The sequence below is a fragment of the Apostichopus japonicus genome, chromosome 5 (genome assembly GCF_037975245.1).
Source record: "Apostichopus japonicus isolate 1M-3 chromosome 5, ASM3797524v1, whole genome shotgun sequence".
NCBI lineage: Eukaryota > Metazoa > Echinodermata > Holothuroidea > Aspidochirotida > Stichopodidae > Apostichopus > Apostichopus japonicus.
This window is the reverse complement of record NC_092565.1, coordinates 9801316-9923211: the sequence shown is the minus strand read 5'-3', so window position 1 is coordinate 9923211 and position 121896 is coordinate 9801316. Positions and strand designations below refer to the sequence as shown.

Here is a 121896-nt window from a genome sequence, read left to right as displayed (position 1 = left end):
CGCAGTATTAGGTGACTCTCAAAATCGTAACGAAAATCCTTGTTTTTATTTACAGGTAAGAGGTAAGCAAAGGTTTACTTTTGTTATGTCGAAATGCCCCCTATCTATAGATAGCAGCATTTTGCCAATATTTATTGGCTCGAAATTAATTGTCCTGAGAAATATAAATTTCTGTCAAAGAAGCCTAGAGAAAATCGAAACATTTCAAACACTTCCATTTTTTACCCAAATTCCTCAGTTTATAGAGTCTCATGAAATATTTCGATGGTATTAATTCCATAACAATATAGCAAAGATAATTTACGATCGTTTTAGAGGCTAAAGGTGAAAATAAGCGGTTTTTCAAATTTCCAGGGAAAAATTGAAACTTGGTCAAAGCTGTCACCGGTCGTTTAATCAAACCTTTTAAAACTTTGAAATCACGTATCACTGGCAAGATGCGTCGAGCCCCCTCTTTGAAAACTTCAACCGCTTAGCATGCAATTTCCAAGGAACAATACAAAACTGGAAACCATTTATGAAATAACAAAGGGTTTGATCAAATGTCTTTTTTCCTATTGTTTGATCTTTAATAAATATCATCTGCATTTGAAATTAAATAAATACGATTTCATCTCTCTATCTGTGCTCTGCATTAACTTCCTTCATTTCTATTATTACCACACTAATAAATCATATGCTTGAAGCTACATGATTAAAATTCAATGACAGGGTTTTCTTTAAAAAAAAACAATTCAAACATGTAAAGAATAATCTTTAATAGTAGAACTACAGTACAGATTCTGGCATGGATGAACAGAGCCAGAATCTTTGGTATATGTGCTTGATTATAAAACAGATTATTGTTCACGACTGCCATACCATGAGCTATAACCTAAACCAGAGTCTGTGTTCAAAACTTTAAGTACAAAGTCAAATTCTATGCAATCATCTCAACCGATCATTCTCAAGACCCAAAAAATCAGACAAAGCTCACTTTCTCTTACTGTAAGCCTCTCTTCCTACCTCACCCCTCCTCTCTCCCCCATCTCTGTGACTTCCTTACACCCCATGGAGGGCAAGATTAGGCATTGTGTTAAACTTTTAATAGGGCAGTAGAGGTACAGATAACATGTCATATGATATCATATCTACCCTGTAAGTTCTATTCAGTATAATATACAACTGTACAAATTGAGAAAAATCTCCTCTCCTACACTCCTCCATCTCATCCCCCCACCCCTCCCCCCCCCCCAACAACAAACAAAAGAAAGAATCCACAGAGAAAGGATATTGTGAGTAGCAGAAAGTGGTTTGTAATGTTTTCCCTCCGGTAACCAGTTCTGAGGTCTTTCTGAAGGCAATATCTAATTAATGCAAGTTGGCCTTGACTCTCTGCAGAGCACTCTGTAACTTTTTGGAGCCCTTCTCTGATGAGAACTGGTGGAAGTTGGCATGGTTACTAGCGGCTAAAATGTGGATATCGGAGTTCCTGAATTCTTGGATCCTGGTCTTGAGTAGCCCCTGGAGCACCTCGTCAGAATTTAATGTGTATCTGTGTTCTTGGAATACCCGTACCTGATCCACACATTCTGCAATTGACCTGAGGAAGATATAAAACAAAGTATGATAGATAATGAAAAATTGACTAAATTGGTGGATATCACTGGCAATTCCATATTCAACCAGTGAAAGGGAACTTCAGGTATCTGGAAGTTTATTCTCTTACTTCCATCCACAACTATCGTAGTCAAGGATTGATGAAATTAGTTACAACTTTGAAAGCATTTTCAATGCATTAGGCAAGACAATAATTATTTAACTTGGGAGAATTTTCTGTACTGGAAAAAAAAAGTTGTATAATTTGCTCATGACCAGGAGAGAAATGGTTGTAGTCCTCTTAGATTCAGGAATAAAATATCCAATTATATAATACCATTATTATATAGCTTGCTGAGAATGATGAAAACAAAACATCTTTCACCAACTTATCAATCTCTGTTTTCTATCACCATCTTGTTGATAGACTGGATCAATGCCTAATCAGTAATTTTAGCAAGGGTTTGGGATTGTTTTACAAGGCTAGAGGCATGCATGAGTACACTAGAGTACAAGAAGAATATCCTTAGCATGGGTATGAGTACATTGCTAGAAGCATGAGTACAACAGCATGTGTATACTGAGTACAAGTTAAATCTTGTTCCTATGAGTATGAGATCAAGGCTAGAAGCATGAGTCAGTACACTAGAGTACAAGAAGAATATCCTTAATATGAGTATGAGTTCAAGGCTAGAAGCATGAGTACAACAGCATGTGTATACTGAGTACTGAGTTTAATCTCGTTCGTATTAGTATGAGTTCAAGGCTAGAGTACTGAGTTTAATCTCGTTTGTATTAGTATGAGTTCAAGGCTAGAAGCATGAGTAAGAAGGTGATGTCTGTTTACATACTCACTGTAAGGCTTCTTGCCTGAGCAATGTTCAGGAGAAGGTATTGGAAAATGTCCCTTTTCATACAAAAAGCCATAATTAGAAGACAGTCTACCTTAACAGTTCAATGACAATTACTGCTTCATTAGGGATCCCATAGTTCAAAGTAGGTTTACACTAAATATCATAGCTATGGAAGTGTAATAGTTTTAGGCTAGAGAGTTTTGTTGCAAATAGTAGGATTCTGTGACAAGATTTTAAATACCTGAAAGAAAGACAAGATAGTACATGTGTTGAAATAATGTGTAATGTAATGTGCATCGTAATGTAATGTGCAGACATCATGTGTTGACATGACATAATTTAAGCTGCGAAGGCACTTTCAATTTTTGTAATGAAGGGTAAAGGGTAAGTTGGTAAGAAATCCACCTGTAACAGAACAGCTGCAAGACCATTCTAGATACACTGATATAGAAAACTCACTTTAACTTTGGCCATTTGTACATCCCATTGGCTAATTTGAAACCACCAATTTCCAGCTGCTGAATATGCATAAGCACCAGGTGAACACAGGGCAACGTTGGCAGAGTTTTATGATGATCTCCTCGGATTAAAAAGTCACAGTCGCCTTTGAGGAGAACGCCTGCCGCCTCCAATTCTTCATAGATGGAGACGACTTTGGATGGAATGTTTTTCCAAGCCTGGAAGAGAGGAGGCAATTTTTACGACGATTACTTCAATACTTGGTATTACTGCGGTGCAGAATGATCAATGCTGAAATACTAAAAAAAAATTCCTGATAAAAAAATAACAGATTAAGTTGTAGATCGTGGGCATGGCTTGAAGTTCCAATAAGAAATAGAACGTACTTAAAATATGAAATACAATTATTTTGTACCGTTAATTACAATGCAATCACTTCGGATTGCATGATTACTAAAATGCTAGGGTGCTATACACATTAGATAACCCTTGTTCTGTAGTATCTGTCAACACAATATTTCTGTACCATAAATGTAAATGTTGGGCACCATAAACCATAAACTTGTAATGATGTAACTTCTCCACACCTTCAGTAAATGAAACACTCTTGCACCTTAAATAGTAAATAAAAACGCTCTTGCACCTTAAGTAGTAAATGAAACACTCTTGCACCTTCAATAGTAATTGAATAGCTCTTGCACCTTAAATAGTAAATGAAACACTCTTGCACCTTCAATAGTAAATGAAACACTCTTGCACCTTCAATAGTAAATGAAACACTCTTGCACCTTAAATAGTAATTGAATAGCTCTTGCACCTTAAATAGTAAATGAAACACTCTTGCACCTTCAATAGTAAATGAAACACTGTTGCACCTTAAAGAGTAAATGAAACACTCTTGCACCTTAAAGAGTAAATGAAACCACTCTTGCAACTTAAATACTAAATGCAATGCTCTTGCAATTTAGAACAGTAAATGAATCACTACTTTATCATAAATATTAAATTTAAATGTTTCTGCATTGAAAGCAAGAAACACAAATCTCAAGTCTAAAGAGAGACACCCAAATACTACTACTACTTACTGGAACTTGTCGGACGATGAGATTGTTCAACCCGTCCATCACCTGCATGCAAGTGGCAAAATTTCTCATGTCATAGCAGGATTTAGCGGTATTGATAAATTTACTTATCAGAGCCAATTGAGCCTGTAGAATAAAATACAAGATGACATGAAGGTTAAGTGAAAATAGGAGAAAAATGTATGACAATACCAGCTACCAATCACATAGTGTGGTTTGTTCATTTGTGTTGCACTGCAAACTTCAAACCTGGCAAAGTTTATTCAAAGTCAAATATGTAACTTTAATTTCCATACATATGTAGCTTCTGCAATGCAATTCTGTATTTAACAATACTTTTTACAAAACCATCTGCACAAGTAGCTGAACTAATAATGGTGCTGCCTATCTACCTATCTACCTAAAAGTGGAATGAATCTGGAATTCACTTTGATAACCCTCTAATGAGATTCACATACCATCCACATTTTAAAAACACAGTACAGTACAATACACCAATTCTGAAGTCTTAAATATAGTAGCGAAAAAGTAGCGTCATATATATCTACATGAAGCATAGACAATAGCATATTGATTATATGAATACAATGAAAACTCAACTATTTACATCATGGCTTGTATATTTACATCACCACCTATATATTGACCTTTGACCTATACATAAATCATGAACACCACCTGTATGCATCTGGGCACCTATTGGTATGATTCCATAGTCCATCATAAGGATGTACTGTGCCATGTAGCACTCATTCGTGCTCCTGGAACATTAAAGACCTGTAATGTGTGCCATAATCGATGGCAAACAGTCAGAATTTTCCATAAAATATGATGGCAGTCATGAGATTTACTTCCTACCTTCGGGGAACTGCACGACAGGACTTCAGCTGATACCCAGTGACTGAGGTTCCTTGAGTAATCCAGCAATTCAGAAATACCCCCATCGGTTATACTCTCCGAGAAGAGACTGGTAGAATCGATGTTCTCTAGGTTGACTGACTTATTAGATGCCTCTGTCATTGTCTGTACTCCAATACCTTTGTGCCTCGAGTTCAAGTAATAGACGGGGTGAACTTGCAGGAAGATACTCTGATCATAAATAAAAAATGTGGAAATTAAACAACCTTCAAGTATAATTTAAATTATAAAAAAATTAAATTATAATATAGGAACCCAAAATATGAACCCTACTGTGCAGGTTTTTCAATACCATTTTGTGCTTACCTGCTGAATAAGTGTCAACTGTTCTGCTAGACCGTTCGATGTATGTTCACTGAGTGAGAAGCCATCCTTATTCAACGCCATGACAGGTAAATAGGCGCTGTCCTGGTTCTTCGACGACCTCTTGGAGAAGCAAGCTATAATTCCTCCGACACTGAGTTTATCTTTAGTTTCCTTGCGGGAAAGCCATGGACTAGTAGAGGCGAGATTCTGCTGAAAAGAGAACCATTCAAAGTTAACATCTTTTGACAGTTTCATAAATCAGAAATTTAGCTAACCAAAATCGAATTAATGCACCTGGCAACAGAGCGTATGACATCATGATATCAATACAACTTACATCAACAGCAGGTTGGTAACCATGACACCCACCATAGAACAACAGACAACTGACAACGAACAGGCCAAGTACAGTAACAATTTAACTGACCTACACATTAAAATTTCACCTCGCTTTCTGGGAAGACTCAGTAGGAGAATGACAAATGTGATCTTGTTTTGGAACAATCATCAACAACGGAACATTCAAGGAAACAGAATTACAATCATCTGGTGACAACAGTTTTGTTCTAACAATTTCCTTACCGTTTTACAGTATAGTTTGATGTCATATATCATGCTTGTTAGGTAGGTCTCCAGGCCAAACACAACAGAATATTATGGTACAATGTTCACAAATTCACACACATGTATTATTAAATCTGCTTCACTAACCTGTCTCGGTAGATTCCCTGGCCAATCTTCTTCACTTTTATCTGCAGTTTTAACAGACACTACATCTTCTTGTTTCTCTTTCCTATCAATTAGTTGTAAAAGACCCTGTCCCTGCTGGTTAACATCGACCAACTGGAATAGAAGAGAAGGAAAAGAAATGTTTATTCTAAAACTTAGTCCAAACAGGTGTTTGTAAGACTCAAAAGAATTCACTTCACTATTAAACATTATTTGATTAGTAGGTTACCCCTTTCCTGTCACACTGTCAAAAACAACAGTTCCAGCCATAAAAGTATTTTCATCAATCTTGTAACCTTTGCACTCTGTAACTAAGAAACTCAACCACTATGATACACTATACATTGTGTGAATGGATTCTTTAGAGGACACAGTAAACGTTAATGTGGGACTCAGATGGGGGGGGGGGCTCAGATGATAAACAGACAATGATGCCTACACTCTCAGCCTAGATTAATTTTTCTTTCAGTAAGTTTGAAATATTGCCTGCAATTACACAATGCAACGGATTTTTCAAAATGTTTGATTTCTGTCATAAGCAATCAGGGAATTATATAAAAGAAGGCCCAAAAGCAATGACGCCCGGGTATTTATTTGTTCAGCGCATCAAGATGTTTTTAATGTTTTTTGTGCTTTATAAGAACTGTATATTTATTACAATTACTATTATTATTACAAGCCGTTTGTGTAACTTGACACAGAGACATGATTAGGTTCTTAAATAATATGTTAAGGATACCAAAGAATTTAAATTAATATTGTGCTTCTCTTGGGGGTTTGGTTTTTGGGGTTTAATTTCCAAACAAGTCACTACCTTATTAGATATAAATGATATCACTTCAGCCAGAAGCTCTGGGTCCTGTCTGAAGTCCACCTCAAAGAATCCCTCCAGCCAGACGTGAAAGATATCGATGGTGCGCCGGGTTATCTGAGTTCGACAATCCTCGAGGCCATTCGGTAGGCTGAAATGGGACGGATCAATTAATCAATCACTGAAATCAATAACGGACAATGGCTAGAGGCCGTAAGTAACTCCACAACATTCCTTGATATATGCAAGCAGCAACAGTCAATGTAGGATATACTCATTAAACAGATTCTAGTTAAAACCACATTAGACATCACAATACCTCATAGACAAAAAAACTTACAGACAATCAATTCACACACAGTTCACAGTTTTGTTATGGTATGTTGGTGGTCTCTGAATTGGTCATACCACGATGAAAGGAAACATCACTCACAAACAGTGTGATGATTACTGTAACCAGTTGATTGAGTTTTGTAACTTTTGGGTTTAAACTAAAATTTACAGTTTGCATTGTAAACATACTTATATTATGTTTACAATTTTCTGCCTAGTAATGTTATTATGTTATGTAAACAGAGAATTACACAACCATAAGTTTTCCCCTACAGTACTATCTCATGAGTTTTTTTAACAATGCATTTTTAAGCTTCCATTAAAGAAAATGTGTCTTTGAAACTTTCTATTATGAAACAAGTCGATTCTGTACTGAATTTGCCAAATTGTCAACTTTCAAATCTTTTTGTTGCCTTTTTCTTTTTGCACTAAGAAAGCCACCCCCCCCCCACCCCTTCCTCCCCCAAATAAAAATAAAATATAGAACACCAAACTGCGTTTATCTAAGTCCATAATACCAAAATACCATACTGATACTAATGTATGAATGTGTGTTGAACATAGACACTCTTACCATTCTGCGGCTTGGAATTTGTCCATGATGAAAGTAAATAATTTCTGTCTTTTGCTGAGGTAGCGGAATATGTAGAGGAAATGATAAAGGTAACCTTCCATCACAGCACGTCTACAAAAATAAGTAAATAAATATTATAAATAAGAATGTAGGAGAAGTCTTATTAAGATTTAAGACAATTCTATTAATTTACACATTTTTATGATTTTACTTTTCTATGGATTTTTTAATGCAATACTACTCTGAAAACGTTTAAAACATGATACAACACAAATGTAAAACACATACTTGGCAAAGAGGTAAGCAAAGAGACCCTGAGGATCTCCGGCCTGGAGTAGAGACGTTCCTCCCCTGCTTGTTTTCATCTGTAACATTGGGTTATCTGAGTGGGGCTGAAGATGCATTGGTTTTTGGCTGTGAATAGATTGGGTAAAGCGACAACCAAAAAATTAGGTATTGAACAAGACACTCATACCAGGACACAGGATACAACACACCATGATAATCATGCTGTGAACTTAGGAGGTCAAAGGTCAAAGTTTGATCAACAAGACATGCTACTTCCAGGCAGAACAAAATAGTTGTAATTTTTTATGTTTATTTCAAATTAAATTCCATAACATGTCAACAATGTAGTGCCTGGGTTTCACAAGTGAGGTTTTGTTTCGAAAAAGTTAGAAATAATGCCAAAAAGGTTCCATTGGTATCCCCAAAAGGTCTGATTATACATGTTTGCATTAAACCTATAAATAAATCAAAGTATTTGCATCTTTAGTATACAAAGGAAATAATAAGGTGAGATACAAAAAGGTAAAACAAAAATATAATGGTTTAGTTTAATGCATTAAATCCTATACTAAAATAGTGCCAACTCTACCTAATGGAATGTGAATTTAACATATGACAATTACTCTAGCAAATTTTTATTTTTATGCAAATTTGAAGAAAAATTAGAGAGCGGATGCAAATTTGTTATTGTGTATGTATGACATCACAACTGTTTGCTTCAAGGCCACTTTTGGTACAAAACATGTCAAACTCAAGTGTTGTTATAGATCTCCAGATGGGTATATAGGAATTGATTGCAAATGTCACCTGTATCAACCCCTTTAAGCCTGATTAACCAAATACGGAAGGTTTTTACCTGATAGCAAAAGAATGAAGGAGGCTGTGATCTAAACCCCATTGTTCAGCAAAGGCTAGCTCAAGGTAACATCTGACTGAGTCAAGGAAAGTCATCTTGGAATTCATTTCTTCCAGCTGCTCCCGAACTTTGGACAACTTGTTCTTTGTCTCTGCACCTACCACATCAATGAACATAAAAATGGGAAAGAGTAGACATTGATGGGTGATACAAATAAATCTGCAATACATATATATATATATATATTTATATATATATATATAAATATATATATATATATATAAATTTATATATAACAAAGATTCAATACCTACCCTATGATCACTATGTGGGTTTATCCTCATACCTACCCTATGATCCCTATGTGGGTTTATCCTCATACCTACCCTATGATCCCTATGTGGGTTTATCCCCATACCTACCCTATGATCACTATGTGGGTTTATCCTCATACCTACCCTATGATCCCTGTGTGGGTTTATCCTCATACCTACCCTATGATCACTATGTGGGTTTATCCTCTACCTACCCTATGATCACTACATGGGATTATCCTCATACCTCCCCTATGATCACTACATGGGTTTATCCTCATACCTACCCTATGATCACTGTGGGTTTATCCTCATACCTACCCTATGATCACTACATGGGTTTATCCACATACCTACCCTATGATCACTATGTGGGTTTATCCTCGTACCTACCCTATGATCACTACATGGGTTTATCCTCATACCTACCCTATGATCATTATGTGGGTTTATCCTCATACCTACCCCATGATCATTATGTGGGTTTATCCTCATACCTCCCCTAGGATCATTATGTGGGTTTATCCTCATACCTACCTTTATTATTATTATTATTCTGACTCTCCAGGAGTTTCTGATAAAATCGTTCTGTTTTCCCTCTCATCTTCCTCTCCACTGAGATTTGTTGTTCAACTTCCTATCAGAGACAAAAATAGAAAGGAACAAATTGTTATCTCACATCCAACTGCAAATATATATGTTTGTTTGTAGAAATAATAATTGTGACTGAGGTACATACAGCAGTTCTCACTGGTTTCAGTGAATTAACATTTCTTCAACGACTACCAAACCTGGTTTATTCAGTGTTTGAAGACGTACAGAGTATAGGCCAGCTTTGAAATGACTTAAGAGCCAAACCACGACGAGATAACTGACCCGACAAAATCATGTCTTAATTCTTTCCCTGCTTTATTCAGCTGCCTTTTCATTCAAGCTGACATCCCAATTAAGCTGCTTGTTTTCAATATAGAGGACTGACTGCAAGCACACATGGGCTCCTTTTACACATGGAATCATCGGCTGACCGTTGACATTCTACATAGACCTGAAACAATGAACATGGGAACCGAATCTTACCGTAATCTTCCTCTCAACGTTTTTCCCTTCCAGTCTTCTGCTGTACTCAATAACATCTCGCTGGAATGAGTCCTCTCCATACATCAAGGCCTGCTGCAGTTTCTGGTTTCCTCCATGGCCCTGACTGCCGAGTGACCTACAGGAGGAGGAGGGGCCTTGATTCGAGGAGCTTCCGGACGAGAAGCTGGTCAAAGAAGCGTTACTGCTGCTTCTGGTTATTGCACTGTCTAACAACTGTCGGATATGAAACGCCGTCGGAGTTGAGGATACTTCGGATATATCTGAATCAGCTTTTTGAGGAGACTGGAGGTAAGACGACTCGGAGAGGCTCAAAGAGTTGTTCAGACTCTGGAGAGAACCAAACAGGGAGGATGACGACCTTTGACTCATGCGTGCACTGAGCAGAGGGGAAGCCCCTTCATTCACCAAAGTGGAGCATTTCTGCACACCTATCAAAGAACCCCTTTCATCAAGACTATTGTTTGGCGTTTTATTACAAGTGTCCCCATCTTCTGATTTTAAGCTTGTTATTTCTGAGTGATTGGATTTTCTGGGGCTGGTGTCTATTACTTGGCGAGTTTTGTTATCGGAGGCGGAATCAGTCCTCTCCAGGTGATGGGAATCACCTGAATTATTTGACTTGGATGACACTGAGCTGTTTTTCTCATCTTTCTGGGGGTCATTTCTTAATTCCTCCTTTTGTTGTTCTGGTTCTATTATTTTATCTTCCTGTACATGGTTATCTGATCTCCTCTGCTTACTGGATGATTTACTCTTACTGCTGCTAGATTTCTTATCATCTTTGATACAGTTAGGTGAAGCATGTGACTGCTTGTTTTCACCATCTTTTGAACTCTTTTTCGGAGAAGATGAACTGGTCCTCCTCGGAGATGAGTGAGAAAGGGTATCTGTTTCATCGTGCTTATGAGACTTTGTAACTCCATTTGGTGTCTTTTTCTGTTGAGAATTTGTGTTTGGTTTTCTTTCTGTGGAAGAGGAGGACTGGTCACTCCTGGTGAGAAATGGAAAATGAAAACAATTGTTGAGAGGTTTGCTGGTAGATAGCCATATGAGACAGATATCTATTAGGGTACTTCAGCTTATTTACCTTGCCGTTTCTGAAGTGAGGCAGTCGTGGAGAAAGAGTGAACAGACCAGAGTTAAGAACAGCAGGATTTGTGATCCTAAAACATCTTGGCAACTTCTGAAATGCCTATTTTGAAAATTTAAACCATCAATTCAAGTCATTGAAATTTTTTTCTCATGATGAGCGGCCTCCAGATTGCATGATGTCGAGGTCAAAGAATATTCATTACATCATTTTGATTCATAAGTGCTGGCTTTTGAAATTTCAGTAGCTCAAATTCCGATTCAGTGATGCAAAGATAGATTGCAACTCTCACTGAAGTCAATCTTGTCATGTTTCTTGTATTTTTAATATTCTCGTCCTTGTTTTGTAAGGCCACCAACACTTTTTTTTTTTGAGATTGAAAGAAGGGAATGCAGAGAGCTGTTTCTTTTGTCCTTACCAAACCATCATGTGTTACGTCACATGAAGAATGAAGGAAATTAGACATAAACATCCAAGGTTTGCCAACGATGAAAGGAATACATTACATTCATTTTTAGTAAAAAAATGGCTGCATTGGACTAAATGGTTAATGAATTCTTAAAATTTACCAGGTTTGGCTATTAATAAGCCACAACATTACCTGTCTCCACACAACAATAGCACACTCACTGTACCATATCTAGAGTGAACTGATAACCAGTTTAGCCTTAACGGCAGTTCACTTCCTGTCAAATGGCCGGCCTTTTTCCTTCTACCACCCACCTTGATATTCTACCTCCAAAACTTGATAATTAGGAGGTTCGGGACACTGATAGTCTCCACATAAATCTCTTGAGGGGCATCTATCTCTTTATTTGAAAGTAATACAAGGCATGGTCACAGTCACAAAAATGTCTTTAAACTCCACAAAAAATCTAACTTTAAGGAAATCAAAATGGTTTCCTACCGAGCTGTGTGACTCTTCTCGCTGTCCAAAGCATTTTCTTTGTCATTTGATGTTCGTATCTCTGCAGAAGTCTTTTCTGTCACGGACGCAGCCAGACTTTTCTTACTCTTTACGTGTGACTTCTTTAGAGAATGTTTCGTCTCTCTCTTTGGACTGAAAAAGAAAAAGTAACGGCAAAGTTCTAAAGTAATATTATAGATGAGTCATTCATAAATACAGCCATCCAAATTTGCCTCTCCTACCATGCACAAAATCAACAGGGGGCACAGTCAAATCTAGTTCTGCTGAACTTGTTGTTGAAACGAAGTTAAAAGAAAATGTTTTGCTCAAGTTATTTGAATTTTGTACGAACATTAACAATAAGGCCTGGGCTAAGGAGTAAAGGTCTTCAACAATTTAGCCTTAAAGGAGCATTCCAGACTACTTAACTGAAGTTCATGCTGAATATCTTGAAAACCAGAATAGTGATAGAAACAATACCATCACTCATATTTATCTTTTTTTCTTGGGCAATACGATAACGAGACTAAATTCATACTTTTACCTAAATAAATTCAGGATATCAGATCATTAGGCTTTTCTTCAGAGCCTGACAACATGTCTTACCTGTCTGAGAGGTCATTGGACAATTTGAGGTTCGGCTTGTCCACCTTCTTGCAGTTGATTTCTTCGTACAGGCTTTCGAGCAGTTCCTCCTCCCAGTAGAGATCGCAATACTTCTCGGTGACAGCGCTCGAGAAGGTCGACCAACTAAGATGGGCTAGAGCAGTGATGTACTCCGCTGAAACATGCAAGAAGAACATCCAAAGTCAAACCTGATAGTCAGAATACTTTCTTTCTTGTTTATTTTCATTCCATTAGTGAAGGTACATACTTGCAATGTGAGTACAATGTCCTGAGTACCAGTATGAGTACACAGCCATATGTATAGATAATTGTACTCAATATTATGTATGAGTACAGACTCAAGTACTACAAGTCCCACTGGTACAGTAGCTAATCGTTTCACTCTTCCATAAATAAACACCTATTTTAAAATATCTCATGCAAGGTCACATAAATCCATCTATTCAAGAATCCTCCAACATGCTGAAAATGACTGTCTGGTGTTGGTAGGTGTGCATATCACTACATGTGAAACACTTCTCCAGTGCTAAAAATTGAAATGGTAATTCTTGGAGTCTGTAAGAGGTTTCTTGTATGCCTTCTGAATCTTTCGGCAAAAAAACCCCCACATCCTCATAGCATTTTATACCGCAAAGATATGAATTTTTCATTTTTTTTTTTTATATTTCTAAATGAATCTGGCAACATGGGAATGAGTGATGTCATCGGGGCACTTCAGCTGAAATGTCTTTGTTTTTTATTATGATATATCAATCATAAGTTCCACATTGCTTTTCACCAGAGAATCCTTTTAATGGTAATGATACTCACCCATCTGAAGTGCTTCAACACCGTTCTCAAGGTACCCGTCAAAAGCAAAAGCATGTCTGATGTGTCTTATCACCCTCTTTAGGACCAGGGAGGGTTCTGACACCTCCTTGGTGACAGGGAGTTCCTCTCCACTGGACATACTGTACCTCATGTGAACCCCACTGTCCCTGGATGGTGAAGATACAGTCATCGGTGAGGAGGCGGGGGCAGCAGCTTGTTTCAGTCCTCTCACATCACTCGACTTTGAAGCAGACGATGCCTTTAGCTTCCCTCTCTCGGTACTTTTAGATGATCTGCTAGAATGGTTGCTAGATTTGTCGATTAATCTACCACCTTCTCTGTGACCCAAGACAGGGTCGGCACTACTCCGTTTGGAATGTTTCTTGTTCTTCTCTAAGTTGGTGCTACTTTGGGACCTCGTCTTCAATCTACCAGGTTTGGAAGGAAATTTATCTGAGTTGATTCCGGACGGTTTCGGAGTGAACACTGACGATTCGCTGCTCTCCGAGTCACTCAGTAACCTCCTCTCGAGTCTCTTTGAGTTGGCACTTTTCTTGTTGGATGGGGCAGCAGTACGCCTGTGCGGATCCCTCCTCGTGTCCGGTATCGCGACATTACGATAGACATCCCCGTTCTCTGGGTCACTGCTCGTATCAACTTGTCTTTGCGGACTGCTTAACGAAGAATTGATGGGATAGAACGGGCTGGAGTGTTGTTGTGGCGAAGACATCGGATGGCTCGGTGAGTACAACAATGGGCTACCGCTCAAAGCTGGGGAAGGACTAAATGCTGGTGTCCCAATTGGTATCATCCTAAACAACCCAGTTTGGGGATCCTGCTGAAACTGGACTTGCATTGAAAAGACCCCTGGGGATTGCTGACTGGGACTAACCGGAGCTCCGACTGTAAATGGCATACTACCAACAGCATCGTGGGGAGATGTCATGGCGGCATTGCTGTTGCTACCTAGCACTGTTTGCTCCTGCTGCTGTGTGACACCGTGCAAAGATGGAGAGGACCGGGTGATAGCAGGGCTACCGGCAGCTGATGCAATATTTAATGAGTTTGACTTTGTTACATTTATAGATTGCTGGTCAATAATATCACTCGATACGACTGGCTCCGTGGTGGGAGACAAATGATCTCGTTCATTTGTGATTGCGGATAACAGATCCAACCGATCTGGTTTGTCCACAGTTCCACTAATGGATGGCACAACTGGACATGGGTTCAAAGGTACTTGTTTCTCTGGTTGGTAGTCGGTTCCCTTTGGTTTATCAATCGGGGAAAACAATGAGCTATCTGGGAGAGGAGATCCTGCAACAACGGTCACCTTCGCGGTCTGCAGCTTAGAAATGTCTGTCAAAGTCGCTACGTTAGGTGACGAAACCTTTCTGACACCTTTAAGAGTCAAATCACTAACCAATCTGTCTCTATTTTCATTTCTTGCACTTAATCTTCCATCTTGCTTACCAGAACTCTCCACTTCAGAAACAGAAGAGCTAGATGCATTCTTAGGCGACACCTTCTCATTTGGTATTTCATGTGATATAGGTGATGATTTTTCCATTTGAGTTTTTAAACCTGTTACTTCTCCCTCTTGGACATTCCTGTCCTCTCCTGTCTCCTTGATAGTACATTTGTTACTTTCATCTGCTTTGCTACTGGTTGTGAATTTGTCTGATCCCTTGGGATTATCTGATCCCTTTGGATCATCGATCTTTGTCGATTCCGATGGGTTCCAGTCTTCGTTGTTTCCCACCGTGGGTACGTCAAGATCACTCATGGCATCCTTCTCTATATCAGACACCATTGTCTTGGGGGGTCGTTCCTTCTTCGAGGACTTCTTTATTGCTTCAAACGCCATCTTCGCTTTCAGTTTGGTGTCTGCATTTGAACTGATCGACTTTGACGACGGGTTTGAAACGAAGTTTTCACCTGCCACGATAATTGGCGTAAAGTGCGTGGCACTGGAGGTATAGTTCGAAGGGACATCCCCAATGTCTGAGACGGTATTCCTCCTTTTGCTCATCTGAGAAGAGTTGACAGCTTTAGCACCTTCAAAACTATGAGAATGCCTGCGAGATTTGTCCACTGCTCCGTTCAGCTGCAGAGATCTGTTGGTTTCGTGGCCTTTGCTGTTACTTATCTCGCTACCTGGCTCTGAAGATGGGTCGCCTTCCTGGCTTTCTGAATTTGACTCGACGCTCAGTCTTTCCGTGCTGCTTTGAGCACTCTTGTTACACTGACTCGACCGGCTCTGCCTGGGGGTCTTAAACGCTGACGATCGAGGGTCCAGTGCGTTGAAGGCGGCGATGCTGTGAGATCGCAGCTTTGGCTTGATGATCCGGGCGGCGTCTACATCCGATTCCTCCGACCAAGGGTCGTCTAAAATGAAATCTTCATCAAGCTGCAAGATATTTTCTACCGGTCCTTCTCTGTCCGTCTGCTCCATCAGATCAAAATTACCCGGTGAAGAACTAATCGATGGATTAGAGACCCTCTCTTGACAACCATACCCTGTTGTTCTTGATTTCAAAATGTTAGCTAGATTACTGATCGCATCTACATCCTCTCCATGATGCGAGATGCCGTACTTCCTGTCTGGGACGAGGGACGAGTCATCGCTACCACCTGACAGATCCGCACCAAGTCCTTTGATTGACTCCTTTATGTTCCCTTCACTGTTGGACTTATCGGTTCTCCTATAATTGTTTGTTTCGTGTACGCTCCTGTGAAGCCACTGCGAGCTAAACGACGTACCGACGGACGCTATAGAATTCCTTTTCAACAAATGAGGCTTCTCAATGAGAATATTGTTCTTCCTGGATGGTGAGCTCTCCTTATTCCTCTCTTGTCCCGTCTCCGTCTCAAATTCTCCCTCTGAATCATCCCTCTTCTTCGCCTCTTGTTCCGATGTATCGTAAATCTTCCTTAGAATCTCCTGAGCACGCTCAGATAAGTTACCGAACGCATCTAAATTTGGAGGACTCAGGGTTGAACGATCCATGTTGGCGTCGATACCTTCGGTTTTGTTCTTTCCGTTCAAATGCCGATGGGACTTTGATAAGTTGTCATCTGGCAATTTGGGGAGAGATCTCTTGCGTTTTCCCAGATCTGCTGCTCTTCTGGACGATAATCGTTTCTTTCTGTTGTCACTCGTCGATGAAGATGTTGTGGTTGTACTACTGTCGCTTTGATCTCCATTGATTGAACTCAACTCCTTCAGGTGAGTGAAATCTGCCAAAATAAATGCAAAGATTTATAGTTAGACACAAACCAGATAGGAGTTTCATGAAGCAACACTTTAGTTAATACCATAGATCTACTTTAAGTCAAGGCTGTAATTTTTAATTTCCATTCAAAAATGACTTAATGCACAAAATTAATTTTGATAACGCTGCAGACCACTATAAAACAACACTGCTATCAGGTCAGGTTTGAATACCATTTGATTATTGAGAAAAGATCCTTTAAACATCTGAAGCCATCCATTAAAGTGGCTGAACAACTTATAGTCTAACACACAGACCCTTAGGTCAGTTCTCAGCACAAAACTCAATTGAAAAACAATGTTGAATGTCATCCAGCTGGGATTCTCACTTCCTTTATGAATCGTTAAAAGAACAACGTTTGGTTAAATTTTAATTTAAAAAAATTTTCTTCATATTACATCAGAATATTATCATATAAATGTCCTGATTTCTACCATGAGATACTATATCATGTTTACATGGTTTCCAGAGTTTGACTGCTGGTGACCCAGATGACCTTTGACCTCTACCAAAAGCAATTGAGTTTTTCTATTCAATATATAACACATCTGCATGCCACTTATAAAAAATCTCCATGCTTCCTAACTTGAGATACCGTGTTTACAAGGTTTTCAGTGTTTGATATCTGGTGACCTCAGATGACCTTTAACCTCCACGTTAAACTTCTTCTAAGTGTGATTCATGCACATGCCAAGTATAACAAGATTTCCACAATTTGATCCCTGGTAATGCCAAATGGCCTTTGATCTCCACTAAATATAATAAGGGTCTTGAACTCAACATGTCACAACTACATACTAAATATGAGATTAGTTCAAGCTTTTCCTTAAAATGGTAGAGTTTGAAGGCACCTTCCTCTGTTCAAATTCTAACCTAAGTATATTGTTTACTTGAGCATGACAAGCCGGAATAATTCGATGTTTCCAGTTTGCAAATACAGTATATAGCTATGTGGGCCATTTATAAATTTTGATTCTGATAGAATATTGAAAGATCCTATGGTTCAGAGTGTACAACACTGCCTCCATGGCTTCATAGCCTCCATGGCTTCTTTCGCAAGTTCCTGCTTGCGGGAAGATCACATATACATACATACATACATACATACATACACACATACATACATACATACATACATACATACACACATACATACATACATACATACACTGCTGTATACATCTTTGCATTCTTATAGCAATTTCCACACTTTGCACAGTACTCTGCGATGCTATAATGAATATAGGATATCTTATATATGTTATAACGTAACAATTTTGATTAGGGTGCATTGCACGGGTACATAGAATTTGAGGTGCATGATTTGTACAATAGAGACAAGCCAGGGAGAAGCTACATGATATAGCTACTTTACACGGTACAATGAAAGGAAAGATAAGATATCAATACTATTCAGATTGAGAAGGATAATTATTCAATCGTCCGGGGAAATAATCAATAGGAGCTAATTTCTTTTGTTGTGAAGTTACTTCTATAGAGAACGCTAATCAAAGAATGAAAATGTTAGCACTAAAACATCCCAGTACATCAAAAACAGGGTTTACAGAATTAAAGGACAACTAACTAACATCTCATCTTACTTTTTGTGACCCCCTCAACAACTGTTGACAACTATTATCTGAGACTATCTATACATGTTTCACTTTGACAAGATTTTAATTTCACCACATCCTACAGGTACTGTATGCATTCAAATTGGAGAGACAGTCACATGACAAGATGTGTCTAAGAAAAAGGTTTGACAGCTCGGAAGGCTTTCACATAAGACTGTACATAGTATGTATTCTTACCCTTGTCAATTTCCACTGACCGATATGACAAGGTATATTCGATAGAGATTTTACATGATACTTAGTGGTGCATCAGGCAATTGCTAAAATTCACTTCATAGAACTTCATTAAACATAACTTTTACTTAAAAATCACAGAATGTACAAACCATTCAACTGGGTCAGTTCTAAGGAAAGCTTCCACTGAACAATATGACAAGGTATTTTGGATAGAGATTTAACATGATATTTAGTGGTGCATCAGGCAATTTGCTAAAATTCACTTCATAGAACTTCATTAAACGTAATTTTTACTTAAAAATCACTGAATGTACAAACCAATCAACTGGGTCAGTTCTAAGGAAAGCTTCCTTCGACTCCAGGCAGTTAGCTTTGAACAAACAACTTTTGATGAGGACGGGCTTGTGTGTTTCTGTAAATGTCCTTTGCATCTCCTGATGACCTCTAGAACCATGGGCCTATCATCAGGATCCTTGGAACACATCTGATTGAAAAATTCTGAAGGGTGATCTTTCCCGAAGTGACCATTTCCATTTTCGTCTGCAGTAACAAGAGCTTCCAACAGAGTTTTACCGAGCGAGAAGATGTGTCCCTGGTTGGATAAAAAGAGAGTTTAAAAAAAGGATTATCAAATTTTTCAAGAGAGTAACAGGTTTGGGCTACTGCAGTGCATTTAACCATTATGCTCATGGTGTGGCATCCACAATATTTAAATACCTTGAAAGGATATACTGTAGGCACAACATTAAATCCCATATACGTTGTAAAAGCTCTATACGAAACACTCAGCTACAGTATCTGTCCAGGTTGTATCTCTATAATTAACACATTTAATTCTTGAGAAATGTTCCTTTAAACGACTGCAGTTCATCAATTAAAGCGACTGGATGATAAAGTATATATAATAAACACACCATTAGGTCTGTTCCTCAGGTGCAACACAGACCTCAACGGGGTGGGGGGGGGACATCTATCTATGGCCTAAAATGACATGCTTACAATTTACAATTTTTCATGGACAAATGATATTGTGTGTCATACAAAGGTGTTTGGTTGATTATCTGAAGTTAAAACATGGTTTGATCTAGTTATTCATATTCATAAAACAACATTGGATGAACACTAACATTAACACTAAGGAGCCGGCGACATCATCAGTTTAGCCTTAAAGGAGCTTTCCAGAGATTTAGCATATTTGAAAAATGAATACCTCTAAAATGGCTACCTAGAAACATGACTGACTAGTGCTCAGTTTTCTTTTTTCATGGACTATGACAAATCGAGAAGAAAATCCCGCCTGCCTAAATTATTATTCATTATCATTTGATCCCATGGCTTGCAAGTTTGTTTTTTTCATAACTTGTCATCAAGAAGGGTTGCCAAGAGTGGTTCCACCATTTGAAGTGTGTAAAAACTAAATAGGCATGAACACAATACCACATTCATTGTCGCATTCTAAAATTTCAGAGTTCTTCTGTCGTCAATTAGGACAGAATGATTAGAGAAGTACAAAAGCAATGGTATTGAGGGTGGTACAAGAGGTGTATATATTTCATTCATTGCAAGAAGATGCTTAGACTGTGACATTAGGCTACTGATTTGTGGCATGACATGTTTACCTTACTGGTTAGTGCATATCTGTGGTATTAGTGGCTGAGAGTATGCAGTCTCTAGTGACAATGTGCCACCAACTGTTTCCTTTACATAGTCTATCTTCCACTGACCTCAGTCATATATGGTTTTTTCTTACAGGAGGTATATTAAAAGAAATCTTGAAATGTTAACTTTCTTCTATATGATCCATATATACCACTGAGCCCAGCCACACAGTGTGTTCCTCCATTGGTGGTTTTAACTGAGCATTCCCTATCAACTACCATTGGGGTCCACCCCCCTGCAATGTGGTCATTTGTTCTTGATTTCATTTAAGTCTGCCTCAATTCAACCTTTCTCATAGTACATTTCTATAATCAGTGACTCTTGAGGGGCGGCGAGTCATATCTGACATATTGTTTTTAAATATGTTTTTCCCTTTTTTTCCACTTTTTCTTATTGATTTAACTGAGCAGTGCCACCTCTCGGCCCACTGTGTTGTGTCCTGCAGTCTTGATCTCACTTGATAGGTGTAAGCTCGTCGTTACTACAATCATTGCACCCTCTGCCTGTACAACTAACTACTCCGCTGCAGTCATTCAGCACACAACCCCACACAGTACTAGTTTTAATTGGTGCAATCACAAACCATTAATTTTTAATCATCTACCATTGTTAATAAGAGCATTGTATATATTTATACAATCCATTCAGTTTGTTGTCCCCTATGTTCCTTCAGCCAATTCTTCTACCGTATTGATCTAGTGTATCAGTTTGGCCTCTACAGGGGGAACAGCTAAGCACTACACCACTTTTACACAGAGTATCATGACTGTTTCATCGTCGGTAAAATATGTTCTTGTGACTGAGATGCGAAGGTCTGCACTGCACCAAATCAATAAAACTGTTGTATACACACTTAGTCTCTACATGCAGTATATATATACAGGTCACACTACAAAAGCACAACTTTCAAAAGAGAGCCTTAAATTGTGAAAGACAATCTTAGATAAACATGTAATTATGGGTTATTATTCTTTCTGGTTTACAGTACTTAACAGTTAGCAGAGGGAGCTAGTGTATACTTTGTAATGGTTTATTTAAATTGACAGTCTCTTAAAAGAAAGGGGAAATAGTAGGTTAGTAAATGTGCTCTTTTGTGTTTTTAACATGAGGATGCATACCATTAAAGGCATTGAAGACTCGCCCCAAACCGCGTGTCGCCCTCTCAAAAAAGTTTACTTTCCGTTGCTTGCAAGTGAAGTTTTCTTCTTGTCGCTACAAAATGCAGATGGTAATTAAACGTGATACCCTTTCATCTTTTATCTAGACCTGAGATGTCCACGCTGCTATGTACACTGTGTTGTGGGTATTGACCGTAGTTGCATGTATTGACTATACACTAGTGTCTTATTACTGACGGTAGCAAGCTGTGTGTGTATTTTCTGGGATCGATGATGGTGTCTAACACTTCTGTTACACCTCATTCAAAACTAGGTCAGATTACCGGCATGAGACGTTTCTTTGTGCGCGAGTCTTCACTCCCTTAATCCATGACAAATTTCTAATGCATTGTACACATGTCATCTGAGGACATAAAAGTCTCAATGTTTTCCCATTGAGATTTTGTGTTGCATAAATTTGAGGAACTGACCTACAGTACTGTAGGTAATGGTCTGTGTATTAGACTTCATAGTCCAGTCACTTTAGTTGATTTCCATCCCTTAGTTAAAAGAGTCATTCCACAAAAACTGAAAGTGTTAGAAAAAAATCTCACCTGGATTGATAGCAGTCCTTTCTTTCGGTCAACAAAATACCACAATTATTGTTTTGGGCCTTAAGTCTTCCTTTAAAGTAACTTTTGTCCTAAATATCGGGCTCAAATTTTAGTATGCTTAAAGTTTCCCTATACTTTCCTATAGGTGTTTCATCCTCTAAAGGAGCTATTTCAGCTCATAAAGTGCCAACTGATTATCAGATATTGAAGAGGATTAAAGGATGACCTTAGACAGAATTTTAGTATTCATATTTTATAGTAACCAAAAAAAACAAGAACAAAAATTGAGTGCTAGTCATGTTTCTATCCTGGTTTTCAAGATATTCACCTTACAATCTGATAAATCTCTATAATGCTCCTTTAAGGGTAAATTAATAATGATATCGTTGTCTTCTCGGTGTAGGTTTCAATGTTTAGGTTATTCCATTTTTATTTTAAGAAATATTAATAATTGATTCAATACATATATACAACAGCACATACTTGGATGACAATCAACATCATTTGTCCCAGGCAAACTTTTCACAAGCTATAAATAAGCATGTCATTTGAGGCCATGAAGTTTTATGTTTCCCATTGAGTTATGTGTTGCATCTGAGGAACTGACCTAATGGTCTGTGTATGTATTAAACTATATAGTCCAGTCACTTTAACTGATGAATCTCAGCAGTTTTAAAGGGGCATTCCTCAAAAGTGGAAAGTATTAAGGTCTTGACTGAAAATTCCTAGTGCATTGTGACCATTATGTAACTTATCAAAATAATTTTTGTGCTTATATTACGTCATCCTTTAAATTAGTCAAGGACATGAAAAATTGCACATTAAAGTTTAGCATCATTAATTACATTAATTTTAATTTTAATTACAAAACTTTCAAATCTAAACCTTCCCCGCCCCCTCCCCCCCCCCCTCCCCCATCTTCACTTTATGGATGTACAACTTTGCAAAATAGAATGTAAACTATTGTAGGTACACTGTAAAGAGAATGGCTTAGAAGCTGCTTGTGTGCTTGTCAATTAATCGGATGAAATTATTGTACAGACAAAACCTTGAAACGGGGAAAATCATACTACAATGCTAGCTTGCCCATGTTTATTTACTTGACACAACTCAGTGTATCTGCTTTGATTTCTACAGAATAATAAAACTTATAAGAAATTCACAGAATTAAACCAAATTTACAAATAAACTCACTTACCTTTAGTCTAAGTTATGTGTGCAACTCCCCTACCAAATAATCCACAAATTGATCTGCATTTATTCAACAAATGTTGTGTCCGCCAAAGTACAAAAGGCAACCACATGTACTATTGCTACATATTCCACATAAAAATCCTGTTCTCTTCCATATCCTTGTGAATAATATATTGACGTTGTTGATACTTCGAATAAGAGGAGTTTACACAAACTGTTTTTGAGGATTTTAAAATTTGATAGGGAGATGAAAGAGAAAGTTTTCCACCACAAGCAGAGAAATTTGATGTGATATGACCTCTAACTAGATCTATTACAATAATGAGAACAGAAGCCAGTAATCCCCGGGGAATGTGCAACAGTAGGATTGCCAGCAGGTGGTCTCATTGTTCCACTGATTGGACCCGGGGAGGGCTTTGTTATACCCATTGATCTGGGAACAGTGGACAGATCATTACCAATCTTATCTCAGTCTGGGAGCAAACAAGTGGTGAACCGGATGATGGCAGCAAACAGAAATTTGCTCGAGACAAAGCTAACGTAATATTAAGGAAATGATGGCGACATTTCAGAAAGGGAGAGGACACATTTTCCTTTCCAGTGGCAGAGTGAGACATTGAGTAGGAAGAGAAGAACTATGTAATATTCCATAACGCTCTGATGCAAACTTCAAACATGTGGGTCTACTGAATGGTACGGAAGTAGCATGATACCTTTAGTGCATATAGAGAGGGGGGAGGGGGAGGGGCGAGACATGGGGACTTTGATAATGGTAGCAAAGAGATATTTTTCTATATTTTTGTTCAGCTATCATCTGATGACAGGAACAATCACAGAGACTTGAAAAGTACCGCAAACGGTAACAGATTTTAAAGAATCCCACTTATCAGGATCTAATTGAAAAGACGATATAATGAGACAGAATCTACAGACAAAGTCCCTGGATGGTCTTTAAAAACAAAAACTTGAATACAGCTCAAAAGTCCAGAATACCCTAGATCAGTGACCAGCATCACTGCATTATCCAAAAATCTAGCTACTAAGATTACTTTTCCCCCAGTTTAACGGTTAGAACGTTTTCAATTAATAGTGAAAGGCTTTGTAAATATTTATCTGTATGATAGGACTAGATCTATTCATAGATGATAGATATAAAGTCACTTCAGTTCACACTTCTTATTCCAAGTTAACTATTAACACAGTCAAGATAGATGTTCACTGGAGGCTACAACTTCCAAGGTTCCAGTTCAAATCAACCAATTTGTAGTACATATTCTTTTTCTTGTCAGTGAACAGGTTTAACAGTTTTACTATTCAAATCAGCCGGCAGATTGCTGGCTAGGCAACAGGGTTGGAAAGCCTTGCTGAGTTTCATGTGGACTTGTTTGCCACTTCAAGAGACCTGCTGCTATTGCTCGTAAAGTGGGCAAACAAGCACCACTAAAAAGATGAAAGGTACTTAATATTAAAAAAATTATATGAACAATCTCCTGTTTCCTTCTATCCTGATTGCAAACATTTTTTTCCCCCCTCCTCTCTGCTTTAAATTTCGTCAGGTAAGTTTTCCATGAGGACTGTTAATTTCCTGCGAATCTGGTTTGGATGGTTTGCAAGGTTTCCCAATCCGTTTGAGTAATGCATTGCTGAAAGTTTGTTCTATATTTTGGGTATCTGGAAAATAGTCCCGTACAAGTCCATAGATAGAGGGAATTGACAGAGATTGTTGCTTCCAGTCAAAGATCTAGTTACCAATATTAATTAGGAGAAGCAGCTGTGGTTAATTTTTTTCCGTAAATTTAAACTGTTTCTTGGCCAATTGGCAAACCTGTTTCAATAGAGGGATGATCTGGTGGGAGATAAACACCACAGCTGGTAGATCGGGTGAGAAAGGTTTTTCTTTAAATTAGTTTGCTAAGGGGTTTAAGTAAAGCAAAAAGTTAAGAAAACTATGCATAAAGTCTGTATAATGCCCAATATTAAAACAATGACTGGTACAGTATGTTTACACACCTGGATCGTCGCTGCCCCTTCCTTGTACTCGGGTGGCAAGAAACTATCGCTTGCAGCATCTGAAAAGAATAATAGATATAGTTTCCACAGTAAATGGCATGATGGCATGAAGCAAAGAAATATTTTAGATTTACAAATGAGGCTACAAAAACTAGTTTAACAACAAGTTCTGTCTAGCTTTACAAATTTATCAGTAAGATCTTGTAGTGCTTTGGTATTTAGATGTATACAATCACATTCTCTACATGTAGTGGACACTAATAAATGTCTAACCATGTGCTATGAGAGTCTTTTAAGTGGTTCTCAGCTTACCAAAGAGCAAAGGATAACCACCACTGGTGTCAATCTAACAAGCTTTTCTGGCTGAATTAACTATTTATTCAAGTTACTTTGGGGCAGGGCCCTGGGACCAATGCAACAGATCCATATTAGCAAATTAAGTTTCTAAACAAACTTGTACAAAATGATCACATTTCTGTATCTATTGTACATGTATATCATTCACTAAAGATCTTGCTCAAATGATAAGGTAAAGTCATACCTCACCTTCTGGGGGCCACAGAAGACTTTGTAGTGTTAACGCAGAAGATGACATTTAACAACGAAGTGAATTACAGTAATTTTGTTTTGGACACACATTTATCTTATGTTTTTGTTACATGTCTAACATGATATTGATTGGAAGGGTGGGGATGGAGTGGGATGGGATGGGATGGGGTGGGATGGGGTGGAATGAGGTGGTGGAGGGGGTACTAGATTTACTGTATATGTGTTCAAGTAGCTTTGACAAAAAATATGTCTTTTAAAGGAATGATTCAAAGGTAATATATATTTTTGGTATTTAATAAAAGACCTTAATCTTTAGAAGCATCTGGGTGAAATTTCAGTAAATTTTTATGTATAGTTCACATGCTTTTGAAATATGCATTATGTATCAAAATTAAACTTGAAGCAAGCAGCAGTAATGCAGGGAAATAATTCATCCAGTAAATTGCATCGCAATATGGGCAAAATGCTATACAAGTGCAAATATGTATAGCAGTTGTTATTGTACACATGGATGATTAAAATTCTATGTTAATCTCAACATACAATATTCTGGCATCCAAATAAAAGCAAAAATTCAAAAATCCAATATACAATTTTTTTTTTCCACTTTTTATCTTGAGACAACATGGAGACTAAGATAAAGCAAGCATCACAAAAGTTGTCTTTTGAGAATGAAATGTTGCCAAAATATCAGGCTGATCAGTGTTTTATTTCCTCAAAACATGTGGCGAGTTTCTTAACGGAAGAAATCTTTAGTCTGTGGGAGTTACAGTACTGAGTCTGAAGTTGAGGTTAACCGTCAGACTACTGTACATAAAAGTGTATTTTTCTTAGAGTCACCAGTATTGCACATACCTAGTTCTGTAGAAAGCATATATATATATATACCACTTACACATTTTGTAGACACAAAGTCTGAAATCACTTCTCTTCACTTACAGTGTACTTATTCTTCTATATTGCTCCTTTATCTCTGGGGAAAATACGAATCAGACCCTCCAGGAAAACTTATGAGCAATTTATCCTAATATTTGAAGACAATATTGATGACCTATAAAGCGTCAAAAGTGAACTTTGAAGACCATTATTAAATGTGGCAATTCACAAATTTATATGGATTTAACAAAAATTAATTATTTCTTTCACTGAATGTTCTGGTTGAAGAAAAAATGGTCTACCAATCAAAACCACCCTCTGCAATGGCACGGCAAACAGAATAATATACTTTACAGTGCAAAGGAGTTTTCCATCAACCTCCCTTCCCCCTACCAAAAGAACCTACTAGAGTATATGTCCTTGGCAATGCCACCAAATCTCCCATTATTTAAAATCACCAAATCTCAAATTATTTAAAATCACTAAATCTACCATTGCTTAAAATCACCAAATATCCCATTATTTAAAATCACCAAATATCCCATTATTTAAAATCACCAAATATCCCATTATTTAAAATCACCAAATCTCAAATTATTTAAATCGACAAATCTCCCATTCCCAATATATTTAAAATCACTAAATCTACCATTGCTTAAAATCACCAAATATCCCATTATTTAAAATCACCAAATATCCTATTATTTAAAATCACCAAATCTCCCATTATTTAAAATCACCAATTTTTTCAGCTAAAGTACATGACATTTAGCTCTAATCATTGATCATCACTCATTAGTAAAATAGCAGCTCACACATTTACTTTCTATCACGTTTTCTGTCAGTTTTGCTACACAATGACTGCAATGTACCCATCTCAATGTACTCGGCTACCATACAATGCTTTGTCCAAAATAAGTATGCATTTGAGGCAGTTAGTTGCATTGTCAGTTTAAAAAGTGTTTACTTTAACACTCTTTCGCTCTGAGTTAATTTGCTCGCCAATATTCTCTCACTATTGGTCTTTCTGTTTCTCTGTGAATTCTCAACACAACCAGTAAAAGACAAATTGAGGTAAACACACTTATTACATCATCAATGCTTTAAAGGCCTACATATTCCATTCTCTTGCTCTTTTCACTCTCAAACAAATTCGCCATCCAGTAGCGGGAGACGAGGCTGGTAGGGACAATGGTGGTCAGAGTATTGATTTCAACTGTGGATCAATCGTTGGGATGACCTTCTAAATAGGTTTAAGTGCAAGAGGAACATCTCTGGTATCTTAACCAAGGAATTAAACTGACACCATGAGTACATTGGTAGTCTTGTGAGCTATAGGATTAACTTGGCTTTATATTATATAATTTGTGAAATTCCAAAGTTGACCTTCACTATGTATGTAGTGTTATAATGTGATGTTTCAAAACTGCATATATATATCTATATATATACTGTATATATATATATATATATATATATATATATATATACTGTACACTAAACGGCCAATCTGAAAGACTGAATGTTGTGCTCTGCATGAGTACCACATAAATATATTATGATCTAATATTATTACGGCCATGATAAGTAGACCTATTACTTTTTATCATTCTTGAGAGGAGGTGGGGGAGGTTATGGGCAGGGAATAGGGGTTCACATGTCACCTAATATTGTAGTTTTCAATCGACTTTCAGTATGTGTTCACATACAGTATTAGCATGCACTCTACCCTAGAACTGGTTAGACACATCCATGTACTGTACTTAAATGCTTCTACTTTACACGGTGATTGTACAGTGGGTAATGCTAATATACTGTAGCTATCTGCTAAGCAGCCACATAGATATATGTATATGTGGTGGAAGCTGAATGGGTTGTAACTGACAAACAGACAAACTATTAACATTCAGAAATCTCCAGATTGAATATCAGAATTCCCATATAACTCGAGCTGTATACTTGTCTGATAATGTAATGAATCTACATAATGAGATTTTTTATCACGTTCTTGACCTGCCCTATCTGTATGTATGATATTTCTGTGTATATCAGTGACAAGTAATGTGTATATCTAATTACTGTTTATGGTTGTCAATTGTCAATGGGATTAGTGCAATAACTGTGATGGGCTACAGTGCCAGGAAATCAGTTTATGATCAAAGTTTGTGTAACTCAGTTTTGAAGGCTTTAAATGTCTGAAGTTTGTGTCTTATCAAACTTATGCTATGGTTCCTATGTGAGAAAAATTGCTCTATCTTTGGACTTATATATACCAAATATTATACAAAATTTTGTCCATTTTGCAGAGCATGTTTTGCAAAATGTTTTGATACTGGGTAAATTATCCCCATAGTGCCTGTCTCCAGGGGAAATTAGCAGTAAAATAGTAGTGGGACGATACTGTGTAAGACTATTTTATTTTGCACAACTGGCTGTACAAGGAAGTGAGGTAAATATGACTATCAAAATCAGGGAATAGAATCTCTTCCCCCCCCCCCCCCCTCCCACACTTTTCTTCACTTAGAAATCTTGAGGGCATAAGTCTTATCTTTTAGGGGAAGTGATCAAATGAGGATTATCATCACTTTTCCAGACATAACTTCAAAATTCAAAGACATTCTTGAAGACAAAGACAAGAGGAGGAAATTTCCTTCTCCTTACATTTTCCATATCTTGTGAGAACTATGAGTAAATAAAGGTTAAGAAAAGAATTTATAAGCCTCAAAATTGGGGTTATTTACTGGCTAAATGCCAGTGGATATTGCCACTTGCCAGTGGATCAAAAGAAAGAAATTTTCGGCCGGTAGACATTTAGATCATAAACAATCACCAGTCAAAAATTTTTGGGCATGATGTCTGTTCCTCACATTTAAGCACCATATTACTGCTGGTTATAAACTGCACAGCAAATATTATTGGACTGCTGCTATTTATTGTACAGTTACTGGTAATGTGGACTGTTTTAAGAAAATGCTACTACGTAATTGGTGGGAACTTGATTTTAGCCAATAGATTCTTTTATGCACTTACATCTTTTAAAAGCAAACTTGTGAAAAATTCTAGGACTGAATTTATACATTACCTTTGTCCAAGAAGTTCACCCCACCAGAAGAATTGAATAACAGGGTTTCTGTGTTCAGACATAGGTTTGAAAAGAGCTCTGGAGACGTCTTTTCCAGTGACAGGAGGGCAAGACATGTTTCGTGGCAGACAGACCAAAGCTCATCATCGTTTAAGTAACGATCTCGTAACCGCAAGATGTCAGTCAAAGTGATCAGTTCTTCCTCCTCTTCAAGGGTTGGTAAAGGGTCAAATTTTGGGGAGAAAGCCATCATTGCTCATGTATTCACACGAGTCGAAACTCCTTGGATATACTGTCCATCCATTTTAATTATCAGCCTTTTCAAGAACTTCTAGCTGCCTGATTTGTATGCAACTTGCTTCAGTAAAAATCTGTGATATACTATTATGGAAAACAATAAGAAAACACAAAATACTTGACAGTGATTCATCGATGTTTTGGGTAGCTGTATCTTTATTTTTGTCTTTCCTTCCACCCATCCTGCTAGTGCTACTGTACATTGTACTTGTAACTGTAATTAGGCTGGGAACTCAAATTAAACTGTGTTAAATAGTGAGCCAAGCTGCTAAAGTAAACCTTCGGTTTGTCAACTTTCGGACAAACTGGACAAATCTTGGTGCACAGTGCACTTACTTAGAAGTCGTAACCTAGGCCTAGTAAGAGATGTTGTCTAACCTAGGCCTAGGATTCTCTATCATTCAACAGACTAACTTAGTCTAGCCTACATTAACTTTGTAAGACAATAACAAACTCTTTGAATGACATTTGCACGACAGGCTACACCCGGGATAACTTTGATATGAAACACAATTCACATCATACCTTTCAGTTTAACATTAATCTTGCGCAAGATAGATGCCCCATGTCAGTTTTGTGATTTAAAGAGTAGCCTACTCAGTATGTTTACAGAGGAGACTGACGGGTTTTTGCTCCCTAACGCTTCACTGTTACCTTAGTTAGAGCTACCGTGCCTCTCCATAGCGTCGCTCTTTGGCAACCTTGCCAACCTAAACCACAAAAGGTACCTTATAAACCTATTAAAGGCTTACTGTCACTTTCGTAAAGTTTTTGATGTTCACTTCCAGCCGAGGGAGGACGCTAGTCTGATTTGTAGTCATTGGAGATATTTTCTTTTCAAAAATAAATCTGCGTTTGAACTGAACGAATAGTTTATTTAGTTACCGTACCGGTAATGATTCAACTTTCCTTTCGAAATATTAAGCAGGAGGGCAATGCATGGTACCTACACACCAAGTTTCGACTTGATCGGACTTACTCTTTAGGAGGAGTTCGCGAAATTTAGGCTAATTTGACCCCGACTCTGAGCACTTTAATCTGTCATATTTTGAAATTCGCCTCATCATTCTCTACACATTCGGTGGTTCATAGTCAGGTGGCTTAGCAACTTTAACGTTACCGGCCGGACAAAAGTACCAAATTTGGCATGGAGTTTCTTTTCGACCTATCTATCGATTTCATCCGTGGAACCCACTTTATCGGTTCCGATTTTTCAAGATGGCGGCCAAAATCCAAGATGGCCGCCAGAAAAAAAGGAAATGTCATATATCTGGCTGTAAAAATCGGAGATGAACAAATGAGGGGTCAATTCAGGTGTTTCCGGGGTCACTGAAACAGATGATGATCATGGCATGTTGCTTGAGTAACCCACTTCCAAGATGGCGGCCAAAATCCAAGATGGCCGCCAGAAAAAAACGAAATGTCATATATCTGGCTGTAAAAATCGGAGATGAACAAATGAGGGGTCAATTAAGGTGTTTCCGAGCTCACTGAAACAGATGATGGTCATGGTATGTTGCTTGGGCCACCCACTTCCAAGATGGCGGCCAGAATCCAAGATGGCCCCCTGGAAAAAAAAAGGAAATTTCATATATATTCAATCCCCAGACCCCCTGTGCCCTTTTCTGATCGGGACCATCAAACCTTCCGTCCTCAAACGTGTAAATGAAACCGGGCTTGCACCCTGACTATATGTTATGGCTGGTATTCTAATTGTGTCACTTTGGTTCAGGAAGCCACTTAGGACTTATTGGGGAACTTTGAGGTGTGATCGACCGTGGATAGACACTGTCGCAAACCCGTTATTATATGGGAGTTACGAGTGTCATGTAAGACTGATTACATTGAGTTAACTATATAATAGGGTAACTTGAGGGAAAACAGACCAGATGTGAATACCGACTCATTGAGAGATTTTGTAGGATTGTGCACCCTTCATAAACACAACGTCAATTGTGCGAACAACACGTGCTAAGCAGGTCACTAGGCATCTGAGGCATTTAACTCGTTCTTTTTGAACCTGTACCCCAGGGCTACTGTTTGCGAGGATCTCCAGGAAGACTTGTTGTCTGGTATAGACAAGCCCCCCCCCCCCCCCTCATAGTAAAACGATAGCTTGGGTTCGAATCTCTCCGTTGGTGAGCTCTGGACAGCGGTAGCAGCGATGAAGAAGGGAAAGTCCCCGGTCCCGATGGCCTCCCTGCTGAGTTATATAGGACTTCTGGGAGGTTCTCGGTGGGGACTTTAGAGACGTGTTCGCTAACGCTTTCCAGTTGAGTTACATGAGCCAAACACAGAGGGCTGGAAATATTGTTCTCCTCCCAAAGTCGGGAGACCCTTTGAACCCTAATAGGCGTACAATAACGCTGTTAAATCTGGACTACAAAATCCTGGCCAAAGCATTAGGAAATCGCTTAGCGAATGTGATGCCGGATATTGTAGGTCCTCTCCAGACTTGCGCTGTGCGAGTCCTTCGGATTGAGCTCAGTGTTTATTCGTTGGTTCTCGTTACTATATAAGGACGTCACGAGCATGGTCACTGTTAACGGATTTACTTCTGGTCCCTCCCCGGTTCGAAGGGGAGTCCGTCAGGGTTGTCCCCTCTCCCCGTTGTTGTATGTTCTCTTCAGCGAAACGCTCAGTACCTCGCTGGACAGATGCTTGGGGTTTCGACCTTTCAATGTACCGGGTGGGGCTAGAGTTAAATGCGTGCAATATGCCGATGACGTCACTTGTATTGTGTCGGACCTCGTCTCCTTCAAGCCTTTATCGAAGGTTTTGGCCACCTTCTAAGAGGCTATGGTGCCAGGCTTAACAAGTCCAAGACCGAAGGGCTGCATTCAGGAGGTTTGTGCGGCCAATCCCTCCCGTTCCATGTTACTTGGTCAGATGTCATGATCAGGGTAATCGGCATCTGGCTAGGTTATGGTGCCCCGGAGGCCACCACTTAGGCCGAGAAGGCTGATCAGGTGGAGGCAAGGCTCGACACATTCAATTGGAGGTGACTCTCCCTCCATGGGAAGGTTACAGTTGTCAATCGTTTTATTTTTTCCTCTCCTTTGGTATCCTGGTACGTTGATCGCTGCACCAGATTATTCCTTGGTGCGATTGGAGAGGATCATTTTTTATTTCATTTGGGGAACGTGCAAACCAAACCTTCTCAAAAGGACTGTTCTGTAAATGACCCCCTTGAGCGGGTGGGCATGGTTTGGTCCACCTACCATCTTAACTGCGCTAACTCCTTTTGAAAGGTTTTTTCGTTGCGTTTGAGAATCCCTCGTTTGCCTTTTTTGTTAGGTTCTGGGGTGGTTTTCTTTTTCGCCACTACTGGCCCAGATCCTTTTCCAATAACCGGCCAAAGGCGACACGCTCTTCGGGGTGTATATACTCAGATTGGTGACTCACTTTGTAGAATCAAAGAGGAGGGTGGGCCAGATGTTCTGCTTAACGTGGCCCCCTCGGCTTGCCAAACCGCCATCTCTCCAGATGTGTGGTGTTCTGTGTGTTGTAAGTCACTAGATAGCCGTCTCCGGGACTTCGCGAGGAGGATTGCACAAGGGGTCCTCATCACTAACCATTTTCGCCTAGTCAGGTGGCGATTAGGTTATGGGATTTGTCCCTGTGTGGGCTGTAAAGCCATTAGGACTATGCAACACCTTTTGCTGGAGTGTCCCTTTGTCCGGTTGGTGTGGGAATGATGGTTTCACGCCTTCATTATTGGTGTTATTGGTTGTTATTGTTGTTGTTTTGGTTATTAGTGTTATTGGTTGACCTCAGATGACTAGTGACCCGACTTAGCGTGTGTTGTTCGCAGATGTGATATGTGTTTATGAAGGGGGGGGGGGGGGCTTGTCTATACCAGACAACAAGTCTTCCAGGAGATCCTTGCTAATAGCAGCCCTGGAGTACAGGTTCGAAAAGAACGACCTAAATACCTCAGATGACTAGTGACCTGACTTAGCATGTGTTGTTCGCACAATTGAAGTTGTGTTTATGAAGGGTGCACAATCCTACAAAATCTCTCAATGAGTCGGTATTCACATCTGGTCTGTTTTCCCTCAAGTTACCCTATTATATAGTTAACTCAATGTAATCAGTCTTACATGACACTCGTAACTCCCATATAATAACGGGTTTGCGGCAGTGTCTATCCACGGTCGATCACACCTCAAAGTTCCCCAATAAGTCCTAAGTGGCTTCCTGAGCCAAAGTGACACAATTAGAATACCAGCCATAACATATAGTCAGGGTGCAAGCCCGGTTTCATTTACATGTTTGAGGACGGAAGGTTTGATGGTCCCGATCAGAAAAGGGCACAGGGGGTCTGGGGATTGAATATATATGAAATTTCCTTTTTTTTTCCAGGGGGCCATCTTGGATTCTGGCCGCCATCTTGGAAGTGGGTGGCCCAAGCAACATACCATGACCATCATCTGTTTCAGTGAGCTCGGAAACACCTTAATTGACCCCTCATTTGTTCATCTCCGATTTTTACAGCCAGATATATTCGTTTTTTTCTGGCGGCCATCTTGGATTTTGGCCGCCATCTTGGAAGTGGGTTACTCAAGCAACATGCCATGATCATCATCTGTTTCAGTGACCCCGGAAACACCTGAATTGACCCCTCATTTGTTCATCTCCGATTTTTACAGCCAGATATATGACATTTCCTTTTTTTCTGGCGGCCATCTTGGATTTTGGCCGCCATCTTGAAAAATCGGAACCGATAAAGTGGGTTCCACGGATAAATTCGATAGATAGGTCGAAAAGAAACTCCATGCCAAATTTGGTACTTTTGTCCGGCCGGTAACGTTAAGCCTAAAAATTGTTGCTAAGCCACCTGACTACGTGGAGAATTTGTGATTTTATATATATAGATATATATATATATATATAACAAAGAATTTGGAACAAAATGATTCACTCAAAATACTACCGTATTTATAAACGGTCTTGAGGTCGTTTACCTGTAAATGAAGCCGTAAGCATATATTGTAAACAAACGTCGATAGACACATAGGCCTACACTACACACTTTCAAGCAACTAAACATGGATATGCATGGGGGAATCCCCAGGGCGTTGGCAAGAGTAGTTTTTTGGGGGGGAAAAATGTTCAAACTTTCGATAAAGTATAGACACAATTGCCTTCATGATTGTCTTTCTCTCTTCACAATGATTTTGAAAAAGCAAATTTTATTACTGTAATTAAGAGTATGATAGATATGCCCCAATTCTAAATGTGTCTTTACCGTCCGTATAGCTCAATATGTTTCCTTCGTCTCATATATGCTCTACTTCGCACACCTACCCATACCCCCACCCCCTTCACATACACACACACACCCACACAGACTCCGTCAAACAACTAGCTGAATATAAAATATTTACCTGAGTAAGTCTGTTGTCAGTTATATTTCCATCATTGTTATGGTATTCCATTAAGGGCTTTCCAAATCAGGCTTTGACAATCTTCGAGAGATTTATTTCTACTGGAATATAGATAATTTCAAAGACTTGATACTTGGCTTACATATCAGATCAGTTTACAACAGCAAGCTCGTAAAGTATCAAATCAAACATCCGAAAGCATTTTAATCTTTCAGGAAACGTTATACACGTATCCATGTCATTGATAAATCCTGCAGACTTTGATTTCCTTCTTCTTCTTCTTATGTCAACTAGAGAGTCAGTCTAGTTGACAAAAAACATGTAACAAAGCTATATTGCAGTTCACTGGCGCGTGCCGAATATTCGCATTAACGGAACATAGAAGGGGATTTGATCCACTGTTCACACCATACCTTACAAATTGATTTTCCCCCGATAAATCGAAACAGAGTTTGGGGCTTAGGAGAAGAGTTAAACTGAACGATGTGAGTGTAAGTAAAACGATCAAAGGATTGTCCATTGTACTGATCGTACAAAAAGCTAATGAATTGACGGTACTGTCAAACCACAAAAGAGGAGTGAATGCTTCAATCGATGGCTTTAGACGTCTACAGTGTAGAAGCCAACACCTTGACGACGACAGCATATAACAGTTCAACCTACCCAAGTCCTCTCAATTATCTTTCAACTTATTCACGGAGTAATATTATACTTTTTTTAAGCCGCATCCATAACCCGTTTCCACATCAGGCAATTTTTTGTTATTATTATTACTATTATATTAATTATTTGACCTTGCAATGAGATGTCGTGGTGGTATTGTTTAAAGAGCTGTATAACACTCGCATTAACAAAGGTTCATGTAGTCACGTGATATGAATTGGAGACACTTAAGCCCGACCATTATAATGTAGCCTAACAGAACACAGCTGCAAGAATAAGATACAAACCATCATGAAACAAGACATCACATAGCCTTTAGTTTTTAGTTTATACGGAGTTTTCTTTCATTTCTGCTATCATTTTGTTCGCATAACCTAATCCTACAGATTGAGATAGTTGGCTCTCTCTGACATTTTGGCTAGTTCTGAAGCAGACTAAATTCTTTGAAAGTGTATACGTATTTTGACGTCATAAATATGAACAACGCCGTCAACAACGTTGAAGTAGACAATAATGAATAACAGACAGCATAGAAGTAAACAACATAATACATTACCCTTTCGGCGCTCCATACCAACCCACAGCCCACTCTTGGTCTTTGGTTTAATAATTTCTGTGGGCAATTTATTTAAATATATTTGTAATAATATTTTTTTGGGGGCTCCTTTTTAACTTTGTCTTTTCCTCTATATAGAGAAGAAAAAATAGCCTAAATTTGGAACATTTGATGGTTGTACTATATAGGCTAACAATAAAGTATAAGATAAAGTACTATCTCTTATAAACATGCTTGGATTTCCAAGTTTACTATTTTAAGCGGAAGTATCTGTCATTGAAATACATAAATATTTTCTGGCTTGATTACACTGACAGCTGCATTCAGGAATGATTCTTAATGCTAACTGTACAATTCTTGAATCTTGGATTAAATCTTGATGCATCTGTGAATTCAATGTTTCTTTTTTTTCATTTCAGCTCCCATGTTCTGTGATTTCTACGCAGCCTCTAAGTTTGCTATAGAAGGCTTAGTCGGGTGTTTGGCGCCTTATCTTCGTCAATTTAATATCAGGTGAGCTCCTTTTTTAGTTTTTTCATTTTGTTGTTGTTGTAGTTTCCAACCTCTAAGAGGCAGTCGGACATTTGACTTCGATTTGAATCGGCAATGCACAAAATTACCTTAAAACTTCCCGACAAAAGTGATCCTCGGGTATTCTCTACTACAAACCCCTCTATCTGAATGTTTTTCAACAAAGCAACATTGTTTAGATGACATCAGGGTACATTTTATTTACACTTTTCCTTACATTATCAACAAAGGCATATGAAGTAACAAAAATGCCATTTTTAAAATTACCAAAATAGCAACATCAAAAAAGAGTTAAGTTTCATCTACAAATTTATGAAATGGGGAACTTTCATGGTTTTCAAAAACCTGATAGGGAAGGGTTGGGGTAACGTGCCCCTTTTGATCCCCGGGATCACCGACTCTGATCATTCTCGCTCCATGTTTCTCTCTTCCTTATACCCTTATTTATCTTTATATTATTTTAGCGTGACCAGTATTCAACCTGGTCCAGTGGAGACTGCTTTTGCAACGAACGTTTCGAGTAACAAGCTAGGATCCGTTCAAGGCATGACTAAAGAAGAAAGTACCGCGACAGATCCGCTGGCTAAAGCCCTCCAGGAGCAGTTCATGGCAAACTACGCCCCTCTGTACGAGAAACAACTGCAAACGGGTAAAGATGTCGCAGAGGTGATAAAGGAATGCGTTAAGGAGGAAAAGCCTGATGTATGTATCCAAACCAGTCTTCACGTCGAGTCTTCAGTGAGGACGGTGCTCGTGGATCCGACAGGGAACCAAATGGCTGCAACCTCTGCGGAATTTCTTAAGTAACATTATGTCATGCTACGGATTTCAAAAAGGAAAGGGTGGAGGTAGGGGAGAATCATTCAGAAGTTTGTCTAAGACTGTCTAATATTATCCTTTAGTTTCCAGACCTGATCGTGTTTTTCCAACTGAGTCGTGAGCCGAGTAAAAAAAGTCAGCGGGCCTCTCGTTGATCTTCATTTATCTGTAAGAAGGCCATATTATTTAATAAGTATAAATTGTTATTCAGTTCATGTTTCACCAAACCACCTAATTGAGCCGGGTCCCGGGTGGACCCCTGGCCCCATCCAGCCCACTTTCCACATCACGAAATTGCGTGATTATATTTAATCTGATCCTTGTTGTTTGCTATTACTTCTTTTTTAAACAAACGTAGACGTTCATCCATTAGAAGAGTCTAGCTTTTATCGCTCCACCACTATTTCAATTATAAAACACATTTCATGAAACAGTTAATCTACACCGTGATTCAGTCAAAAGCAAAACGTTGTTTTCTTATAATACATAGGTTATTAGGTCATTATAAACCTGCAGATCCAACACGAAGCTTTTTACCAAACAACCTCAACAACAGCATATCAAGAGAAACATGAAAGGAGCTAAGTGCTTTTTGAAGAGGAGTTTACGCTCGCATGAAGTTTTTCATTTCTCGTTACAAGAGCTCGTATTTTCAAATAACAAGGGTAATGGACATAATAATGGTCATTATTATCATCCATATATGGAGTTCAATTATTTTAAGATGTTTAACAGTCACGTGACCACGAGGTCGGATTACATCCATTAAACGTCACTATTCGAACTTATTTTTACGTCACTTCTTTCAATTACAAGACTAAATCACAGCATCAAAACAGCTCTATAAATGTTTCCTACTAGTCGCGGTGAATGGATATGTAATGGTGGTATATTTCAGCCTCCAGTTTATCATTGTGTAAATTGATCAGTTTTGGTTAACTTCTCGTCGTCTGCTGAGATTGAATATTTTCTTTGTAAATCATGAATCAAAGTGAATCACTTTCTCGAACGGAGAAACCAAACGAGACCAGTTTCGTAATACACGATGGTATTATTTATTCTTTTTTAGTTATTGGATCTTTTATTGCAGTAATAATTGTCTTAGGAAATTTTGTGACAATAGTTGCATTTTGTAAAGACGGAAAACTTCGGCAAACTGGAGTTAACTGCTATATTTTCAATTTAGCTATAGCCGATTTTTTGGTGGGAATTATAATCATGCCAGTTAGCATTGCGAGCATAATTTCACCGGATTTGTCAGGCAATTATTTATTTTGCCATTTGTCATTTTGGGCTTCATTTTTAGCTTTACTTGCATCCATTTACATGGTTCTACTGATATCACGTGATCGATATCTTATGGTAAAAGACGTGATACATCACAAGAAAACGCAGACACCAAGAATGGCTAAAAAACTGGTTTCAATCACTTATTTCGTCATACTGATATTTTCGGTCATGATTTATGTTTGGCTGGATCAAAGTGACAGATTTATGTCTTTCTGCAGTAATAATGAAATTGTCACAGACGCATTGTATACAGTGGTGACGTTTTCTGTCGACGTTCTTCTACCCGTTTCCCATCTCGTGGGTTATAACACGCTTATGCTCAAACACTTGATACAAAGAAGGCGCGAGTTCCTTGATATTGTTGCGACTCCTTGTAGGAATGAGCATAAAATCACATCCAGAAACAAGAAAGTGGTACATCACCATGGTGACAAGTATACAACCCAACATCTACACGACAGTGGTCAGCACGAAGATTCATCTAATACTTTAGACACCGACCTCTTGAAAAGCAAGGATTTGCGAGATAATATCAAAGATCATTTCGAAATGGGAACATCGTCGATGGCATCGAGCAGACAACTGGAAAACAACAATATTGAGAGGAAAGGAGACAAAGAGATAACAAAAATATCATCGCTAATCGATGATGTTACAGAGAGAGAACTAAGTGAAACAACGGGCAAACGCGGTCAAAACTGTGATCTTTCAGAAGTCTCGTCAAGAATTGGCAACAGTGTTAGTAGCGTGGGTTATCATCTTACTAGTGATGATCAAAATGTGTCCGTATCTAATTTTAATGTTAAAATACAACAAAATTCAACAACGGACTTCTCATCATCGAGAAGTAATGGACTAGTGGCTAGGAATATCAGTATAATTTCGCCAACTCTAAAATGTGCCACATGTGAAAGAAGAAAACAAAAAAAGAATGAGCTGTTTGGATGCACAAAAGCTGTCAAGGTGGTCGTCATATTGGTATCAGTGTTCCTAGTCTGTTGGTTGCCATTTTACATAGGGCTTGTACTACACGCTCTGGGAATGATCGAGTTACCTCCGTTGCTTGATTTGGCATTCTTTGTTCTTGTGTGTGCGAATTCCGCAGTCAATCCTATCTTATACGTTGTCACCAATTTAGGTTTCCGAAAAGCAGTAATGAAACTGGTTAAATATTAATGCATACGCTCTTATCCACGTCCAGAGACATTCAATGTTCTTACATTTCAACCACAGTCAATTTAATTCCACAATACCGATTTCCTAGCACATACTTCCAAAATTCATGTATAATCCACCGCAGATCATCAAAATGTAAATGTCTTAACAGATTCTAATCACCATTATGCCGTCAAAATGCAACGACGTGGTATTCTCGAGTAATGAAGTATTCGACAAAACGACTGCATATACACAATTGTCGCGCAAATCATTGATATAAAGTTTCATCTTGCTTACCAAGCTGTGTTCAGGTGTGCTATTAATACAACCGATCCAGTTTCCATTACAACCATAACAAAGCTATTAAAACAATGCCGCTTCAATAAATAAGTGGTGCATTCCACAGGACTTAAACAGGCAACATGCTGAAACAAGTTACCAATAAAACTGTCGTTCAGTTGTCTCTTTTTCCAGTAACTGATTTAAATCATAAAGATTTCGACTAATAATTATGATTGGGTGAAACCGCGTCAAGGATCGATCCATTGCTGTAACATACATCACACGGTGAACAACAAAATTTCCTATACACGATCACAATATTAGAAAGGAAGAAAAATGTACCAATTAAAGCACCTGTAATCCTTTAAAACAAGCTGGAATTTTAAGCCGGTTTCTATTACTGCTGCATGATTGCATGTACAGCGCAATGGTATTCCGTATGTAGTAGAGAAACCAAACAACAAAACCAGATATGTGCCCAATTGTTTCGTAATATTTACCAATGGATTACGGGTTCTTATATATAGGCCTAGTCCCTGATAAACGTCCTCCGTATACATGTCATCCAATCATACAATGACATGTTGTTGGCAATATGGAATATACTGGCTATATGAGCTGCGGTATATAATGCAGATTAACGAAATTTATAGATGCTACTGGAAAAAAAGTATTGATACGCACATACATTACACCAATTTATTTCCTTTGTCTCTTTATATCGCGGTCTATACCAGTTGTAGGATGCACCTGTAGCAAATCGTACGGTACTTTTTATTCTACGCGGTGATATCATATCTTTCCATAATCATCAGTTTAATATTATCTTCAGGAATATGAAGTTCTAGACGTCCAATTCGCCAGTTTACTATACAGCCATAGTTCTGAGGAAAAAAAAATCAGTTTGTAATGCGTCCAAGATCCAAGAAAGATACTGTGCGTTTTAGACAATAAATAGGCAAAGATATAAATATATATGTATATAAACATAGTTATGTACAATTAAACACATAAAGCAGAAAATGGTCTCTTCAGATGTGGGGTTGATCACGTCCAAAGAAAAAAAAGAGCTCCCTATTTCAGTTGGACGATATTCAGCGAATCCTCAAATAATTTGAAATCCGGTATGTCACGCGATGTTGCTATTTGAAGTGCATATCATTGCAATCTCCTCCGCTGTAAGTTTTTAGGAGGTACATTTTTCATCTCACCTGAACAATTGATTGACTAATGATTTTTATTAATTACATAATCTTCTAAGCAATCTCCGCAGATGTATTGACCATTTGCATTTCAATCTTCATTTTCCATATAAAGCTGTATGCGTCATCCAAGTAATTATAATCCTGTCGCTGGAGGTAAAGTAGAGTGGATAACAAATAAGCTTCTTTCCTTTAATCAGGGAGATTTTATTTTATCAAGAAACGGCGAGTTGAACTCACTAGACTATAAGAGGTCCAAAGTTTCCAATGTGAGTTACTGAAAGAATAAACATGTCTTTATTCAGCTGGAATTATACGTTATTTTCATCATTTGACATATAGCCTTAAAAAATATTTAAATGGATCAAAGCCTGAGCAAGCACTGTTAATTTGATTGGCAGTCGATTTAAATTGTTAGCTACTAAGCTATTCAGCTAAAAATATGTTCCAACATGTCTAGAAAGAAAATCCCCCGAAAGGTTGTCCCCAGGATTGTGTACCTTTCGAAAAGGAAAGGGGTGAAGGTAGGGGTGGAGGTAGGGGAGAATCATTCATAAGTTTGTCTAAGACTGTCTTATATTATCCTTTAGTTTCCAGACCTGATCGTGTTTTCCCAACTGAGTCGTGAGCCGAGTAAAAAAAGTCAGCGGATCTCTCGTTGATCTTCATTTATCCGTAAGAAGGCCATATTATTTAATTAGTATAAATTGTTATTCAGTTCATGTTTCACCTAACCACCTAATTGAGCCGTGTCCCGGGTGGACCCCTGGCCCCATCCAGCCCACTTTCCACATTTACAAAATTGCGTGATTATATTTTATCTGATCCTTGTTGTTTGTTATTACTTTTTTCTTAAACAAACGTAGACGTTAATCCATTAGAAGAGTCTAGCTTTTATCGCTCCACCACTATATCAATTATAAAACACATTTCATGAAACAGTTGATCTACACCGTGATTCAGTCAAAAGTAAAACGTTGTTTTTTATTAATATTACATAGGTTATTGGGTCATTATAAACCTGCAGATCAAACACGAGGCTTTTAACCAAACGACCCAAACAATCAAGAGAAACACGAAAGGAGCTAAGTGTTTTCTGAAGAGGATTTTATGTTCGCATGACTTTTCTTCATTTCTCGTTACAAGAGCTGGTATTTTCAAAAAACAAGCGTAATGGACATAACAATGGTCATTATTATCATCCATATATGGAGTTCAATTATTTTAAGATGTTTAACAGTCACGTGACCACGAGGTCGGATCACATCCATTAAACATTACTATTCGAACTTATTTTTACGTCACTTCTTTCAATTACAAGACTAAATCACAGCATCAAAACAGCTCTATAAATGTGTCCTATAGTCACGGTGAATGGATATGTAATGGTGGTATATTTCAGCCTCCAGTTCATCATTGTGTAAATCGATCAATTTTGGTTAACTTCTCGTCGTATGCTGAGATTGAATATTTTTCTTGTAAATCATGGATCAAAGTGAATCACTTTCTCGAACGGAGAAACCAAACGAGACCAGTTTCGTATTACACGGTGGTATTATTTATTCTTTTTCAGTTATTGGATCTTTCATTGTAGTAATAATTGTCTTAGGAAATTTTGTGACAATAGTTGCATTTTGTAAAGACGGAAAACTTCGGCAAACTGGAGTTAACTGCTATATTTTCAATTTAGCTATAGCCGATTTTTTGGTTGGAATTATAACCATGCCAGTTAGCATTGCAAGCATGATTTCACCGGATTTGCCAAGCAATTATTTATTTTGTCATTTGTCATTTTGGCCTTCATATTTCGCTTTACATGCATCCATTTACATGGTTCTACTGATATCACGTGATCGATATCTTATGGTAAAAGACGTGATACATCACAAGAAAACGCAGACACCAAGAATGGCTAAAAAACTGGTTTTAATCACTTATTTCGTCATACTGATATTTTCGGTCATGTTTTATGTTTTGCTAGATCAAAGTGACAGATTTATGTCTTACTGCAGTAGTAATGAAATTGTCACAGACGCAGTGTTTGTAGGGGTGAATTTTTCTGTCGACGTTCTTCTACCCGTTTCCCATCTCGTGGGTTATAACACGCTTATGCTCAAACACTTGATACAAAGAAGGCGCCAGTTCCTTGATATTGTTGCGACTCCTTGTAGGAATGAGCATAAAATCACATCCAGAAACAAGAAAGTGGTACATCACCATGGTGACAATACAACCCAACAACTACACGACAGTGGTCAGCACGAAGATTCATCTAATACTTTAGACACCGACCTCTTGAAAAGCAAGGATTTGCGAGATAATATCAAAGATCATTTCGAAATGGGAACATCGTCGATGGCATCGAGCAGACAACTGGAAAACAACAACATTGAGAGGAAAGGAGACAAAGAGGTACCAAATATAACATCGCAACTCGGTGATGCTACAGAGAGAGAACTAAGTGAAACAACTGGCAAACGCGGTCAAAACTGTGATCTTTCAGAAGACTCGTCAAGAATTGGCAACAGTGTTAGTAGCGTGGGTTATCATCTTACTAGTGATGATCAAAATGTGTCCGTATCTAATTCTAATGTTAAAATACAAAATTCAACAACGGACTTATCACCATCGAGAAGTAATGGACTAGTGGCTAGGAATGATATCAGTATAATTTCGCCAACTCCAAAATGTGCCACATGTGAAAGAAGAAAACAAAAAAAGAATGAGCTGTTTGGATGCACAAAAGCTGTCAAGGTGGTCGTCATATTGGTATCAGTGTTCCTAGTCTGTTGGTTGCCATTTTACATAGGGCTTGTACTACACGCTCTGGGACTGATCCAGTTACCTCCGTTGCTTGATTTGGCATTCTTTGTTCTTCTGTGTGCGAATTCCGCAGTCAATCCTATCTTATACGTTGTCACCAATTTAGGTTTCCGAAAAGCAGTAATGAAACTAGTTAAACATTAATGCATACGCTCTTATCCACGTCCAGAGACATTCACTGTTCTTACATTTCAACCAACTTGAAGGTAAATTTAATTCCACAATACCGATTTCCTAGCACATACTTCCAAAATTCATGTATAATCCACCGCAGATCATCAATATGTAAATGTCTTAATAGATTCTAATCACCATTATGCCGTCAAAATGCAACGACGTGGTATTCTCGAGTAATGAAGTTTTCGACAAAACGACTGCATATACACAATTGTCGCGCAAATCATTGATATAAAGTTTCATCTTGCTTACCAAGCTGTGTTCAGGTGTCCTATCAGTACAAACGACCGAATTTCCATGGCAACCATAAAAAAGCTTTTAAAACAATGCCGCTTCAATAAATAAGTGGTGCATTCCACAGGACTTAAACAGGCAACATGCTGAAACAAGTTAACTATAAAACTGTCGTTCAGTTGTCTCTTTTTCCAGTAACTGATTTAAATCATAATGATTTCGACTTATAATTATGACTGCGTGAAACCGCGTCAAGGATCGATCCATTGCTGTAAGATACATCACACGGTGAACAACAAATTTCCTCTACATGATCACAATATTAGAAAGAAAGAAAAATGTACCAATTAATTCACCTGTAATCCTTTAAAACAAGCTGGAATTTTAAGCCGGTTTCTATTACAGCTGTACGATTACATGTACAGCGCAATGGTATTCCGTATGTAATAGAGAAACAAAACAACAAAACCAGATATGTGCCCAATTGTTTCCTAATATTTACCAATGGATTACGGGTTCTTATAGGCCTTGTCCATGATAAACGTCCTCCGTATACATGTCATCCAATCATACAATGACATGTTGTTGGCAATATGGAATATACTGGCTATATGAGCTGCGGTATATAATGCAGATTAACGAAATTTATTGATGCTACTGGAAAAAAAGAAAGTATAGATACGCACATACATTACACCAATAAATTTCCTTTGTCTCTTTATATCGCGGTCTACACCAGTTGTAGGATGCACCTATAGCAAACCGTACGGTACTTTTTATTCTAAGCGGTGATATCATATCTTTCCATAATCATCAGGTTAATATTATCTTCAGGAATATGAAGTTCTGGACATCTGATTCGCCAGTTTACTATACAGCCATATTATTTCTGGTAATGCAGCCAAAATCCAAGAAAGATGCCGTACGTTTTAGAGACAATATATAGGCCTAGATATAAATATATATGTATATAAATATAGATATGTACAATTAAATACATAAAGCAGAAACTGATCTCTTCAGGTGAAGGTTTGATCACGTCCAAAGAAAAAAAAGGGCTCACTATTTCATTTGGACGATATTCAGCGAATCCTCAAATAATTTGAAATCCGGTATGTCACGTGATGTTGCTATTTGAAGTGCATATCATTGAAATCTCCCCCGCTGTAATTTTCTAGGAGGTACATTTTTCATCTCACCTGAACAATGATTGACTAATGATTTTTATTAATTACATAATCTTCTAAGCAATCTCCGCAGATGTATTGACCATTTGCTTTTCAATCTTCATTTTCCATATAAGGCTGCATGCGTCATCCAAGTAATTATAATCCTGTCGCTGGAGGTAAAGTAAAGTGGATAACCAATATAGCTTCTTTCCTTTAATCAGGGAGCTTTTATTTTATCAAGAAACGGCGAGTTTAAAACACTAGACTATAAGAGGTCCAAAGTTTCCAATGTGAGTTACTGAAAGAAAAAACATGTCTTTATTCAGCTGGAATTATTCGTTATTTTCATCATTTGACATATAGCCTTAAAAAATATTTAAATGGATCAAAGCCTGAGCAAGCACTGTTAATTTGATTGGCAGTCGATTTAAATTGTTAGCTACTAAGCTATTCAGCTAAAAATATGTTCAAACACTAAGCTATTCAGCTAAAAATATGTTCAAACATGTCTAGAAAGAAAATCCCCCGAAGGGTTGTCCCCAGGATTGTGTACCTTTCGAAAAGGAAAGGGATGAAGGTAGGGGTGGAGGTAGAGGAGAATCATTCATAAGTTTGTCTAAGACTGTCTAATATTATCCTTTAGTTTCCAGACCTGATCGTGTTTTCCCAACTGAGTCGTGAGCCGAGTAAAAAAAGTCAGCGGGTCTCTCGTTGATCTTCATTTATCCGTAAGAAGGCCATATTATTTAATTAGTATAAATTGTTATTCAGTTCATGTTTCACCAAACCACCTAATTGAGCCGGGTCCCGGGTGGACCCCTGGCCCCAACCAGCCCACTTTCCACATTTACAAAATTGCGTGATTATATTTTATCTGATCCTTGTTGTTTGTTATTACTTTTTTCTTAAACAAACGTAGACGTTAATCCATTAGAAGAGTCTAGCTTTTATCGCTCCACCACTATATCAATTATAAAACACATTTCATGAAACAGTTAATCTACACCGTGATTCAGTCAAAAGTAAAACGTTGTTTTTTATTAATATTACATAGGTTATTGTGTCCATTATAAACCTGCAGATCAAACACGAGGCTTTTAACCAACGATCCCAAACAATCAAGAGAAACACGAAAGGAGCTAAGTGTTTTCTGAAGAGGATTTTATGTTCGCATGACTTTTCTTCATTTCTCGTTACAAGAGCTGGTATTTTCAAAAAACAAGCGTAATGGACATAACAATGGTCATTATTATCATCCATATATGGAGTTCAATTATTTTAAGATGTTTAACAGTCACGTGACCACGAGGTCGGATTACTTCCATTAAACGTTACTATTCGAACTTATTTTTACGTCACTTCTTTCAATTACAAGACTAAATCACAGCATCAAAACAGCTCTATAAATGTTTCCTACTAGTCGCGGTGAATGGATATGTAATGGTGGTATATTTCAGCCTCCAGTTCATCATTGTGTAAATTGATCAGTTTTGGTTAACTTCTCGTCGTATGCTGAGATTGACATTTTTCTTGTAAATCATGGATCAAAGTGAATCACTTTCTCGAACGGAGAAACCAAACGAGACCAGTTTCGAATTACACGATGGTATTATTTATTCTTTTTTAGTTATTGGATCTTTCATTGCAGTAATAATTGTCTTAGGAAATTTTGTGACAATAGTTGCATTTTGTAAAGACGGAAAACTTCGGCAAACTGGAGTTAACTGCTATATTTTCAATTTAGCTATAGCCGATTTTTTGGTTGGAATTATAATCATGCCAGTTAGCATTGCAAGCATAATTTCACCGGATTTGTCAAGCAATTTATTATTTTGCCATTTGTCATTTTGGCCTTCATTTTTAGCTTTACTTGCATCCATTTACATGGTTCTACTGATATCACGTGATCGATATCTTATGGTAAAAGACGTGATACATCACAAGAAAACGCAGACACCAAGAATGGCTAAAAAAATGGTTTTAATCACTTATTTCGTCATACTGATATTTTCGGTCATGATTTATGTTTGGCTAGATCAAAGTGGCAGATTTATGTCTTACTGCAGTAGTGATGAAATTGGCACAGACGCATTGTATACAGTGGTGGCGTTTTCTGTCGACGTTCTTCTACCCGTTTCCCATCTCGTGGGTTATAACACGCTTATGCTCAAACACTTGAAACAAAGAAGGCGCGAGTTCCTTGATATTGTTGCGACTCCTTGTAGGAATGAGCATAAAATCACATCCAGAAACAAGAAAGTGGTGCATCACCATGGTGACAATACAACCCAACATCTACAAGACAGTGGTCAGCACGAAGATCCATCTAATACTTTAGACACCGACCTCTTGAATAGCAAGGATTTGCGAGATAATATCAAAGATCATTTCGAAATGGGAACTTCGTCAATGGCATCGAGCAGACAACTGGAAAACAACAATATTGAGAGGAAAGGAGACAAAGAGATACCAAAAATATCATCGCAACTCGATGATGTTACTGAGAGAGAACTAAGTGAAACAACGGGCAAACGCGGTCAAAACTGTGATCTTTCAGAAGTCTCGTCAAGAATTGGCATCAGTGTTAGTAGCGTGGATTATAATCTTACTAGTGATGATCAAAATGTGTCCGTATCTAATTCTATTGTTAAAATGCAACAAAAGTCAACAACGGACTTATCATCATCGAGAAGTAAAGGACTAGTGGCTAGGAATGATGTCAGTATAATTTCGCAAACTCCAAAATGTGCCACATGTGAAAGAAGAAAACAAAAAAAGAATGAGCTGTTTGGATGCACAAAAGCTGTCAAGGTGGTCGTCATATTGGTATCAGTGTTCCTAGTCTGTTGGTTGCCATTTTACATAGGGGTTGTACTACAAGCCCTGGGACTGATCCAGTTACCTCCGTTGCTTGATTTGGCATTCTTTGTTCTTCTGTGTGCGAATTCCGCAGTCAATCCTATCTTATACGTTGTCACCAATTTAGGTTTCCGAAAAGCAGTAATGAAACTAGTTAAACATTAATGCATACGCTCTTATCCACGTCCAGAGACATTCACTGTTCTTACATTTCAACCAAGGTAAATTTAATTCCACAATACCGATTTCCTAGCACATACTTCCAAAATTCATGTATAATCCACCGCAGATCATCAAAATGTAAATGTCTTAACAGATTCTAATCACCATTAGCCGTCAAAATGCCATGACGTGGTATTCTCGAGTAATGAAGTATTCGACAAAACGACTGCATATACACAATTGTCGCGCAAATCATTGATATAAAGTTTCATCTTGCTTACCAAGCTGTGTTCAGGTGTGCTATTAATACAACCGATCCAGTTTCCATTACAACCATAACAAAGCTTTTAAAACAATGCCGCTTCAATAAATCAGTGGTGCGTTCCACAGGGCTTAAACAAGCAACATGCTGAAACAAGTTAGTTAACAATACAACTGTCGTTCAGTTGTCTCTTTTTCCAGTAACTGATTTAAATCATAATGATTTCGACTAATAATTATGATTGGGTGAAACCGCGTCAAGGATCGATCCATTGCTGTAACATACATCACACGGTGAACAACAAAATTTCCTATACACGATCACAATATTAGAAAGAAAGAAAAATGTACCAATTAAAGCACCTGTAATCCTTTAAAACAAGCTGGAATTTTAAGCCGGTTTCCATTACTGCTGCACGATTGCGTGTACAGCGCAATGGTATTCCGTATGTAGTAGAGAAACAAAACAACAAAACCAGATATGTGCCCAGTTGTTTCGTAATATTTACCAATGGATTACGGGTTCTTATCGGCCTGGTCCCTGAAAAACGTCTCCATACATGTCATCCAATCATACAGTGACATGTTGTTGGCAATATGAAATATACTGGCTTTATGAGCTGCGGTGTGTAATGCAGATTAGCGAAATTTATAGATGCTACTGGAAAAAAGGAAAGGATATATAGATACGCACATACATTACACCAATTTATTTCCTTTGTCTCTTTATATCGCGGTCTATACCAGTTGTAGGATGTACCTATAGAAAATCGTACGGTACTTTTTATTCTAAGCGGTGATATCATATCTTTCCATAATCATCAGTTTAATATTATTTTCAGGAATATGAAGTTCTGGACATCCAATTCGCCAGTTTACTATACAGCCATAGTTCTGAGGGAAAAAAATCAGTTGGCAATGCGGCCAAAATCCAAGAAAGATACTGTACGTTTTAGACAATATATAGGCAAAGATATTAATATATATGTATATAAACATAGTTACGTACAATTTAACACATAAAGCAGAAAATGATCTCTTCAGATGTGGGTTTGATCACGGCCAAAGAAAAAAAAAAGAGCTCCCTATTTCAATTGGACGATATTCAGCGAATCCTCAAATAATTTGAAATCCGGTATGTCACGTGATGTTGCTATTTGAAGTGCATATCATTGCAATCTCCTCCGCTGTAAGTTTTCTAGGAGGTACATTTTTCATCTCACCTGAACAATGATTGACTAATGATTTTTATTAATTGCATAATCTTCTAAGCAATCTCCGCAGATGTATTGACACCGTTTGACAGTTGAACACACTAGACTATAAGAGGTCCAAAGTTTCTAATGTGAGTTACTGAAAGAATAAACATGTCTTTATTCAGCTGGAATTATTCGTTATTTTCACCATTTGACATATAGCCTTAAAAAATATTAAAATGGATCAAAACCTGAGCAAGCACTGTTAATTTGATTGGCAGACGATTTAAATTGTTAGCTACTAAGCTATTCAGCTAAAAATTTGTTCGAACATGTCTAGAAAGAAAATCCCCCGAAAGGTTGTCTCCAGGATTGTGTACATTTCGAGAAGGAAAGGGGTGGAGGTAGGGGTGGAGGTAGGGGAGAATCATTTATAAGTTTGTCTAAGACTGTCTGATATTATCCTTTAGTTTCCAGACCTGATCGTGTTTTCCCAACGGAGTCGTGAGCCGAGTAAAAAAAAGTCAGCGGGCCTTAGAATCGAGGAAATAATTTCAGTGTCAGTTAGTTGGGAAAAAATTGCGTCCCGGGTGGACCCCTGGCCCCAACCAGCCCACTTCCACATTTACAAAATTGCGTGATTATATTTTATCTGATCCTTGTTGTTTGTAATTACTTTTTTTTTAAAACAAACGTAGACGTTAATCCATTAGAAGAGTCTAGCTTTTATCGCTCCACCACTATTTCAATTATATAACACATTTCATGAAACAGTTAATCTACACCGTGATTCAGTCAAAAGTAAAACGTATTTTATTAATATTCTTAGGTTATTGGGTCCATTATAAACCTGCAGATCAAACACGAGGCTTTTAACCAACGATCCCAAACAATCAAGAGAAACACGAGAGGAGCTATAAGTGCTTCCTGAAGAGGATTTTATGCTCGCATGATTTTTTTTTCATTTCTCGTTACAAGAGCTCGTATTTTCAAATAACAAGCGTAATGGACATAACAATGGTCATTATTATCATCCATATATGGAGTTCAATTATTTTAAGATGTTTAACAGTCACGTGACCACGAGGTCGTTACTAAAAACGTTACTATTCGAACTTATTTTTACGTCACTTCTTTCAATTACAAGACTAAATCACAGCATCAAAACAGCTCTATAAATGTGTCCTATAGTCACGGTGAATGGATATGTAATGGTGGTATATTTCAGCCTCCAGTTCATCATTGTGTAAATCGATCAATTTTGGTTAACTTCTCGTCGTCTGCTGAGATTGAATATTTTCTTTGTAAATCATGGATCAAAGTGAATCACTTTCTCGAACGGAGAAACCAAACGAGACCAGTTTCGTATTACACGATGGTATTATTTATTCTTTTTTAATTAGTGGATCTTTCATTGCAGTAGGCCTAATAATTGTCTTCGGAAATTTTGTGACAATAGTTGCATTTTGTAAAGACGGAAAACTTCGGCAAACTGGAGTTAACTGCTATATTTTCAATTTAGCTATAGCCGATTTTTTGGTTGGAATTATAATCATACCAGTTAGCATTGCAAGCATGATTTCACCGGATTTGTCAAGCAATTATTTACTTTGCCATTTGTCATTTTGGGCTTCATTTTTCGCTTTTCTTGCATCCATTTACATGGTTCTATTGATATCACGTGATCGATATCTTATGGTAAAAGACGTGATACATCACAAGAAAACACAGACACCAAGAATGGCTAAAAAACTGGTTTTAATCACTTATTTCGTCATACTAATAATTTCGGTCATGTTTTATGTTTGGCTAGATCAAAGAGACCAATTTATGTCTTTCTGCAGTAATAATGAAATTGTCACAGACGCAGTGTTTGTATGGGTGAATTTTTCTCTCGACATTCTTCTACCCGTTTCCCATCTCGTGGGTTATAACACGCTTATGCTCAAACACTTGATACAAAGAAGGCGCGAGTTCCTTGATATTGTTGCGACTCCTTGTAGGAATGAGCATAAAATCACATCCAGAAACAAGAAAGTGGTACATCACCATGGTGACAATACAACCCAACATCTACACGACAGTGGTCAGCACGAAGATTCATCTAATACTTTAGACACCGACCTCTTGAAAAGCAAGGATTTGCGAGATAATATCAAAGATCATTTCGAAATGGGAACATCGTCGATGGCATCGAGCAGACAACTGGAAAACAACAATATTGAGAGGAAAGGAGACAAAGAGATACCAAATATATCATCGCAACTCGATGATGTTACAGAGAGATAACTAAGTGAAACAACGGGCAAACGCGGTCAAAACTGTGATCTTTCAGAAGTCTCGTCAAGAATTGGCATCAGTGTTAGTAGCGTGGATTATAATCTTACTAGTGATGATCAAAATGTGTCCGTATCTAATTCTATTGTTAAAATGCAACAAACTTCAACAACGGACTTATCATCATCGAGAAGTAAAGGACTAGTGGCTAGGAATGATATCAGTATAATTTCGCAAACTCCAAAATGTGCCACATGTGAAAGAAGAAAACAAAAAAAGAATGAGCTGTTTGGATGCACAAAAGCTGTCAAGGTGGTCGTCATATTGGTATCAGTGTTCCTAGTTTGTTGGTTGCCATTTTACATAGGGGTTGTACTACACGCTCTGGGACTGATCCAGTTACCTCCGTTGCTTGATTTGGCATTCTTTGTTCTTCTGTGTGCGAATTCCGCAGTCAATCCTATCTTATACGTTGTCACCAATTTAGGTTTCCGAAAAGCAGTAATGAAACTAGTTAAACATTAATGCATATGCTCTTATCGTGCAACATCCAGAGTCATCCATTTGTGATAGTAAGTGCATCTCCCGAAATGGGAACGGTAGTGGTTCACCCACCTGTTTGGTGGTAGTGCATATCTCAATTGCGATGGCAGTGGGTCACCCGTGTGGTGTAAGTGGGTCACCCACTTCAAACTTGTGGCGGTAGTGGATGACCTCCTTCTAGTGGGTGACCATTTATGATGGCATGGACTGTTACTCGCTTCTTGTGATAGTGGGTGCCAACTTGGTTATAATGATGGTGTGTTCACCCACCTCTCTGGTTGTAGTAGGGCACTCGTTTTATTATGGTAGTGGGGGAAAGGCCGACAGATGGAAGCATATACTTCTCCCAGCAAAAGTTGGTATCGCGCAGTTGTAGTTTGATGCATCATCGATCAAAAAGCGTTACAAATTTAAGATGAATGAAATATATACCACACTTTGGCAGCCATTTGCCATGGTTTCCAGCTTAGGATGTGCAGGCATACTTCTCAAAGTCGATTGAAGTTAATTATTGATAGGCTACTGGTAACGTCAATTTAAATTAATAAAATGTAAACAAAAGCCGCGCTAACAAGATTATGACCATATTCATAACAAAAGAAGTCATTGTTAAAGAATTATTAAAAAATTGGATATAGAGTAAATTATCATTTGATTATATCATATTCATAGACGTTAATTATGATATCTAAGAAAGGGAATGTGCCAACTTTAACCATAAATCGTCTTGCATTTAATGTTACATAAAATTAGTACTTTACTAACGATAAAACTATTATGGTCCGCGCGTGTGCCTTCGTTGGTAACATAGCGAAGTTCTACACGTGTTAACTTAATTTTGTTCTCTTATATATACGTGCGGTAGTGATTTTGAGAAGTGTTCAGTTTCCACATATATATTGTGTGACGCACCTTTAACGGTTTTGTAATTTTTATTTTTTATTTTTGCTTTATGAAAACACTGCTTTATGACTACATTGCACAATTCCACTCGATATATCTTAATTCGTATTTTTGTTCACTGTTTAAATGCATTTATGAACTTGTACTTTACTCATATTTTAGATCATGTATCTAATGATAACGGTATCATTACCAAGGCTTAACATCAGCTGTATATAAAAATAACTTCTGCATAGGAGAGGATATTAACTTAACCCCCCCCCCCCACCCCTTCCTATTTAACAGAAACAGAATGTCCAAAGGACCATGCGCAAGGCGACTAAATGGAAATTGAAGTACATCGTCAGATTTAAGCTCTTCAATTTAAAAGAGACCATATTTTTGAGAAAAAAAAAATTGAAAATTGGATATATATATATATATATATATATATATATATATATATATATATATATATATACAATCTTCGGGATGATGCTGACACTTGCCTCACACATATTGTAGATATATAGAGTAGATTTTTTTCAGCAGTTTTTTTTTTTTTTTGATCGCATTTAGATTTGTACTTGTCGTTCTCTTAAGTTCTTGGTTGCTTGGTATTGTCTGTCGTTTTAATCCCTTTATCCTTTATTATCCTTAGTGTGGCTTTCTGCTAGCTGCGGTCGTTGAGACCTGTCATGCTTTATATAGTCAATTTTATCTGTATTATGTACATTGAGAATTGAAAAAAAAAAAATATATATATATATATATATATATATGGAAAATATATTAATATCGCCACATTCTATTCCATTAGTTTATGAGTAAATGGAAATATAATATATGTATATATGTATATATATATATATATATATATAGGTTTATGGATAGTATAATCAAGGAATAAATGCCGAATATAGAGAAAGTTTGTGACTGAACTTATTACTTTGACTTCTTGTTTAGTTTTTGTTTTCACTTATAATTATGTGTTCGATATCTCTTGCTATTTACATCTTGAATGTAGGGAATGATTGAATGACATTAATATGAAAATATTGATATTCTTGTCAGAATTTGAACTCTCTTCCTTTAACTTGTTTATGTTTTTTTTTTTTTTAAGCATTATGCCAAGGAAGGGTTATTACTGAACCAGAATCCAGGGGGTGAAGTGGGCCTGTACATCCCCATTTTACCCTCTCCCCTTCCAACACACATACCAACAACAAAAAGTTATTAGCACAACCTTTTGTGTAAACCATTACTTAAGACCTAACTCATAGCTTATGTATGCCTTAGAATTCATAAAATTTTGTCTTGGGTGTCTCACCAAACCCACTCACCCCTAACACGCACATTTGGGTATCGGTTTCGACAATGTCAGAGCCACGCAGCCCCCCCCCCCCTGGATCCTCACCTAGCTGTGAACCATATCTTCAATTCAGTCTCAGATTGAAAAAAATATCCAAAGACATTGCACAGATTGTAGTTTAAATTGATTCCTGTCGTTTTATTTACGAAACCCATGTAAACGTTGTCCGAGTGAGAATAGCCGCAATTTAGAAGCATAGCAAATTTTTTTTTTTTCACCACCAATATATTAGAGATAATGATATCAAATTACAGCATCTTTCTGGGAAAATTTTGAAGAAAAAAAATCCGAAGCTTTTCGAAACTTCTATGCAATACAGCTCATGAAGGTTAATTTAACAAAGTGAAAATTTGACAATCAGATTCAAGAAGCTTTTTTTAAGTTAATCTAGAATCAATATCCAATAGCCATTAGGGAATGATAGAGAATATATCTAACACCTATTGAGGAGAAAAATTGTCTTCCCAGGAAGAAATATAAATTGCATGCAAATGACAAAGATTTTGTGAACTCGATGTTGATTTTGGATGGAAGCCAAAGAAGAAGAAATGTTTCAGAGTGGATCCCTGATAATTGTTTTTTGTTTGTTTTAGTAAATTAGGGGAAAAGAGTAAAAAAAACATACTTATGTAATAAAAGAAACAGTTGATTTCGAATGCATTTATAAATATCAATAATGAAAGCGAAAGGTGCAGACTTCCCTCCAAACCACTGCCACCACTAATTACAATCAACACTTCTCAAAATGATTTTCTTATGATAGTGATTATAAAAATGTAAGATGCAATTATTCTATACCAAATATCTGTGAACCATGTGCAGATGCCAAAGGAGGGTTGTGTACCCCCCCCCCCTGCCCATAAAAAAAACCATTATAAAAAGGGCGCATAACCTTTCGTGTAGCCTTAATTTATAGTCATAATTGTACAAGATTGTTCATAATTAGACTGGGTATAAAAAGTGATTAGTTTGTGACTTGAGTATCAAAATATATAAGTAAACTATAGTTTCATCTAATTAGCTACCGAGAATATTTCGTTGTGAACTAAGAAGAAACTGACTCGATTATTCGTAGCTTAACTGGGTACAAAAGTGATTGGTTTGTGACTAAAGTAAACATTATGTAAAGAGTTGCATTTAACTATAACTTCACAAAATGAAATTGATTGGTTTATGACCCAAGTAGACACTATCGAGAATATTGCCCTATATAAATATAATAACATAAGTGAAATACAAAAAAAAATAGAGTTTTGTGATGATTGTATCTTGTATGGTCTTCAGTTACAGATATCAAACAGTCCAATTGCTTCAATTATGATTGAGAAAACAAACTATGGAATCTATCTTTAAATATGAACATATCAAATATGTTATTGTCGTTGTAACATATATGAATATAATTAAAATGAGTAAAATTAATTAAAATAATGAGTGTTTTTTTGACAATTGTATCTTGTACAGGTCATCAGGCACAGATATGAAGCCAGCAAACAGTCTCAGTATGTCTGGTTGTTTCAATTATGATTGAAACCCAAAATAAAAGTATGAAATTGTCATATCAAATATACAAAAAATCTGTTAAAATAACATGGAAAACAAACAAGAAGCCTAAAAGAAACGCTTATATCTTCTAATGTGGTACAAGGTCCTAATCTGAAGTGGGCTCCGTATATTATGTTATTTTCAATATAAAGTTATATGATTTCTTGCTTTATTTATTAAAGAGCTGTAAGTACTTATCACCAACACGTCACCCAAAATACGACTCTTTCACCTGGTTAGATCTGGTTGTAGAAGAACAAATATCCAAGATTTGTCACTAAGATTTAAAACTACACACATAAAACAGAGCTTGTGAATCAACGTACATTGACACAATGTCTAGCACCATAGGTCTGTTCAATCGTTGCGTTGTGAAAATACTAAAAACCTATGCATTGTCAATTTGGATGCAGGCCCTGCCAATTAATCTGCAATGTCATACATGAACTATACCTACAACTGCTTCGGTTGCAGTTTAAAACTGAAAATGGTGGAAATCATGGGATATAATTGTACCTTGCCAAGGTATCATCGAACTTAACCAAAAATGGAAGTGATTTTAAGCAGGGGAAGGGGGTCTTAATTCCTTGGAGGGGGGGGGGAGCAGAGATACTTTGATGTGTTGTCTACGTAGGAAATCACAAATTCTTGTATATTGTACTTATCCAAATAAAAATGGAAATATATTCCAAATATTCCATTTCATCAACAATTGAAACAATTAAGATGGAAGACCAATGTGTTAATTTTGTGTTTTATTATGAATTCTTTTTTTTTTTGGGTAAGGGGGGGGGGGGTGCAATCCCTATTTAAGGAATCATTGATAGTTTCTTAGCTAAGGGCAAGGTAGTACAAATAGGCAAGAAATTGTAACCGCACTTCTCTTATTTACTTAGTTAAAGAGGGATTTTACTGGCCAACAAGAAAAGAAGAAGGAAACAAAATTGAAATGGTAAAGATGACCATAAAATGGTGATAAATATTCTCATGTTTGAGTTGCAACAAATTTGACCTACACAAGCCAGACTTTTCTCTACCATAAACCAATCAACCAAAGATTTACAATTGCTGGTTCAATTTTATTTATTTCTTTTTGCGATCAAATTCGGTTTTCATTACTAGTGCAATGGTCTGTATTATCTGTAACATCACTAATCAAGTATATCTTCTTCTCCTTTAAAAGATTAAATTAGCTTTGCATTTAACTTTCCGTTAACGATTCCTGAAAACAACTTCAGTCTGTTCTCTTATAGTAAAAAAAAAAAAAAAGAGTAAGTTCTGTTATAAAAGAGTGGTAGGTCGAGGCTAAAACTGTAAACATTTGCTTTTAGCTTTCTCCAAACTTATTACATCTGTCATAACATTAAATGAACTAAACCTTGTTTAATGTACTGTAAAACATTGCATAATATGTTCAATCGTCTTTTAATGGTGAGACAAGTTACAAGGGAATTACAATCAAGTTTTTCGTATGTAATTTTTATTTTCTTCTTTCTTGAACATTTGTTGGTTGACACACTAATGGAGGTTTTACAGAGATTGCTATTAAACTGTCAAAACACATCCAAAGTAGAGTCTTTTGATTACTGTTGATGAAAGAAGTGCCAATAAATCTTCTTTAATTTCTACCTTATGGATAAGTAAGAAATAGATAATACTTGGGTCTTAGGTGGAAGGCTAGAATGATGATATATTAAGGGGTATCTCAACCATTTACCTTTTGTCTGAACACAGCTATTCATGGTTCCTAACATTTGGTAACAAGTTCGACCTGTGTTGATATTAATACAAGCTTAAGGTGATTACACATCTTTGCCACACAATGCACTACAAGTAGAATTAGCCGATACAATATGTTAGTTTTACCGTCACTAGACAGTGCACACGTCGGAAGAAACTTTTTTAGGTGGTCATTTTCAGTTTCAGTTAGTGGTCATTTTATTAAACGTTTTCTTTTGTCGGATCTTACTACTATTTGTACCAGCTTTGAGATCTTTTTGAAAAAGAATTCTTAAAAAAAAAAAGGGTCATTTTTATTATTTAGTTATTTAAAAAAAAGTTTGTTTTGAAATTGTTCGTAACAGTTGACACTTGACCTGGGGAATAGACAATGCGTTTTCCTTGTAAACAATATACCCTATCCTTTAGAGAAGATTACTTTCATGACACTGCAACTCTGTAAAGCAGTTTGGCATAAAACCCGCAAGAAATCTTGTTCTCACCGATGTTAATCACACCTAATTGCAACTATATAAAAAAAAAGTTCATATCAATCAATTGAACAGTTTCTTTGAAGTAAGTGTCTGTGATACACAAATGACATTCAAGTGTGCTCCTCTTATCACGTTGCGAGGTATCAAAAAAGGCTGCTTTGTGCTACGTTTATCTGTTACTTTTATTTCTGCTCTGCCACACAAGCTTAACCCTACCTCTCACTCTGCCTATTTCTTTCTTTTTTTGGTTTTCCTTTGCGAGCCATAATTCCGATTCTAACGAGCGGAGTAGCTGTGGCCTTTCTCACTGCTCCCCTGCCTCTTATCTCCTCCTAGATGAAACTTTTAATCGTTGCATGGGGTCAATAAAATCTCTTTTTGTTATAATCCTGCTTTTTTCGAAAGACTAGAAATCCGACGATTACGCAGACGAGGGCACCGAGTACGACGCAGAACGTGATTAGGAACATCTTTCTCCAGCTCAGAGAGATATTTTTAAAGGCTCCCTGAGGGTCGTCCACATGATCTAAAAAAAAATAAACATGAAAGGAAGAGCGATTTGTACTTGACAAGAAAACTACAGGTTCAGAGGGGGAAGCATTTACCGATTGGTGACTCTCTGAATTTTAAAAACCTTTAATATTACGTACAACGGCATCCTGTTGTGCACCTGGTGAATTAAGACGTAAGGAATCCAATGAGGAATCAGGTGGACGGACGAAAATGCGTAACGGACAGGATTACTCAATAAGGTGGATCCACCATACTATGAGGTAAAATTGTTGGACTGGAGTACGTACTCGTACTGGATCCTGTACTCAAGTCCATCTTCCCTTACTGATACTTGGGTTAGACTTTGTACTCTACTCACACTCGGAGCAAACAAATTAAAAAAATCTGTCATTGTCATGTGCAGTGCAAGCAAATGCGTGCGGTTGAAGGCTGGCTAGCATCCAGTTGACATTCCAGTAATGGATGATATCAGAATTTATCTGTCATGCTTGTCATCAAGTTTTGGAAGTCATGAGAAAGAAAAGAAAGCACAGTGCCAAGGCATCTTTCCCTTTTCAAGAGTGAAAGAGGCGGGGTAAACTTAAGGGACAGGAGTGGCATATGTCGGCCTCGAAGATGGGTGGAGTGGGGTGGGGGAGGGGAGATCAGAATAGAAATGAGATTATATTCACTTGAATAGTGGAAATGCAGTTAGCATTACTGCACCCACTTACAATAACAGCCAACGAATTTATCTTGACGGCAGCCTTAACTCCTCCAGGAGAAAACAACAACATCGAGTTAAGGACTTGTCCTAAATAAGTTTGCACACCGGTAGAAATATATTTCAATTCCTCTTACTATCAAGTGACTAAACCAAATTGTTTTCAAGCTGTCCGTGTACAACGTTTTCTATTTTGGGTGATTTTTTGCAGATTATATTGAACATATTTGCCAGGCCATTTACAGGGCATGATAGTTGCGCTTCTAAAGGAACTTTATACCCCCTTAATGCAAGGTGAAGAAATCAACGATGAAAACCAAGTCAACGATTTGCCGAGGTCGTGCTTTCATCACAATTATCTGTGGTTAGGGTTAGGCAGATTGCAAACTGAGACGACCAATTTCGAGGATGCCTTTCCTGATGTGACAGAGAGACTGACAATATTTCTACCGATGGTAGATACTGGTTCACTGGACCGAAACGATCAAGTTTTCAAACACATTTCTTTTGAAAACACAACGAGGAGCAGATGTCAAGAGAGTTCTTTGTCATGGATTGCTCTTCGCCACGTTTATAAATTGGATTTTTTCTTTACGACAATGTAGTTTCAGTTTCAGGAAGAGAAAGACAGTAACTGTGGCATGATCATAAGCTTACCTTTGACATGACAGAATTAATTATCAGTTTATCTCTGAGGGTCCGGCTTTCTAACAGCAGCTTTACCAACTATATTTCGTTTTCACCCAAATAATAGGGTCATGACTTAAACTTAAAACTACTCTATGAGATTGCTTTTCCATTTCAGTATCAACCAGATTAGAAAAGCATATCGTAAAATATTCCACAAAATCACAATTTTAACTTGATAACTTCTAATAATTTAAATGAAACTTATTAATTTTTTCCCTGTCTCTTTATGGTCACAACTTCTCGTTAACAGTATCTCTGTTTTTCAGTGCCCTTCATATGTTGCTACATATGTCTAATGTACTGTGTGTTATGTTTATTTGAATTGGATTGAATTGGATTGAATTGAACTGAATTGAACTGAAATGAACTGAATTGAACTGAACTGAATTGAACTGAACTGAAAGTGTTCAAGTTATTGTACTGCAAGGTTATTGGATTTTTTATTGTGAATAGAACCTTGCAAAAAGTTACAGGGAAGTCAACCTGTAAAATCAGCTTGAATGACAAAAATGTATCATCTTGTTCATCTTACCTCTTGGTGGGGCAAAGAAATCTGCCGATGGCAAAATATCTGCATAATCTACAGTTTCATCTTGACCACCTTCTAGCGTCAATTCAAACACTTTTATTGCTACGATGTCATGATTATCTGCAAATGTGATAGAGAAAATCAAATAGACATGTCAAGGACTAGACCCATAGGCCACTAGATTGGTTAGGTCAGAAAATTCTACAGGTGTACTGACATTTTGCTCAATGAAAGGGCTTATGTTGACATTGGACACATTATTTTCATGTTTTCGACCACTGTTATAAAAAAATAAAAAATTCTCTGGTGACATTGTCAAAATTAAACTGAAGAGAAAAATAGGCTCCAAAAGTTAACTTCTAGTATTCAGAGTGAATGGTTGTGTGGGGACATTTAAGTAAGAAGTAACTGATGTTGATAGCCTAGCAACAATTACAGGAAAACTTTCTGCATTCAAAATGACATTCTCATAGCACTATATTTTGTATCACTAAAAAAAAAATCAATTTTTCAACTTGAGTGAAAATTTGTACAACATCTAGCAGTACCAGAATGAACATGATGCCTGTTTTTCTTAATAATATTTAAATCACTCATCCACACAGCAAAATCATATTGCTAGAAACCTGTTAAAGCAACTACTTGAGTCAATGACTAAAATTGTTAACCAATGGAAATCTCAAAAAACAGCATTGCTCATTGTTTCTTTGGTGAAGGCAATCTATAATAATAGCATATTCACTTGATGACACACACACACACATAAGACCCACAGCACAGAGTACAATATGCATTATGCTTCGTTACATCCACCTTCACAGAAACACTTCCATCTCTGCAATCATTTCATTCTCATGCATTACTATCTGTCTAATTTCTCTTTTCATCCGTCCATCTATTTGACACAAGCCTCCATATGTTTTTTGTCCTCCTTATGTTTTTTAGTTTAGTTCACCCTTGAAGCAGATTCCGCACTAAGATGAAAACTTGTCTATTGGCCACTCTTTACTTTTGCATAAATATGAAGTGAAATTATGAACAGATATTAAAGAAAGTATCACAACCTGAGCAGTTACTTCAATGAATTTATCAATAAAGGTGGCAACTTAGGCAAGATATCACTTACCAGCCAAATCTCCAGTTATCGCTGAGGCACCAAAGAAGTAACCGGTGGGAAGTCGAATTCGATCCACATCAAAACACTCCTTCCAATTACTCTGGCCGTCTATATCTATCATAACCTATTAGAAGAGATGTACAGATACCATCAATCATTTAACATTGACAGGGTGGTGTTGGGGGGGTTAAAAGGTTCTGTGGGGGGGGGGGACATTGGGAGGGTGTCATTAGATGAACCATTCTGTGATACATAGCTACCGTCTAGTTAGTTGGGAACAGTAAGCATCAAATCTTAACAAATTACTTCAGGCAGAGTTTTAGCCTTTCAATTGTTATATATAGTCCAAGGAAAACTGGAACAATTTGAGTGCTGGTTATGTTTCTACACCTGTTCTGGTTTGCAAAGATATTCATCGTTAATATACGCCAATTTTCTGAAATGCTCCTCTAAAGCAGAATTGATGATGATGATGATGATGTTGGCTCCTCAGTACACATCCAAATGTTAATCCATCATTTTCTAAATTCTCACGATTCAATCAAAACCTGTTGAAATTTGCTTCACGCTAAAAACAGAGCTACCCTTGGGTGACATTCATCACTGTCTCTCCTTGACAAAGTTTTAAGGTCAAAATGTCATTTGATGCCATACAAGTATTACGCATTCATAAAGACTCTTTTTGTTAATGCTGCATCTGAGGTACTGACAAAATGGTCTGTGTATTAGAATATACAGTCCAGTTAACACATTAATCGATAAACCCACAGCTGTCTAACGGTTCATTAAAGAGTGTCGTAGATAAGCAACCTGGCAAGGACAGCAGTTCTTTCCTCAGTCTAGAACATATCAAACTTAATTTTGTGGCTAAAAGTCATCCTTTAAGTAATTAAACAGAAGACATTTCCAGCCAAGCTATAGTGGCTTGAATGGAACTTTACTCACTGTTAGCCTCTGTGCATAGTATCTCATGGCTATGTGGGTGTCGTGAGGTTTATTTCTGAACGGAGCGTGACATCCAGCAAGCTCTGTGTGGGTTCCATCTCTGTCGTGGTCATAGTGTAAAGTGCCGTTATTTATTTGGGCTGATATGTAAGGATGTTGATGCTGTTCGAAGAAGGAAAAGAAAGCAAAGAAGGTAAAATTTCCCACTAATTTCTGAGATAATCTGTTGAGCTATTTTCTTCTCAGATTAGACAGTAGAACTGAATACGACATGAAAATCTTGTACTTCGATAAAAAGTGACCTAATTTCAAAACTGACGAAAGGTTGGAACATTGTAATCTTTGTATAAAGCGAAACTTAATAAGAAAATTCTTGGAAAGAGAAAAAAATTTATTGTCTTTCAAATGTGATGATACAGACCAGTGACCACCAGAAAACAAATCCTGTGCTCTCGCAACAGTAATACGTTATTGGTAATCCCCATATGGCCAGTCCGTGTTCGGTCCATGATTTGCATATTCACAATAGTTTTGAATTTTCTCTTGACATTGCTTCCGTGCTACAGTCTGTGACACTGGGGTATGATTCCTGGTTTATACTCTATTCATGTTACAGTGACATCAGACATGCAGTGTAAACTGACAGTCCGCAGTGGGTCATTGAATTTGGCCAATTGTCAGAAAATTCATCTAGTTTTCAGAGATGTGGGGGTCTGGTTAGTCGTGGCTCGGTTCTCAAGGAAGCTCCTGGGTCGTAGGCATAAATGTTTACTTACAGCTGATATAAACAAAGTTCGCAGGAAATTTCAATGCAATTAATGACAGAAACAACTTCTGTGAATGTCAAAATTTGAAAAGAACATCACTCACATTATGAGGTCCATTGTGGTTACTGTATGTATCGAAGAACAAACCCAATCCTGTATGGTAATCCGCACCACCAAAGACATCACCTGCAGGTAGAGCAGATACAACAAAAACACATTAAAATTATATATTTACAAATGTATATATATATATATGTGTATATATATATATATTTATATATATATATATATATATATATATATATATATGTATATAGCGGGAGGCCTGTGGTTCGAATCCCGGTGGAGGCTGAAAGTTTTTTCACTGTTCTTGATTTTCCAACTCATTACGATTTTCATTTATATATATTCATTTGCCTTTGTCGTTTACCTCCATTGCATTAACATAAAGTCTGTTCAAAGTATCTCATTCGAGATCCGGCTTTAGGAATCACAAATGATTTTCGAGTTGGTTAGCATCATCATGTTTGATCTCTAGAGTAAGGCAAAATATGTCACCAAAAACAGAACTAGTATTGTTCGATACAGGTGACAAACGCCTACAGTGGAATTACGACCTTCCTTACCCGTTTCGAACCTCTGGACATACAATCAGCATCCATAGCCTAGTGGTTAGGGTGTCCGCGTACAGAGAGGGAGGCCCGTGGTTTGAATCCCGGTGGAGGCTGAAAGTTTTTTCACTGTTCTTGATTTTCCAACTCATTAAGATTTTCATTTATATACATATATATATATATATATATATATTTGATCTCTAGAGTAGGGCAAAATATGTCACCAAAAACAGAACTAGTATTGTTCGATATAGGTGACAAACGCCTACAGTGGAATTACGATCTTCCTTACCGGTTTCGAACCTCTGGACATACAATCAGCGTCCATAGCCTAGTGGTTAGGGTGTCCGCGTACAGAGCGGGAGGCCCGTGGTTCGAATCCCGGTGGAGGCTGAAAGTGTTTTCACTGTTCTTGATTTTCCAACTCATTACGATTTTCATTTATATACATATATATATATATGCATACATATATATATTAGTGTTTACATGGGTCCAAAAATCAGGAACAGGGTACCCCAAGGCCGTTACCTGTTGGGTATCCGGATACCCGGAATTTTTTTTTACCTCTGTGTATCATGATTTTCAAGAATTACACATATTGGATGCTGTACTTCATGAATTAATTCTCCACTGACGATGTTTTCATGTTCAAATAGGTGATCCCAAAGTATGCATCATTACGGTAGAGGTCCAATGATCCGTTGACAACGAGAGTAGTGCTAGGTTCTGAATTTGATCTGCAAGTTTATGCGCTGAACATCATATAACGCCACAATGTGTTTCCGCAAAGTGGCATATATATACAGTAACACTAGTTTCACTGTTACCAGAACAAACTTTGTAAGAAACTCACTGATCCACTGGGTTACAGTCACTGTCTCTCAACTGAGGAAGCTACTTATCCGACCTAATTGCAGAATCTTGTTACTCTACCAGATATAATCTTTGCATGAACAGTGAGTGGAACACACAAAGGGCTGTTTATGCTTTTCAAGTAGATTCATAGTCAGAAATCAACAAATCGTGTTACATCAAGAGGTATTTACGTGGAAACTTAGAAAATCTGTAACAAACGTTTTGTAAATGGTTCTGATTTCCTTTTTTCCTGATTGGTAATTTTACCAAACATACCATCGTTGCCAAGACAAAAAGTCTGATAACAAACCTTTTTTCATTCTTTCCTTGGTGTACCAGAGAGCAAATCCGTCTCCAAAGAGCGTCCGTCCCTGACCATGAACCTTGAAGTGAACGTGCATCTCCCAGTGTGGACAGCGGTTAGCCTACAAGAAAAAAAAAAAACAGGTTGATACTAAAGCTAATGTACTGCCTTGGTTTAACCTTTGACTTATAGAGGTTCGTTTTGCTAGATGACTGCTATTGTTCAAACTTAGACTCCAATTAGTTCTTAATCAAATGAACATTAATTAGTGAATGAATTAAAGATCAAATTTGGCTCATTTTTCTGTTGAACATGTAGATGTTGTATAATACTTACAACATCAAATTTTTCTTCATCCAAATGTTTGGAAAGAAGATCTGTTACGCTAATAAAAGGCTCAACAATAAAATTTCATGTCATTATCAGTCTGTGCGAAATGTAGTGATCAGGACAAATGTGTAACAGACATGACACAGTAGTCCATGTTTTCACAAAGGAACTGACATAGGAATCATGTAAGGCTCATGACTTATCCTGGGCTCATTTAATTATTTGGGTTTAATAGAGATTTTTGCATTGTCTGTATATATATCCAAAAAATAACGTTTGTTCACACTTTTAATTAGTCATACAAGGTTGACCATTTAAAATGTACCATGACAAGCTCTGAAGTGCTGTTGCGTAGGTTTCATATAACTAAGAGATCCTTGTTATCCTCAGGATCCATTGTGCACATGTTCAAAATGCTGTTCTTCATAATAGGATTTTTTATAAAGCGCAGACATATCCACCGATACTGTAACGGTGCTCAAGGCGCATCACAATATTACCCCGGTCAATGATAACCTGTCAAATATAGAGACAATCCATCCACATGGCAGCAGCTAAGCAGCGTCCAACTGACAGTTTTATCTCACAGGTCCCCATTTATACACCTGGGTGAAGATAGGCAATGGAGATAAAGTGCCTTGCCCAAGGACACAACGTAACGATCTGGCCAGGACTTGAACCTGCAATCCTTAGATCACAAGTCTGCTGCCTTAACCACTTGACCACAACGCTCTCTCTCTCTCTTCATCTATATAAATATGCTCTACATATTTCAGACTGGCCTTCAAGGTTGTTTTCCCTGTTCTTTCAAGGTTGTTTTCCCGGTTTGTGATGAATATTTTCCAAACCCTAATGTAGCTTGTACATAATGTTGATATATCTGTGAGAGAGCTTTACAAGTTTTGGTGACATCATCCACCCAACCAACAGCATATGCTGCATGGCCTTCTGGCAAAGGAACAAACTGCAGGGTACAATAAGATTTATGAGATATTTAAAGCACTACAATCTAAATAGACCTACAGTATAGTACATCATCCACCCCAGCAACAGCATAGATGCTACATGGCCTTCTGGTCGGATGTTGGATTAGCTCCAGATGGCAAAGGAACAAATTGCAGGGTACAGTAAGTTTTTATGATATATTTAAAGCACTACTATGTAAATAGACCTCCAGTATAGTACAGTACATGTCCTAAAACAAATGTGTTACTGAAAAAACAAATACCACTTTATTCCAGATGGCACCTTGTCTGCTCTGCTTGTCTGGTGTTAGTCTGATGTAAGAGTTGGTAACCATGGTATTACCCTGGATATCCCACATGGGTAGACTCGCTCCTGCACCTGCAAAATACAAACACATTTGTACATTGAAAAAAGATAGTTCCCATTAAAGGGTGTGCAAAAAGAAACGTCTAATGCCGGTAATCTGACCTAGTTTCGAATGAGGTGTAACAGAAGTGTTAAACACCACCATTGATCCCAGAAAATACACACACAGCTTGCTACCGTCGGTAATTAGACACTAGTGTACAGTCAGTACATACAGCTGCGGTCAATACCCACAGCACAGTATACAAACGATACAGCGACGGACATCTCAGGTCCAGCTAAAGATAACAAGGTATCACGATTCATTACTGTCTGCATTTTGTAGCAACACGACAAAACGTCACTTGCAAGCAACAGAAAGTTAACTTTTTCAGATGGCCGCACGCGGTTTGGGGCGAGTCTTCAATTGATGCATTAAAGAGGTGAAAAAAACTGAGAGAAACATGTTGGCTCTGTAAGAACTAAGTCACATTTCTCTCAAATTTATAGTTGGTCTTTGATCTTACAGTTGATCTTACAGCTGATCTTACAGGAGAAAAATAGCCAATTCATGTTTCAAATTTAGAGAATATAACTCAAGTTCAACTTCACATTCACACACTTTTGACTAAGTGGCTATGGTGGTTTCTTTCAAGTTTCCCAGGTTGCAAAATTCAAGGTCATGTGAGGTGAGCGTTTACGAAAATGTGCTAATGTCAAAGAAGACCCAAAACCCAACCATCATTGTTGGTCTATGTGATAGCCTGAACGACTTTCCCAAACAGCTAAGGGAAACCTTGTTTCCATTTGGGAGATATCAAGATTGTGTATGGTTTTGACAAGTTATCCTTCACTGACTTTTGCTAATAGTACAGGGTTTGTAACAGAGGTCATAGCTTTAAACTCCAAAAGTCACAAAGTAGGATTAATACTCGGCATTTATTTCTTTTTCTAATAGGGTTGTGAATGAGTGGAACGGTTTGCCTGAGAAAGTTGTAGCATGGTGGGCTCATAATTGACGCACTTAAGGATTGGATTGACGATGTCTGTCAACATAAAATCCAAATCACTGAACTGCATGCATGTTTCATATGTTTCGTTACTCAGAAATGTAATGATCTCAAAATATTTATTGTTCTGTGTCTATGCAACGTACAATTGAGAAGAATTTGACCACAAAATGTCTGCTGTGTCAAGTTCTTTCATACCCCTAAATTGACACATTCGTCGATAAGCTAACTGTAGTGTAGGCCTAAGTATACATCCATTGACTTTGTATGCTGTTTGCTATGCTCTGGACCTCTAAGCTCAGACAGGTCAGGTCATGTCAACAAATTGTGTAAAACTGGGAGGAGGGTGTTAAATTTAAAAGCTTAAAAAATACCACAATTTGGTCAGCAAATAGCTGAAATAAATTAAAACATATGAAATATGTAATTCTACTTAACTGCAAAAAGTTTAGGTGGCCTGCTGTATCGTTGCTAGTAATAATTGAAGGTGCGTCAATTACGGGGGTGCGTCAAATATTAAGCCTTTACTATACTTGCAAGTAGTGTGAATGGGTTTAAGAATGCTTTGGACAAGCACTTTAAGCATTGTAATCGGGTCTGAGTGTTTGTGTCTTCAGTAGTTTCCCCTCTCCTATAGGGTCCTTGATGGGACTTGAGTGTCCCTCCTGATCCTTTTTTCTAATAAACTAGCCTAGCATTGTTGCGTAGCATACGAAAAGCTAGGCCAATACACTAACGTCAGGTGTGCCACGGTGTTAGGCTACTCGGTAAGGCGAATGACAGACACAAGACTGGCAGTTAATTTAAGGCTAAGCATTGAAAATTTACCAGTGTATGGTCTCATTAAAGAGTGTTCCTTTTTAAGATAATCTCTTGGATTTTTCGGCTTCTCATCAGACCCGGAGACGAGGGTAATCACTGCAAAAAGAAAAAGGCACTGCGTGCCCGACCTGTAGGCTGCCATCTTGAAAAGACTCTATTAATGCTGACGGAGTTTAAATAGCGCCGCAAACTTCCCCGCGAGTTTTAGATCTCATGTCAGGAAACAACTACGTATAGCTATAGGCATACATGAAAACAATAGCTCAGGTAAACTTCTATTGGAGAAATTTATTTTGATTGGCGTATGTTTGTGCAAATTATTTAAGACAAAGCAAGGATAACGGTGTCATGTCCTAATTACCTCCCATCTCCCTTTCCCCCCTTGCGTCATATACCTTCTTAACAGACATATATAGTTTGTAACAATGTAAGATAGTTTTAAACATTTGTTTTGAAAAAAGACATAAAGATTTAAGTAATATTTTGATTTTTTATTGAAATAAACAATGATGAAAGTTTAAAATAGATTTAAAAAGTCAAAAAGCTATCATTACCTCTAAGTTCTGTTCTTGAATACTTAGAATGCAGAGCTGCATTTGTAGTATCTTTAAACCAGAATACAAAACTATTGAGATTGATGGATGACTTTATCGGAACAGCTATAGGGTATGAGCCAATGTGATCCTTGTGACTTGTAAGACACAAAAATTAACATAGGCCTACATATATTCAATATAGGCCTACTCACACCTCATGGAAAAAGGCTTGTCAATGACGGTTACCGATTTCCTTAGCTATGGTGGACGTCACAACCTTTGCATATTTGAGCCAGTTGACTTAAATTTGGCCTCAACTTATGTTGTCCAACTCAGAATGGGTAACCTTTACATATGTTTCTGTTCTTGAGATAAGGTAGGTACAATGTTTTCACTGTTTTATCCCTTTGAATTCAGATATGGCATACTCTTGACCTTTGTTTGTACTTTTGTATTGTGCTGCCCCAAAAGAGCTCACGAAAACTGCACTCACTTATTTATGTGTTTCCGTTCAGGGCCCCCTTACTTTTACACATTCTCTTAAACAGGCTCTTTAGTGGATAAGCAGTTTGCTAACAGTTTTGTTTTATTTTTATTCTCACTTATACGCAAATAAAACGACATGCAACTTGTCTACAATCGACGCACAACAGAGAAACGTTAAAGAGGTATAATCGGAATCGGCTCCAACAATATATCTCATTCTCTCATGTCGTATTCCAAAACATAAACTGCGGAATAGCTCAAATCTACCAATTAGTCCTTTTTACAGAGAATGACATCGATCGAACTAGGTCGGTGTAGCTCAACTGAAAGCTTCCAGCTGACCTAAAGTTATTAACTTGTCTGGCATATTCATTTTGGAAAGTTTCGTGACCGACATTGTGGGCATACTTTAAATCAATAACAATATTTAGAACAGAAATTTCTGTGTCGTGTCGCACATCAATCTTTATGCTTCGCTGTGCTCGCATCTTTACAGGTATGTTGATACGCTTTGATTGTTTTTGTTTTTATATTGTTTATGATCTATCGGTATTTATTTAGAATTAGTGACTGGAAGTATAGGTGTCTATCGACCTTAACCTTGCTATCCTAAATTAGAGCCAGCATCGTTCCCCGTGGGTGGTGACTCGTGAATAGGCTAAGCCCCCACACAGAGATATTGCACGTAATTATTCTTCCGCGCTACAGTGAATACCGAATGTAGACATTCTGGGTTAAATGTCGTACTATATTGTTATATTTTTAAGACACAACCTGAAGTTATCATGTGTACAGTAGTGTTTCCAGATCAAGAGTTAAAACTTAAATCCCTCTTTGCTTATCAGCCCAATGAAGGAACATCCCTTCAAAGGTTTGTAAATCTCCCTATTTTTTCATTGAGTCAAGGATGGGAAATCACTCCAAGAATTATTGAGTTGGCACCAACCCTGTCGACTCGTGTCGAGTGTAACATTTTTAGTGTTTTGCCACAAGGGCATAGGAACCTGGGGGACGCCAGCCCCCCAGGTGAAAAATATGGAGGGGCGGAAGTATCATTCTTCCCCCCCTGCTTTGCAAGTCAGAAAACCCCTTTTTCATTTCCAAATGAGAAAAAAATATCATTTGGAGCACCAAATTGCATCTAAGGCCATGTGAAAATGCAAGTTTTTACAAGATGGAGTGGGTGTTGAAGTGTGCTACATTGCACCAAATTGCATCTGAGGCCACCTGGAAATGCCAAAAAATTCCAAAGGGGAGGGGGGCACCCCCTTCCCTTAAACCGGTCCCCCAGGCCAGCCATCAGTCTTCAACTCCCCAACTCAAAAGTACCTTCCTACCCCACTGTTTTCGCCATCCTTGCTTTACAGCTGAGGCATTCCAGGAGACTGGCAACAATCAGCGTCAACTAGATTGTTAAATGCCCTGATCTGAAAACAGTCGAGTCAAGTCATTGTTACCACTCCAAAATGCTGCCATTTTACCCTAAGAGAATTTCCATTTGGTTGGTTATTCTGTCTGTTACCATAATTACTGCCATCACTTGTGAGTTGGAAGATTCATCAATACAGTGTCCAGATCCCTCTACCTCTGGTAACGATGTAGACGGGTTGTTGTTTGTGTCCTATGAGTCAGTAATGGATGTGGTTTGTGGAATGGCATACAACCTGGAGGAGCTCAATAATCACCCTGAAGCCCCAGAAGTTGTACAATATGCGGCAGCAGAAACTGTAAGTCAATTTTACAGTTAAAGTCTTTTTCTTATTCCTGTTAGCCTATCCATGGTTTGGGGGGGGGGGGGGGGAGGTGGGACATATGAGTGACTGATTTTTATGTAAACAATTGCACTCATTGGTTTTTTTTCTTCAAATTAGTAGTTCAACTATTTCTCTTCCTTTATGAGAATTAAACTGTTAATTAAGCTTTAGTGTAATTAACATTAGCTTAATTAACTCATAATCAAACAATTTCTGATCTCTTCCGACACCTAACTTACCTAGCCTGGCAAATAATTCACCAAGGCATTGAATTGTTTCCTTCCATTTTACATTTCATAGTGGAGACTGTAAATATTGATCATTATTCTAGACAAGCAGCACACCCTCTACCACAATTATCTGTCATCAGCTTTCTCTTTGTACAAAAACTTTTTTTTTAAAGTATCCATTAGCCTGTGAAGGCAATGGTAGCATTACCGAATAATTGCATTTTAGATCCTCCTGTAAGCAGGAACTTGCTAAGAAGCCATCATTGGCTTATCAAAGCCGCAAGCTGACCGAAGTCAGTCTCTTAGATTCATACTTAACGTCCATGATTATGAAATGTCAATTGTCAACAACTCTGTAACTGGACGATATATACATTAATCTTGGAGTGACTCTAACTCGGGACCTTATGATTGAAAGGCACCGAAGTTAACCAAATAGTTAAAGCTTTTTAATTAAATCTTCCTACTAGAACAGTAGGGAAAATCTTTCCAGTAAAAGAAGAAAGTTTGCATTAGAGTGGTCGCGATTTAACAAAACATAGCGATGTGAATTCATCACTTCGATGTATCTGTTGGAAAACATCGCACTGTGTTTCATAAACCATTGTAAAATTATGTCTTGGCACAGGCGTCCTGGACTCCTGGCTGCTGGTAGTTTGCACTTAAAAATATGTCTTCTTTTATTTTTCAGTGCAGTAAATTATTCTTATTAACTTTACTGATGATTATTCAAGTTTCAGAACAAATAAGTAAAGAAAAAGTCCCAAACGTTTGATTTTTTTTCAATGTGCTTTTGACATTGTGTGGTTAATGTTGATCGTATGAATTATGATGAGTGCCTGGGTGGTGAAGTTTTGATTCCTTTAATTGCTTGTTTAGTAACCATCATAGAAGGATTTTTGAGTAATTACAACTTTGTTGGTTAAGGTTTGGTGAAACTACCAACCAGAAGTAGATCATTGTTTTAATTTGTCTTGCTTTGTTTACTTCAACTGTAGGATGGATACTATACCCTGATAATGGTGGATCCCGATGCACCATCAAGAACCAATCCTACACTCAGGTATATCCTGCATTGGCTGATAACAAATCTCAAGGTATCTCGTCAGTTCCTTGTTAATATTTTCTTCTCTACAGGTATGTAAGAATGAAATATTGCAATTCATCTGGATTAGTATACAAAACCTGCATACAATATAAACTTGATTGTTATGAGCCCACTTTACTCATGAAAGAGACAACAGCAAAAATTTCCATTTACCCCACCATCAGTTTAGTGTGACCACTGTTGAAAAACAAAGTATAAGCTTATGAAGGCTTAAGGACCTTTCATCCCTTTTTTTTTGAGAGGGGGGAGTGCTCCTAGGAGGGTGGTAATGCCAGGGCTGGGGCAACCCCCCAGTAAAGTCAGCCCCCCCCTTCCCCTCTGGCTGGCACTTTCATCGTACATTAGAGTCTGCTTTTGTGTCATGCATGCACCACTACCAATTGCTCACAACTAAGTTTTTTTTTCTTTAGAATATTGTATATTTATAAATACTGTCAATTTCCCAATATTTGGCAATATCTGTATATTATTTATAATTTCAGTTTGGATCAAATATGCATTGTATTCATAAAATTGGTACTCTTTTGATTTAATTTATTGGTTTTGTTAAGCCACCAGCATACAAAGTAATAATTAAATTATTTACAAAGGGTAGTTATATTCATTCTCTTGATGGAGAAAACTTTGGAGATTGAACGTTATTTTGCATGTAAACCAACCAGACTATAACAGCATTTTCATATCTGAGCGACACTGATGACAGTCACAAACCGTTTTGGCACTAAATTAAAACTGAACCCATAAATTCCTTGAGGAGTACAATTACAAGCACACCTAGAAATGTTAAATGAAAAAGCCGGTAAATGTGCCTTGCATCAATTTATGTTTATCTGTGTTTTTCTTATATACTTTTTTTTAAATCTATTACAGGGTTCTGATCTGCAGACTGGTCAACACAATACTGGCGACGTCATTGCACGTAAGTTTAACCAAATGCTTATTCCTGTAAAGGATATTAATGCTGCACTTGTATAAACAAAACTGTTCCACAGTAGTACAGTAGATCAGGAAATGCATCACAATCAGGTAGACATCCGAAGAAGCCTTTCGAACAATATACTTCTCTTTCATAAACGATACAATTTGAATGTTTGCTTCTAACTAGAGCTCTGTTAGTGTTCTCTGAAGTCAAGAATACATCAAAATGCAAGAGGAATCTTCTAATGATGTTATTTTAGTCTGTGTGCATTGATGTATTGTACAAAAAGGAAAGGGCAAGGGGGAAAAAATCATGTCACAACAGACACTAAAATCCTGTGGTCATACTGACATCGTTGCATATAGTAAGCTCTGTTGACGTTAGGACCGATACGTGGGTTGAAGTAATAAGTTTTAGTGCAGGTATTGCTGAATATGTCACATTTTGCTAACTTTGTAATGCAGAGTTTTGTTAAATATCATTGGACGTCACCTTGCTGTTCAGTAGCAAGCTCTCTGTGGTGCGTATGTGTGTGTGTTTGAGGGTGGGGGGGGGGTAGACAGTAGACCTTGATAGGATCACTAGTTCAGAACAGAATTCTGAAATGTCATTTGTGAATAATAAATGACTTCCAGCTAAATAAAGATGACACTATCTTTGTGCTTTGATAATGAAAATGCATAATTAGTATTTTTTCTTATACCCACGTTTGAGTACAACAGCAAGAGTATGATTACAACAGCATGAATATGAGTACAACAGCATGAGTGTGAGTACAACAGCATGAGTCTGAGTACAACAGCATGAGTATGGGTACAACAGCATGAGTGTGAGTACAACAGCATGAGTGTGAGCACAACAGCATGAGTATGAGCACAACAGCATGAGTCTGAGTACAACAGCATGAGAATGGGTACAACAGCATGAGTATGGGTACAACAGCATGAGTATGAGTACAACAGCATGAGTATGAGTACAACAGCATGAGTATGAGTACAACAGCATGAGAATGGGTACAACAGCATGAGTATGAGTACAACAACATGAGTATGAGTACAACAGCATGAGTATGAGTACAACAGCATGAGTATGAGTACAACAGCATGAGTGTGAGCACAACAGCATGAGTGTGAGTACAACAGCATGAGTATTGGTACAACAGCATGAGTATGGGTGAGGATGATTACAGATCAATGAGGATGAGAACAGATCACAGCTGATGAGAACAGATCGATAAGGATGAGTAGAGATAAAAGAGTACTTGCAACAATGGTAGCATATGATTACGGGCATGTACTCACTGCAGTTATCTTATCAGTTATAAGGATATTACCTAACAATATTAGCAGTTATGATTTTTCCTATGATCCTCTACAGCTTACCATGGCCCAGCTCCTCCTCTTGGTTCGGGTCCTCATAGGTACTACCTTCTTCTTTTTCAACAAGATGGACCCTTGACCGACATCACTCCGCCGTCAAGTACGTCCAATTTTGATTGGATAGAGTTTGCAAAGTCTTACGACCTTGGTATGCCGGTAGCATTCAACATGTTCACTACTGAAAATATTTTATGAATTTCATAGAAGTTAACACAAATGAAATTTAAAAAACAACAATGATTTCTCTTTAAACTGTTTTTTTTTCCCACAAAGTTTAATGCCTCCTTCAGAATGTAACAATAATATTGACACTATCTGGTGTATGGTATCTCTATATTCAAGCGAAGGTGATATGCCGAGGGTCTATTTGAAGGTGTTAAGGAAATGACCCTTAATGGTCTGCTTATGCAAATGTCCCAAAATAGATTAATAATATGTCAATCACTTATGCCACTGCCTTACATATGTGAAACCAGGGAGTTGTTATGGAACAACTGGAGTAGGGGTGTGGGAAGGTGGGATGGCTGAGATGGGATGTTATCGAAATATTTTCAGTGCAATAGATGAAGTGTGCAGCTAGTACTTGCCCTCGGTCATTAAGATCTTGCCTAGACGTCTCAATTTTTGTACTTCTTGTAGAGAAAACTTCATTGTTAAACTTCTTTGACTGCCTTTCAAACTTTATATCATTCTTTTGGTCTTCTGCGGTAGTGTTTCTTGTGTATTTCTAATACAGATACATTTATAACCTTTACAACCTTTTTTGCCTTGAATCGTATTTCTTCCTTCTTGAAATATTAAATATTCCCCTGTATTCTTTCCTCTGAAATATATTTACTTTGGTAAAACTGTTTAAAAAGCTTTGTTTATAAACACATTTTGTACTCATTCATGTCAGTCTGTGTGTATGAGAGTACTTTCTGCTGTTTAGTATAAGCATGTAAGAGTTGAATCTAACCTCAGAAAATTGTGAGTACAACCTTCCTTTGGTTTTTAATGAAGGTCAAAGTTCACTTGAGGGTCAAAATAGGGGGAAAAAGAACTTACCCCCATGTTTGATATAAAAAGTCACCTTATAAAGCACAAAGATGGTAGATAATCAAATTATGGTTCATTTCATGTTATAACTGTTTGTAAGTAAACACACTGTCTCATTCCTCACCCTCCATCCAAGAAAAATTCCTTCACCCAGGCTCAAGTTCTAACCTAGAACGATTTCATTACCGTAGAATAAGTTTCTCTTTACTACACCAAACAAGGAATTACAGTGATAAAGTAAACAACAACTTTTTTTTTTAAGTGGATTCTTCGATTAAAAATTTGACAAAATTGTTACTCTAAAGTGAGCTAGATAAGATTACATCCCATATTATTCATGTTCTCAAATGGTCAACATATCCGCTAATATGATCTCAGTTTCCACTTATTACGATATGAACCACAGAGTTTGTTTATTCATCATTTGGAGCTCACGAAAAACGAATACTAAAATGCTGCCCTCGATTATTTTGAGCTACATTACGTGGGAGGAAAGCATGGCAGTATTTCTGTGAAGGATAGTCGGAAATGAATCGATACAAATCAAACTGTTGCCCAACAAAACAGAAGTGTTTTTAATTTCATTCGAAAAATCGACTGCTTGCACCAACTAACGATACATGTTAGTAACGTGTGGAAAAGGGGTGTGTGTGTGTGGGGGGGGGGGGACTGTATACCACTTTGGTAGAATGGGGAAATGGTTCAGTAAAAAGTAAATTACTATATTCAGTTTCGGAAGACTTATTAGTATAAAGTCACACTAAGACCTAACTTATAGTTCGAATAATCTTCATAATACTCGATGCATGATCCCCAGAACCACGGCCCATCCACACACATACGGGACCCCAGGGCCACAACCCCTTCTCTATGAAATCCACCTACGAACCTTCAATAAAGGTTCATGCCCAAACCTATATCAGTCGGGCGGGGGAAGGGAACAGGCTAGAAGTGGTTTGGAAACGCACTTCATCTAAGTGGCGCACCCAACTTAAGGAAGTGGGTATGGTCCCAATATCCATTGTCAGGCGAGTGAAGATACATTCAGTCTTGGGATATAATTTTCAATAGTATTTTATTTTCAATAGTATTTATCAGCACAACCTTGCGTTTAGGCCTAATTATAGATGTAATATTTTTATGATATATTTTGGAGATATATATATATATATATACATTCATATGTATATGTATATATATATATATATATACATATGTATATAAATATATGTATATATATATATATTTATATATATACATATGTATGCATATATATATATATTCTTGTGGCGGACTATTCCCTCAACCCCTCACCCTACACGGGAATCAATTTCAACGACCTCAAAGCCGAACCAGTCTTTCGTAAAATGTTTAATTCGCCTAAAGCCCGTCCATGAAGTTTCAAGCCCTTACCAAATCAGTCACCTGGGGAAATCATATCAGCCCCCCCCCCCCCATAAAAAAAATCTTCTATGTTGAAGTCCTGCGCACGTCACTGCCTTCATCCCGCGGCATCTGACGCAATATGAAAATGTTAACTGCACGGTCGGAGAGCTTCAACCGACAATTTGATATAATTGTGGCAACAGTACAAACGGAGCAGGTGCACAAAAGAACGGAATATTAATTATTAATAGCGTATTTAGATCTGTTTGTCCAAAAATCGTCAACGTTTGTCTTTCTCTGCGTTTGCGAGATCAGAAAGTTAATTGAGAGTTTTATTTGATAAATTTCCATGCAGGTGCAATAATTAAAGGGAGTCTGTAATTAAAACAAGTTATGGGGGTGAAATGAAAACTATACGAAAGTACTAATTTGAACGCCAGATCATGTTGCGGTGCCACTTGGCTCACCAGAAAATAAATGTCCCATAGCCACGCCCTATACACCCCTCCTCTATCCCAGTAACAGTTCATTTTGTGGCCTACACGGAAAACACTCTCTACCACCTCAAATCCGGACTCTTCTTTTGTAAAATGTTTGATCCGCCCAGTCCGTCCAAAAGTTTCAAGCCCCTTTCAGAATCTTTCGCTATGGTGGGGGGGGGGGGTCATTGCCACCCCCTCTCCCCCAAACCACCATTGAAATCATGTGCACGTCACTGCCTTCATCCCGCGGCAACTGACTTAAAATGAACATTTTCATCGTACTGTCGGAGAGCTCCAACCGACAATGATAATAATATAATTGTGGCAACGGTACAACACAGGGTAGGTGTACCAATTTGGAACCTGTAACCTACATTGCGGATTGCAACACGCAGAAATCGATGGTTCGTGGGGGGAAGGGTGTGGTGGAGGGGGAGGGGACTGAGCACGGTAAGGGTTAGAGAAGTCTTGTGTGGCTGTTTTGGTGATCGTGTTCATTTACAGACGGAAGTTACGGCTTAAGTCTATACCAAACAGGGCTATCGGTTACCAAGCCGACTGACATAGACATCTACAGCTCTAAATAACCGATCAACATCCCTCTTTGCGTCCCGTGCCAAAAGGGTGTCATTTTCCTGACTCATCGACAGGTACTTCGCGATACTCTTCGTCAGAATTCCGTAAAGAAACATTTTCATTATATGACACGTTTTATGAGTATAACGATGAATGTCTGTCTATCCGTCTCTTTAAATCGAGAATATGGAAAGCAAACACGAACTGGTTAAATATGTTCGGTAAATAAAGAATTTATGCTTATACTGCATGAAAGGAATTATAGTATTAAGTTAGCATTACAACATTAAATAGGGTTATCAACACAACATTTATTCGTTACCATTTCAATATACGTTTACTGTACACTGGACATACATGTTTTCCGAATATGTAGGCAAGAGACACTATTCTTTACAAAATTATTCTAATACATGTAAAATAAAAATCTGATATAGTTTTTGAAGAGTTTGATTAATTTATGGATCGTTTTATTTTGTTTTCTTTTATTGTGTGTTCTTCTTTGTCGCCAGTCGTTTATACTTCAATGACGAGACAAACAAATTAATCTCATCGGGATGTGAAAACGATTTTCTCTTGTCAACTAAATGTATTTAATCCAGGATATAAGTCGTTGGTTAAATTTGTTTGAATTCAATAAGATAGTTAGTTTGGCGAATCTTTTCTTTGGGCGATTTGAGACCGTTTCGAGTACCGGAGCTGACAGTGCGCGTTTTGTTCAAATAGATATTAATCAACATAATGGTGTAGGCCTACGTGGCCCTCAATCGCTGGCGTTGGTTCTATAGGCACAGATAAATCTCCTCTCGTATCAGTAACGCCGTCATTTCAGAGACAGCCTAACACCCGGTACCCGCACTAATGGATACTCCTGTGTACTACTTAACTCGAATGCGTTAAAGGAAACAGCGGGTTGAATCACAGCAAGATGTGGGGTCTTTCCGTTTTGACAACAATTCTCGCCATTTTGCTATTTGCAACCTCTGCCGATGCTATAGTGGAGGAAGTAACGGGACCGTTCTGCAGCGGGATGGATTATCTTCTCGTCTCTTTCTGTAATAATCCAGACAAGGCTATCGAATGCGGCGGTTTCAGACAGATCGAAGAATTCGACCAGCATACGGATCCACCTGACTTGGTGAGATTCAGCAAAGCAAACTTGGTAAGATCGAATAAATATTCAGTCAAAGTATTTAATTCAACTTTTCGAGGTTTCATTTCATTTCAATGACCAAGCGAATCAATGTGTCTATTTCAGATCGATGTAATGACTCTGTTGGTTAGTTTTTCTTCTAACAGATGTACGTATGTGTGTGTGTATGTGTTTTAGACCCTCCTGCAAGCAGGAACTCGCAAAGAAGCCATCATTGGCTTATCAAAGCCGTAAGCTGACCGAAGTCAGTCTCTTACATTCATATTTAAGGTCCATGATTATGAATTGTCAACAACTCTGTAACTGGATGACATAGCCCACATTAATCTTGGAGTGATTCGAACCGTAAATGATGGATGACAGATTCGTCAATAGAGTGAACATCAGACGGTCTTATATTTTCTTTCCGTATAAGGTGATGGATTTGTTTTCAATCCACAAAAAAAAAAAAATTATAAGCACAACGTTGCGTGTAGACGTTATTCTAGACCTATTTATAGCCTAACTATTATGCCTCAGAGTGACCATTTCACGTCTATTTTGTCACGGGGGGGGGGGCAGCAGAATTTAGGGACCCCGCAACCTCTAATTGGGAGTCGGATCCAAATACCTCAGCACCCCACCCTCCTTAATAAATCCTGGATACCCCCCCCCAGATTGTTTGATTGTTATGCGGAAATTACTGACAAAGTTCAAATAGCTGCTTTGCCACACATACCCGATAGACCGACATAATACTAACATGCTGGAGAAGACGCGTTTCTATATAAACATGAATATATTTTCGTCGTGTGGTTTATTTATTTCTCTTCTCCCATATAGAATAGTTACTATACATTAATCATGGCTGATCCTGATGCACCCAGCCATGCCGATCCATACTCTAGATACTGGATTCATTGGCTGGTCATGAATGTCAAGGTAAGAAGCCCATTTTGACCAGACATTTACTAATAAATCGCAGTGACATTTCGTTGTTTTTTTCGCATAAGAAAAAGTAAGATAAAGTGTTTTTTTTTTTTTTTTTTTTGTTGTTGTTGCAAACACTTGATTATAAACATGATGTTTATCCTTCCTTACTCGGCGTTAAAGAAAAGTATGATAATCAAATGAAAACGGAAAAACTAGACAGTTAGAGGGGTGCATGGGTGTATATAAGTAACTTTCAAGCGATAACCTATTGTAGATATTATAAGTTGGTTTTATTAAATGTATCATCTTTTTCTTATAGGGATCAGATGTAGCAGATGGTAATGTTTTCACAGCTGACACCCTAACAGGTAAACATATCTTCATTTACGTTATGTTATTACATTTGTACAGAAATGTATATGATTTACTGTAGTGTCGGTACATGGATGATGCTGTTACAATCTGTAGCTACTTCGAAACATCGTGGTACTAGAAGCGATATTTACAGTGTATTTAAAAGCACGTATGTACATACAATGCGAAGGAATAGGGCTCTGTCAAGAGCACATGTAATGTTATTTATAGACTTAGTTAAAGTACGTTGCCACGTAATAGTTTAATCAAAATTACGAGACATACATTAATTCAATGAGTGATAATAACTCAATAAGCATAAATTGTTGTTCACGCAATACGTGTAAAAGAGTGGTTTTCAAATCCCACAATTTTCACTCTGGTGAAACTTATTAAACATAATCTAAACATGTGGACAAATATATGATGTAAATTCTGTTCGGGCGGTGATGATAACAGAGGTCGTATGTATACGAGGGGGCTAGACGTAATTACGCTTTTTGTGTTGATTTCACATCTAAGTACTTCATGACAGCCGTCACCAGCAACTTACTCTTGTCATTTGTCTACTCTCGTAGTTTAAAGACATTCTCATATTATGAGGAAGGAGGGGGGGGGGGAGGGAGGGGGGTGGAGTGGTAACTTTTGGTTAACCTGTTTAATTACACATGCTGATTAGGTACGTGATATTGATTGTAGTGTTGTTTTGTATAGAACTTGTAAATCGGACCAGATAACTCTTTCTCAGTGATATTTTCTATCATTTTATTCACTAAATCACATTGTAACGGTGACGATAAACGGATAAGCCTAACATCGTCTGTGCTCTCAGAGAAATTTTTCATATGCTCATGGTTACATCACAATGGCCTAGCACCAGGGACCTCGGGAAACAGAAGCTCAGTACCACCCCTCCCCCTCCACTAAACATTACATGCGACCCATCATGATGTTAAAAAAACCTTATCACCTTCACAAGTAATTTTGTCTACACTTGAGATATAAAGTTACGAAAAAGGTTTGAAATTTGGCATCTCCATTACTATGCACTACCCTATCCACCTCTTCGTCCGGACAATATTTTTGATGTCAGATTATAAATTTATGTACATCAACCTGTCACTCTGCCCCCCCCCCCCACCCAAAATAAAACTGTATCCGGCCTTGAAAGTGGACGAATTCTATCCCTTTTATCATCTTCAGTGCCTGCAGTTTCGACCCTGACAGGAAATTCTTCAAGGGCAGACTTTGAAGCAGATCCTGCTAGGATCGAAACGTCGAGCCATCTAACTTTATATATTTACCTACAATGGCACTTTTTCCCAGTTGATAAAAAAAAAACAGTTTGCTAACAGCTGTTGCTTCTCTCATTCTCTCTCTTTCTCTCTTTATTATGTTTATCACACAGAGTACACGACCCCCAAGCCACCCCCGGGAAGTGGGCCCCATCGGTACTATTTCCTTCTCTACAAGCAGTTTGAATTTCGGCAAGATCCAGAGAGTCTCATCTCCAGAGAGGGCTTTGATATTGCGTCATTCGCCCTTCAGCAACAGCTAGACGGCCCAGTAGCTGGTACAATGTTTCGCACCCAGGCATTCTGTTATTAATTAAAAGTATGAATTTATTCAGTAAACCATCACCATTCTATCTTATATTTTGGAAGCAGCTGTTTTTTTGGTTTTTGTGTGTATTAGCAAGTAATAGCAACAAAGCATCCTATCCCAACCTCACCCTTTCCTGACCCCTCCTACCACAGATGTGCACGACTGAGTATCCTCCCCCTCCCTGACCCCTCCCCCTCCCTGACCCCCCTCCCCCTACCCCATTGATATGCAGGAGTACAAACAAAAATTTAATTGTGACACCACTTCAGCAAAACACTCTGAGATACCTAAACTCTAAGGAAAATGTGTCCATGTTTTTATTTTGGAAGATTAACATCAGTAGTACTACAGTCTGGGCCTATAACAGAGGAACTTTGACTTTACAAACCGTTTCAACCTACATGATGGCAATGTTTACATACAGTAGCTTAGTCCATCATTATACAGTAAGGTCCAATTCATCGTCAAATCTGCATTCGCATGGTGATAGACGATGGCCAAAAGATGGCAAAAACTGCTAATTGTTTTAAGATAAACCATTTGCATGTTTTATGTATTTTCATGTTTTCATCAGTATATATAATTTATTTGTGTGACTGTAACTTTTGAGTCATTTTTTATTTATTGTCTTAATTCACCTCAGTTTTTTAATTTAAACAATCTATCTGCTTTTCATGTCATTTTCATGTAATTCCTTTAATTATATTCGTGTGTCAGATTGATTTTCGAGAGCCTTGGAGAAGATAAGCTATGACTAACCATGTGTCACTGTCTAAATAAAGGTTGAAATTTTTCAAATAAATCCTCACTAAGATTTTTAATTGATAATATCAGAAAATTGTTAAAAGTGATAATCAGTGGCTAGTAAATGAAACGGGAAATAACATTAGAAGAAAGGATATCTAAAAATAGTTTTCCAGCAATACCAGTGTAGTGTCATCTACCCCAAGGAATTCCTCTTTAAATTGCTTATAGCTTTCATGTTTCATGTTTTGCAATGACCTATTCCCTTTCTGAGTTTTCCAAACAAAATGTCTAAGTTGAATGTCAGACTTGATATTTCATGTGACGTGTGTTTTCCTCACAGATGACGAATTTGCACCGAACCTAGCGACCAATAGATGACCATGATACACTTTACCACCTTCACTGTAGAAAACAAGTGACTGGACGATTGTGAACTATGTATGAACGTAATAGTCGGACTTTGAAGAAAGGACTTGCACTATGACCTCAACTGAGCCACATTGTAGTCTTGAATTGAATCAAATCAAAACAATTCTGGCTGGACAGGAGGGAATGACCAATAGGCCACCCTACATTCCATTATTTGGACAAACCGACAATGGATAGGTGTTTAGACAGACCTATGTTAAGAAGATCACCTAATCCATTAAGGGTCGGTAAAGTCTTCAGTAGATTAAGTTAATTTTATTTGTCTCTTTTGCAGATTTTTAAGATGCAGGTCTAGTAACTTGACAAATTAAAGTTAATGGACAGAGTACTAATGACAGAAATATCACCCTTTACAGTGTCAATTCAAGAGCCAGGATTAATGACTTAATGACATATCCACCATATTGGACCAAGGACCAAAACTTACGTTAACAACTTACAAAGTCATGTGTCTGGATTATTGAATGAATGCCTTAATATACAAGTGTATGAATCAAAAGTTATTGAATCAATAGACACAACTAACCAACTTTCCCCTGAAGTGTATGGATAAATAACCTCCTTAATCCAATGGACTGAACAAACACTTTTGAGGCAAGGGAGACAAAAGACCAAAACCCTGCATTACTCAAGTGTAACAACATCTCTGTAACAACATCTCTATCTCTATTAACAACATCTCTATCAACACAGTTATTTCCAAACTACTGCTTTTATACCAAAGTGTACAGATAAATGACTTTGGAGTCAACTGATGTTACTAAACTATTGCCTCTTTGACATATGGATTAACGATATTGGAATCAATAACTAGCAACTGCTTTATAATCCAAGTGCATGGATTTGTGACTTTGGCATTTACTGACAATACTAAGTAACTGCATTTACTCAATTGTATGAACTAACAAATTTGGTATCAGCCCACCTGTCTAAAGAACTGCTTTACCCCAGTGTACGGATTAATGACTTCGGAATTTACCGACACGACTAAGCAACTGACGTACCCCAGTGTACGGATTAATGACTTTAGAATTCACCGACATGACTAAGCAACTGCCTTATCCAAGTGTACGGATTAACGACTTCGGAATTGACCAACATGTCTAAACAACTGCCCCACCCGAGCGTATGGATTAACGACTTTGTAATTCACCAACATTACCAAAGTTTTGCTTTACGCAAGTGTACAGATTGAAGACTTTGGAATCGACCGACATGACCAAGCAACTGCCCTACCCAAGTATGCGGATTAACAACTTTGGAATTCACTGCCATATCTACAGTTTAGCTTTACCCAAGTGTACAGATTAACGACTTTGGAATTTACCGACATTATTAAACAACTGCCCTACCCCAGTGTATGGGTTATCGACTTTGCAATTCACCGACATTACTAAATTTTTACTTACTCAAGTGTACAGATTGAAGACTTTGGAATTCACCGACATGACTACACAATTGCCCTGCCCAGGTGTATGGGGATTAACGACTTTGGAATTCACCGATATTACTAAAGCTTTGCTTTATGCAAGTGTACAGATTGACGACTTTGTAATAGACAGACAACCCTACCCAATGTGTGGATTAACGACTTTGGAATTTACCGACATTTATAAAGTTTTGCTTTACCCAAGCGTACAGATTAACGACTTTGGAAACCTGCGACAATACTGAACAATTTGCCCTGCGCAAGTGTGCTGATTAACTACTGTGGAATCAACCGACATATCTAAACAACTGCCCTACCAAGTGTACGGATTAACGACTTTGCAATTCACCGACATTACTAAAGCTTTGCTTTACTCAAGTGAACAGATTGACGAGTTTGGAATCAACCGACATGACAAAGCAACTGCCCTACCAAGTGTATGGATTAACAACTTTGTAGTTCACTGACATTACTATAGTTTTGCTTTACGCAACTCTACGTATAAAGGACTTTGGACTAACTGTATTAACAACTTGAATAATGGACATGATTATACAACTGCCCTACCCAACTGTACGAATTAACAACTTTGGAATTCACTGACATTACTAAAGCTTTGGTTTACTCAAGTGTGCAAATAATGACTTTGGAATCAACTGACATGAGTAAACAATTGCCTTACCTAAGTGTATGGATTAACGACTACGAAATTCACCAAATAACTTAAGTACTGCATTATTCAATAGTGTGGACAAATGACTTGGATGGAAGTGATATGAATTAAAACTGCCTTACTCAAGTGTACAGATTAAAGACTTCAGAATCAACGATCATTACTCTGCTACTGCCTAAATGAAGTGTACAAATAAATGACTTAAGAGTGAACTGACATGACTTAACTGTTGTCTTACTTATGTGAACAGATAATGACTTTGTAGTCAACTGACATGACTTAACTATTGTTTTAGTTATGTGTACAGGTAAATGACTTTGGAGTCAACTGACATGACCTAACTGTTGTCAGATTTAGGACGTTGCAATGAACCAACATGACTAAACTACTTCCCTACTTGAGTGTATGGATTAAAGACTTTGGAAGCAACCGACATAACTAAACTACTACCCGAATTAATGACTAGGGAATCTACCAACATGACTAAACTACTGCCCTACTTGAGTGTATGGACTAATGACTAGGGAATCTACCAACATGACTAAACTACTGACCTAGTGTAGAGATTAATGACTAGGGAATCTACCAACATGACTAAACTACTGCCCTACTTGAGTGTATGGACTAATGACTAGGGAATCTACCAACATGACTAAACTACTACTGCCCTACTTGAGTGTAGGGATTAATGACTAGGGAATCTACCAACATGACTAAACTACTGCCCTAGTGTAGGGATTAATGACTAGGGAATCTACCAACATTACTAAACTACTGACCTAGTGTAGGGATTAATGACTAGGGAATCTACCAACATGACTAAACTACTGCCCTAGTGTAGGGATTAATGACTAGGGAATCTACCAACAATACTAAACTACTGACCTACTTGAGTGTATGGACTAATGACTAGGAAATCTACCAACATGACTAAACTACAGCCCTAGTGTATGGATTTATGACTAGGGAATCTACCAACATTACTATACATTTTCTCTACCAAAGTGTACGAATAAATGATTTTGGTATCAACTGACATGACTATATAACTTACTGCCTTTCTCCAGTTGACTGAACTACGACTTTTCAACCAACTGACATGATAAACAACTGCATTACTTAAGTGTACAGATTAACAACTTCTGAATGAACAGTCGTTTCTAAACTACTGCCTTTATACCAAAGTGTACAGATAAATAACTTTGGAGTCAACTGACATGACTAAACAACTGCCTAACCCATGTGTACGGATAAAGACATTGGCATCAACCGACATTACTTTAGTACTGCTTTTCTTAAGTGTATGGATTAATGACTTTGTAATCAACCAACAAAATAAACATTCAAATGTCCTGATAAAAGACTTTTGGAATGACCCGACATGACTAAACAACCGTCTTACTCAAGTTTACGAATAAATGAATTTGATGTGAACAGAAAAATGACTTTGGAATCAACTGACATGACTAAATAACTGACTTACTCAAGTTTACGGATATATAACTTTGAAATAACACCACATGATTAAACAATTGCCTTACTCAAGCCAACAAATTAACGACTTTGGACTCAACTGACCTGATGAAACTACCGTCTGACTGTAGTGTATGGATTTAATGACTTTGAAATAAGACCACCTAACTAAACAATTGCCTAACTTAAAAGAGTTTGCATTACTGAACCAACACAACTAAACTACTGCATTGATTGAATAGTGACTTTGAAATCAACCGCCTTGACTTTAATCCTATTACCCAGGTGTATTGAATTTAGGACCAATCAACAGCACTGAACTACTGCATTACTCAAATTGAAGAATTAATGACTTAACACATGTATGTAACTGATTTAATTTCAGTACTTTTTCAATATGAAATGGCAGCATTCTTTCTCACTACTACAGTACTACTACTCTCTTTTCTACTTAGTCAGGCACAACTTGGTAACTTTAAGCAACCCATGATTTGTGGCACTGACTGGTAAGCAGAGTACAATATCCAGACGGTGCAAGTCCTTTCATGTGAAATCATTACCTATATATTCAATCCCCTTAGAGCTCACAGATTGAAATATTCCCCTGGAAAATCATTGCTATCTAGTTTTGTTATAGGTTTGCCTCCTCTGTGCCATATTGGCTGGAGAACTTTGAGAACAAAGATTGTTAATAACTGAGCTGCTTTAATCTTCTGTACCTTTCATCACAAAAGTTTTTACCATTATTTCAAAAGTCACTTTTATCTTCTTTATCAGATCAAATATAATGGGAAGGGGTAGAAATCCTATCAGCATCTTCTTACAGTACCTTTCTTTGGTCTTTGTGGTTGTCTTCGTTGACGATCAATGATGGTAGAGAGGGGAGAAATGTTACTTCAGTCCAACCAACACCCTATCTATCACACTGATACCTCGTATGTCCTATTCTTAATGCCATGGAACAATGATATGATAAACCCATGGCAGGTGAGACGAAGACATACAAGCATCAGTATAGGGCATGGGTGACATCTTGAATGTTTCTCTAAGTGACCAGAAGAACATACAGTACGAACCGACAGGCTACGTTGTGGACAAACTCTTGAATGGTCCTAACTTCTCTGTCCAGATGACTACTATAACCCCAACATGCACCATGATCACAAAGGCATTGCCATGGTAATGAGTTGTCTGCATACTCAATGAAGTTTTGTGACCAGTCAGAGACACCAATCTAGGAAGCTTCTCCTCATAGAATGTCTGTGGAAATGCCTTGGTTTTTTTTTCTTTTACTCTGTGAAAAACAAGATTTGGAACATTTCTGCTAAGGAATCATATGCCCCCAAATGATCTTCAAGAAAGAAAGGAAGAAAGGAAAAGAACTTGAAAAGAAAAACCTTCCCAGCAGTTACTTGCCTATAAATACAGTACATATGCAGCAGAAGCGTAGTTTAGAAGCTACCCTATCTTTATTACTAGTTACAGGAAAATCATAAAACGATGGCTGCTTTTCTGCTGTACTGTAATAGCTAGCTGATTGCAACCACATTTTTCTCTTGTCCATAGCTGTGAGTTATTCCCAATAAAACAGCAGCAACTGATGCAACTTATAGCAGGATGCCACATGCAAAATATGAGAGCCAATAGTTTCCTATCTAGAGATAACCTGTTTACAAGATTTAAGTTTTGAAACCTGGTGATCTTAAATCAACTCTGACCTTCACCAAATTGTGTAGACACTTTACACTACATAAAGGCTATATACTACTATGCATATATGAGCTCCTCTGATGTTCAGGTTCTGGAGGTACACCGTACAGCATATTTGAGATTTTTACATTTTGCCCTCTCCTGACCCCAAATGACCTTTGACCTCCACCTAAAACAAAACAACATTGTTGGCCACAAGAGCAGCTCTTTAAGTAGCCTAGTGCAATAAAAGTGAGGGTGCAGAGCATTGGTTACATCGTTAGTATATCACTGGATCCTAGCCATGAATCAACTGTCTTTTGATGAAGGTAAATTTACAGACAGTCGGACAATTAATTTCTACTTTTAACAGAATAGTCCAGGTCAAAATTTCTTTGCTATGTTAAAGAGGAACATAACCCAAGCATTGTGGTGAAATTTGCATTCAATTTCTATGTACCATTTTTGAGATATTGACAGTTGAAGTTGCCACCTTTCGTACCAAAGTGAACTTGGAGCAAACAGGTGTGACGTCATTATTGCACACTGATAAATAATGTTTGTTTTCCTTAGAAATTTACGTCTTATTTTATACTCCACAATTGAATGCATCCATAATGTGAATGTACCATAGGTAATGGTATTTTATCAACTTCACATCCCCTTTAGAAGAAAAAACAAAACATTATCTGTCAGTGTGCAACTATCTCATCACACCTGTTTGCTTCAAGTTCACTTTTGGTAGAATATCAGATAACTGTCAATATCTCAAATACGCACATGGGAATTGAATGCAAATTTCACTAGAATGCTTAGATTATGTTCCTCTGTAACATATCAAAAAGAAATTTTTACCTGGACTATTCTTTTAGTCATAAATCTTTCCACATGCCAATAGATTGGACTTTGTTTAAAAAAATGGCAACTTTTAGTAACAATACTCAACACTAAAACCTTCCATTGATAGATGATATGACCATTAATATAATACAGGAAAACACAATTACATAGAGCAGTGTTTTTTACAAAGGAATCAGAGTAATTTATAGGAGATAAAATTCAAAGAATTCAGAACGGCTGCACAAAATGTGAACACTAAATTATCCCTTGTGTTAGTAAGATGCAGCTCTCACCTTGTATTGAAGAATTTTTTTTTTAACTGTAAATTTTTTGAATTAAACAACATCTTCTGACAATGAACATTTTGCAGATATTGATTTCAGCTTCTTATCTTTACTTTCCATTTTATTGTGAAATGTTTCTCACTAAACTTAAAAGAGGATAGCATTACAATTGCAGTAACAATTACAGCATAAATAGGTGTCATTGTTTTATTATTAGAAAAGTTGTTATATATAAATATATATTTATATATATATATTTCCCCCCTTCCATTTACTCACAAGACCCTTCAGCAACCGTTTAATATTTGGATTACACAATTATTAATGGAAATAGCCGGTTATATTTAGTGAAATTTGAGATATTCACTGACAGCCGAAATAACTCTTCCTTAATACATATCGTACTTGAAACACTTTGTGTAAGGATTTATCCACCCACCATATCTCTCCTACTACTTACATCTCAACTTTCTCTGAAAGTTTTCAAGTGTCTGTTGGCCGTTAAGAATAGATATTCAATGGGTGTAAAAGGTCTATTTATTGTTTCCTGGGGGTATCTTTCATTACCTACTACAACGTAAAAAAGGAAATTTCTTTTACTTCCCAATTGGAATGGAGTGTTAATAGTATTTCTTAGTTTAGTCAGATAGACCAATTTAACCCTCGTCTTTTTGTTGATGCTCAAACGTACTCAAATATAGGATAGGGTGGGAGGGTGGGGGAGGGTTTGAAGGGGGTTGGAATGGGACAGCAGGGCAACACAACATTTCTGTACAGAGCATCCAAAACGATTATGGACATACATATAAACATATAAATTCCAAGATGGCTATATTAAACCACTTTCTTTTTCTTTCACTCCTGTTTGAACCTGAGAATTTACATAATGTAAGACAAAATCAATGTGACAGAGATCATTGTGATAATTTTAAGTTCTCTACAAAGCTGTACAGTTTGTGAAATATTTTACTGGTAACTTGTGGAATTCAGTATCTTCTTTGCCTTTCTAAATTTTGATCACTAATAACTTAAAAGGAGACTTATCAACCAATGAATGTGATCAAATTGACAGTGGATGGATCTAGTCGTCATCAAGACGACTATCCAAAGTCCTTTCTGGCCTTGTTTCGAACTTATCGTGCCATTTTACCAACTTTAGGAACTCTTTTGGCATTAAAGCACCTCCTACACATGTATAAATCAATGATGATGTTTTGGGAAAATGAATCCTTTTTTGTGTCTGGTTGAACAATTTTTATGCCATTATGCCCACAACCATTTCATTTTGCTTTCTACAAATACCAAAAAAAAAACAATTATTACACAAGAGGTCACAATCCCTAACTTAGTTTCAGGCTACAAATGATGACCTAACCTTCTTTTTAACTATGTCAGAGATTGTGTTGATCCTGCTTGTTCCTGGTCTACACGGGGTTTAAGATTACCGTTGCTAAGGAGTTGGGTCTACAGTCTAACTGTTTCACTTTCAAACTGACACATATCCTGTTTCATGCTGATTAATTGTAGATAGGGGATTATCAATAGCTCCACCATCTTAATGTCACACCAGCTAACTGCAAACTAAAATAACACACAGTTTCTCTATAAATTCATATAACAGCACACACATGTGGAATTGATCAAGTTTTGAAAGTGAGCCCTCTATTATAGGTCTACTGCTTTGTTCTTGTAAAAGTCTGGGAGTTTCAAAATTGCATATATAATTTGACACATATAGCAATGAACGGCTTAACATGTCCCCCCACATGAACAGCCCAACATTTAAATGCATTCCTTCAAAGACTCTCAGATTCTCTTCCGTTGACCTAGTGTGAACCTTGACGTTTACTAATAAACAATACAGATATCATTGCACTCATTAGGGTGGATCACAATATCCTAATAATGATGTCATTTGGTGATGAGTACTCAATCATTTCCCACTGATACACATCATCATCATCATCACTGTTATCAGATACAGACTGTGAAGCAATGCGGAGACACACTTCTAACCTCTTTCAATTTTGTAAAGTCCTCAGTAGCTGACTGATTGTGGGCGAGGGCGGGTAAAATTACATCCAATGCCACCGTAGTAATGACTGCATCATTGGAATAGGGCTGACCTCAACTACTGACTGGATGGAGAACAAATGGCACAACTTGTTTGTTGGTACCTGCTTCTACACATTTAGTGAAGATAATTGTACGGCCCCCAGAGGATGCAGTATCATCAATTTTCAGTTTTCCAGTCTTCTGTAATTTAAGCAAAAATTTAATTAATTAATTAATAAAAAATTAATTTAAAAAATGTACAATACAAACCCTTGAGCCATCTTTAGAGACATTCATCATACAAGACTATTGTTGACAGGAGACAGAGTTTAATAACATGAGATTGCAGGATTTTTTATTTTTTTCCTACTTCAGGTGTTTGCCTTGTATTTGTTACAGCTTGTAAAGGAGGCACAAATCCAACCATTATTATTGGTCTATTTGATTGAGATAATTGCCATGAACAGTTCCCCCAAGACAACCAAGTACAATCTTATTCCATCAAATCTTATTCTATAAATTACACTTATTCCATTTGATTCCCTAAAATCTTATTATTCCATAAACCTTATTTTTTTTTTCTTAATACGCAAGGATGAAGGAAGACTTGAACAAGTCTAAATATGACATTATCCAGCCGCATGTGTGTGTAGTTTCTGTTTTTTTCCTTCTATCTATTATAATGCTGACTTTCTGAAATAGAGATGGGTTTTGCAAATGCTGAATCTAAACTTGTCAACCCCCTCCTTCAGCTTTAAGATAACTTAATGATGACACTGGTCTCAATGTCAACACTGTTGACATCCTACCTTAAAAGTATGAGGGAAAAAACAAAAACAAAGAGAAAGTAAAAGATTTCACATCCTGGTGGCATTTAGACATAACAGATTTACAAAAATGTAAGCATCTCGTCATCATTTTTAAACGTCTGAGGTATCTCCCAATCAGAACAAGATTTTAAGTTAGCTGTTTGTGGAGGAGTTGTTCTTTACACAAAGATCTCTGTCATATAGAAGCTAAATATGATATTTGGGTTTACAGTGTCCCCTGTTAATAGGCCACTTGATTAGTATAAATAGATGATGGGTTGGGTCAGATTAAGAATAGTTTATAATGTCAATTAAGTAATCGAACAATCGAAAACTGATTGGGAATTTTACAAACAATGGAAAAGAACAAAGGGATTTATGGTTAAGAACAGGATTGGCACCAGTGACCTCTGGGTTACTAGACCGACCAGTCTTTCCCAAGTCAGCGGCGACGTTCCATTGTTCATTTTACTTGTGTTACTTACAAAGAAAGGAGAAAAAAGCCGAAATTTATCTTGAAATCCCTTCCCTGCCACATTTTGACTTGTATAGAATGAAACTGGGTAGTGATCCCTGATTTAATACACTCTACTATTTAATTGCCAAATATAGTCAAGTTATAATTAACTGGGTTTTATGCCTCACTGGAAAATTGAGGGAAAATCTAAGTGAAAATGAAAGAATAAGGTAGCATGGGTGATGCACTTTCGAATCAGTGTCGTGAAAGAGCTGTGTATTTCCAGCCACTTTTTGCAGAATACTTAGTAATTTATGTTTCCGTGCTTGATGTATACTAAAATTGTCAAAGATCTTCCAATAGTAAGCTTGAAGTACACTGGCAACATGTACTTCTCCATATTCTCTCCATATTTTACTTTTTGAGCTTGCATAGGATAGGTTTGAAAACTTGACCTGGTATGTGAGGGTAAAATACACCCAAAGAATGTGTTGTAGTCACATCAAGATGCATCTAAAGTTTGAAGTAGAAAATTAGATGCAAATCTAGACAAAAACCAGTGTTAAGTAGTAGCTCATCAATTTGGATCTATGACATCACACCTGTTTGCTTCAAGTTCACTTTTGGTACTTAAAGACCAGGTGGGTGTTTAGGAATTGAATACAATTTTCAACAGAATACTTGTTACATGTTCATCTTCATCGGTCAGAAATACAATTTATCTCTGGACAACTGTACATGTATGTTTTCAAGCCAAAAGATGGTTCTCCACAGCTTGGCTACTACTGTGTAGGCGTATTTTGTTTAGATCTGGGAGTCACTGGGCGTAACTGGGAGGAACTGGGTGTAACTGAGAGGAACTGGGAGTAACTGGTAAAGATAACTAATATAAAGCTCACTGTACAGTACCTAGTGAGGTGAGAAATTACACTTACAAATTTGCTTACTAAAGTAATACTTGGTTGCAAAAGTATGAAGCGGATTTCAGTAAAACTGGTACCATGATCTTTTTTTATGATCAAGGCATAATCAAATACTCATTTCAATTCTCCAGCAAATTTGCACTGCATGGAGGAACGACTAAGTTACAATCTCAAAGTTGTACGTGTCACAGGCATTAAACTAAATACTACTACAAGCAAACAAGAAGCTAGGAGGAACTTCCGTTGTAAACATTTGAAACTGTTTTCTTGATGGCAAGGAAGTTGTTCCAGTTGACGTCACAAAGCTCACCACTGTTCTGTGGCTCTTTATCAGAACCATCTTAGAGCTACACCTAGTAATACAGCCAGTAACAAGGGTATATTAAATACTGCTTCAATGGCGTGCCTTTAGAATACGGGCATTGTCTCATCGTCCCATGAATACCTTCACCGATCTACGATAGATAGACAGGTGAAACAAAAGTTGCCAACACACACAACACACACAAAGGCAAAACAGTTTTACCTTGTTTAACAGATCTATAAAGATGAATTACTCCATTTTGATGATAGTCATAATTAGTCTTTCTCCTTTACCTGTTGTTATCTGGTAATCTCTTTGTACCATTTATGCTGTCACGCCTAACAATAAACAAAACAAATCGAGCGTATTGATAAATCAACTATGGAGCTCTGACACTTGTATTTTTATCACAAAAGGTGTTGGACTTCACTGGTTCCTTTCATAATCAAAGAACGCTTTTACCTCTAGGATAGAGTCTAAGTTTAAATTGAATTGGCAACTTACCAAGTTTTCAAATTAACCACGCCGACAGAAAAAGGTTAAATTTCTTTTCTTTTTCAAAGTTGCATACAATAGAGTGAGCTTTCTTTTCATAGGAACTTTTACGACAGTAATGAACTTGTCAGCTCGACTTTAGCAAAAATACAAAGAATCTTCTATCTTGCAGATAAATGCAATCCCTCCCCCGTCACTGACTCAGACAATGGGAGTGCATGGTATGGTGGAGACAGGTAGGCATGATGTACAGTATCAATGAAACTTTACTGTTCCCAGATGCATAAATTACTTTTCATACTCTAAGCGATTCACTTTGTACTGTGGATTGTAACAATTTGTATTAAATTTTATTAAAAGGTTATTCCATGCTAATATGCAGATAATGAGTTTCATTACACATAAGGTAGAAAATATCTTAAATATAGTTATGCTAAAGTAATGTGAAAAAAACCATTCGGTCAAATAACTTTGTTCAGTAGGCTGAATATTTCTTGCTCCAGTAGTTGCCTCAGTCCAAAATTACTTGACAACTGACATCAAAACTAAGCTACCTGTTACACCATGGAGGTGAGGGTAATACTTCCATGTCTTACACACCATCAACCTACATCAAACAAAGCTACCTGTTACACCATGGAGGTGAGGGTAATACTTCCATGTCTTATACACCATCAACCTACATCAAACAAAGCTACCTGTTACACCATGGAGGTGAGGGTAATACTTCCATGTCTTACACACCATCAACCTACATCAAACAAAGCTACCTGTTACACCATGGAGGTGAGGGTAATACTTCCATGTCTTATACACCATCAACCTACATCAAACAAAGCTACCTGTTACACCATGGAGGTGAGGGTAATACTTCCATGTCTTACACACCATCAACCTACATCAAACAAAGCTACCTGTTACACCATGGAGGTGAGGGTAATACTTCCATGTCTTATACACCATCAACCTACATCATAGAAAGCTACCTGTTACACCATGGAGGCCAGAGTAATACTTCTGTCTTATACACCATCAACCTACATCATACTAAGCTATCTGTTACACCATGGAGGCCAGAGTAATACTTCTGTCTTATATACTGGTCATCAACCTACATCATAGAAAGCTACCTGTTACACCATGGAGGTCGAGTAATACTTCTATATCTTATACATCATCAACCTACATCATACTAAGCTACCTGTTACACCATGGAGGTCAGGGTAGTATTTCCATGTCTTATACACCATCAACCTACATCATAGAAAGCTACCTGTTACACCATGGATATCAGAGTAATACTTCCATGTCTTATACACCATCAACCTACATCATAGAAAGCTACCTGTTACACCATGGAGGTCAGGGTAGTATTTCCATGTCTTATACACCATCAACCTACATCATAGAAAGCTACCTGTTACACCATGGATATCAGAGTAATACTTCCATGTCTTATACACCATCAACCTACATCATAGAAAGCTACCTGTTACACCATGGAGGTCGAGTAATACTTCTATATCTTATACATCATCAACCTACCATCATACTAAGCTACCTGTTACACCATGGAGGTCAGGGTAGTATTTCCATGTCTTATACACCATCAACCTACATCATAGAAAGCTACCTGTTACACCATGGATATCAGAGTAATACTTCCATGCCTTATACACCATCAACCTACATCATAGAAAGCTACCTGTTACACCATGGAGGTCAGGGTAGTATTTCCATGTCTTATACACCATCAACCTACATCATAGAAAGCTACCTGTTACACCATGGATATCAGAGTAATACTTCCATGTCTTATACACCATCAACCTACATCATAGAAAGCTACCTGTTACACCATGGAGGTCAGAGTAATACTTCTATGTCTTATACACCATCAACCTACATCATAGAAAGCTACCTGTTACACCATGGAGGTCAGAGTAATACTTCTGTCTTATACACTATCAACCTACATCATAGAAAGCTACCTGTTACACCATGGAGGTCAGAGTAATACTTCTATGTCTTATACACCATCAACCTACATCATAGAAAGCTACCTGTTACACCATGGAGGTCAGAGTAATACTTCTATGTCTTATACACCATCAACCTACATCATAGAAAGCTACCTGTTACACCATGGATATCAGAGTAATACTTCTACGTCTTTAATCAACCTACATCATACTACGCTACCTGTTACACCATGGAGTTAGGATAATACTTGTATTTTATTCATAATTTGAAAATGATCTTATGCATGATATAAGTTTAGACAATGACTTGGAACGACTGTATGTAAATCTTTAAATTGCATACATCTATGCATAATGTGCTAGATAAATGGGACTCAGGGAGAGTTCAAAAATCTAGTTGATAGTGAAGACAGGTAAGTAAAATACAGAATAAAGAAAAAGAAAGACACCCAGGACAGGCATACTCACCAATATCAACTACCATGTCAAAATGACACTACTGAAATCACGGCATACTTTTAAATCTAAAAATAGCACATGTCAGCGTTACCTCTAGCAGACTTTAGACAATTGTTCACCACTGCAGGCAGTATAATACACCGTATAAAAAACAAAGACTGCCCTGCCCGGAGGCGATCGATGCCTCAGAAGCCAGCAAACAGAAGCCCATTGAGAGAGAGAAGAAAGGTTCTAAAAACGAAGTCACGCAACCAGCTAACTGCAACTGGCATGTGAAAATCCAAGTTAAAACACGAATATATAATAAAAGCTACCAAAAGAACCCTTCATGAATTAAAGTACCATTCTGCCAAAGAAGAAAGTAATAAAAGATAAAAACCACAGATTGTTATACCCATACTTATACAACCAAACCAGAACAAAGCCATTATCTATTATTTCAGGGGTCATTAGACAAGTTCAATTGTATCTATTTTTAACAATAGTGGTACATATAATGCATTTGTTTTAGTAGCACCGATCAACCCCAAAAATGGTAAATGGAACCTTAAAACAGATGCTACCAAAGCAAAAAAAGAAATGAAAAATCTTCAGATTGTCTACCAACAATTGTGAGTGAATAAAAAGAAAAGAAAAGATAAATTATATAAAATCAGAAGGGCTGAATGGAATCGAATTGTTGAAAGCGGTATTACTCTTTAAAGTCATTGTTAGATGGAAAAGTTTTGCCTCGGTTTCAGAAGAATGAAGGGACATCTAGTAACAAAGAATTAATTATACGGTAACTTCAGGATGAAGAAAGAAAAAGGAAACAAAGGGTTGGGTGGGGGGGGGGGAGGTGTGATTAACTCTTTGATGTTTTTGTCATACAGCGAAAAACTGACAAAACGCAGCAGTTACACAATTAAGTCATCTACTGTAGTACTTTGTGAAGAAACCAAAAAACCTGTTGAATTTCCCTTGTTAGGTGCTCTGCTGCCATCAGATACTGTGTACAGCAGAAGAATATGGACAACTTTTAACAACCAACTCCCACGATATATATTCCCCATCGTTTATTATCCACAGGTGTGTAGTTCTTAGCAAGACCCATGCTACACTAATGCTACTTACCTCCACTGACCAACCCTGTCAATGTCAACATGATCCAGTCATCTTCATAAGATGAGTACATCAGCACCGCAGATCTTCACCCACAAAGGCCTGGATGACCTGTACAACACTTCCTTCCTATCACTCATTGTGGAACCGAACCTGATGGAAAACATTGACCAATTCTTTTATTTATATTTTGTTCTGGTTGGGTCAATGTCAATCACTTTATGATTCTATCTCCACAAGTTGATTTTTTCTTCTTTTGGATAGAGTGTATTAAACTGTCTTACAGAATATCACTCTGTGAAATGCTATATATATATATATACGTAACATTGAACCAACATGAAATGGTACTGTAATAATAAGATCTACAGGTAAGGGAATAAGTCAGGAGCTCAAAAACTGTGGCTTGTTCTTCTTGAAAGTACCAAGGAATGAAGTCTGAGGTCTCCTCTACCGATGGCCCTCGAGTACTGTAATGGTTTTGGCAATCGGTGAGTGTCGGCAACAGTTAAATGGGATACTTAGGTGGCAGATCGTTTACTAATGCTTGAATACCTTAAAAAATAACAAAAATTCCCACACCGTTAAGACTGAAGTTGACAAGCTCATCTTAAATAGCTTCTTCTTTTTCTCCACTCGAAATGGTGGATTGACTGTGACCTACTGTACCTGGAGTTAAGCTACAAACCTCCGATTCTTCCAGACAGCTGTTATCAGTACTGTGATTGGTCTGTGAGTTTGATGTGGTAGATGTCCTGCAAAGATTGACCTATTCTATTATCATATTCTTGTTGAATTTCTCCTTGGGAAAATGTGATACATTTTGAATTTTGACTTATTGCAGAAGTCAACGTACTAGAATTTATATGAACAAGCAACATTTTCCGTAGAATTGAAACTGCCATAATGACATCATTCATCTCTGCTGTTGCAAGATGCATTAAACAAAATACCAACAAATTTGAAAGATTCATATCTAAGACAACACTTAAGGATGCAGTTTTGTGGTTTTAAAGATGTAGAAAATGTCCAGCAACTTCAACGACCAGAATATCCCTTTAAAATTGGAAGCGCTGTTAAGTATCAAAGATACATCTTATACATACTGTACTATTTGATTAACATTTAAAATTTCTACATTACAATCAACAGAAAAACAGAAAGCTCACTTAACAAACAGAGAGGGCAAACTAACTTTGAGTGTCAGTCTTGTTTAACTGTATGAAAAATAGGAAATTCCCTTGAGTAAGATCCCCTTCCGAGAAAATCCAGACCTAAGAATGTAAAAAAAGAAGCAAATTATTCATCAGTTTTTATTAGTATAAGTCCTGATTTCATATGATCAGTCTTATTCCTGATATTTTTAAATCAACAACAAATAATTAGAAAACACAGCATATCAGAAAACAATTCCAGGGAATAGATACTTTCAGCCTTAATCTCCCCTGTTTTCACCTTATTTTTTATCTACTCTTCCATTTTCTCTTTATTTTTTATAACTGCTAACCACTTGAGACACATTTTTTTTCTTTTTTTTCCTAGTCTATATAATGCCCAAAAGAATCAAAGAATAGAAAGGTTCCTGCTCATTTGAATTTCTAAACTTCTTTACCGTGAAAAATCACCAGTCTCTACCTTCTACCCTTTTGTGTTTTTCGTTCACTACTTTTAGATACGATCTGAATGAATTACGAAAGCAGCTGGTGCTATATTTGGAATGCGATCAAACTGACGTGTTCTCCGTAACGACACTGGCTGCGACAAAAATAAACCTCGAGTCTGACGTCAGAGCCAAATATGCATTTCAATCTTGTCAGCTGACATAAAATATGAGCAGGAAGTTAATTTTGGATTTTGATAGTACAGCACGGAAACAGTGTCCGAGATCGTGCTTGTGTATATGGGTGATTCCATTTATTTGGGTACCAACCTGTGACATTGGTACCAAAATTTCAAAAAGGTTAAATCTCTTTAAATATGGTCTTTAAAGTTGGTCAAATATGACTTTCTTAAGAAAAAAAAAAAACTTTCCACAAACAGCCTCATTTCTTAAAATGGGACCATTTTTCATCACCACATGTCTGACACATGTTCCCCGTGTAAATGGGGACATGAATTGATTACCACTCTGCCATAACAAAACAAATCATTCGAATAGAGTAATTTTTTTTCCTTTTGTACTTGGCTTTTGACCACTTTTATCACATAACATCAAATGTTTCTGGTTGATTTGAACTAAATCCATACTAACAACATCTACATTTTAGCAATTTGAGCAGGAAATCGCCATATTCTGGTCTTTGTGGCCATCTTTTTCTATATTTAAACCCTTTGGGCTGTAACCCAAATAAAATGCATTTGAAATTGTTGCATAGTTGCATAGAAACTTCCTTGGAAACATTCATCTAATTAGTATTGTAATATAGGGAATATGGGTACAAATAACCAAACCTGACAATGATGTTCCCCGTGTAAAAGGGACATGAACATTTTGGTGTCCCCTTTACACGGGGGAACACAAAACAGGTTTATGTATCATATCTGGTAACTATGTCGTTGATATTCACAAACAAAGTAAGTTGTACCATGTTCATGACAAATAAACACATAACAGCAATGGTAAATGTTCAGCTAATGTTTTATTTTACCCAGGCATGAATATCTGTTCCCTGTGTGTAAATGGGACATGGAAATTTTGGTGTCCCCTTCACACGGGGAAAATGTTACAAGTCAATGTGTTTTATATGATACTGCTTATTTTCTTAACAATATAAACCTTTGTTACACAGCTTGCATGCCTGTCAAATGCACATAACAGCACTAATAAATGTTCAGCTAATGTTGTCATTTGAATATTTTGAATATATGTTCCCCGTGTAAAAGGGACATGAAATTTTTTGTGTCCCATTTACACGGGGAACATGTTACAAGTCAATGTGTTTTATATGATACTGCTTATGTTCTTAACAATATAAACCTTTGTTACAACACTTGCATGCCTGCCAAACACACATAACAGCACTAATCAATGTTCAGCTAATAATGTTCAGCTAATATTGTAATTTGAATATTTTGAAATAATGTTCAGCTATTTTGAATATTTTGAAATAAAAATGTTCAGTTTATGTTGTAATTTGAATATTTTGAATATAAAAGGGACATGGAAATTTGTAATGAATTAATGTCCCTTAATTAATGTTGAACTAAAGAATGCAAAAACTTTTGCCATCCAGAACTACTAATTGCCTCTTCAAACAAACTTTTCTAATATCAAGTTACTTGCAAACTCAAATCATAAATTAGCATAGATTCTATTATAAACAAATGTTGCCATGAATAGAACGGCGAGCTATCTGAATGTCATCAGGAGCAAAAACATATTGATTCATGGAACGATGGTTTTGGAGTTCCGGAGGCTTGACTACACAGATGACGTCGTTCCTTGGATGGGTGAATGGCTGCTCCTTTTCTGGAAAGACGTGGCAACAGCCGGTGTCACTGTCAAACAGTCGCATGAACTTTAGCACAACGTTGTCTTCAAGTTTCTCCAACACCTACAAAAAATGCAAAAAATTATTATCATAGATTATAAAATAAATTGTCATGTTCTCTCAAGTCAGCAATTTCTCCAGCACCTGTATGATAGAGGATGGTTGATGGAGTTCAAGGTTATCACCACAAGAAAGGCTGGAAATCAAAAGCTCATTCCTGAAAATTTCAAAATAATTTACTACTGCTAAAGAGTTATTGGCTCCTTGCTAGAAATTGCTTTTCTCCTCGCTAGAATTTCTGGGATTTTCCCAGCTCCGGCAGCAAGGACACAAAACAATATGTGATGTACCAAAGAAATCAATAAATTTAGGAACATTGAGGTGACAAATGAATAGTTCTCATAAGTGCTTGATAGAGATGTGTATGTGTGTATTATTTGAAGATTAATGAGTTTGTTTGGCTTGCAGGCTGCAGGTTAGGCACCCCTGGCTTGTATCTGTTAGCCCATCAAATGTATTTAAAAACTCACCATCAGGCAAGATAGTCACATCACCGCCGGACTGGGTAGACAAGTCAACACTGGGCTGGTTAGACAGGTTACCGTCAGGCTGGATAGTCACATCACCTTTGTCGCCACCAGGTTGGGCTGAAACAGCAGCATCATGATGAGAAGAGACCTTGACATCAGCTGTAGAGGAAAAAGAACCAACCGATCAACATTACAAATTACAAAACTACTGTAACAGCATGATCAAAGCTACAGCAATCTCTATGATATGTACTATATTAACTGCAAGAGAAATAAACTGTTTTAATTTGGTTTTATCCTGTCTATATTTTCTAAAATATATAGTCCTTCTGTTGGAAAAAAAATAACAGGCCCGTATAGCCAGACCATGTATCCTGAGAGGGCAAAATAATTTTTAAAAGAAAAATATTTTCAGAAGGACAAAATAAACATTTGGTTATGTTTTTATCGCCTTCCAAAAAATATTTATAGGTCTAGGGGAAAAAAACATTTCTAGGAGGGGTTCCCCCTGCCAAGGGGTTAAGAAAAGAGATCATACACCTAGCCACTGGTCCACAGGATTTTTCATGGAAACGGGGGATATTTGGTGAAAGCCAGCCTGGGGTACATTTAACTTTGTTTGTTTTCTTCTTCAATAAAAAGGTTTATTAAATCTTAACATATTTTTGCACATTCTAAAATTCCTAAACCTGAAAGAACACTTTAATAAGAGACGATCCCTGCCCTCCACCCAAGTGAAAAAAGTAGCGCCCTGATGTACCGTCAATTTCTGTGCTGACGGGCACTGTTAAATCGTTCACAGGCACGAATAACACCTGTGCGCCCACTCATCTTGACCCTTGGGGATCCCCTCCCCTGCATGTTACCAAAGCAATAAGTGTATTGATTTACAGCTAGAGCACTGGCACATTAATTTCCTAGACATACTTTTAACCAGCAAATGTCTTGAAAAATGTTCAGCCACAGGGTAAATACCATTAGCCTACTCCCACATGTGAAATATTGCCCCAAGCCTAGGCCTAGCCTACGCCCCTAACTGTACAGATTGAACGTCGATAGGCATCTACACACATCAATTTTAATAATTTAGGCCTAAGCATAACCTAGGGCTAGTCTCAAAGTCGTATCAGATTATAACGTAAGACTATAAGAAAAGGCCTATTAAATAACAATGTACGTATGAACTAGTATTGCCCTAGCCTAACAGCAACGCTGTAGGTACGCGCTTACGAGCCTAGCGTTAAGCTGTCACAACGTAATTCGGGGACGGTAAAATTTTGACGTCCCTCATTTTGCACATGACACAAACTGAGCTAGAATGCGAGTTACGGTGAACACACAATCGTTTCACCAAATTGTAATAACATTATATTTCACAAGAAACAATTAGTTAGAAAGAGCGAAAAAAATCACGTAAAACTTACCAAAATTAACACCTGATTATACTGCACGACGTAAAAATCGTAACTTCGTAAATGCGGGGACATAAAAGTTCCAATTGATAATAATATTCACTGTCGAAGATTGTGATGCTAACATTTGTTTATCTTGTGAGAACAGAGACTCCGCTGTTGTTTCCACTTTATGATTTAGTCATATACAGTTTATTTAAACAAATCATCGACACTAGAAAAGCAACGACGTAAATATTTCGCGGGACATGATTTTTTTAATCAGATCATGAAATGTCCGATGCTTTGAAAAGTTGCTTTGTAAATAATAGGCAATTGCTATAGGTTTTTGCTTTCGGGGAATCTTATCACCAGCCTAACACTTTTGCAAAAGTGGAAGCTTACAAATTGTATTATAGTACAGTGCAAGGGCTGGTTTCATACGTAAATAGTGGGGACATGAAAATTTACGATGTGATGTGTATTTTGTATCCTCGGTTTGGGCGTGAATTAACTCAATTGAAGAATGACGACATATAATACTTGAAGACCATTCATTGTTGTTATAATATAAAATACAGATGGTTTCATTCAAGTTATATATACAAAATTATTAACACAAACTTAATACTAATGTCAATGTCACAGAAATACCTGAAAAATAGGAGGGACATGAATTATATTATATTATTTTTTTCCAACTTCTGTTTTTTTTTCAAAACTTGAAATGGTGTTAACAGATAGAGCAATATGTTGTACAAATTAATACATAGAAAAGATTTTCATCAGCGGTATAAATTCTTGTGTAGCTAGGTAAATAAAATGACATTAAAGCCATAGGCTGTTGGTACCCACATAAATGGAATGACCCATATGCCTCCTCCGTACAGGCAGCGAGTAGTTAATTGCGGAGAGGGCTGTGTGTCTTCCGTGAAATAGCTGGTTATATCTGTGAGGTTCTAGGTACGTGTCAACACTGAGCTATGATGGGCCCTACGGAGGGATGCTGTTTGTGCGAAAAAGGACTGTACAGAGAGCCGACCGTACAAACTGCGAGTCTAATTATAGCTACAGAGTGATGTCACGATTCGGGAAAACGCTCTTGCTGGCTGACACAGATGGATATTTTTTGTGTTTTGGTGTGAATTAGTGAGATGTGCTGCAAGATGTAGTGTTGTTTCTCAGCATTCTAGGTATGCGGTGCGGAAGTTCTGGAATAATCATGAGGACTGTGATCTCTGTTTCACGTGTCAAAAATACTCGGGGAACGTGTGCAGTTTCTACCACAACTGGTTCCAAATGCTATGACCGACACAGTTTTTTGAGAACGGTGAAAAAAGAGGACATGATTCCAGAGATACTTGAATATTGATTTAAAGATTATCAAGTTTAATTCTTCAAAGAAAATGAATATAATAGAAGGGTAAAAGTTACGGTCATGTACCCTTCAAAAGAAAAGATTGTTTATACCACTGAAAAAGACGACAGATTTGGCTATAAGCAATTGAAAAGAAAGACACTGACGAGTTGAAGTTTCAGTTGAAATAATAATGTTGGATGGAAAACAAATTTTGAGAAATGCTGTGTTTGTTTTTTTTGACAAAGAAAATTGACAAATTCCTTGGTTTCTCTGGTTAGGTTTTTATATAAATACTGTATATCCATAGGTATGGTTTAATTTTCATAAACAAACTTTCAGTACATTGCGAGACTATAGAGTTATTTTGATGCACAAACCTATACTAATATATTATGCTAGCATTCCCCCCTCCCCCCCACCAAAAAAGATTTAGAAACAAAAATTAACTTTTCTACACTTATGAACATTGATGCTACAAAACTTGCCTCCATTAAAACATACATCTATGGTATCTACATATGCCTACACAAATTAGCAACATTTTACTAGTACTTAGTAGTTGCTTCTGAGTCAAAGTACTGTACACTTACAGCAGGCCTCCCGATATATGTATAGATGTGGTAATATTTAGTATTGTGGAAGTGTCCTTTTTTTGTGTGTAAAAGTAAAGACATTCACATATATGACCAGCTGTCAACAAAGAGACTGTATGCCAGGCTGTGAACCACTCTGTTTGACCGACAGCATTTTGTAAAATTGCTCTGTTTGACCGACAGCATTTTGTAAACTGCTAACTACACATACATCTAAAACTACTATACTGCAGCTGAGTCAATCCAGACCAAATTGACATTTTGGTAATTATCATATCAACCTCTCTGAGATTTTGACTAAAATCTGACATGAAGGGTTGACTGATGTCCCACATGAAGAAAATGGACTATGCAGGGGGGGGGAGGTTTGGGGGAGAAATAATTGAGTACTGTTTGGTACTAAATATTACAACCAGACCTACAGTAGCAACCAAAACCAATTTAATCTATTAAGCAGTTTAGTTTTTCCCTTCAAGTTGCCAGACATTTCTTTCAGAGAAGATGAGTTTTTATGTTTTGATAGCGAGATGTCACTTATCACCATGTTTTGAGCAGTGTGAAGTAAATATGCAGTTCTGATCAATGCTTCGGTGAGGGTGGGCAGTGGTGGCATGGGGAGGGGAGGGGAGGGAGGGGGATTTAAGTAGCAAAAAAAAAAGACAGGGGGGCACTGTCTTGGATGTGTTTTGAATTACAAAGATAAGTCTAAGCTGAAACTTTCAAGACCGGACACAGACAGCACTAGAGATCTTTGCGAAGAACACTTTCCTCACACAGCTAGGACAAATCTTGCTCCGTTTGGGAGATTTTTCTACTGTACATAGTTTCAAATTTGTGTCCGGCAGCTTTTATTTTGATGATCTGTGATGTCATAACGCCACTAAGCTCTGAAACCTTTACTTTCTCTTCGTTTTCCTTCCTTATATTTTCAGGGCAGAACGTTAAAAGTGGAACCACTGCCATCATTAGTAGTTCACGTTAAAGAGGTTCAATATTTTAGATTCAGCATTTGCAAGATCCATGTCCATTATAACAAAATGATCATGTGTGGGGGAAAAACCAGATTTTTTTGCATTCTTCTCCACCTTAGATAACAACCTAGCAAAGCCTGGCAATTGGCTATTTATATCCTTAAGAATAGGAAACGAAAACATTTGTTTTCCTTTCCTGTCAACTGACTCTTTTTTTTTTGTTTCCTTTCCTCTCTTTCCCCGTTTGTTTTAATTGATTTTTGTCTGTCATTATTTTTACTGTCAACAAATCTTCACAACACTTCCTACAGGATGTTGGTACATGCCAGCTAATTTTCAAGTTTTGCTTATTGCAATAAACCATTAATCTTGAAGTACTACAGTATATGCATTCTCATTAGCTTCAAGTACAGTACTGTGCAGTACTGTAGTACTGTATGAATTGACAATGTGACGTTGTTGACAGGAATCAGCAGGCGGCGAGAGCGTCCCACAGATCTTTATACACAGTTAACATACAGGATGTTCCGTACATCATTTGTAAGCAAATATACACTCAATCAACCATCACAGCTGAATATGTGGAGTTGAATATGTTGTTTCTGGGGCTGATCAATATTAAAATCACATAGCAATGTGCAGTAGGGCACGTCATTACCTTGCATAGTAGCCAAGTGATAGTTAAGAAACATATGAAAGTTTCCCCGTTTACTCTTTAATGTGCTGCATGTTTAATTCCGCCATTAAAAAAATGTTATGGCATCAAATATTGGGAATTGAAGCAAATGTATTATTATGACTACTCCGAGAACAAAAAATATTTGATTTGGTGGCCAAAATTATACAGGAGGTTGAAGGTTTAAAGTTGATATCTAAATATGATTAAACTTGGCTGGTAGTTTTGGCAAGATGACCTTGGAAGTCATGGAAGCTCTGCCATTTTGTACAAGGTTCTGGATGAATTATTAAAATTTGTAAAACCATTCAATCGCCATGAACAGAACTTTAGTATGGCATCATCAATTTTTATAAATCTTGCTGGATCATTGTAGATATGAAGATGAATATATAACTGAATATAGTTATAGAAAGTTACTTAGCACTCAAGTTCACATATTTTTTTAAATATTAATTTGCTCAGTAATATTCTTACTTAGAGTAACATCTGGTTTGCTATTTAGAATGTTAATATCCTGACCCAGAATGACCCAGAATGACCCAGAGGTCATTGGTTTGAGTCCCATTCTTGTCATTTGTTTCTTTGCTCTTTCCGAGAAACTTCTAGGTAAAAAATCCAAGGTATCCGGGCGAATTTCGAAAGAAAATTTTTCCCAATACGAAAAACATGTGTAGACACTTTGGGTGGTAGAATGAGAAGGAAGATCACTGACCGGGTATGACCGGTCACTGAGGGTGCAGTGTTAAAAGATTACCAGGGCATACTAGACACGGGTAGAATGCGGTGCTAAGGTTGTGGGGAGACAGGTAGGCGGGGAACAAAGTAAATTCTAAATTCCCAGTCAGATTTTCGTTGTTCAGTTTTAATTATTTATATGTAATGATAATGAAACCAATGCCATTGTTAGGTCATGTAAAAAGCTTCAATGTCCTAGTTTTTGCATAGTTCACAAAACCCCATCTCTATTACGGAAAATATACATTGTAATAAAAATACATCAATGAAAAAGAAAAAGCACATATGGCTCAATGATGTCATATATTTAAACTTGATCAAGTCTTCAGCCTTGTTTGTTAAGGACTCTTAGATCTGGGATACAGATTTCTCCCAAACTGGAATAAGATTTCTCCTAGCTGTTTTAATAAGGGGTTAATCAACGGTCTAGCGTGCGTTACTCACAGGATTAATGCACGATTGGGGGATAATGCAAGCGATGCACGAGGGCGGAGCCCAAGTTCATCCAGCGATAGCATTAACACCCGGAGTGCATTAATCATGTGAGTAACGCACGCTAGACCGTTGATTAACCCCGTTCATTCATACACTACCATTTGTGTGGGGGAAAAATCATAAAACAAAACATTTTTGGTTACATATAACCAAAGATTTATTAAAGTGATGCCCCATAATTTTACCGTGCGTTACTCACAGGATTAACCACGGTCAGCTGACCTGAATGGACCAATAGGATTTAGGAATCTTTACTAAGTATGAATGAACTGACATTCATGACCACTGTTATCTCTAGCACATCCACATACAAAAATATTCTCCAAACCGCTGCGGAGTACAATACAGGGTCTGTATTTTAATAGCACTTCAACATTTTCAGCCAACTCACGTTCACATGGGGTACTGAAAATGTTTTGGACTTCCAGGAACATGCTTTGTATTACCATGGCAACATTGTCCAAATGATAATTTTAGGCTATTGTCAAAAGGCCTATTCCAGAATTATGCTAATATTTGTGTATTGTTAGCTTTACACTATTCACATGGTTCCCGATACACATAATAACCAAATGTTTGTATTTGGTTGTTACAGCAAGCCTTAGAGATATCAAACAACAAAAGTTTACACACAGGGATTTCTTTTACTAACTGTGTGTACACAATTTTTATGGGCCAATGATCTCAAAACACAGAAACTGACAGTTACTGTGGCAATGAATTCAATATCAGTTAGAGACCAAGGTTCAAGACTAAAATAAAGTGTGGTATATACTCTATAACAAAGTACAAAGAGCAAAAGGCTACTGACTACTGTAAATATTGCAGATAGTAACAACCAATACAAAGGCTCATTCCAGGCAGAGTAGGTGTAGTTAAGGTAGAACATGTGTTGCAGTATATATGCCATCTGGGGTACTGTGCACTCCCACATGTACCAAAGACCTGTATAATTTACTGTAATGAATGACCCAAAAAAAACTGAATGACTTCCTCTATTACAACGTTGTATTGGAAGTTAACAGAGGTTATTTTGAAGGCAAACGTTTTTAGAACTTTGTGTGAATACAATTTTGCTTTAAATGCTCCCTTGTTAAAGTGGTGTGGGGTAGTGGGAGAAAGTGGTGGAGTACATATTGTATCGACAGACAATGTTTAGGAGTACAGTGTGTAACATTAAACCAGAAAGCCAATGGTATAAATAGAGATTCCTTGTTGATACAAAGCTCAAAGGACTGTGCATAAACATTTTTGACCAGTTGTAATTTTGATCAACTGTAAGTTGACAGCAAGGTCACACTACTTTGAGAAAATTATAAACTTTACTTCAAACCTACATGCCAGGTTAATGTAACCAAGTTATAGTTATGATATATGTTTCTAGGGAAACAAAAAAACAAAAACAAAAAATTTAGGGGGGGGGGGGGTGGGGAGGGGAAAGCAAACAGCTGAGAGGCATACATTTTGAAAGTGAAAAAGTTCACCTGTATAAAGTGCACATCCCAGTAAAATTTGGGGGCTAGCGATGAGTCCTAACCTCACCCCCCCCCTCCCTTCCCATAGTATACATGTACAGTATGTCAATGATTTACCATACAGAGGAAGTTGCCTTTTATAATGCAAATTTAAACATTACCCTAGATACCAAGAAGTACTTCAGCAGCACCGAGACGATACTTTATGTACACATCACCAATGTCAATCAAAGCTAATGCACACAGATGCAAACAAATTTATAGAAGATATATGCGTGCCTCGGCACGTACTGCATAGTACGCAACAGATACAGTAGGCAGGCATGCCTGACAACCGGTTAACACCTAACAGCTAATACAACAGTGCTACAGCATACTACAGGTATATTGTTGGTAACTTAGAACAAACAGTCAATACAGCCACTATTAATATAGACATATCAAATTCAAACAGTGCTCACCCAATGTTTGCTAAACTGTCTGTTTCTAAGGAAAACCCGGCATCTGGATGGATTACTGTCGGAAGTACTATCTTACATGACGTCACATCCTGTTCGCCTGTCAAACGAAAGGTAAAGGTTAATAGTACCCTGTTCACTGTTCAGGGTTTCTGAAAACCAGTTCCATGAAAGGCACACCTTCCGATTTGGTCCTCAACATCCGTTTTATGCTAGTAATTGCAAAAATTCCCGCAAAGAAACAATGAAAGTTTAATATGTTAACAAATATGTTACTGTATATTGCGGTATATGTGTGGGTACAGTTGCTATCATTGTGTACAGCAGTGCTTATGTACAGCATTACGATCTTCTGTAGTGTAGTACCTACTACAGTACAGTATACTGTATATATACTGAATGGTACTGCACTGTTGGCTGACATTCTGAAGTACAGGAGTATCTGCCTCGAGTAGCAGTAACTGTAAAACTACTGCAAAACATAGTACACTGTAACAAAGCCGTACGATAATGCCTGAGCCAACCGGGAACCGTTTCTAACAATAAGATCTACACTGTGATCAATATACCCACCTATATAACCTCCTCCTTAAGTGAAATATTAATATGTTAATAAAATATTCTAATCTTTGACTCCTCAATTAATGACCACCTCCTCTGGTACCACATCTTTTAGTCTAAATTTAAAATTAATTCCTCCTTTCATGAGCTTGACATCACTAGCTTGGGAGAAGGCCTCTGCTCTGGCAAGGGAGGAAGACGGGTGTCCCCAAGTTTAGGAACCTCGATGGTTAGAATGCTTCCTAGTTAAACCCGTCCACGGGGGAAAGGACAGTGACCTATAGGGCACATGGTAAGGTGGAATATTCCAGGGAGGGTGGTGTCAGGTCTGAGGCAGCCCCTCCCTATCAAGGAGCTGCACTCATATCCCGAAACATCTGTTGCCTTACATGCTATTACACCATTTTGTCTTGGCTGTGCATGCCTACTGTATACAGTATATACTGTGCATTATGCCAATGTTGATCTCTATGAGTATTGAAGCAGTTTGACATCAGAATCCAGAGACTTCTGTTTGTAACTCTTCACGAGCAGCCTCATTCGGTGGGGCTATCATTACAAGTTACTAGTTAGGTACAGTAGACAGGGAAACTAAATGATTTGAATGGTTAGATGGAACTTAAGACAACTGGAGTTGAGTAAATATTGGAGATCCAACACTGCATCCAGCGTTACATGTTCGTTTCTTTGGTTGTCACATACAGAATAAACTCTCTCATAGCCCTGAATTCTGCTCTCTCTATGTCCCCTAGTCCCACCCCCCCCCCCCCTCTAGTAATTCCTACTGTAATCTCATCCATGTCCCAGCCACAATACCATCATTCCAGTCATCATAATACAATGTTGCTCTAGATATCAATTAATACAAACTACAATGACTGTTTTTTTCCCACGAGACTTCCTTAAAAAAACAAGTAGGAAAAGACAGTTTGTGGCTTCAATGTTGAACTCATTAAGTGTGAACTTCCTTTAATTTTTCCTGTTAATTTTTTATCATCATCTCTGATAATTTTTGTAATAATAACACAAGAAGAAACTTTATATCAAGGAAATATCAAACAAACTTCCTGAGTGCTAAAGATTTACTTGAAGTCTGTGGGCGTGTTTATGTTTACTTTTTGCTCTAATGAGCATAATGGCCGGGAATCCCCCACCCAGAGTACAATTAGAAGGGGAATACCCGATGTGTGTCTCACACTCTCTGATATATAAAGATGACTGTACTTCCCTAACTGCACTGTAAGATGACGACAAACAACTGATTTGATAGAGGAGTGGAATTGTCAACATAAGTACAGTAATAGTGATATTTTCAAAATAATATCTTCTGTGAGAAATTGTGTGGGAAGATACATATTTGTCTGTTTATTTTAGACCTTAAGATGACAAACTAAAAGGTCACACGTGATATGGGGGAATTTACAATGTTATTTACATTCCATTACAATCTTTTGGATATGGTACTTTTTGGTTAAACAGTACACAATACATACATCTTGTATTAACAAACCTTTAGATTCACTATAAAGTATTATTAAACTTGAGTAGAATTAGCATTCTCAGTATACAACCATCAGCAGTTATCTAAATCTTTGCGCCTTCTAGTTTAAAAGCCCTTCGTTTATTGTTGTCAGGTTGTAATTTTGGGAAACTCTATTCCTGCCATGTAACATTTACCTGTAGTACTTATCATTTACACATAAATTTGATTATATACCTATCAAACTATGTACAAGATTATGTGGTGACAATGATTTGGTTTGCTCAGGACTAATAAGAGAGTAATTACTATATAGTTTAAGGTAACACAGAAAATGATGTGTCCAAGGAATTGATTCTAATTTTCTTATGGATTCCTTCAACCTTTGAAGTGTAAGCCTGTCAGCCTAATATTGCCACTTGCAATTTTGGAGTACTAAAGTATTAACAGAGTATGGTTTTAAGGTACCAAGTATTCTTACCTTTAAAAAGGGAGGGTTGGACATGAAACAGGGCATAGATTTCTTCTGAGACACTCAAAACCATCTTTGAAATTGCTTGTAGGACAACTGATATTTGTACAGTAAAACAGAAAAGCTCATGTGTAATTTCTACGACCTAGCTATTTGGACAAACTCAAAATTTTAGGTCTAAGAAATAGGCTGTGAAACTTTGGACATTATTTTGGTTCCAGTATTATTGAACTTGTCTTATTGCAAAATACATCAAAGACTTTGGCAAAACCTATTTGACTGTTGTTGGAAATAGGAGATCTATCTGGGGATATAAAATAAAACATACAGGACATATTGCCTTGTGTAAATTTTACCTTATGAGGTTTCTGGAAGGACATACAGAGAATTTGTGCAATATTATTGAACAAGTACGCACTACTCGCAGATTAAACATTTACTCGATTCTTAGTTCTTTTTCTTGTTTAGGGGAGGGGGTTGGATGACTATGATCCTTTGATGGTGGAGGGAGATGATAGCAGAGCGTATGTGATAAGTGATATACAGTATGGGGAAGGAGATATGTTTGAAACCTGCTGTGCAAATTGCTGGCAGTACTGTATGATGGTCATGTATCGCACATACAGTAGTGCATGCTATTTGAAATCACTGCTGCAACATAACTTCTATAAATTTTGGGGTGGGGAGGGAACTGATAGGAATCACATTTCCATGGTACTGCCAGGGGGTTTGAAGGACCAGAGTAGGCTTGCATGAGCCTGAATTTCCAAACTCATTTGTTTAAAGTTGCAATTTGTATTGACTGTGTTTGCCATCGGGTACTCAATCATTGGACGGTTGATCTCTAATATATCAGTCGATAAGATATCGATGTCATGAGATTTTTAGTCTGTGAAGTTAAACATTAGAAATAGAACTTTATGGGTGTCATGTTGTCCAGGAAAACCAGATGCTTACCTCAGAATCAGCTTTAACTTGAATGCAAAAGAACCAAAGGATGTTTGCTTGGTGCAATCTTTCATGACATCATTTGCCATTTGGACTGGTGAACAGGGTTCACTTTGCAGAACTTGATTGTGTATGTTCCTATGTGATACGGATTTCACAGGCGATTGAACTAGATCGAAAAATGTCTGTTATGCTTTGTTGATTCCTAACGAAATCCTTTGGATGGGGGAGGGGTGAGAGGGGTGAAGGAAGGAGGCAAAGTTCTGGTCTCGTAAGAAAATCCTGAATTAGAATCTCTTTTTGCCTTTTATTTTAACATTTTGAACAGCTGCTCTGACACATGACTAGCACTGAGGAAGTTAAATGCAAGAAAGACTGGGTTCTCAGAGATTATGAAAAGAACAACAATCTCCAATATAATGTTCAGTGCTACATGCATACGTACAGTACAGTACATTTCGGTCTGAAAAGATGTCCTTACTTTAAGTTAAGTAATAAACTTTCCTCCTTTCCTATTTGAAAAAAGAAAAGTGTAAAGAAATTAAACTATGTACGGTAGTCTTTGTTGTCCTGCAAGGTATTATATCATTAGAGAAACCTCTGTTCTCCAGTAGGATTAGCTTATCTCCTATCAATATCACTACAACGATAGTTGATATCTTGAAGTTACTGATGGTACATCACTAACTTAAGTAATACTATACATCCAAGCGTAATCACTGGAAATTAGATGTACTAAAAAGTTACAGGTAAGAACAAAACATAGGTTGGAGAATTAATAAGCATTTAATTCTGAAATTTAAATTAGGTGAACTAGTAATGCTAATGGTAATCTAATACTATATAGTAATACTACAAATGAGGAAATAAATGCTATGTGTAAATTTGCTGCAAAAGTTATCAACTGCATGTTTCACCTTGTCATTACTCTCCAAACTAAATTTTGAACAAAAATTGTCATATTTGTTGACTAGGCTAGAGGCATTTCATGTTATTGGTTTTCATTGCCATGCAGCCCTGTTACACATCCTATGCACATCAATGTACAAGCCATTAGAGTATATATGGCATAGCGAATCATTCACTTCCGTTCAAACTGGAAAAGCAAAATATATCAATTAATATCATACGTTTCTCTTCCCACTCAAACCAACTTTCGCCACGTCCTCCGTGTCCTAGATAAATAGTTTACCTTCCAAATTACTTTTCTTTCCAAATATTCAACAAACAGAACAAAATGAGTGAATCGTTACCTGTTTTCATCCCTCGTCTCCGGACGGGCATTACGACATAAGTAAAACTGTGGTAAGTTGTCAGCATGGTACTGTATTAATATTGCTACAGTAATACCATAGTACGCAATACGACACAAGTGTGAGTGTGCGTGTATCGCAGTGCTGTCTATATGGCAGTAACACACATAACTCAACGACTGTAGTATTATCGCAATCATGGCGACGTTGATTTAGAAACGACCACCAACGGCGGAGAACGGTATCCCATGGCATGAAGATGGTGGAAAATTTGAGAGAAAATATCACATTCTTCCCAAAACCACAATCTTGACCCAAGACAAGGTAACAGTAGGGCGCGAGACGATCTCAAATTCCTCCCATAAAGTCATGTTCTAACACACCCTTAGGGAAATGAAGGTTCCGCTTTCGGTGGGGTTACCAAATATTTTGGAAAGGAATTCCAAACAGAGACCTTGTTACTAACAACAGAGAATTGGTTGAACTATAAAGAACTTGTTAAAAAAGATAAAAGTTTTCAGGGTAACTCTCTTTGTTTGCTGGCGTAAATAAACTTATCTTTGAATAGCTGAGTTAACATCAACAGTGCAAACTGGTAAAGCGTGAATATTGGTGAATCGCGAGGCAATCTTTTCTTTGATTGAAAAGGGTTTCCATGGACTTTGCACCCCATAGAATTCTTTGAAGTATTTATGTTACCTAGGTAACCAGATAACTATTTCTAGTTTTGTTTGTGGATATTCTGGGAATGAACTGTATGCACTATAGACAGTATACTGGGCTAGACTTTGTATTTGTAAACACAAACTCTCAAAACGTGAACGAACTTTAACTTCCGGTGGTTCCATCTGCGACAGATGTTGTTTCTGCCGCCGTTCTGGTTTAGGTTTGGTCTGTCTTTATTTTAAATATTTGTTAACAGCAAATAAGGCAATAAATATATGTCTCTGGGTTTAAAATATCTTTCAAATATTGGTCTTCATATCACGGTATTCATGCATTCGTTATGGCTTTTTATTTTAGGTTTTACCACTATTTTTTCCCAGGTCTTAACTTGTGTCTGAAGCCGGTTAACCTGTCATTCTGCGTTATGTAGCTTGAGTTAGCCTAAATAACTTAACTTATACGTTACCATAGGCATAACTAAAGATCATAAATTTTTAAAAATCAAATTTTCAATACACTTGAATTATTACATACATCAAATCCGCATTTACCTTATAGTTAGAATATATCGCAGCGTGACTGCATCCGGCGGAAGATCCATTCCCAACAAAATTACTCATAATGTTCCAGAAATAAATGTCATAAAGAACCTTGTGACCCTATTGTTTCTTTTTATCATTATTTCTTTACTTTCACAATCAGTGAAAAGAACTGACGGAGTGCCTACTCGATTCTACTTGCAACTTAAATGCATACGGATCACTACATGTATAGACCTATCGTGCCGGGTACAATGGAAAGAAACTTAACCGTTACTATACAGTATATGCTTCTAAAGAGGGAATCCCGCCTACATAGACATACGGCATTGCATCTCATTAAATCGTCACTTGTTCTACGGCAGTCGTAGACGTACTATGTTAATGAAGTTGATGATGTCAATTGTCGTACACGCATATTATATATTAAGGATCGCCGTATGACGTCAATTTTGCCGACGATTTACTTCCTGAAACGCGAGTTAGCGAATGATGTCATAGCGGCGAATCCTGCTACTGGTTTATTTTGGAACTAGGTTTCTCCCTTGCTTCTAAGAATAACGAGCTTAAATTTTTACAATTGGCGGAAGGAAGTTAATGAATAATATCGTCTTGTAGTTGCTCTACTTCCTTTTTCTTAAAAACGATTTATTTATTCATTTTTGACTATTTTTACTGGGAGTAAAATTCTTTAATAAGAAGAAATACATGGAATGGAGATATTCTCTGATGTATTGCAGATACCTGAGAAAAAGATTCGGTGTAAACAACGATTAGAAATTAAATGAGTACTAAAAAAATTGTCCAGGTTTTGCTCCCTTTTATAGACGAAAACGAGAAAAGCCAGTCTTTAATAGTAAATGTTCCAGATTCGTCTGTAATGGAGAGTTGATTTTCTTAAAAATAAACGATTTTTTTAAATTTAAAGAAGGTCTGTAATGCATACGTTTGGGTTAGACTTCTATATTTTACCTTTTTTTGGGGCGAATTTTCTTTTGTTGTTTCTTTATAGGGGTTTCATTTTTTTTTTGGGGGGGGGGGGTGTGGGTCAGTTATTGCCGTTAGGTTTGTATGTATAAACACTGCTAGCTAGACCACACTCTCTCTCTTTTGCTCGCTATAACACATGGGATCCATTCTTATAACCACAGCTATAGGCTAACAGGATTGTGAAATACACAGAATGCTTTTCCTTTGATTCAGCGCTCCGGAAGATTCTAGAATCAGCTGTGCGGAAAACAACTAACCAAGGAAATATTCTAGTCATGACAACCCGACATGTTCCGCCTGGTAGCTGTTTGCGAGCACTTCCTTTATAACACCCGTTACCATCTTCATGACTCGGGCATATTATGTGTATACAAACAAACACACGTACAGTATAACATTACATACAACCTACACTGTATTATCGTCTCTACACAGAAGCAGCTTGTGGTTTTCCACACCAGGAATGTTACAATGTGTGACGTCACACTGACAGAGCGCTCGGGGTTCCCCTTTTGACCTTCGGTTCCCGTGTATTATCAATCAGTTACCGTGGTGACAGGTCCCTAGGTAACAAGGCTCGCAAACCAAAACACAACAGTTGAGGGTACATAGCGTGACCTGAGTTTGTTACGGAAGAAGCTGCCTTGTGTTTACTGGGAAAATCGGAACCGGTTGCGATGATGAGTGGTTTAGATCTGTTAATAATGCTTGTGGAAATTTTGCGGTGATTGGAATGGGGGAGAAAGCAACAAAATGGACTGTCATACAAGTTAAGAAAATGTTTTTTACGTCATGCAAACAGAGTAACAACCCACACTGATTGAGATCAACAAACTATACGAGAGAAACTTATATCTAGGGTCCATTAATATGAGACATGTTGGCAACCAAGATTTCGATGAGTTGATTTGTAAATGTTTTACCGCACATGGTGCAATTATTGAAGAAAGTCAAATAGAGCAGAACGTTACTGAAAAAAAAAGTCAGATTCATGTATGGGACGCATTTCACTGTAACTACTTTTATCATTTAAAAGCACATCGGTTCAATACACTGGGTCCAAACTTCCTTTTTTTTCCTTCTTCTTATTTCTTCTTATAATTAAAAACAAGTGGGCAGGTGTATATAAGGGACATTGAAGATGCCCGGGCCCGCGGTCAAGTATATGGGTGGATTAAATTGAATCCGTGGTTAAATTTAGAAGGGACTATAGGTCGTGTATACCGATGTTGTTGACCCACCGAAGATAACCTATGGGCTTGTCTAAATACGATACATGCAAACAGATTTAAGCTCGAATTAGTTGAGTCAATATTTACAGCTCCACAATTGAGCGACCTTTAATACCAAATGTGACGTCAAAGAGTCCACTTGAAGTGCCTGTTTACTCTTCCAAACCTCGATTTTGTAAGTACTCTTGGCCGGAACCTAATTTTGTAGAACGGTGTCCTGTCAGTCCATGAAAAAATGCATGCATGCACGCACAATGTCGATTTCTGTCATAAATAACCAATTGTTGCAGCATAGTATTATAGCTGAGTCGTTAGCAACATATCTATATATTATCTTCAAGATAATCAACAAAAATCGGAGCTTAATTCTGCATAACAGAACACATAAGAAGGAGACATTTGACGTTTGTTCCTAAACTAGTCGGAGCTGTTATTTTAATCCAGAGTGGCTTGCAGAAATGATCATACACACAAACCCTATACTCGCATGCATGCTACTTTTTCAATAGTAACATCTCATATTCTAAATATACCGATTCGCGCATTCAAAACAGGTATACCTTCACCCACAACCCTGGCCTAATTTTGTTTTTATCTTACCACAGTACTGAGACTGACTACACATGCATCAATCGATGGCCTTACGTAAATAACTCTGCTTTGCTACATGTCTCAAGATTTAAAATTAAAACGCAGTTTACGTTGTATACACGCACCAGGTGCAGCCATCCCTCTCTGAAAAATTTAAAAAAATACATGCCATGTATTTAAGGACACTCATTGTAAACACTTTCTACACATGGGGGACTTTCTTTCCGACCTGACTGCATTAGTATTTTATTTCTAAAATAAACCATTTTAGTATTTATGAACCATCCAATCTGATAATTTACAAAGTAAGCCAATTATTTGTAAGCAGCTGTTGTACTGCTTTCAACCTGATACGGAGACCAAGCTTCAGTCTTGTAACACGCACGCGCATATTTGATTGGGCGTGTCTTCTTTTTAAATTAGTCGGAAGTTCAGTCTTGTCTGCCCAAATTCGGAATGACCCGGACGTACAATATGAGCCAGTGTGTGATCCAAGATTTTCTACTACAATATTGCAGAGATCAAATTACACGTATAAGACAAATTTTACACTTATATACAACAAAAAATATTTTATATCCTTTTTATATACCTTTTAGCCGTAAAAAATACGAACTTTTGCAAAATATGGTGACTACAGAGATCAATTATTTCTTGTTTAAAGTTTTAAACCCCTACAAAAAGTCGATCATACCAATCTGTTT

The 121896-nt window shown here is 37.4% G+C and overlaps 7 protein-coding genes and 2 long non-coding RNA genes across 13 annotated transcripts; 5 read left to right on the top strand and 4 right to left on the bottom strand.

Moving 5' to 3' along the window:
* Positions 1-545: 545 nt before the first annotated feature.
* Positions 546-30742, bottom strand: LOC139967583 (uncharacterized). 3 transcript variants are annotated; one of them, XM_071971536.1, is made up of 19 exons: positions 30624-30742; positions 29802-30182; positions 25295-25353; positions 19039-19312; positions 13635-16874; positions 12804-12978; positions 12198-12350; positions 10180-11191; positions 9640-9739; positions 8789-8945; positions 7933-8058; positions 7645-7755; positions 6741-6888; positions 5909-6040; positions 5198-5407; positions 4832-5062; positions 3977-4099; positions 2892-3109; positions 546-1582 (listed from the first exon to the last, which is right to left on the bottom strand). In XM_071971536.1, the coding sequence occupies exons 2-19, from the start codon at positions 30052-30054 to the stop codon at positions 1351-1353; spliced, it is 6954 nt and encodes a 2317-aa protein (XP_071827637.1). In that variant the 5' UTR covers positions 30055-30182; positions 30624-30742; the 3' UTR covers positions 546-1350. The 3 variants fall into 3 exon arrangements, with proteins under 3 accessions (XP_071827637.1, XP_071827638.1, XP_071827639.1); XM_071971537.1 differs by having other exon boundaries at positions 5198-5404; XM_071971538.1 differs by having other exon boundaries at positions 10180-11188.
* A 4747-nt stretch (positions 30743-35489) lies between these two features.
* LOC139967585 (retinol dehydrogenase 8-like) lies at positions 35490-46027 on the top strand. Of its 2 annotated transcripts, none has more exons than XM_071971541.1 (4): positions 35490-36188; positions 37127-37220; positions 37703-38086; positions 42514-46027. In XM_071971541.1, exon 4 carries the CDS (start codon positions 43475-43477, stop codon positions 44954-44956), a length of 1482 nt encoding a protein of 493 aa, XP_071827642.1. In that variant the 5' UTR covers positions 35490-36188; positions 37127-37220; positions 37703-38086; positions 42514-43474; the 3' UTR covers positions 44957-46027. Both variants share the same exon structure in this region, with proteins under 2 accessions (XP_071827642.1, XP_071827643.1).
* Positions 46028-46978: 951 nt separating this feature from the next.
* Positions 46979-53304, top strand: LOC139967584 (uncharacterized). Its single transcript, XM_071971540.1, has one exon. The coding sequence runs from the start codon at positions 47932-47934 to the stop codon at positions 49414-49416; it is 1485 nt and encodes a 494-aa protein (XP_071827641.1). The 5' UTR covers positions 46979-47931; the 3' UTR covers positions 49417-53304.
* Positions 53305-56051: 2747 nt separating this feature from the next.
* On the bottom strand, positions 56052-70380 carry LOC139967586 (vesicular integral-membrane protein VIP36-like). The gene is made up of 8 exons (XM_071971543.1): positions 70222-70380; positions 68301-68416; positions 66749-66863; positions 65070-65152; positions 64200-64361; positions 63264-63378; positions 62141-62257; positions 56052-60228 (listed from the first exon to the last, which is right to left on the bottom strand). Exons 1-8 carry the CDS (start codon positions 70355-70357, stop codon positions 60065-60067), a joined length of 1008 nt encoding a protein of 335 aa, XP_071827644.1. The 5' UTR covers positions 70358-70380; the 3' UTR covers positions 56052-60064.
* A 1199-nt stretch (positions 70381-71579) lies between these two features.
* LOC139967582 (protein D2-like) lies at positions 71580-77486 on the top strand. The gene is made up of 5 exons (XM_071971535.1): positions 71580-71733; positions 72605-72964; positions 74220-74318; positions 75200-75248; positions 76626-77486. The coding sequence occupies exons 2-5, from the start codon at positions 72704-72706 to the stop codon at positions 76820-76822; spliced, it is 606 nt and encodes a 201-aa protein (XP_071827636.1). The 5' UTR covers positions 71580-71733; positions 72605-72703; the 3' UTR covers positions 76823-77486.
* A 2890-nt stretch (positions 77487-80376) lies between these two features.
* On the top strand, positions 80377-84288 carry LOC139967580 (protein D2-like). Its single transcript, XM_071971534.1, has 4 exons — positions 80377-81271; positions 82085-82183; positions 82494-82542; positions 83937-84288. The coding sequence occupies exons 1-4, from the start codon at positions 81038-81040 to the stop codon at positions 84134-84136; spliced, it is 582 nt and encodes a 193-aa protein (XP_071827635.1). The 5' UTR covers positions 80377-81037; the 3' UTR covers positions 84137-84288.
* A 9418-nt stretch (positions 84289-93706) lies between these two features.
* LOC139967579 (uncharacterized) lies at positions 93707-113759 on the bottom strand. 2 transcript variants are annotated; one of them, XR_011793047.1, is made up of 3 exons: positions 112464-113759; positions 100295-101556; positions 93707-93953 (listed from the first exon to the last, which is right to left on the bottom strand). It is a non-coding gene; the product is annotated as an uncharacterized lncRNA (long non-coding RNA). The 2 variants fall into 2 exon arrangements; XR_011793046.1 differs by lacking the exon at positions 93707-93953 and having other exon boundaries at positions 100064-101556.
* Positions 94412-98886, top strand: LOC139967577 (uncharacterized). The gene is made up of 2 exons (XM_071971533.1): positions 94412-97310; positions 97813-98886. The coding sequence occupies exons 1-2, from the start codon at positions 97305-97307 to the stop codon at positions 98755-98757; spliced, it is 951 nt and encodes a 316-aa protein (XP_071827634.1). The 5' UTR covers positions 94412-97304; the 3' UTR covers positions 98758-98886.
* Positions 102903-106507, bottom strand: LOC139967578 (uncharacterized). The gene is made up of 3 exons (XR_011793045.1): positions 105728-106507; positions 104304-104462; positions 102903-103836 (listed from the first exon to the last, which is right to left on the bottom strand). It is a non-coding gene; the product is annotated as an uncharacterized lncRNA (long non-coding RNA).
* Positions 113760-121896: the final 8137 nt, after the last annotated feature.

Coding starts and splice junctions, on each gene's coding strand:
- LOC139967585 (XM_071971541.1), top strand. CDS start 43,475: ATGGATCAAAGTGAATCACTTTCTCGAACGGAGAAACCAAACGAGACC.
- LOC139967583 (XM_071971536.1), bottom strand. CDS start 30,054: ATGATGGCTTTCTCCCCAAAATTTGACCCTTTACCAACCCTTGAAGAG. Junction 12,351..12,803: donor TCCAATGACCTCTCAGACAG/GTAAGACATGTT, acceptor TTTCTTTTTCAG/TCCAAAGAGAGAGACGAAAC. Junction 4,100..4,831: donor TGTCGTGCAGTTCCCCGAAG/GTAGGAAGTAAA, acceptor TTTATTCTACAG/GCTCAATTGGCTCTGATAAG.
- LOC139967586 (XM_071971543.1), bottom strand. CDS start 70,357: ATGGCAGCCTACAGGTCGGGCACGCAGTGCCTTTTTCTTTTTGCAGTG. Junction 68,417..70,221: donor TTTAATGAGACCATACACTG/GTAAATTTTCAA, acceptor TGTATTTTGCAG/GTGCAGGAGCGAGTCTACCC. Junction 66,864..68,300: donor GTGCCATCTGGAATAAAGTG/GTATTTGTTTTT, acceptor TTTTTCTTGTAG/GCTAACCGCTGTCCACACTG.
- LOC139967584 (XM_071971540.1), top strand. CDS start 47,932: ATGGATCAAAGTGAATCACTTTCTCGAACGGAGAAACCAAACGAGACC.
- LOC139967582 (XM_071971535.1), top strand. CDS start 72,704: ATGCTGCCATTTTACCCTAAGAGAATTTCCATTTGGTTGGTTATTCTG. Junction 74,319..75,199: donor GGCTGATAACAAATCTCAAG/GTATCTCGTCAG, acceptor AATCTATTACAG/GGTTCTGATCTGCAGACTGG. Junction 75,249..76,625: donor TACTGGCGACGTCATTGCAC/GTAAGTTTAACC, acceptor GATCCTCTACAG/CTTACCATGGCCCAGCTCCT.
- LOC139967580 (XM_071971534.1), top strand. CDS start 81,038: ATGTGGGGTCTTTCCGTTTTGACAACAATTCTCGCCATTTTGCTATTT. Junction 81,272..82,084: donor GATTCAGCAAAGCAAACTTG/GTAAGATCGAAT, acceptor TCTCCCATATAG/AATAGTTACTATACATTAAT. Junction 82,543..83,936: donor CACAGCTGACACCCTAACAG/GTAAACATATCT, acceptor TTTATCACACAG/AGTACACGACCCCCAAGCCA.